The sequence below is a fragment of the Mustela nivalis genome (assembly GCF_964662115.1).
Source record: "Mustela nivalis genome assembly, chromosome: 5".
In the NCBI taxonomy this organism is placed as follows: domain Eukaryota; kingdom Metazoa; phylum Chordata; class Mammalia; order Carnivora; family Mustelidae; genus Mustela; species Mustela nivalis.
Window position 1 is genome coordinate 98,247,252 of NC_139024.1, and position 144,179 is coordinate 98,391,430.

Here is a 144,179-nt window from a genome sequence, read left to right on the forward strand (position 1 = left end):
CTGATCGGCATCTCACAATGAAGGAAATGGTGTAAAAGCCCTCTAACTATTCCATTTCAGTCAGACATTTTAATATTTGGGGAATCTTTTCGAGTGACTCTCCCAACGTTCTAATCCATTAACTGAAAACCCTCACTAGGTAATGGGTATCTTCCCAATAAGATGTGACTTGTGGGCAAATTCTCACCTAGTTGGACAGGAAGCAGCCGGCACGATTCGCGTACACGCAGCCATTCATGGCGCTGAGAAGAGCTGGTCTGAGGGGCTGCTGTCAGGCCGGCCTCTCCCTGCACTGCGAGCTCTCAGGGCCAGCGTCAGCTTGGGAACAGGAGAGCGCACTGCTCCAGAGGCCCCACTCCCCTGGGGCAGGTCACAGGTCACTATCCTCTCTGGACTCAGCTTCCCCCACAGAATGGGGAGGACCGCTGCTGGTGTCTTGACGGGAGGAGGAAAGCTCCCCGGGCCTCACTCCACTGGTGCCTGGTGCTAGGCTCGTGTCCTAGATTGTGCAGGCTTGGTTAACAGAACATGACAGACTGACAGACGACAGACCCGGCAGCTTATGCACAATAAACACTACCGTTCTGGAGGCTGGGGGGTCCATAGCCAAGGTGCCACTGGAGGTGCTGTCTGGTGAGGGCCTACTCCCTCACAGAGGGTCAGCTTATCTTCTCTCCCTGTCTACAAGGCAGAACGGAGGAGCGAGCTCCCTGGGGTCTTTTGCACAAGGCAGGCTTCCCGTCACAGGGACTGTCCGTCCTGATGGTATCACCTTCCAAAGGCCCCACCTCAGGTACCATCACACTGGGTGTTAGGCTTCAACAAGGGAATCTGGCAGGGTTGGGGGTAGGGAGAGGGGGACACACACATTCAGACCATGGCCCTGTCTCTGCCTGACACCCTTCCAGGACACCGGACCCAACGGTGAATGCCCTCAGGGATCTGGAAGGCTGTGGAGAAAGCAATTCTATTTAGATCAGAAGAAAAACTGTCTCCAGAAAGACGCCCTTTCTCTGGTTCTTTTCTTGGACCCATAGTTCACTTTTAATCCTTTTATCCAAACTGAGTGCTCTCTCCGAATCTTTCCCTGCCTCTGCTTCTTCAGCAACCTCCCTGCAAATCCCACCACAGGTCCCGGGACATAGTCGGTGCTCATTTAAATCTGGGGCTAGAGAGGTTGCCAAGTTCCTTGACCCCATTTCATAAAAAGCCACATTTAAATCACGGATTATTTTCAGTATTGTGGTAAATTTAAGACATTCTGTGAAAGACAATTTTGCTATTGAATATCATATTGTGATGCCACTAAATTTAAATGTCCCATTCATCCACTTTTTAAAGAAATTTGAGTTCCCTTACCAAAAGGTATTATTATTATTATTATTTTAAAGACTTGTTTTATTTATTTGAGAGAGACAGACAGAGAGAGTACAAGCTGGGGGAGATGCAGAGGCAGAGGGAGAGGGAGAAGCAGGCTCCCCACTGAGCAGGGAGCCTGATGTGCGGCTCGATCCCAGGACGCTGAGATCATGACCCAAGCTGAAGGCAGATGCCTAACGATCTGAGCCACCCAGGTGCCCCCCAAAAGGTATTATTAACTGAGCTTCAACCAAGGATAACTAAATACGAATAATTTGTATTGAATAGATTTAAGGTCTGATACAAAAGCTATCGGCATGTACCTTCTTCCTCATTTACTTACCTGTGGGGTCTTTCATCCTTGAGAATAAGTGACTGTTATTGTACAGCTCATATTTTATCTCTGCATTTCACCCCAGCCAGCTGTGCTAAGCATCTCCCTCTCTTTTTTCAGTGCAGGAAATGGGAGTTCAGAAGAATGAGGTAACTTGCTTGCAATCCCACAAGGAATGGCAAAGCCTGGGTTCTAACATGTCCGCTGTGCCCCTTCCCAATGCACAGAGACCCCTTCTAGCACGGGCAAGAGTGCCTTCCGTGCTGGAAGACATGTATCCTAGTGCTAAAATGAGGGTGGAATTGAGGGTGTAGCTTGGGGCCACCACAAGTTCCTCTTCCCAATCCCTTAGGAAAGCCCAAGATTTGGATCCTGGCTGCTCTCCTGAATAAGGGCATTGCATGACTTCCAGCCTTGGTCTTCTCATCTGTCTTACCTGGAGTTCCGAGAGCAGAGGGCACCCATGGGCAGGCAGAAGGGGCTCCGACAATGCCTGGTCCCATAGTCTTACAAAGGACTGCTGCTGACTGGAGCACCGTGAGGGGTACAAGGAGGCATGAGGTTGTGGGACACTGGTTTGGATGATTTGCTCCAAATAGGTACCTGTTTCACTGGGAACCCCGTCAAGGGGAGGGCATACAATCGCTGGAAAGTGCTAGCTTTGCTGAAACATTGTCACATTCATCAGTCATGGGAAACCCACACCTATGACTTGTTTGAATACAGAATGCCAGTCGTAGTAGTATGTGTTGACATAATCACTTAAGCATTTGTTTCCAAGCCAACATGGAATCCTGCCTGTGAGCCATGCCTTCAGGTGTCCCAAGTTTTCCGATTTCAAATGCTAGTTTCTTTGGTTAGAAGGAATTTTCACAAGGGCAGAGGCCCCTTTGAATTTGCCCGACAGACTCCCATGGGTTTCTAACAGGTGAGTTCCAAGTCTCCTTACAAGCACTTCAGGTCCCTCCTCAGTGCTGCCGATAAAGGAGAGCAGGAGGAGGGCACATAGGCAGGAGGCATAGCAAGGGATAACCTTAGAAGGTGTAATTACTACCTCCTCCTGGGAACTCTCAGCCGCGTCCTACACATGTCATCAATGGGAGCACCCACATTCCACCCTCTTCCCACTTCACCTTTAAAAAAATAAGCACTTTCTCTTACACAGCCAACGATTCCAACAGATGTGTCATCTCATCCTTCTCAGTTATGGGCTCCTGTACTTTCCTAGAGCCGCCATGCTGTCTCCCAGAGGACCCTCAGTCTCCACCTCCTGAAATCTCGATGGTCCACAAAGGCTCAGAAGAACCCCCACCCTCACAGAGCTCTTCTCGGGCACCTCAGTGGAAGAGTTCTCTCTCCATGAACTATTACAGTCGTTGGATACATCCACTTCACAACAAACTCACCACAGAGCACCCTGTGAAATCACCCGTGCCCATGTTTGATCCCAATCTAACACAGGCTCCTTTAGGAACTGAAAAGCCTTATCTCACAGATCCCTGTGTTCCAAGCACTCTCCCAGTGAGCCAGGTAACACTCTTCCGAGGTCTGGTCAACACAAGAACACGAATAGGTCACCGAGGGGGCAGTTAGCACAGTTCCCAAGAGTCTGGACCATCTGAGAAAGGGAACAACCCCCAACAACCGTGTGATTGGTTCTCTGCCATCACTACATCGTCAGCTGCTGGGTTCTACTCTGCTTGTTCCTACAATGTCCACCACGGAGCCTGAGCCACCTGCCACAACCTTACACCAAAAGCCGGGTCCGGGTATCTTATGAAAGCAGGAGCAAGAATTGGTCCTTGGGAACTTTCTCCCTTGGGGTGAGTGCCACCGCTATGCTGGAAAAGAGAGGAAGTGAAGCTCATAAAAATGTCAAAGATGACCAAAAATGAGCTTTAAAATGGTGTCTTGAATGAGAATTAGTTGATGATGGTATAGGTAAGCGCAACCACAAACCTGCTTCTATTTTCTCCAATAAGCACAGGATCTTCCAAATAAAGATGGCAGAAAAACACCTGCTCAGTACTTCAAGTCTACGACTGATGTGGACAGAGTGGGAGACACCTGTTTCAAAGAGGATCACACAGCAGAGCTGTTGGAACTCTGGAGAATCCCTGAACGACTGAGGATCCTGAGAAGCACTGCCCTACTTTCCCAAGGCGAAATAAAGCTTCTAGAAACCCCGGCATGGTAACCTTAATGGAAAATGCTGGTAAAATCTGGAATGATAGAGGTGATCAACATTCTGGCTGCTAAGGATTGCTGGTTTCTTTCCAGCTCTTGATTCAACAGTGTCACACCAAAGTAACCTCCTTTTCTGTTTTTCTTGATAGGATTAGGACAGCAGCCAAGCCAGGAAATAGCAAAACAATAGTTGAGAGTTTTGAGACCAGTGGGTAGATTGCACAGAACACAATCTTGAAGGGAATAGCTCACACAGAGGGTTTACTCTGTGCTTGATATGGCTCCAAGGGCATCTGCACTGTATTTGTCTAAAAGTTACACAGATGGAAGTCCAACCAGGTGATCAGGCGCCAAGTTGTGCTCCTCGCATTAGGCTATACCGCCTTTCCATATGCATAGCTAGGCTGCTAAAAAGAAGGGAGATGTGAATCCTCCCCTTTCCATCCTGGTGGGCAAACATGCCCTTTTGCTTCCCTGTGAGAGAAAAGGATGGGGACACATCTGGCCTTGCTCTGCCCTCTGATCCACTTACTTCTCTGAGGGGAGGACGACAACCTTCTGGTTGCCATGATGGGGAGATACGAGTGTATTTTCTTGGCGTGGCAACGTCATCAGGACAGAAAACAACACTGCAAAGGAGCATGTAGTTTGCGGTGGGTCCATAACTGGGCTGATACTCAAAATATTTTAATCACCAGTTCATCCCTAGACTAACAAATGCCACTAAGCACTGCCATGGAAGGGCCAGTCCTGGTAAGTTTGCATCAGTAGGGTTATCGGCCAGGGTAATAAATCCTGCTGTGGTTTTAGCATCACCAATCCAGTCTTTCCAGTAAGAGATGAAATATTTTGATTCTTATTTATCTGATTTCTAGGTCCTGTTTTTTTCTTTCTTTCTTTCTTTTTTTTTAAGGTCCTCTTTTTAAAATGTGTTCTGGACTTAGAAGGGAAGGGCAAGGATAGGACTATCACCACCAAAACCCTAGCAGTCCTCTGTATTTTTCAGACAGTACCCCAAAACTAAATGGTTTCCCATGACATTTTTAAGGTGGTAATGACAAATTAGAAGGCACTCAAAAGCTAAGTAAGATTCAGCCTATGCTGGGGACTGTGTGTTATGCAGGAAATGGAAGGACGGGGGTCATTCAGGTCATGACTCCACGTGTACATGGTTGGACCTGTACGTCAAGACTGTGGCAGGCTGGGGGACGGTGGGGGCAAAAAATGGTCTTTGGCAAAGAAAGTGGCAGAGTTTTGGGAATAATGTGGGCTCTCATTACTCTAGAGAAGGGGTCAGCAAATTATGGCTGTAGACCTTCCATTTTGTGAGGAAAGCTTTACTGGAACACAGCCATGACCATTCATACACATATGGTCTGTGTCTGCTTTTGCACGCCACGATGGTATAGTCGAAAGCGGGGCAGAGACCGTATGGACTGCAAAGCCTAAAACACGTACTATCTGGCTCTTTACAGAAAACATTTGCAGACCTCTGGTGTAAACCTAGGAAAGGAAAATAACTAACAGCCAAAAGTGTGGGGAGGGAGGGGGAAAGACAAGTGGAAGAAGCATGTTTGGAAAGCTGGGACCTTTGGGGGACCAGAGAAACCACCACCATGCCTCACTATGTGGGGATCCTTCCTCATGTGAGCTGAGCTACACAATATAACCTTTCTACCTCAATTATCTACATTTATTGGGGTGAGTTCCTAGAAGGTGAAGACTGGATTTTTCTCCAGTCTGTCCAAATCAGCAGTGTATAAACCACGTAACACACAAGCACAGGTAATCAAAAAAGTTTTAATGATTAATGTTTAGACATTATTTAACAGTGTGGGTATATCCAGATGAGCTAAAGCACACGTTGACAGCACACTATTGAATGTTATAGTTTCTGTATTGAAATATGTAAAGACATTTGCAAACTAGTACCTAGGAAGACATAACATTTACAAATATACACATTCTAGATTTGATAAGGTAAATGTAAACAGATGCTGTGACTCCTTCCAAACAGAAAACCCACAAGACTAATAAGAGAACCAATCGGCTCCCTATATAATATGAATGTGCAAAATTAAAGCATGATAAACTGATATTTACATAAATACCAAACCAACAATTAGTTTATACATTGTCGATGACCTTCTAAAATGTATCACGAGTGGTTCAATGACTGTTTTTTCTCCCCACAAAGAAGGTATTCAGAGACTAAATTTCAACACTTTAAAATGACACGCACAATAGTCCTTATCTGTTTGACCACTGCCTCAAGGGTGACAGACACAATTTTATGATAAGCAGTCTCATTTTTAAATAAGCAGTTCTACACAAATCTTTAGATTCTAAGCAGAAAAAGAAAATTACAGGTACTATTAGATTTACATGAAACAAATTATCTCTACCCAATTTCCCAGTTCTCTTATGTAGTAGCTATCTGTTTAATTTTACCTTAAAATTTTTTTAAGGTCCCCTTTTCCCCCTTTATTCATTTTTATAAGCTAGGCACATTTTAAAAGAAGTTTGTGTCAAAACAGACAGCAGTACAGAAACCAATCCAAATTTGGACCCTGGCAACCAGTTCCCCAATGCTCATCTATGGGATTCTGTCAAATGGTATTCAATGATCTCTTCTGAAAAGTACACACCCTCTCTCTCGCAAGTGGAAAGCAAAGTGGGCACTGTTTCCTGTATAAAAACACTTAGCATTTCAGAAATTTTAAATGTCCTACTCATCCTACATACTTTCTAAAATCCTGAAGACAAAGAATATATATTTAGGTTTCATCAAGACTCCTTTAGAGCCCCCCCCCCTTTTTACATTATCAATAGTGGCACTCAAAATAAAAAAATAAGATCTGTTAAAAAGTTAAACTGACCTTCCACTAGATTTGAGCCTGCCTGATTTAAAGCCAATATTACAAAACTGAAGGTGCCGTTTCTGATTTCACATGTACAAGTCACTTGAAATTATGTCACACGCTAGTTTCATAAATTACGGTCTTTGATTTTTTTCCTAAACAGAGCTATTAAAAAACGAATAAAAACTTGAAACATATCCTAATTTAAATTAATAAGCTTTGGGCCCTGCTTTTTAAGTTTTAAGGCATGTGTGTTTCTCTACTGTAACAACATTGTACAAATTTACAATCACATGCATGATCTACAGTAAAAAAAAAAAAAAAAGTTTGGATTACAGTGTTTTTAAATTGTGAATCACAATTCAGCACCTATCATGTTATAACTAATAAGGCAACAGCAGTGTCGTATACTACAATAATACGCCCTCCACAGTCTAGCGCAGGGGTCGGTGAGAGCCCAGAAATGTTAAATCTTATGCCTACGTATAATCTGTATACATTTTCAAGGGGTTTTGAACGATGAAGGAGGTCCTACATGAATCACGCTGTTGTAGGCAGGACGAGTTACAGCAGCTGTTAACAAGCATCAGGCACAGCTCAAGCTGTGCTTACAATCAGACGATGGGTTTTTGGAGGCTTCTCAACTCTTCCGCTTCAATCCTTCCGTTGCTTCCTCGGCTTCACATTGTTTTCCAGGGAAGAAAAGCTGTTGGTGTGTCCGTTCACGGCAGCCACGGACCCGTTCTGGTGGTCCTTCAGGTGCTCTTTCCTCCGCGAGGCCCCCTTCTTGTAAGTCTGAAATGCATCAGGGTAGACGGGCCGTGTGACAGGGTGCTCTGCTGGGGGGTGGGGGCGCCCCGCTTTCCTAATTCTAAGCCTAGATTCCTGTTAGGACCCGATGCCACTGAGACGTAAGGTCTGTGGTCAAGCAACCCTGGGAACGTTTTCTGCCACTGGTTTCCATCACTCCTCCCTTCCTGAGGCGTCGCCTGAGGAAGTTCACAGGGGTTTGGGCTGCAATGTAAGGGCTATTCTAGAAATGAAGTAGAAAATTCAAAGTACACTTCCCCTGGCCATGCCCTCTCTGTATCTGGATGGGGTCACAGAGTATCGGGGTCACATGGCCACACTGTTTTCCCCCACTCTGTGGTACCTCTCTATCACTCCCATCTCTCACCTTCAGGATTTGCTTGGGACTTCGGCAATGGCTTTGGCCCGTATGTACACAACGCTATGCTGCCACAAGCAGTTAGAATAGTGATTTCAGTTTTGCCAGCTCCCAGCCTTCGTCCTCCCTCATGTCGATGAACGTCCCCACATGGGTACACCCCCCCATGCGGCAGCTCCCTGGAATGTGCCTCCATGCCCAGGGGAGTGGGATGAAAGGTGGGGGAGGTGCACAAGGATGGCCACATGGGACGCCCCCAAGGAGCTGCTCAACCCCCCGGAACCTGTTTCCATATCCGTGGCCCCTGCCTTGCCTCCCGACCTTTGGTACCTGCCTGGAACTGCATGCTGCCCATGGGGGCAAGAACACACCTCACCCAGGGGTAACGGGGAGCCACAAAGCAATCCAGTGGAGGCAATCTGCCCTAACTGGACCCTTCTGAGTAAAACTGACCTTCCATCCTGCACTTGGGAATGAATGGAGCCTCCAGACGTGAGCAGTGGAGGTGTGAGGAAACGGGGACGAAAGGGCAGATTTCTGTCTGCAGCTGAGGGCTGTGATGCACATTTCTTTAGACATTTTATGTAGTCCCAGGGTTCAGGGCGGCGGGGCTGTGGGACTGTTGACAGAACTCTCCCGTCACATGCCCGCAGTCGGCTGTGAGCAAAGCAACAACAGAGCTTGCCGAACAGCGTGGCGTTCCCACGTGAATCCCCGGCTCCTCTGCCGAAGATCTAGAACTCTGGAGGTTTGGGACAGATACCAGCATCTCCTGTGTTGGCAGTCCCCTCCCAAAGGTAGGGGTTGCCCTGTCACTGTGACTGCACCAGAGCCTGCTGTCTGGCACGCAGAAGGGGTTCTTTCCACAGGTCATCCTCCTTAAATGAACAGAGGAGGGTCTTTGCTGAAAAGGCCACAAGGCCCAACTGCCATGGAAGAGCAAGACTTACCTGAATGTAGAAGTTTGTGAAGAGCGTGATCAGAGAGATCATGTATCCAATCTGGAAGTACAGCCACCCAAGAGGGAACGTACACGACCAGATGACCCCGCAGCTGGTCTGGATGATTGTCAGCACAAACTGCAGCTGGTGGGAGAGGGGACACAGCAGAGTGCAGCCGTGGCGCACCGACAAGGTGCCACGCCAGACGGGCTCTCCACCCAGCACACTGAGTCCATGGAAGGACACTCACAGGCCTTTCTGGAGGTGAAGTCCCTTCATAGACACTAAGCATACGTTCATGCATAAATTTCTCCTAAATTATATATGTGCCTTTGTCATATACATTCTCCTCCCCTTCCTTTTGCTTAAACCACCTTCTCTAAAATTTGGAGAATAGTTAACAATGCTATATAGTATACATGGAGGTTGCTAAGAGTAGATCGTAAAAGTTCTTGTCACAAGAAAAAACCCCATAGCTATGCAGCGTGACTGTGGGTGTGAACTGGGTGTTACTGTCCCAATCATTTCACAACCCATACATATACCCTATCAGTACACCATACACCACACACCATACACAACATTACAGGTCTTGTACAGCTCAATGAAGCTGGGGAACAAAGGAAAACATAATCCCCCCACCCCCGCCCCACACACAAACCTTAGGGACCCTGTATAGAGAGATGCCAAGTAATTTTTTCTTGCTTTATATTTTTAAGGGAGAAAGGAAGGGTGTGTGGGCTGTATGTTTAAAGAGAACTGGTGATGTTGCTGTGGGATGTGCAATTCCTATTTCTGTTTTTTTATTTTTTATTTTTTTAAAAAAGATTTTATTTATTTGACAGACAGAGATCACAAGTAGGCAGAGACACAGGCAGAGGGCGGGTGGGGGAAAGCAGGCTCCCCGCCGAGCAGAGAGCACGATGCGGGGCTCAACTGCAGAACCCTGGAATCGTGACCAAGCCGAAGGCAGAGGCTTTAACCCACTGAGCCACCCAGGCGCCCCTTTCTCTGTTTTTTTTTTAAGATTTATTTGAGAGAGTGTGTGAGAGGAAGAGGGAGAGAGTCCTCAAGCAGACTCCCTGCTGAGGATGCAGCCCAACATAGGGCTGGAGCTCACTGCCCTGAGATCACCACCTGAGCTGAAACCAGGAGCCAGACACTTAACTGACTGTACCGCCCACGTGCCCCAACTCTTCCTATTTTTTACCCATGTACCTCTTTGGTTTGAAGAAGGCTGATCAACAGATTTAAACTTATACCAAGATATAATGCTAAGTCCAGATTTTTCTGATGAATAAATCTTTTTTCTTTTTTGATGAATAAATCTTGAATGGGAAAGATTACAATGAGATGTGGCTACTGGAAGGTGACTCTTCAAGAGTACCACCACCACCAGGGGGCAGGGTTCTGCCCACTGGATTTCTGGCCCAGCCCCCAGGGTTTCTCGAGAGAACTTACTTCCCTCCCCACTTTCTTCTCTTTTTTAAGGTGAGTACTCTAGGTTAAGGAATAACTAGGAGCGGTGCTTAAAATAAATCTAGGCAAACTGGGTGCAGTCTTCTACCTCAAAGGGCAGAGTTTAATGGGAGACCAATGTCCGCAGTCTGTTCTTTTAAATTCTGCTTTTGCCAGGCCACGGCTGTGTGGTATAAATCGATCTCCACATCACTTCTCAAGCATAACGAGAAGGTTAAGGAACAATTATCCTTCCTCACAGGTGGGTGAAAAAAATTAACAAGGACTAGAGAGCAGCTGGCAAAGAGGTGATAATGAAATGTCAAACACGTAAGTAGCTCAGATGATCTTCTCAGATTTTTTTCCCCAGACTGTTATTTTTAAATATTGAAAAATCACAATTGACTTGGGAAGACTGGAATCAGCATGGTTCTTTAGAAAAATATGTTGATAAGGCAAGGCTGGGGCTGAAACTTTATACCCCTCAGTCAGCTGGGTTAGGCCTGTTGCCTCAGTGTCCTCATCCATAGAATGGGGATAAGAACATGAACTCAGGCTTCTGGACTAGTCCATGTAAACCTGCTTACTTAGCAGGAGTGCCAGACACTCAGCAAATGTCAGTGTTTCACATTAGTGGTAACAGTAATTAGTTCATGAAAGAATTCACAAAGGGAGAGAAACAGGCGTCAATCATACCCTGACAACTCAGGGAAGCTTCAGAAAGGACGGTAGGACGTAATCACCAAGTGCCAACAACGGCTGGGTGGGCCCTCAAGGTCAACGTCAGGAGAGAGGCTGTCGTCTGAAGCACAGCAGGTGCCATCCTCGCCAACAAGTGCTTCACAGCTCGGGGGCTGAGTGGTCACCGGGCACTGATCTTACCAACACCCTCACTGCCTAATGGCTATAAGCACTCAGGACTCCTTGGTCCTTCGAAAACTCCCAAGAACCCAGGACACAGTGGTCACTTTTGGGTTCTGGATTATAATTAGGAAACACACCCAGGCAACATATGCTTTGTATACAAACTAAGGAAAACGAACTGAACTTGAAGTCAGGAAATTAGATTCCTGTCCTCATTCTATAGCCCAACTAGCTGCCCACAGACAGAGTTTCCGCATCAGCTGGAAGTAAGAACATTCTCTGCTCCGCGGGCTGCAGGCAGTTTAGTTGGATCAAAGAGAAAAGGTGGGAAAGATATACATTAGATTCTATTAAGTAACAGTGAATAAAGGCAGGGAGAGCAGTCTGTCAGGCAGCAAGTCCTGGAGAGAGGCACTGAGTGACTTACCAGCTGCCCCTGAGTGATGTATTTCTTCCACCAGAGGTACGGGCGCATGGAGGGCACAGATGACAGACCGTAGTATGAGTACATGAGGACATGGATGAAGCTGTTAAGGGTGGCACCAAAATACGCTGAAAAACGGGGGATTGGGAAGGAGAATGCATCAGTGTTCTACATGGAACAAAATTCCTTTCAAATCCGGAAAACAGACGCGTTCAAGTAGGGGCTGGTAAGCAGCATGTGGAACAGTGCTCAGAACTCCCTTTCCACTGGGGCAGGCCGACTGGGGTGCTTTAAGGCCGGGCTCAGCTGGGGCTGCCAGGCATGCATTTAACACAGGAGTCAGGAGACCACCTCACAGCTTTGTTGCCAGAACCCCAATCAACTCCCAGAGCGAGCTGGTTTTCTTTACGTGCAAGGTGCTTTAGGCTGCTGTGCTGAAGGCCTGGGGAAGGCAGCTGATGGGCAGGAGGTTCAAAGCTGGCTGGCTAACACATCTGCTGGAGCTGGAAGAAGCCTTGGCCTCCTTATTATTCCCCAGGGCTGCACTGCTGAGACTACATATTTTTTTCAACAATCCAGAGTCCAGTTCCTTAGAGATAAAAGACTCCTCTTTTATCACATACTTTTAATTTCCAGTAGAACCACCAGTTCTTTTTTAGCCTCTCTGTCCTCCTCCCCCACAGCGGGCAACCCAACAGAACTCACCAGCTTTCCCACGCACAGTCAGAGGTGTACATGGCTAGGGGCTCAGGGAGGGAGTCTCTACTTCTGGCTATTACAGTAACTGGCTGGGTGACCTTGGACAAGTCACATCCAGGTCCTAGTTGTTTCTCTTGGGCCCAGTGGGGCTCGTTAAAATCTACCACCCTGAGAGTTCTTTGAAAATGTAAAGAGACACTGTTCCTATTAGGAAGTTAAATCAGATAATCCAGAGCCATGAAGTGTGACGGTGGGAAAAACACAGCGGGGGGATGGCACACTGGAAACCAAGTTCTTCCAAACCTTCTACTATGTCAGTTTCCTCCCAAACCACAGGGAGCTGGGTTTGGCAAGTCACCTTTCTAGTTCTAAAATTCTATGACTGTGGGAATCTTGGTGGGCCAGTTAATTCAGGGCAGTGCCATCCTAGGGAAAAAACACATGAACAGACCCAAAAGTTCTAAAATTCACCAGTGCTGGATGGCAGAAATTTTGATCAGGACACCTGTTATAACTCCTAAGCTAAACCTAAAGGAGACAACTTAATCTTTGAAAATTATGAGACCTCAGACCATAAGCTTTCTAAAAACAACAGGTATCTATCTGTCTTTGGGAATTTACTTCAAATTTTGGTGCTTGCCATTGAAGATGCCTTGCTAACATGCTTCAGGGAACAAGGCAGGCTCGTTCTATAAGCATTATGTGCAGACCTCCTCCTGTGCTCTTCAGCTAAAGCTTGTTTCATCATTAGTCGTGTTCCCTGGGACTACCTCAGTGGTGTGGTTCTATCTTTCTGGCCTGCCCCTCTCAGTCAAACGACTTCCAAATTTTAAGAAACACGGACTAGAAATAACCTGGAACAGCTGTCCTCTGTGATAGAGGACACTGTCCCTATTTCCCTGTATGCCCCAGGCTGGGAATTTGGTATTTCCCTCACCTTGCCAAGTCAGCCAGAAAAAGGTTTCGTCAGCTTACTGAGTGCACAGGCCACACAAACTATCATGAATGCAACTGGGACACAAAGTTCCCGTGTTTGACCTAGAAATCCACAGAAATAGCACCTTCACTAAAAGCCTTGGTTTCAATTCAGCCTCTCTGCTCACACCTGTCCCCAGTGCTGCGCACTGCCTCCCCCCACCCAATGTAAGACTTACAGTGGCCACAGGGGACCCAGTTCATCACAAACCACCAGATGTTCAGCATGGTGGCGTGGTGGTAGACGTGCAGGACTGTGATCTGGTGGTTGTTCTTCCGTAAGATGAAGAAGAAGGTGTCCATGAATTCAATGAGCTTGGAGAAATAGTACCACCAGAGGACGCGGATAATCTAAGAGGAAGAGACCATTACGGTGTTTCTGGAATATCACCCCTGACGTGTTTACTAACATCCCAGACTCCCAGGTTCTCCTGAAGCCTGAGCACCCCCTGGCTCCTAGAGTCCTTCAGAGGCTGGGAGCTCTGGTCATTCTGAGTGCCTCTAACAGAATACTGGGAGGTGGGGGGAAGCTGGGGGAGGTCTGGAATTATGACAGGGGAAATTTTAAAGTGGCATGGACGTCTTTCAAGAGTGACAAAATCCAGAGGATCAAAGTTCAAAAGCCCTGAAGCCTGTCTATTCTCCCTGGAGTGACCTGCAAAACCATCAGCACAGAAAAACCTCCTGAGTGGTGCTGCTATTCCAGGGACTGGCATGGGGGCAGAGGGCCAGGATATGAGGAAAAGAAGAAAAGGAATCGGAACTTTCCGTGTCAGGTCCATGCCCAGTTAAATATGCCACACAGTTTTAAGAAAATGAATGCCCATCTGAATTTAAAGCAGCAATCTTTCATTTAAAACGAAACACTGGGGACACCTGGGTGGCTCAGTCTTAAGTGTCTGCCTTCAGCTCAGGTCATGGTCCCAGGATCCTAGAATGGAGCCCCACATTGGGCTCCCTGCTCAGTGGGGAGCCTGCTTCTCCCCTCCTTGTGCTCTCTCTACCAAAACAAACAAAACAACAACAACAGAACCCACTCAGAGTGGAAGTCAAAATCAAAAGACCACCCTCAGACAGCACTTTCAGGAATGATTACAGCATTTAAGACATTATTTTTACGATCCCATTTATATAAATGCTGAAAAATGCATGTAGTTATTTGTTCCCCCCGAAATGTAAATAACAAATTTTTTTTCAAGATTTTATTTTTTTAAAAGATTTTTATTTATTCATTTGATAGACAGAGAGAGATCACAAGTAGGCAGAGAGGCAGGCAGAGAGAAAGGGGGAAGCAGGCTCCCTGCTGAACAGAGAGCCCGATGTGGGGCTCGATCCCAGAACCCTGAGATCATGACCCGAGCTGAAAGCAGAGGCTTAAAACACTGAGCTACCCAGGCGCCCCTCAAGATTTTATTTTTAAATAATCTCTCTACCCAATGTAGGGCTCAAACTCACAACCCCAAGATCAAGAGTTGCATACTCCACCAACTGAGCCCGCCAGGCCCCTCTTCCTGGAAACCATTAACCGGACTTACTTTTATTAAATGAAACTTTAGTTTTTCTCTTACACCACTCATGTTCAAATTTTAATGTGGAAATAGGTTTTTTAAAAATGTCAATAGGTGGGGCGCCTGGGTGGCTCAGTGGTTTAAGCCGCTGCCTTCGGCTCGGGTCATGATCTCAGGGTCCTGGGATCAAGCCCCGCATCGGGCTCTCTGCTCAGCAGGGAGCCTGCTTCCTCCTCTCTCTCTGCCTGCCTCTCTGCCTGTTTGTGATCTCTCTCTGTCAAATAAATAAATAAAATCTTTAAAAAAAAAAAATGTCAATAGGAATTACCTTGGGCAGTGAGGATATGAGCCATTTTGTCTTTTGCACAATTAAAAACAAACAAACAAACAAACAAACAAACTATTTAAAACAGAGAGAGACCTTACCTTCATATCTGCTTCTCCCGCACTGTGAGTGCCTTGACAGAAGAAGTTGTAGCTGTTTTCCCATACTCCTGTGACTAACTAAAACAAAAAAAGAAGTCCATCACCAACAATATCAGAAATCAGAAAAGCCCTACTCACTTAAACTTCATTTGTTTCGGAATCTCTGACAATTGACCTTGGGCTGGCTGACGCAACTTCAGTCTTTGCTCCTCGGCAAAAATCACGATGTTGGGCAGTGTGAATACCGGAGAGTCTCCGTTTTACAAGGGGTGGACCAGAAGTCACTCCAGGGTGCTGCCTTACTGAGCTGGCCCTCAATTCTCAATGCCCTGGGCTGTCCCAAGGCCCTGACCAAGCTGACAGCAGGCTCAGTCCCGCAAGAAGTCTCAGGGGAGATCACACCTTCACAAATTCAGCCCTTCCCAAACTTGAGCGTTGGTGTACCAGAATTGCCACAGGGGCATGTAAAAACAGGATCGCTAGGGAGTGTTTCTGATCCAGTAGGCCTGGGGTGGGGTCTAAGAATCCATATTTCTAGCAAGTTTCCAGGTGATCCTGATGCTCCTGATCTAGAGACCACACTTCAAGAACCACTGCTGTCAAACCTAGGATAATTTGGCCAGCCTTGCCTTCATTACCTCCTGTTGCTGTGTCATCCACTGGGTCCACAAAGCAGAAATCTGCAGTGTCACAGAAAGGGCCCCAGAATCAGGGGACATGCCAGCTCTAGGTTACAGATCTGCAACACCAGCTCTCTTTGGTTTCCTCATTTGTCTACAGTGAGGACAGCTGGCCTAGATGAGACTTAAGGACCCACTGTGACAGTCCAGAGGGAAGGTTTAATTTGAACACCTGTGCATGTCCACACTATGTCCTAGACAAACACCTAAGAGGTGCTATTCCTTGTCCATGTAAACCGTAGCTTCCTGCTTCCTCCTAAAGCCTACAGTGATCTTGAGTTTCCTGGTGACTTTCTCTCTGGGGGCCAACTGGCACACTATAGATGGGGAGAAATCTGAGGTGGCCTGCCTTGTGCCTGATCTCATCTGGTATCCCACATAAAAAGACTGACCCTCCCTGGGTCTCAAAGTGTGTTCCCCAGTCCAGCTGCATTAACATTACATGGGAACTTCTAAGACATGGAAATTCTTGACCCTACCCCAGAATCAAGTCTGGGGGTGGGGCACCTGGGTCTCTGCCTTCAGCTCAAGTCATGATCTCAGGCCCTGATCCTCAGGGGTAATGATCTCATGACCTCAAGGTCCTCTATCAGCAGAGAGCTGCTTCCCCCTTTCTCTCTGCCTCTCTGCCTCCCTGTGTTTCTTTGTCAAATAAATAAATAACATCTTTAAAAACAAAAACAAACTCTGGAGTTACACCATCAAGGTAGGGCCTCACAGACACGATCACAGAGCCTTTGAGAACTCAATACTGTGGTTTACGAAGTGTGGTTCCCAACCCAGCAGCATCGCAATCGCCCAAGAATCGTTAGAAACACAAAAATCTCAAGCCCTACCCTAGACCTTCTGAATCAGAAATTTCTGGGTGTGAAGCCCAGTGGCATGGCAACAGGCTGTTTTATAGGTGACTTTGATGCAGCCAAAGCTTGTGAACCACGGGCTGAAAGCTGTGGTTCCCACTCTAGTTACATAACAGAACCACCTGGGGAGCTTCTAAACCTGCTACTGCCTGGCCTCTCCCCAGATCATTAAACCAGACTCTTTAGGGGCCTTCACAAAGCTCTCAAGGTACTTCCAACCTGCAACTAGGAGTGGGAACCACAGGTTTCCTGCTGGGTAAGCAGAAAAGGGATTACAAGGGCCTGAAGACAGACGGTTAAACTTCCACCCGATCTGACCTCAGAAATGCCACAGCGGGTGTGGCCGTTGTACTCTCACTGAAAGCCCTTCTCAGAAACTGCTTTTTCTTCTATTAACTTCCTTTCTGTGGTCTGCCTTCTGGCTTTGTCATCTTCTATATGTAAGAAAGTATTAAGTGTTAACATGGTTTTCAAGACCAAAGACCGGCACAGGGGTTTGGAGGCATCGTTTTGTGACGAAGAGTTCTCCTTAGGAAGTAGAAGACCAGACCAGGGAGCCTGGATGAGTTAGGCTGCCGTCCACTGAGGCCCAAGACCTGAGGTGAGCTCGCTAAGTTCCTCAGGCCCTTTTTAGGTAAAAAGAGGAGGTTGGACTAAATGATCTCTAAAGGTTCTAATTTTCTACAATTTCTACATTTGGACTTTTAATAAACAGTTCATAAACTATGCTGTACTTCACTATCTTTGAAAGACCAACAACAGCAGGATAATTTATCAGAAGGTACATCATCCTTTTGGACAACATTGTGCTCTCAAGTCATAGCAGGTTAAGCACCCCAAATGCAGACGTATCCCGAGTTCCAAGAATCGAGATAAAAAGCCTGAAAATAAAGTGTGGTTGGGAGTGGGGTGTTGGCATATGTGCCCTCAGAAGACCTGAGGTGAAGAGAAGAGAAGAGAAGAGAAGAGAGTGTAGTTTCTCCTGCCCTTCCTCCTAACCCATGAGAGAACCAATGAGTTATCTTCTGTGGATGAGGGATACATACACAGAACGAATGGTTCTCAAGGGAGTTTTCACATGACTACTGCAAATGATAAAAAGTAAGAACAACATAGCAAAGTGCTTCATGAAGATATATTTATGCAATTTTTAAAAAATTTTATTTATTTATTTGAAAGACAGAGATCACAAATAGGCAGAGAGACAGGCAGAGAGAGGAAAGGAAGCAGGCTCCCGGCCAAGCAGAGAGCCCGATGCAGGGCTCGATCCCAGCACCCTGGGATCATGACCCAAGCTGAAGGCAGAGGCTTTAACCCACTGAGCCACCCAGGAGTCCTGTATTTATGCAATTTAAAAGATACCTTTATTTAAAACGATAGCCTTACTTGGCAAAATTAAAAACTTATTAACCATGATTATCCTCGCTAAACATGCTTTTTGAAATGTTTTTGAAATGTTAGCATCTTATCAATTTAAAATTCTAGGACCTACCATCACTGTTTTCCAGCTGCTATTTTGGTTTATCGCGTCTGGAGGCAGATGACTGCATTCATGAATGCCTGCCTTGGTAGGAAAGGGGACAGGCAAGGAAGCTGAGGGAGAAGAGAGCTAATTCTTCCTTGTATTCCTGTAGGCAACTTGACCTCAAGGGCAGGCACAGACTGAGGAAGGATCTGTTAACTCTAGCAGAAGGGACTAACACATACCTTTCTTTTAAAATGTCTTTCTGAAGGTATCCAGGTTGGATTGCTTTGCTCCTTAAGCTAATTACCTTAAAATTCCACTTGTCCCTCTTCCTATAAATGGGGGAAAAAAGTCTGTATCTAAAACACCCAGTATCTCTGGAGGCCAAAGAACTCCAGGTCTGGGGGGGCAGTGAAATTCCCCAAAGTACAGTGCTACTTCAGGGCCCTGAGCCCACTGCCCTCTTCTCCTAGGAGAGGCTTCCTGCAGCCCCCAGGGCAACCCACCCTCCTTCATCACTGCCACTCAGCACTTCCACTGGGGGCAGACCTCTGAATTATATGATTAAAACCCTTCAGTGGAGTTCTTTATAGATCTTGGATATCAGCCCTTGTCTGTAGTGTCAATTGCAAATATCTTCTCCCATTCTGTGGGTTGCCTGTTTTGTAGACTGTTTCCTTTGCTGTGCAGAAACTTTTGATCTTGATGAAGTCCCAAAAGTTCATTTTCGCTTTTGTTTCCTTTGCCTTTGGAGACATGTCTTGAAAGAAGTTGCTGTGGCCGGTGTTGAAGAGGTTACTGCCTATGTTCTCTTCTAGGATTTTGATAAGATTCCTGCCTCACGTTGAGGTCTTTTATCCATTTCGAGATTATCTTTGTGTATGGTGTAAGAGAATGGTCAAGTTTCATTCTTCTACACATAGCTGTCCAATTTTTCCAGCACCATTTATTGAAGAGACTGTCCTTTCCACCAGATATTTTTTCCTGCTTTGTTGAAAATTATTTGACCATAGAGTTGAGGGATCATATCTGGGCTCTCTACTCTGTTCCCCTAGTCTATGTGTCTGTTTTTGTGCCAGTACCATGCTGTCTTGGTGATCACAGCTTTGTAGTAAAGCTTGAAATCAGGCAACATGATGCCTCCAGTTTTTTCTTTTTCAACATTTCCTTAGCAATTCAGGGTCTCTTCTGGTTCTACAAATTTTAGGATTGTTTGTTCCAACTCTTTGAAAAATGCCGGTCAAATTCAACACACATAAAACAGATAATCATGTCAAAAAATGGGTAGAAGACATGAACAGACACTACCCCAAAGAAGACATACAAATGGCTAACAGACACATGATAAAGGTTCATCATCATTAGCCATCAGGGAGATTCAAATCAAAACTACATTGAGATACCACCTTACACCAAGGAGAATGTCCAAAATCAACAAGACAGTAAACAAGTGTTAGAGAGGATGTGGAGAAAGGGGAACTCTCTTCCACTGTTGGTAGGAATGCAAGTTGGTGCAGCCACTTTGGAAAACAGTGTGAAGATTCCTTAAGAAATTAAAAATAGAGCTACCCTATGAGCCTGTAATTGCACTGCTGGGCATTTACCCCAAAGATACAGGTGTAGTGAAAAGAAGGGCCATCTGTACCCCAATTTTCATTGCAGCAATGGCCACAACTGCCAAACTGTGGAAAGAACCAAGATGCCCTTCAATGGACTAATGGATAAGGAAGATGTGGTCCATATAAACTATGGAGTATTATGTCTCCATCAGAAAGGATGAATACCCAATTTCTGTAGCAACATGGACGGGACTGGAAGAGATTATGCTGAGTGAAATAACTCAAGTAGAGAGAGTCAAGTATCATATGGTTTCGCTTATTTGTGGAGCATAAGGAATAACATGGAGGGCATGGGGAGATGGAGAGAAGGGAGTTGGGGGACATCGGAGGGAAGACAAACCATGACAGACTGTGGACTCTGAGGAACTAACTGACGGTTTTGGAGGGAAGGGGAGGGGGAGGTTGGGTGAGGCTGGTGGAAGGTATTGTGGAGGGTACATATTGCATGGATCACTGGGTGTGGTGCATAAACAAAGAATTCTGGAACACTGAAAAAGAATTAAATAATAAACAAAAAACAAACTCTTCAGTGACTCCCAGTTTCCTTAGAACACAATCCTAAATCCTAGGCACAGCATTCACATTCTTTCCCAGCTCCCTGACCTACAGTCAGAAGGACCCCTTTTGCTCCTCACCCACCCCACAATGGCCAAGGGCAAAGAGCACAGGTTTGGGCACTAGCCAGAAGTACTTTAATTCCTAGCAACCTGCATTTAGCCAGGTGACCTTAGACAAATGTTTGTACCCCTCTCTATACACCTCGTTTCTTCATGTAAAGAGGGTAAGAACAGCAGTTGCGCCTCTTTAGGCTGCCGTGAAAGTAAATGAGGTGGAGGGAGTGTACAAATGCTTACCCTGCTCAACCTGGTACATAGGATAAACCCAACAAATGCTAGCAGTGACCACTAGTTTATTCTTTTCAACTGGAATGCCATCTACACCCAGGTACCCCCATCTCTAGCTCTTAAAATTCTAACTATCCTTCAAAGTTTGCTTAAAATTCCTTTTTAAAAAAGATTTATTTATTTATTTTAGAGAGAGAGAGAGAGAGAGGGGGCAGAGGAAAATAGAGACTCTTAAAGCAGACTCCCTGCTGAGCATGGAGTCCAATATGGGGCACGATCTCACAACCCTGAGATCATGAACTGAGCCAAAATCAGGAGTTGGATGCTTCACCAAATGCGCCACCCAGGTGCCCCTTAAATCCTCATTTCTTTGTGATTGCTTGCTTGGACCTCCAGTCTGAAGTCTGTCCTCCTTCCTCTAAGCTCACCCTACCACGGCTTGTAGTTGTCTGCTCATATGTTCCCTTTTAGCCCTTTGTTAAAGGGTCTGTTTTAAGCTCTGTGGGCAGTTTACATCATTGGGGACTGGGGCTCCCACATGCACAGAACCCAGCACAGGGACCTGCACACAAGAGGTACTGAACAGTTGCTAAAGTAACAACAAAGCATCTGAGGCCCTGCTTTTTGCCTCACCACACCCACCCCCACCCCCAAATAGAGGCTGAATATATTACTCATAGCAAAAAACCCAAAAACGAACAACAACAACAAAAAAGTCAAAAACCCACCCCCAAATCAAAAAAGATGTCATTTCTGCTTTGCAAATGGAGAAATGGAAACACAAGAAAGTATTTTAGTGAAACCTAGATTTGACACTATTCATCCGAGTTCTGTTCACAAGATGGGAAAACCGGTCCCCATCAAATTGGGGGACACGGAGAGTTGAATTCTCATACATCCTCAGCTTCAGAAGGGATAGAATAATATAACAACAAGGACCAAGCCCCTGAGTTAAAGTTAATTCACCTAAGACTACTCTCAACAATTCTGTGTACAATGGGTCAGTGTCAGAAGGTTCTGCTCCCTCCATTCCCCATAAGAGGGAAACAGCATGGGCTCTGCAAAGCTCTTCCTTCCAGTGCCCCTAGGACCACATCAGTAGAGACAATGATCTAGTCGAAGTCACCCTGGCCACCATTTCCCTTCAGGGCTTGGGTCTGGCTTCCTTCCAGAGAGCTGCTCTGGTCCCCAGAAAGTCAACACACCGCTGCAGACACTGCAGAGCCAGAGGGCCAGGAGGCTGGACAAAGGTGAGGCACGGAAAGTAAGGCTAGGTCCCTCTACCCTGGGCTCCTGGGAATCTGCTCAGGAGCACACAGGATTGTACTTGAAGGAAAACGGAGGCCATGGCGAACAGCCTGCCGCCACATGCAGTTCCATACAACACCAGCTACTCCAAGAGCAATGGAGTGTACATTACGGTATTATTTACTTGTCCTGGCTTTTCCCAAGTAATCAAAATACAAAGAGCACCACTGCAAACCATATGTGCTTTCTCCTTTGTGGAGTAAAGCAAACTTTAATTAGGCCAGGGGCACAGAAAGAGCTGGAATTATAGCTGAGCTAGCAGCTTTCTCTTCTTATGGGACAAATTCAATAACCTAAGGTGGTTTCGATGCATCTTTTCATTTAAAGAAGAGACATCAGGCAAGTATCACAGCTAGGTCTGGGTGATGCAGCTCATGGAGTGACTCATTTCTAACGGTGACAGGTGACTTCTCATCTAACACCACAAATAGCCACCAATAAGGTATGACCTTCAGCATGATAACCATTTCCAGGGCACTTTCTGGAATTCTACCAAAGCATCTCAAGAAACAAGGTCATTTAACATTTAAAGAATAAGCAGAAGAATGTCATCTTGGGTGGCCATTATCACAGCCTTTCAGCCCAATATCTCTAGATGTCAGAGCCACAAAATAACCCTTTTCCAAAAGGCCTGGCTGCTTTTAGTGATGAAGGCCTGGAGAGCTGTGTGATTATTACCCCTAAGCAGACATCTATCCAAGAAGAGTAAGAAGAGACTGTCCATACTGGAATTCAAATTGCATCTAGAAGAGGACCCAGGGACATTTCCAAGTAATACCAAGTATGTGGGTGGTTGACAGTTTATATTGTTTCTACATGAATGGATGAGTGTGTATTTTTTAGACTTGCTACAAGCCCATGTTTTAAATAAGGAGACAGAGATGAGAAGTGATATGGATACCCCAAAGTCACATGGCTTTTTGGTGGCACCACTGGGACCAGTACCCAGGCATTTGGGTCCTCAGTTTAACTGCAATCTCAAACAGGAGTTCCATGTTCCTCTGACCTTCCTTACTTGTTTCTGAATTCTTAATAATTCAAGAACACAATGGGGTACTCTATCCATGAAGCAATCTGAGGAAAAGCAGACTTTCACTGTGTCTTTACTTCAGCAGATTTGATTTAAAATTAACCTCAGCTGCTCCAAAACTTAAAGTATCTCATTCTTTCAGGGTTTAACTACCTGCTCTTGGCTGTGCTATTACGAAACAGAGTCAGGTCAAAGCCTGAGGCTTTGCATTTCAAATCTTTCACATCCAGACCATAAGAATGCTCATTAAAATAATTTCACACTCACAACTTCCAGAAGTGTTTTGTTTTGTTTTCCTGATGACCAGGAACACCCATGGGTCACTGCTGAATGGAATACTCTTGGTTAAGTCATAAGGACAGGCTCTGTACACTAGAAAAGCCTTTAGAACAAAGCACAAAGGAACAGCCTGTCCTCAGCCCAAGCTGAAACAGGGATGTCTGGCATTCTCCCCTGAACCCTAGACCCTGTCCTTGTATGTTGCCGGTCCTAGTCTCTCACTTCTCAGGCCTCCTGAGGAGTGGCTTCTGCAAATGCTCGTTTTGTCGTTCATGGATTATAAGTGACTAGGGAGAGGAAAACCTTAAGCCAAGACTCAGCATCTCCAGACGGTACTGCACACTGGTCTGAGGCGCAGATCCGAATCCCAGGCCTCCCTGGGAATGTGCTCTCTGCAGAAAGGGCGGTGACAGTCCAAGAAAGAGTAAAGGAGTTAGCCCAGGACCTGGCATGGGAAGCACTATGTAAGTCTCTGCTATGACTCTAGCCAGATGTTTGCTCTTTCTGCTGTCCATGCACAAAGGCCCACGACTCCCACGACTAGGTCTGAAGCAGTGCAGCTCCTCCTGTATTCTGAGGCCCCGGCCAGGGCATCCTTTGCATAATTTAAAGAGACTTCTCCAGGCTACCTACCAACTCTGGTTTTGCAGATTAAGTCTGCGTTAGTTGAGGATTTGTCCAGTGACACGTTCCTTGGTACCCCAACTCCAAGTGGCCAAGTTACCAAAGGTTTGCAGTCAGTTTAGAGAAGTCAGGCCGGGCTTTGAACCAACTCCGAAGCTTGCACTCTAATGGAAGGTAATCCTTGTTCTTCTGTTGGGTGTGAGGAGAGAGGGGAAGACTGTCTGGGTTGCACCCTTCCTCCATTTGCCCAATATAGGGCGTTCTCTCAGGGCAGTGCCAGATAAAGTGAGAGGAACATAACTGAGCAGAGTGCTTCCAGTCCCTGAGAAAAGCTTCATTCTGAGCAAGGAACTTTAGTTGCAAGGGAACTAAGAGTGAGAAGTATTTTAAGGCAATGATTAGGCCTTTCCGAGAAATATTAATCTCACCACATGTTTCAATTTCTCTGTACCTCTGTTAAAGGAGAAAAAGCAAAATAGTAAAAAAATTTTTGAAGTACTTTGGTAAACATAATTAAAAAAAAAATTCAATATTCAACTACTAGGTCTTTTAAGTGTTTTTCCAAATGCTATTTCCCCACAATAACATTTCTATTTTCGGAAAGTCTGAAGGGAAAGAAAAACAAGACAGTTTAGAATATAATGTTTCCAAAGCAACTGCTCTGTGGTTCTATCAGGACCTTCAAAGCTAGAGCCCAGGGAAGAACAGGCTGTCAGGTGCCCGGGGAGATGCTTCAGCTGTATCAACCCCACAGTGACAGAGGGGTTAGAAGGTACAAGCAAAACACCCACCCAGCACATTTCTTTCATCTTTCCAATACAGCAGCATCAGAAATCTTCAAAAGAAGATTCAAATAAAAAAAGTACTGACTTCTGGTTCTGGCAATGCAGCAAACTGAACAAAAGCAGAACCAACTCCCCCAACTATAAAGACCCACAGAAATGCTCCATGAAACACACCAAGTCCATCATCACTGACGCCTAATTATACAGTGAGGCCCCCTCCACAAAACATTATGCAGAAAAGAGGACGTTAGTTTACATTTAAGTCCTTTTAGAATCTTTCCTGTATTTGAGGAAGACATCTTACCTGAGATGACCCCACCCAGCAATACTAGTTTGGGGTGCTTACCCAGGATACCAGACAAACCATTTTGTTTTTAAAGAGGAGATTTAATGTAGATTCAATAATTATTTCCAGAAGTCTGACCTCACAGATGTGGCTGAATGCAAGTGGTTAAGTTTGGAGATAAGTGTCGTATCTAGATCACAGAAACAACAAAAAAACTCCCATAATACTCTTATGTTATGTGATGGGGGGAGGAGAGACAAGTGGCAAACCTTCAAAAATAAACAGGTAGCCGTTTACACTAAACACTCAATAGATGGATGGAACAGCAGAGTAGACACAAATGAAAATGTGAGTGAATCAGAAAGAGATAATGAGGCACAAATACAAGGAGAGACGGATCTAGGGTCGGGGACTGTTAATATGTGTTTAATAGTAGAGGGAGGAGAGGCTGGAGTTGAGCAGATGAGAGCCGAGTACTTTCCTGAATTAATGAAATACGTAAACTCTCAGACCCAAGGCTCACAAGTCCTGAATGAGAAAAATAAAAATAGATGACTACCCAGGCACACAACTGTTTTATTTTTGAATGCAACTTAAAAATTACCCGGAACAAAAATGATTACTTATGAATGAACAAAAATAGGATTCTGGAATGAATCTTTAAAATGCAGAAGAAAAATAACTTCATCTAGAGTTCTATGCCTAAAGACCAATAAAATGATGCTCAAGGGGCACCTGGGTGGCTCAGTGGGATAAGCCTCTGCCTTCAGCTCAGGTCATGATTCCCCCCTCTCTGCCTGCCTCTCTGCCTACTTATGATCTCCTCTCTGCCTACTTGTGATCTCTTTCTCGCTCTGTTAAAAAAATAAATATTTTTAAAAAAATGATGCTCAAACAGAGACTGAGAGTTGAGTCTTCACAGCAAAGAACTACTCTAGGAGAAGGAAACGGAGCCTCAAAGGGAGGAATGGATTTCACAGATCAGGAGTGAGCACAGCAAAGAGCAAGCCCTGACTGCAAAGATTGTGCAGGACAAAACAGTGCAGGACATTTAACAAACGCTGGGACGAAATGCGATGGAGACACACAGGAGATGGGGATCAGCAAGCGAACTTCCAGCGTCCTGTATGACTCAGGAGGGTGGAAATAAGAATTCACCGCAGACTTTATGAAGTTGAGAAGGCATATTAAGAACTTATGGACAACACTAAAATACAGAATTAGAATGAATATTCAATCAGTAAATGAAAAAATAAACACAAAAATTCAACAGAAAATAGGAAAGAAGGAAAAAAAGGACACAGAAAACATATACACACAAAAAAGATAGAAATTATTCTAAAATAATCACTACGCTAAATGAAAATGGGTTACATTTCCCCACTAAAAGAAAAGAGACTATCAGATTCAGTCATTAAAGTCCTAGTGTATCTAGTTAAAAAAAAAAAAAAAAAATCACACTTGCACAAGGAGACCAAGAGTACTCCATACAACACTATCAATGGAAATCTGTACGTTCATGCAAAGAAAACTTCCTAAAATGGTATACTAAATTCTAACACTGAAATAATACAGAAACTAACTAAATTAAAGCTCTATGATTCAACATGGAGTCATCTCACAATTTAATATTCACTAAAAGAAAGCTATCTGAAAGAGTATAAACAGTAAGCCATTAACATAAATTTAAAAAATTTCCCAGAATATACACATATACGGAAAGTATAAAAACATATTTAGAGAAGAAACATATGAACTTCAGAAGAAAGTTTTATCTGGGAAGGGGCTGTATTTCAGATGCATTTTTATAATTTTTTTTTTAAATTTAAATTCAATTAGCCAACATATAGCATATCATCAGTTTCAGAGGTAATGTTCAACAATTTTTCAGTTGTGTATAACACCCAGGGCTTATCACATGCATTTTAATAATTTTTTAAAGATTTTATTTGTTTATGGGAGAGAGAGAGAAAGTGTCAGTGGGGGGAGCAGACAAAAGAGGGAGAAGCAGACTCCTTGCTGAACAGTAAGCTCAACATGGGGGTTTAACTGAGCCACCCAGTTACCCCTAATATTTTCTTTTTAAAACAAATAATCCAAACCAATAATAAAAGGTCAATATTTGTGAGGCACATAGATATCATTTATGTGACTATACTTTCCATATGTTGAAGTAGTTTTGAAATTACAATTTAAAGTAAGAAATACAATGGGGAAGAAAGAGGAAGTTTTGGTTCTATGCCAATCCAGATCCGTCTATCCAGCTATCAACCACTGTTTTAAAATTGCATTTTAAATGTTCTAAATGTCTGAAGTCTCTCACCCTATTCACAACCGACAGTTCTAACTGCAAGGGAATAAACACAAATAAGTACTCAAAAAAACAATCTTATTTGTAATCTGTGATTTTGTTAAATAAAGTAAAACCATGGTTCAGGCATTTGCTTTTTTTCTACCCCAATACTCACGAAACATTTGGTGGAGCCACATTAACAGAGGGAAGAAACACTGAGATCACAGCCATCTTCCAAGCCAGTGATCAGTGTGTGAGGGACAGGATGCTGAGGCCACACCCAGAGGAACACCTGAGTGGAAGGGGGTGAAGGGTTGGGGGAACCAGGTGGTGGGTATTAGAGAGGGCACGGATTGCATAGAGCACTGGGTGTAGTGCAAAAACAATGAATATTGTTACGCTGAAAAGAAATCAAAAATTAAAAAAAAAAAGGGAGTAAGAAGTGGGGGGCAATGGAAATGAGTCCAGCTTGGACATATACTGCATCATGAGAAGCCACATCTGGCATTGTACGGTTGGGCATTCTCAATCTGGAGCTCAGGGACTTACAGGTAGCTTGGGGAAACATGGGGGGGCTTCAATAAAGACAAAATATGCCCTCCATCTCAAAGGGTAGAAAAGGCACACAAGAATTTTAAATTTGCTACAGAGGGCACAGATTTACAATGCTGAGAAACTAACACAAACTAAGCTGTTACTCTTCTATGAAATTTTATTTGAGCCTTCACCACTGATTGTGATTTTATTTTTTTTCAAGATTGTATTTATGTGACAGAGAGAGAGGGAGCATAAGCAGGGGGAGCGAAAGGCAGAGGGAGAAGCAGGCTCCCTTCTGAGCAAGCAGTCCGATGTGGGGCTCTATCCCAGGACCCTGGGATCATGACCCGAGCCAAAGGCAGATGCTTAACTGACCGAGCCACCCAGGTGACCCTTGACTGTGATTCGTTAACACCTCATTTAGAAACTAAAAGCCAAAAGGCTTGTCATAAAGTCCTGCATTTTTAATCTAAAACACATCACTGTTCAAATACACTTCTAATCAGGGATCTACGATCATTTTCCTGAGAATAAACACTAAGATTTTTGGAGAAAACTGTATGTAATCCAAGTCTTTTTTACTCTCTCACAATCAACCACAGTCACTATGAACAAGTGTAGACTTTTTCTGGATTTTAAACTCTGTTTCACAATTTTCAAACTGTCATTTAGTTATTTTCCTGCTTCTGGTAATTTTAAACTCATAGTGACTCTCTCCCTTTCACTTCCTTGTTATCTCTCTTCTTTTAAGATTTCTCTTTGTCTCCTTTAAGTGACAGCTACTTTTATTTGTATTAGCCCAGAACTTGCCAAGGCAGCTGTGAATTCACACGGAATAAAATAAACAGAACTATCAATGACTACATATTTATTTTTTAAATTCCTTACAGACCCAAATATGTAGATAAGCAGGAGGGTAAATAAAGCCTAATAATCAAGACTCTGCCAACTGTGTGACCACAGGCAAATGGTTCCTGGGACACTTTGCTGAACTGTGGGGCCCAACTGGGATCTATGACCTCCTCAGTTTGATCTGTCATAAAACTCCATAACTGCCCTCCTAGGTTTTAACAGCCAACGGAATATAAATCCTAGTTAAAAGAAATAAAACAAAAAAACAAAAAAACCCAGGAGCTAAGAGGAAATGAAAAACTTGACAAAGGATATGTTATAATGGTATTACTAATGGTATTACTAATGTACATACAGGGAAAAAAGTCAAACAAAAATCAAATGCAAATACATATAACAAGTAGTAAAATGTGGGGCTTATTTTCAACTCAGGAACAGCTGCTCTGGACATATTTTAGAAACTGGATTTAAATTAAAGAATTACTGCCTCCTTAGGATTACTATTGTACGTACTCTAAATCGTCAGTTAGGACTGTTTTCCTCCACTGTATTATTTCTTAGGTCTCTTCATCCAGTGCTCAGATGGCTCAATGTCACGTCTAGTTCTCGCCAAGCTGTCAGAGGAAAATCTGTATTTCCTACCACAGTGCTTCTGGACCATACAAATTCAGTCCTATGCACACAGCAGCAATTTATACAGCACTGTTCTTCCCCTCTTTCCACCAAGAATGATCTGTTTGAGAGAAGTTAATTACGAAGTTCTGGCTCTATCTCCAGGGCTTGAGAAACCCATAAGGCAGATCCTTAATTTCTAGAAGATTTAATAATCTTAAATATTTTTTCTCTAGAATACTGCTATGTATAACAATAAACTCTACAAAAGCTTTCTTAAGGAAATGGCTGTATCATCTATCAATTATGGGAAAGTAAACAATTAACTCTAAAAAACCTGACACTTTGCTGTAGCTTTGTCCCTTGAACACAGAGACGTGCACAGTGCTGCGCCCAGGAGTCATTCCTATGCACTGCCCTGCCTCCAGTCCTGCAATATCCATCTTGGAGGCTAATTAAACTGCCTTCATTCTAGAACAGGACAGAAAAAGTGAAAAAGGGGGTTGTAAGCATTTCACAGAGTATCAAGCATAAACATAATGATAACAGCATCTACCATTCTATTCCTAAACTCTTTAGCTGGCTTATGAAACACACATAGGCGAACAAGGTCCAGACCTCCCACAGGTGCAATAAATACCTCTCACGATCAGAGTGTTCTGCACTGGTGTAAGCACTCAGACGCACTCTCACACACAACCACATGCACACAGACAGGGAGGCAGGATGAAGGGGGCTCAGGCGGATGGAGAATTCATTCTTTCCTCTCAACACAAATTTAAGATTCATTTTGATTTCCCCCTCCTTCCCTTATCTTCTTCTTTACTACTCCTTGGAGAATTAAAGCCACAATAAAAGGTTAAAAATCTAAAAGGGAGTGCTTGCAAATGTTTGTATGTGGCTAAATTCTCCACCTAGAGATAGAACAATAGTTTTGGGTTGCGAGACATTTGTACTGTAAGCCTGAAAGGTGGAGTCCCTCCCCTAAAACCGTACACAAACTGTGCTTACCCTCGGAGGGCAGCTCCCCCCCCCCCATTAGCCTTAAAGCCTGTATTACACAACAATGAAAAACAGGGAGGACCTAAGTTTTGATTCCAGTTTCTTTCATTTTTATTTCAGCTATAATGTCTGCCTCCAAGATCTTCAAATAATAGTTTTTCAACATCCCAGTTATATAGAAAAAATAATTTGGCCCAAACTTACAGACCATTCAAATCTTAAACGCAGATCTCACCATACACTCCTTTTAGCTTTTAAAAACTGAATTTGTCAAATCTCAAAGCTATTTACAGTTATCAGATCAGGCCGACTTACCAAAAAACATACCAAACACAACTGCTACCCACTTCCTTCCTCTCCCACCTCCAAATGAAAATCCTGTATTTATTAAATGCTTAAATAATAAAATGTTCACAGATCTGTTTTTCACATTTTGTTCATTTTCCACCCTGTATTCTGCCTGCATAAATGTATTTCTGGAACTACTTAATTCTGAATATGATATGAAGCATCACAAAACAATCAATAGCAAAGGCTTCTATTTTAGATATTCTAGAAGGCATATTTATAAAAACAACTCTGGCATTTTAGAAAAATCAATTTTAAAACATACTCAAAATGGATTAATGTATTTGCTCTCCCAGTCCCCCATCCCACCCTGCAACACAGCTGCCCTTCCTCATTTAGGAACACCATTCAGGATGGTGATCAGAGCACATTTAAGGGAGAGACCTACCTCACAGAACATATAGAGAGACAGCAATGTGAGGCCAAGGTTATAGACCACTAAAATTCTCCGGCAAGAGAACGGCTGCCTATTCTTCATGTATTTGGGTCCCAGCCATACAATTAGTAAGTATATGACAGAGCAGATAAAAGTAGGTATATAATTGTCCAGAAGAAACCATCCTTTTACTCTGGTATCTGGAAAGTAATAAAAGAAAAATATTTAGTGATTAATAAGGCAGATATGAAAACAACTACAACTTTTTTCCCCAAACATTAAAAATCTTCTCTCCCCATAATTTTATAAAATAGTCATCTGATACTCCAGTTCCTAATGCCAACGAAGCAACTGGAAGAGGAAGCAGGAGTTTTCAATATTTGTCATACAAGGTGAAGCTCCTGTTATGTGTTCTGAGTAATGTGCATATCATATATGGTTTTTGCTAAGTAAAAATAATACGTATTCCAAAGAATCTTAAAGAAAGCAAGGAGAAAGCTAAATTTGCCACTAACTGTATTTACCGACCAGAGCTGCTGACTGATGCACAAGATAACAGAACTCCACAAATGACAGTCTTTTTGAACTCCAGAGTCCTCACCTGAAGTGTCTGCTAGTCTGCCCAGCAGGTGCAGACTCAGAGAAAATGGGCTATTCATCCAGCTTAACGACAGTCACAGTCACCCCAATGAGAAAGGCAGTATCTACTATGAGTGCAATGGTCAACAGCAGAGGGGACAGTACTTTTTAAGGAAAAATAAAAAGGGGTGAGGTAGCAAGGACCAGTGCGGTGACTATTTAGGGAACCACAGGAGCAGCAGCAGCTTGAGAGAGAAGACCTACACTGTTTCAAAGATGCTACAGGGGGAGGAGAGCTCTCCCCTGCTCTCTCCTCCTCCTTTCCCTACAGGGATGAGGAAAATTAGTCCCACGCAGCTATAGCTGTGGGAGCAATCTGACAGCCCTCTCTTTGGATGGGGGTAAACTCCCTGGCAGCCAATCCTCCCCCTGGTGTTAACCTGTCCCCTGTAAGTCAACTTCAGCCTGTGATCGATGCCCAGGAAGCCACCTCTGCAGCACATTCCCCTTGGTATGCTGCTTTGATGAGCCCCCCCCCAAAACCTTTCACTCCTCAATCTTCTCTCCTCTCCAAGGTCACCTACTCTGGAGCTCAGAGGCGCATGTACGTTTTGCCTCCTCCATCTTCAGAGAAGCAGCAGCTAGTAAGCATAGTCTCTGTCCCCGCTTTGACCTCCTGACTGAGCCATCCTGCTACCTTCCCCAATACTTTTTCTCTTGATCTTGCAGGAAAAGCAGCCATCCAGTTGGAGAACAGGTTGTCAGTCTCCTTTCTTGCAGACATTCTAAATTCACCCAGTGTCTCTCTGTAGTGCTCCTGCAATGGCTTTAGAGGAAGATGCCCTCCCTCCTCTCCCCATTACTTAGGCTAAGGTGGTCCCAGTGGACTTAAAGGAGGAGGTTCTTAATGCCTTGTGTTCTCAACTCTGGGCCCTGGCTATCAACTGTGAGAAAACAAATTCTCATTTAGCAACTAACATTAGACTGTTACATATGTTTGTGTGCACATATAGATCACAAACAGTAAATGCACACACAGAAACCTCCTCCCATTTCCTTTCACTTAATGCTCTATTTTACACCTTGCTTTTGAAATTTCATAAGGCCATATGCCATATGTGCAATCTCTTTCTATATTGCCAAATACTTCCAGTACTTACAGCCCCACTGTATCTCCAGGCAGGAAGTCCCCAGGGCTCGAGCCAACTCTGGTAGTCTCTGCCACCCTGTGCTGACTTGTTCAGACACGGGCATGTGAAACAATTGTGGCCATGGAGCTCTGAGGAAATGGCGGTTGGGTGAAAGGTGCTGGGGAAGAGTTTCCTTATTCTCAAATTTATGCAAGCAATCACATGTTTTCCTTCTCTTCGGCAGGTGCCACCTGTGGCTTCTGCAGCCATGAAAGGTGGAGGGACTTTTCTAGGTACACAACTGTTGATATACTGAGAATACAAAGTAGAAAATGACAAGAACAAGTGTCCTGAGTCCCTGAAAAAACTCAGGAGTTTTCTCAATCTTGGTCATGTTTATTATTGTTTCAGCTGTTTAAAATTGGATTCTTTTGACCCATACGGTTGAAATAAGGCATCATCTCAATGCAAGTAAATATTCAAGATGATCTAACTTGTTTTTCTCATTTGGCTATACAGTAATTGATTTAACCTACCCCCTCCTGATGGGCACCTAGATTATTCCCAGTCTTGTCAAGCAATGCTGCAGAGAACACCCTTATTCCTATCTTCACATATCTGATCAAGACAAGTTCTAGGATGAAGGCTCAGGAGTCAAATAGCTGAGTCAAAGGGCATGTGCATTTTTATTTCAATGGAAGACACAATTACCCTTCAGAGAGGTCATACCAGGTAGACTCTTTTCCCACATCATCACTGCTATCAAACACATTTCATTTCTACCACGCTAAGAGACTGAATTTCTTTCGCTGTTTTCAGAAGTGAAACTGAATCTTTTCATCTATTTAAAAGCTTCTTGCAATTTTTTAATGACTCTGTGAACCTAAAAAGTTCCTTCTTTATAGATACATCATGTATCATTACAGATGACATTCAAAGAGCGCAATATGGAGCTGATTTACTTCCTAAGAGGAAACAAACGATGAAGTATAAAAAAGCATAAAAAAAGTATAAAAAAGTATAAAAAGTGAGGTGTATATATTTACCCACTGATGTGACACAACATGAAAGGACATTAGTAAGTCTTTAAAATTGTAAAAGGGGACACGTTTTAAATTACTCCAGCAGTGCATTTTGGAAACCAGTCTCAGCTGCAGACTCGCAAGAACTGAGGAAAACGTTCCACCAGTGATGGTAAAATCTGCAGCATTCCTGGGCTGCAAACTTTCTAGCATAATCTGAACCCCCAGCTACAGTCAGCAGAGGGTCACAGTAGCTGTGTGTCTGCTCCAATAGCCAGGGACACTTCACCACTTCAAGACCGACATCACAGGACTTTTCTAAGCCCCTTGTTATCCAGGACAAAGCGTTAGTTTTATCATAGAAGATGCTAATGTTTTCTAGAATCTGTTCATGCAATATTTATAAGTATCCATAAGGGGAGGGGAGCAAAACCAAAACCACCTTACCTCGGGGGCCTAGCAATGCCTTGAAATAGGTACTACGTGATGCATCAAAATTTTCCATTTTAAAACCTATTAAGAAAAACAGACATTGATTAATCTCTACTCAAAATGCTTTTTATACAGTGCTTTTTCATAAAAGAACAAGAACAAATCCTTTTCAAAGAACATGCTACAGACAAGGTTATGCTGAAATTTTTTTTTAACTCCCAAAGTTACTTGTGTGCTGTGTCTAATTTGAAAACCAAAGGAAAGACAGAATCCCGTGAATTCACTTTATAAATGAAGTGCCAGTTTTCTAAAGTTCTTTTCGCAGTTCCATAAAAATGCTTTCCGTGAAGCTGGAATCTCAGTGGGGAGAAGAGTGGAACTGGACTGAAAAAAGCGGCAGACGGGAGAAGATCCCATCTGGGCAGGAACCAGAGCTTGAGGTAAGACTGTAGCCAAGAAAGGAAGAGCCATGTTGGAGACAGGAAGGCCACAGTGAAGAGATGGAGTCCTCTGCTTGCTATCTTCATTAATTATTATTTAAAAATATTTCATGTCCATGGAAAAAAGAAAACAAAAAAACAAACAAACAAAAAACCTCATCACTTCGCTCCAACCACAATCCCGAAGCCCCACTGTCAGAAAGAACCTATGGTAACATTTCTTGGACATACCTCGAGACTTTTCTCTTCTGAGCACAAAAGGGGTCATATCAATTGTTTTTACAATTGTGGATTTCAACCCATTACTAGATGATTAGGTCAACTTAGCATTAGAAAGCAATTATAGTAATATTAATCAGAGTGCTCTCCCTCCAGTGAGAATGAATATTTTCATAAACCTCTGTTATTGTATCACATAAGTATGCTGATATATGTTGTGATATAAAATATATTCTTACTGTGGAGGTTACAGTGAACAAAGAGAAAACAATGTTATATTAAGGAGTATATATTACTTGCTTGCTTTCACTTAAAACATCTTGGAAATATAGTCTATCCGTAGTTACAGATTTACCTTTATCTTCTAAGATTTTATAGCTCCCCACATTTCCCATTTAAGATATACATTTACAGTAGAGCTAAGTATTTTTTCAAATACTATTTTCTATATTAAAGTTAGAAGGCATACATTTACTCTTCACAGAATTAACCACAAATATTTTACTTTCCAAGGGCAAAGGCAAAATTGGTTTTATTAAGTAAAGTAAGCTGTTAATCATTTAATGATACTTCTCTTTCTTGGCTTATGGCACTGAAGTATGTGTGCTCTTTGGCTAATTTCATGGATAAAACTTCCCTTCATCCGTGGACTCTAGTAGTTACAACTGTGTCAATCTAGCCAGCAATGAGACAGAGACCACCAAGAACACTTAGAAAGTAGTAGTTACCAGAGTTCTCTTCTTACACCTGTCCCTTCCACCCTGGGTTAGGGGTGGGGAGTGGGGTGCACAGGAAAGGTACTGACTCCCTCAACCCATGGCTGGAAACCAGGAAGCCACCAACCTCTACACATACAAGTGCCAACAATTATACACAATCACAGTACTAGGTCACTTCTGAAATCCTGAAAATTATACAGCTTTTTAATATACTGTATTCCTAAGACCATTCTGGTTCTGACCCATTTTCCTGCCCAAAACTGAACCTCTTCAGGGGACAGAAATTCTAGAAGATTTGAGAATTGGTTAAGCTTTATATTTCCTAAGCAGAATTCCTCTTAAAAAGGATGCCATCCATTTAAGGATGCTTTATCTATTCAAAGTCTAACAGCTGGAAAATAATTTAACTGTATCTATTTTTTTCATCATCTACTGAAAATCACCTAGAACAAACATCCTGTTTTTGTGAAATTGAGATCATTCTAATAAAATTTAACTTTATCTGTGATGGATGGTGGACCATGTATATGGAGGTCACGAGGTCCCCTTAATCCCCAATGAAAAGCAAACAGGCACAAGGAGGAACAAGGTTATGAACACGTTGACTACTGCACTGAGTCACTGATGGACAAGCTGCCCACCAGCGACAAATCCACCTTCTTCCAAAACATTTTAAATCTAGATCCTGCTTTTACTTAATGAATACATAGCTTATGAATGGATCATATTACAGATATAAAAATCAGGTATTAAGCAAAAAGGGGCTGAGAGCAGGTATACAGGATAACAGGCTGGCAGGTGATTAGGTGGGTAAGTGCTGGGCTCTTCATCATAGCACTTTTTTTTTTTTTTTCCTTCAGATTTCATTTATTTTTGAGAGAGAGAGAGAGAATGTGCTCATGCATGAGCCAGGGGTGTGGCAGAGGGAGAGAGAGAAGCAGACTCCCTGCTGAGTAGGGAGCCAGATGTGGGGCTCAATCCCAGAACCCCAGGACCGTGAGCTGAGCCAAAGGCAGATGCTTAACCAAATGAGCCACCCAGTGCCCCAACACCACCTAGGTTTGAAATCCATTTTGTCCACTTACTAACAATGTGACTTTGGACATGTTATTTAACCTCTCATCTGTAAAATGGTGGCAAATGTACAGTAATTGCCTCAAAGGTTAAGAAGATCAAATGATTTAATACACATTAAATCCCTAGAGCAGTGCCAGGCATGCACTAAGGCCTCAATAAAGGTTTTCCGCTGTAGGTCCGCAACAGGTTCAGCTCCACGAGGGATACCGCCATCAATGGCTGCTTGTGTTTCTCAGCAGGGCACTGCCGGCCTTCTGTCCCTGGTCCCTGTGCACTCAATGCCATCAGTGAGCCCCTAGTCATCCTGACAACCCACCCACAACTTCCCCTTCAAGGCGGACAGCAATTGAAGATAGGTGAGCTGATAGCATCACCGAGAGAGGAGCTGTTAATAGGAGGCAGTAATCAAGGAGAACAAGGCTGAAATGAATGTAGTGATGAGATTCACAAATACCAAGCACCTACTGTGTACAGAGTGTTGCTGAGCAGGGGCAGAGGCAAAGGAGCAGACCTAGAAACCTAGAACAAACTTGACATTCACAGGGCAGAAGGAAGCCCGGGGCTATAAACCGAAAACAAAACCAAGCTCATCCAGCGAATGAGTGGGTGTCAGAACGGTGCATACTACAACAAGCTGTGTACTTAATACTAATCAGCTGTCGAGACGCCATTCAAGTAACAGTAACATGGGATCTAGCACGAGGAAAAGACCTGACAAGGGAATCATTCTAACTTTTTTTTTTTTTTTTTAAGATTTTATTTATTTTTCAGAGACAGAGGGAGAGAGCGCGAGCGAGCACAGGCAGACAGAGAGGCAGGCAGAGGCAGAGGGAGAAGCAGGCTCCCTGCCGAGCAAGGAGCCCGATGTGGGACTCGATCCCAGGACGCTGGGATCATGACCTGAGCCGAAGGCAGCTGCTTAACCAACTGAGCCACCCAGGCATCCCAGAATCATTCTAACTTTTAACCAATTTAACCAGAGGGCTGTAACCAGTTTTGTTTTGTTTTTGTTTTTAATATAAGGAGGATATAGAAAAGGTGGAAACAAGTAGGGGAAAAAAAAGAAGTCAAACATGACAAGGAACTGACCTGTGGGAGAGTGTTGGGAGGTAGGAAGAACATGAGTGGTCTTGGAAAAAAGGAGGCCCAGGAACTGGTATAACGACACATCATTGTAAGAACAATGCCTAGGACAGCGTTCAGTTTGAGAATCTAGGCTAACATCACAGCAACAGAAAAGCAGCTTGATTAAACATAAGGTAAAATTTCAGTCCAAGAATCCTGAAGCCAGCAGCAGGTTACCAGAAGAAACTGTGAAATTTAGTATTTGGAGATATTCAAGAATTCTGTGACAAGCCATCTGTCTGAGCAACCCCAGTCTAAACCCATCTTGAAAAGAGGCCCCGAGGAAGCTGGCAGGCCCAGGAGCACTCCTGTGACTCGCTGAGATGGAACATCTCTATAAAAGCACACACAACATATGATTTTCTCTGTAATAGCACATCTGTTCTTAGACTGCATTTCTTTTTCATGTGAGAATTCCTGTCTTAGGTTGGCAGAACTTCTCACAATCAAACTTAGGAACACATGAAACAGCTAGCAAAACATTCTCTGCAAGAACATATGTGGAGAATAGTAAGGGAGGAGTGTGTGTTACTCCTGAAATATCCACAGGGAAGGGAGTGAAAGCATGGGCAGAGATGGTCCCTGGCACACAGGCCCTGACTCAGTGGAGTGCTGGTCTGTGAACCACAGGCCTGATTCTGGGCTGGACTCTGCCGTGTGAAAGGTTCCCCCCAAACTCCCTCTACCACACCCACAGCTGGACGTGTATGGTAATCCTGTCAGATGCAGGTGTTTGTTTTTACCCAGGTTACCAAGAAACTGTCGTCAAAGCTTTACTTTCATTATTTCCCCAGTGTCAGCTCACGTTTCTGTCTGGCCAGCCACGTATCTGGTATCCGTCCGTACCGTGTACCCACTTTTTCACTCCCGCCGTCCACCTACCAAGTGCCCTCTATGTGCCAGGCACAAAGGCACTGAGGGACGCAGCAGGAACAAGACAAAACTCCACGCTGGCGGAGAAACACACACATACAGAATCTGTTATGTAAAGGGACTATCAGCAAGCAAGTAATACAGCAGGGGTCGGGGGTGGGGTCATGGAACAGGATCCACTTTGGAGAATGTACAAGGCCCCCTGATGTACAAGGGCACTAGACAGCAGACACCTGAACAGAAGGAACATCGAGGCAAAGGGCATTCCAGTTAGAGGGATAGGTGAGTGCAGGGGCCCCAACGCCAGCACGTGCATGGCATGTTCAAAGGCCACAGGCTAGGCGGGGGGAGAGGGGTAGTGGATGGCAGCAACATGAGAGGCCTTCTGTCCCCCACTCTCCGCCTGGCACCCGGAGCTCACTCGGTGGTGAGCCACAGAAAGCAACCACATGGCACAGCTTGCAGAGAGCACGTGGCCAAAAGGCTGGGAACAGAAGATGCCAAAGCTTAATTGCTCTCACTGCCACCGTCCCCTCATCCTGGCTGCAGGCGGCTTGCCAGCACCATGCCCTTTTCCTCATCACCTCCCTTGCTGAGCCACAGGAACAGTACAAAAGGTCTCAGCAAATGAATTCTTCACAGCCAGGCGGGGCCGGCCCACCCTACTGGGTGGATCCGGCACTTGCTGAGAGGTCTATGGGCCCAGCTCTACTCTTTTATAGTTCTCTAACAGAACAGGAGAGGCAAACAGTCCTGGAAAAACCCTGGACTCTTTGCCTAGTGATCTGCAATCATGAGAACGATATGACCCACTTTGCACAAGACATTCAACTGTACTGCCAGGTCTGTGGGCGGCCGGACGGTTGCAGTCCCCCCTCTGCCAGGCTGCCCGTGGGCCAAAAACACCCCTTCTCAGTAATCCAAGTCACCCTACCGGCAGCTTGGGCAAGTTGGGCCAAGTGGGAAAACAGCTGCTCCATACAATTGTACTAGCAGGGACCAAGCCCAGGCACTGGGCCCATGGTAGAGAAGCTCGGGTCCTAAATGAAGCAAAAGAATAAGCCATTCTTTGATCTGGCTGGTTCCCCAAAGAGACAGGAAAAGGGGGTGGTCAGCACCTCCCAGGAACCAGATCACACTGACACCAGGCCAAGCATTGCTTCCCCAGCCTCCGTAGCCCTAAATCTCTGATGCCCACTCAACCTACAGGGCTTCTCAGAGTTGGTCATGATGGGAAGCAACAGGATCTGTTGAAAAAAAATTCTATGACAGTATTCCAAGTATTCACTAGTTCATTCATAAGCCACACAGAAAAAATAATGACAATAAAAATGGGATAAGGGTAGAAATCAGAGGCAAGCAAGTAAATTAGAATAGACTGAGGGGCTCAGTCGGTTAAGCATGTCCCTCTGGGGGCGCCTGGGTGGCTCAGTGGGTTAAGCCGCTGCCTTCGGCTCAGGTCATGATCTCAGGGTCCTGGGATCGAGTCCCGCATCGGGCTCTCTGCTCAGCAGGGAGCCTGCTTCCTCCTCTCTCTCTCTGCCTGCCTCTCTGCCTACTTGTAATCTCTCTCTGTCAAATAAATAAATAAATAAATAAAATCTTAAAAAAAAAAAAAAAGCATGTCCCTCTGGATTTCAGCTCAGGTCATGATCTCAAGCCCATGATCTCAAGCCCTCCACACTAAGCATGGAGTCTGCTTAAGAGTCTCTCTCTTCCTCTGCCCCTCCACCGTCCCCCCACAAAAGAAAAATAGATTTTCCTCTTTTATGCACATTTTTCAAAGGATACTCTTAGTTGCAAGCCACTTCCCACTATCAAATTCTGGAGTGTTTGTGGTAACCATGCGACTGTATTATAATTGTGCCTCACCATAAGTATCTCACTAAGAAAACTAACGGGGTATGGCCACTCCCTTAAATTACCCTAGATTATAAGAGGGTGTGAGAGTTCAGCATACCCATATCCGAATCAAATATTTTTTTAAGAAATTTATTCACTTGAGAGAGCGAGCGAGCACACACACAGGCGGGGGTGGGGTGGGGAAGGGCAGATGGAGAGCGGGAAGCAGACTCTCCACTGAGCAGGGAGCCCAATGATGTGGGACTTGATCCCAGGACCTGAGATCATGACCTGAGCTGAAGGCAGACACTTAACTGACTGAGCCGCCCAGGCACCCTGAATCAAATATTAATTCTGTGTCCTGAGACAAGTTCCTGCCACCCATACTAAGAATTACAGGACTGAGGTGTGCCTTAGGCCTGAACACAAGAGAAACATTGCAACCACCACAGAATGAAATGCAGAAACCTGAACACCCTGATGTAAGCAGACCTCAAAAGGGCAAAAACAGCATCCTCCGAAGAGAGCCCTGCTCATGTGGAAAATCCATCTGTCAGCTCCCTCCAGGAGGAGTACGGCCAGGTGAATCACCTGTGTGAGGTTAAATAAGCATTACTGTGCCTTTGATCTGCTATCAAAGAGTTTGCTGGGGGCTTGTCTGAAAAAAGACACTGCACTAAGCTTTAAGCAGAACAGTTGCACCCCCCTCCTTTCCATTTGGCTCCCAAGAGGGATCACAAAATATAAGAGAATGGTGGGGGATGGGGTGGTGGTGACAACAGAAGGGTGCTGGGGTTAATGAGAAATGGCATAGAAAGTTCTTCCACCGTAGCTCTCAAGACGAGTTTTCGGTCTCACTAAGAATGCAAACGCTATCATCTTGGCTGTTTATAGCTGCAGCGGGAGAAAGCTGGAAGGTTGTTCAGCAACTGAAAAGTATTAAGATCTTAGGGTAAATCTGTTTTAAGAGACATCAAGATTTTTAAAAATTTACTATAGTAAAGAAAGTTAATTTCCTGGACTCACAGGTAAGTAGTAGAGATCTGTAGGGTCAAGTATTGGCTCTTCTTGCTGCTAAGGTGATGACAGTAGGCAGCAGTCGGCTTGCTGCGATAACTCCCTTTCCTGCAAAATCAGTCAAGTCAGACATGGCTTTTGGCTTACAGATGTGTTTACTGCAGACATTTAACTACTGTTTAGCATAACTTCCTCATGACATCTGGTTTATTTATTCTTTGACTTGTCATAGTTCATGTAAAACTGAGTCAACTGAGCTGACGAGCTACAAGGGGGTCAGGATGAAATCTCCCTCCACTTTCTCTTCTCCAACCCATTCATCTCTTTAACAGTCAACTTGTGTTAGGCAGGCATGGGAACATTCTTCGAGCTGACTGCCAATAACACGAAAAATTAAACAGTGCTTTAATTTGGTAGTCACAACACTCTTTCCTGAATTTAAAAAGGTTTTTCTAGGTTGGAAAAAATCAGCTCCGCAATGAGAGGAGGAACATAAACCATACCTTGCTCAGAAATGTTAAAATATAAAAACTGTCATAAAGATCATAAGGGGAAGAATATCTAAGTACTAGCAAGATTTCAGGTATGAAAGTAAACTGACAAGAGAATTCCTTTAGAATGCTCACATTTAAATAAATGACAACTCTGGATTAAATCTTGGCTCAAGAGAAATTATCTGCCACATCAATAGTGGTATTGTCACTCTGCCAAAGCACATATCTATCCTTATTCTTTTGTTTTAAAAGATTTTATTTATTTGAGAGAGAGAGAGAGAGAGTGTGTGTGAGAGAGAGCATGAGAGGGGAGAAGGTCAGAGGGAGCAGCAGACTTCCAGTGGAGCTGGGAGCCCAATGCGGAACTCAATCCCCCGGACTCTGGGATCATGACCTGAGCTGAAGAAGGCAGTTGCCCAACCAAATGAGCCACTCAGGCGCCCTATGCTTATTCTTTTTTCCTGTAGAATTTCCATACTTTCTAGCCTCCATTCTAAGGGCATAACAAACTCTGACACAATCATGTTGTCTACCATACATCACACATGTAGAGAGAAAACACAGTCCTATTTGGGGCTTTGGATAAATAACTGCAAAATTAGGGCACTAATATGCACTGCAAAGGATGGCTTCGGGTTAGCTCCATGGTTAAAGAAAGCTGAACAGCTTCATTCTGGTGTAGTGTTCAATGTGTGTGTGTGTGGTGGTGGTGGGGAGATGGATTTTAAATGTTGCAATAATCAATTTCCCTTACTACAAAGATTAGATAGGTTAAAAGAGAAGTGCCCAATCTCCCACTCCTTGGGTGCCACCAGTTAATTAAGAATTACTATTTTAACCACTGCTGGAGAAGAACAGTCTTCTAAACCAATGGAGTCACCCCTGTGGCTTTGTTTTTAAGTCAATCATCTGTGGTCTTTCCTCTCTGCTCTCCCTTAGTCTTCACTTCCAACCCCTTCTCCCAGGCCCAGATTAGATGATACAAAGACTCTCTGTTGGCCTCTTGTAGCTCTGTGGTCTTGACAACTCGTTTAGCACATATCTACTTCAACTTTGATAGGACTTGGATATTTATTTTTTTTAGGTATTATGGGACCACACTCTGTACATCCTTAGGTAAAGCCCAAATCCCTCAAAGGGCAATTTGTTCTATGCATTCAACAATTATCTATTGGTGATACCATCAATGAGGAGATACACCTGCTATTATGAAATAGAAGAAGGGAAACAGCATCATGCAGTGATACACACGAGCCCACAAAGGGAGCTTCCTGAAACACGGACTAAGTCCTGCTTACGGAAGGCATTCCCCAGAGAAGAGCTCTTCAGTGCTAGGGATTTAGAACTCTAACAGAGTTGTTCTCCTCATAAGGTGTGAAAGAAACTATAACAAAATACCAAAATGATTAACAGTCCCTCCCCCCCAAAACAGTCATAGGGAATTTCTTCCCCACTTGAGAAAGATTATTTCTCTACTTTGGAAGGCAATACATAAATATACTCAATCTGAGAAATTCAGATGTAGATAATTTTTTTCAGCAGTGGGAAGAGGGAGAGTAACACTGCCTTCAAACTTTCTTCTAGGGCAATTCTTGATCACAGCTGAAGAACAGAACTTGCCAACCAATTCAAAGTTCTTCCCGCAGTTCTCAGGAGGGGGAGAAAAGGGCCCACACACCATCCCACTTGACTGACAAACATCTGGAGAGGGGTTCACTGAACAAAGTTACTCTGGTAGGACACCTGCATTCTCACTTGTTCACAGAAGAAGAACAGGCGAGGACTTCCGCTCAGGTGAAGCGCAATGTCGTGGGAAAAGACAATGCTACTCTACACACAGAACTCTCCTGGCTGGGGGATGAAGGCCAGATTGCTGCGGATGGACTTGGAACTCTGTTCTCCCAGAGTTCTGCTGACAAGAAGTTAATCCCCTCAAGGCTGCAGTGAGAAACAAGGCAAAAGATCAAGCCCTGGGTTTGGGTCATCCCTGTGACTGCTTTTATTCCTGTGCTCCCAAGAAATCTCACAGAATGACTGCCTTTCTCTCTACTAGTCACCTGAAAGGGGACGGACTCACTGAATTCACAAATATTGAACAAGCACCTACCATGTGTCAAACAGCTTACTGCCACATCAGAATATCAACAGATGCAGATACACTACAGATCTACTACTGATGCAGACATGACCCCTCTTCTTGAAAGGTAGACCAGTATACACTGTACAAAGATCCCTGTGAGTCCGTCACTTACGGGGAGCAGTAGTTAGGAGCACACATCCTGGAGCCATACAGCTTGGGTTCAGATCCCTGCTCCACCATACTAGCCATGTGACCTTGGGCAAGTGACTCACCCTTTACACCCTGGTTTTGTTATTTATAAAATAAATGCAATTACAGGGGCATCTGGCTGGTTCAGTTGGTGCAGCATATGACTTTTGATCTTGGGACTGAATTTGAGCCCCACGATGGGAGTAGAGGTTACTTAAAAAATAAAATGTTTTAAAAAGTAATTACAGTACATTCCTCCTGTGATTAAATACATACCAAATACTCAGACTGGCGAGTGCATGGCACACATTATAGGTTACAAACCTATTTGTATTACTTGTATATTTGTACATTTGTATTAGCATCTTACAAAGACCTTTGCCATTACCAAATTCACATTCAATGGTTTTAAGAGTTTTGCTAAGCCATATCAGAGTTCCCTGGAAAGGCCGTGGGCAATGAACTGTGCCCACATCCACCACTCACAGCTCTACTATTCTCTATTTTGGATGAATCACATGTCATAACGATACTTGCCAGTATGGAGATTTTTGAGTCTCTAGATAAATTCCTCTGGAATGTTAAGGGGATGTTGCCATTGACTCCTCTGTGGATGGAAGAGAAAAATCAATGTTCAGACCTTCTTCAGCAGTGTGGAAGGAGGTACCTGAGATACCTTTTTTTGTACTTCTAGTAACTAGCACATGGAAGATGCCCAATGAATTTATCCATTTACTACAACTGGGAAAGTGGCTGAGTTGACAAAAGTCACAGGACTTGGGTGGAGACAGAATGTGAGGCCAATCTCCTACCCTATGATTTACTGATCTTAGAATAGCGCATGTAGGGGCACCTGGGTGGCTGAGACAGTTAAGTGTCTGACTGTTGGTTTCAGCTCAGGTCATGATTTCAAGGGTCTTGTGATCAAGCCTCATGGCAGGCTCCACGCTCAGCGGGGAGTCTGCTGGAAGATTCTCTCCTTCTGTTGGTTCACCTACTCATGTGAGTGCTCTCTAAAATAAATAAATCTTTAAAAAAAAAATAAAAACAAAAACAAAACAGCCCACATAACTTTCACAGAAGCTTCTTCATATGCTTATTAAAAGGATCGTGACAATATGTATCAATACTGTTTGAGTTCATATCTATGAGATAATTAATTTTATTTTAAATAACATTGTCAAAAAATAAATAACATTATCAAGTTAAACCAAATACCAGTTGTATCCACCTAAGCTACTTAGTAACAGAGGTCTCAGGGGGTCTTCCCTAGAGGGGAAGATGATGGAAAAAGGAGCGGCAAAATCCTCCTTGCCTACTTTTCACATATCCACTCTATCTCAATCAGTGATAAAATTATAAGCTTATTGTTTAAATGATGTGATTATCAGTTACACTGTAATTATCTGTTCATTCGTTCACAATCCCAATTAAGCTCTAAGCTCTTCAAGGGCAAACCTCTGACGTTCCCATTGGTAGCTGCAGAGAGCCTGGACTGATGCCTGACAGGTGGCTGATGACTGGTTGAAACCATAAATGAATGACTCCAGGCCTTTCAGAGTTTCCTATCCAAGAGCACTCAAATCTGTCTGCATCGAGAATCACCTAGAAGCTGTAAAAAACGGACACTGTGATACCATACCTAGAAACTTCTGGGATCCACTCCTAGAAATCTGATTCAACAGTCTAGAGGCTGAGAAATTCATCTTTTTGAAATGTTATTTAGATGAACAGCCTTCTCTGGGAACCACTGCCGCATATGTGTCTATATATGTGATATTATACTATATACAATATATTTAATATATTCATATATAAATATTAATTATATACATTATATTTTATACTATATTATGTATTATATTATAAACATGTATGTTATGTTACATATTTTTAATATATTATTTTTTAAAGAAAGATTTTATTTATTTATTTGATAGACAGAGATCACAAGTAGGCAGAGAGGCAGGAAGAGAGAAAGGAGGAGGCAGGCTCCCGGTTGAGCAGAGAGCCTGATGTGGGGCTCGGTCCCAGGACCCCGAGATCATGACCTGAACTAAAAGCAGAGGCTCAACCCACTGAGCCACCCACGTGCCCCTATTTTTAATATATTCTATAAAATAATATGTATTTATTATATATATGTATTCACATATAGGTAAATTAATAAATTGGGCTTTTGGATGCTAATAAATCCCCTGCAGTTCTTGATGTTCTGTCACCCAGACAGTATCCATATATTGCATTACAGTGACAGAGTCTAGACAAGGGCTGTGGTCTCAAGGACAAACTATTTTTCATTCTAACAAATTTTGTTACAATTCCCTGTTTGCTCTAACTCCACCAGCCAGGAAAAAAATAACAAAAATGCCCCATTTCCTTTCAACCCATCTCTCAAGCTGAATGAAATAAAAAAGGAATTTCGTAACTACTTATTTCATCACCCTGAACGGGCAGCACGGGATGCCACTGATTGGCTGCCACCACCAGAAATCATGGCACGTACTGGGCCACAGCCAACTGTGTATATTCCTTGGAAGGGGACAAGGGGCAGAATGTGGACACCGGCTGAGATGTGGGAGCTGCCTTGGGCCTTGTTATCATCAGTCCTAAATGGAACCTTTCTTGGTAACTCCACTGCCTGGATGAGATGGTGAGGTTCCCGTTAGCGGCTCTGGTGTCATGAGAGGCAACCTCTGAGACGCTTGCTGCCAAACAATCCCACTACTACACTGAATCAGGGCTGTGCGTATGACCAAAATAGCAAAAGGTATGGTGTGTCACTTCTCAGATCAGCCTGGAAAAACACTGTGACTTCCACCTTGGTCAGTCCCTGTGTTTCTGTCTGTTTTTTAGATCGTGAGCCCTGGAGAATGCCAGCTGCCAGGTTGTGGGCAGTTGTACAGGGGAGGACAGCATGGCAAGAAACGGAAGCCCTCTGCCAACGACCTCGAGTGAGCCTGGCAGCTGTGGATGGCTGCAGCACCACTCCGGCTGCATCTAAGGTCCTGAGCCAGAAGCCCCGGGCTAAGCTTCTGTGGGATTCTGGAACCTCAGAGACTGGAGGGACATAGGTGATTGCTGTCTGAAGCTGTATTACAGTGATTTGTTCCTCAGCAACAGAGGCAAGGCTTAGAAGCCAACAGGTCAGTGAGGCTGATAGCAGAGGTTCTTCGAAGTCAACACTTGTTCTCTTGCTGGCTTTCTGTCTGGTTAGGACACATGACCAAGGCACTAGTGGCAGCTCGGCCCTAAAGAATAAATGCTCCCTCTACCTTGACTAAACTGGAACTGGGAAGGCAATGAAAAGCACTGTTTCTAAAGTACAAAATATGCTTATGAAAACAATATGAACACTTCAATTACTAGAGTGAGGGGAAGCTAACATTTTTTATTTATAGCATTTATTGATTACTACAGATCCAGCTTTTCAAAGGCTCAATAAAAATTTATCCTCATTTTTAGATGAAGAAACCAAAGTTCAGAGAGTTCAGATAACTTGTTCAAACAACAAAAAGGACCATTTACTTATTCTGCAGATTACAGGCTTGGGGCTGCCAACTGTCCTGGTTTATTGGAACTCAGGGGTTTCCCAAGTTATAAAATATATGGGGTGGGGGAACAAACCAATCCCAGGAAAGCCCCAGGCACATTGAGAAGGGCTGGTTACTTTACTCTGTCCATGTCTTGGGTGCTATGCAATTCACCACAGCTGACTTTTTTTTTTTTTTAATGTACATTTAAAGCTATCATTTTGTCAGTTTATGTATTTCAAAATGCCACCTATGAAAATGAAAACCACAAACCTTTCTGTATCTCACAGTACCCAAGACCATTTTTTTTTTCCTGTAAAAAGATAAACTGCTGTTCTTATGATACAATGTAGCATAGAAATCTTTCTACATAAGAGTTCCTGCAAACATTTGTTTCAAAATAGCACCTGAGGCCAGGAATGACAGGTAGGTACTCAACAGGTAGGTACTCGCCCCGGGCCTCTGTAGGCCCTTTATCCCACCAGCACAGCTCAAAGGGCTGCCAGTCAGATGGGATGGGCTCCTCCCAGGGTTGCACAGCAGGTCAAGTGCTCTGGCTGGGTGGGAGGCAGGTTCACAATTTCACAATTGCCTCCTCTGCTACAGAAACCCGGAGATAGCTAACTTGCACCACTGAGAAGTAGCATGCAAAGGGTTTTCATATGTTAGGAGGGCCACCCAGCAGTAAGTTAGCATTGCTCAAATAGCTCTGGCCCCATCTCTTAATAAGATCCACACTCATTAGGATGACTACAAACATACAGACAATTACAAGCTGGCGAGGATATGGAGAAATTGGAACATGCACACATTGCTGGTAGGACTGTCACCTGATACGTCTGCTGTAGAAAACATTAGGCAGGTCCTTAAAAAGTGAAACACAGAGCTACCTTAACATCAGCAATTCTACCTCTAGGCAGATACCCAAGAGAAATAAAAATATATGTCCACATAAAAACCTGCACACAAATATTCACAGTGCCATCATTTACAATAGCTAAAAAATGGACACATCCCAAAAGTCCATTGACTGATGAACAAAATATAGTATATATACAGCCACACAACAGAACAGAATGTTCTTCAGCCATGAAAGAAAGGAAGGAAGTATTGGTACACATGTGCTACAACATAAATGAACCTGGAAAACATTATGCTAAGCAAAAGAATCCAGAGACAAAAAAAAAAAAAAAAAAAAAAAAGGTCACATATTGACTCCATTTACATGAAATGTCCGCAAGGGACAAAGAACACTAGTGGTTGTCTGGGGCTGGAGAACGGTGGGAGCGGGGGTGTAAAGTGCTGACCTATACGGTGTTTTTGACGTTAAACAAACAAAAAAAGCGCTTTGGGATTAGATGCACTTAAAATAAAAACGTTGAAAAAGCTTAAAAATTAAAAAAAAAAGCTTAAAAATTTCACATACTCAAGCCCATTTCTATAAATCCTTATATGAAGAAATAAAAGCAGATGTGCATTACAATTTACCTATAGGACTGTTATCAGTGATGTAACAGAAGAAAAACAAAGGGTGGGGTGGTTTAAATATCCATCTAGAAGTACCAGCTAAATATACTGTGGTACAAGCATACAATTAAATATTAAGCTACCATTAAAACAAAATTATTGGTTATTTATAGAAATGAAAACTTATGTTCACATAAAAACCTGTACCTGGTTCATAGCAGCTTTATTCGTAATAGCCAAAACTGGAAACGATCATGCCATAAAACATTACTCAGCAATAAAAAGGAACACTCTATTGACAGACATTAAAATCTGGATGAAGTTCCAGAGAAGTATGCTGAGTGAAAAAGGCCAATCCATTTATATAGCATTTTGAAATGACAAACTTAGAGGTGAAGAAGAGAGGAGTGGGTGTTTGGGGTCAGAGATGGTGTGAAGTCAGGAGGGAAGAGATGTGGCTAGGAGGTCTGTAGCTTGACAGTAACAATGTAAGTATTGTGCTTGTGACACTGAACTACAGCTCTGCAGGGGAAACTGGAAAAAAGGTTCTTGGGATCTCTATTATTTTTTGTAACTGCTTAGGAATCCAGAATAATCTCAAAAAGTTTAATAAAAAGAAAAAGATCCACACTGGGGTGTGCCTGGGTAGCATAGTCAGTTAAGCATCTGTCTTCAGCTCAGGTCATGATCCCAGAGTCCTAGGATCAAGCCCCACCCATGCAGTGTTCCCTGTTCAGAGGAGAGTCTGCTTCTCCCTCTACCTTTGCTCCTCCCCACCCCCTACACTCGTGCTTACTCTATCAAATGAAATCTTTTAAAATATCCACAAAAGTGAGGAAAACAGATAAGCAAGACTAAGCATTTGATTTAAAAAAAAAAATTCAAATATCATCCCCTACACCCCCACCCAATCCAATGACACATGGCTGTGACTTTCTGTGTAACTATAAAGGAAAGTTTATTCTGGAAAGAAACTGTCTGAACTGTGACTCCATTCGTGAAAGCTTAATCCGTTGACCAAAGTGCTGGTATTTTAACTAAGTTTAATTTCCAGTCTAATGTAGCTTCTTGGTAAATGCTTATTTATATCCAGACTACTCAGGCTATGGGGAATACTGTTTTGATTAGTGTCAAGTTCTGATTCACTTCAAGGAATCACAGAACTCACATAGGCCAGTTTTCATAGAATAAGAAAATCACTAAGTATATTAAATAAACTCTTCCTTGGGGCACCTGGCTGGCTCAGTTGGTAAGGCAAGTGACTCTTGATCTCAGGGTTGTGAGTTCAAGTCCCACACTCAGTATAGTGCTTACTTAAAAACAACAACAACAACAAAACAAACCAACACTAATAAAATCTCCCTAAATAAAATTTACAATGATTCAGAGGGATTCTGTCGTGTTTGAGTGTTTCAGTCAGAATTATGAATGCCAAATTCCATTTTTCAGGTCTGCAGATAAGCAGGCATAGATAATTTGGATAAATACACTATGCCTCTGTGGTTTTAAAGAAGTTCCTACAATCAGTAATTTCCTTGCCACTTTTCATTCTCATAAATGGAATGTAGGAAACTTCAGATAGCAATAGCTGAGAGCTGTCAGATTTTAGATGTTTGATATTAAGAAAAGCTTACTGCACTATGAAAAATAAAAACTGTGCTTTCCTCTATTTTTTCGACCATTTTCTCTTCAATCCACTGAGAAACAAGGAGGTTCAGAAGCACTTGTGTAATGCAGGAGAGTCCCCATCATCATGCTTCCGCTGTTTACTGGGGTGTGGGTCGTGCACCCGCCACATGTGAGCTGGGCAGTGGCTCTTCCTGCGGCAGACAGGAGGGAGTCGTTCAACTCCCACAGCTCTCGAGAGGACATGGGCACTCCAGAAAAGGCTGAGATGACGTCTCCTGTAAGCCTTTCTGGAAATTCTCCAACAAGATTAGATCTCTTCCTAGCAATGCCTTCCTTCTTTTCACCGAGTGCTACTTTCAACAAATGTGCCACTGTGTTTAAAACCCCCTTGACGACCATTAAAGGTGAAACGCTGAGAATCAGACCCTACAGTGATTACATTTTAGTGGAACTGCAAGTATTTTAGCAAGTCATATTAATGTAACTGAATATTCCAACTGGCTAATAAAAAGATTTTCCCTTCATTTCAATTCTCCCCAAGTACCAGTATTTAACTCTGAGCTGTCATAAAGCCAGGTTGCTGTAACAAAATGAAAAAAGGGAAGCCAGCAATCAAATTAACATGAAGTCAATCAAGTGCCCACCTACAGCCAGAACAAGGGAGAAATGCTAACAAGTCCCAAAATGAAAATGAAGGACATAGTTAAGGAGGAAAAAAACAAACACCCATTTGTATATAGAACTTGTAAAAATTCTTTCCCGGAGAAGTCTATCAGGTGAAAATTTTAGGAAAAGAATTTAGGTTGCAAAATGGCTTGTATCATTGTTTAACAACATTGCCTTTACAGAGCACCAAATGTGTTTACGGCCTTGTGGTTGCTGGTAGAGAAAAGAGAACATGGTCCTCTCCCTGAAGCTCCAATGACTGGACTGTCATCCAGTCGAAATCCACATCGTTTTGTTCATTTCAAAATACAAATTTAGCACAAATCAGCAATAGCTCAACACCTCTCCCCCCACCTCTGAAAGGCAAGAATGTTTAATTGGTGGTAGGGGGGACACATATAAAATGATATATAATATCCCACCTTGGTCAGGAAAAGCCATCACATTTTCTCTATAGAAACTAAATGAAAACAACTATCTGAAGAAAACTAATGTGATTACAGAAGCAGTGACATGTTTAAAAGGTACTATGTTTTTCTCCAGATTTTTTTCACAGACATGAACAATTTAATACATGCCACCAGAGAGGAGAAGGGAAGAGAGTGTCCTAGTCCAGGCTGCTAAAACAAAATACCACAGCCAGGTGGTTTAAATAACAGACATTTATTTTTCACAGTTCTGGAGCCTGAGATGTCCAAAACAAGATGCCAGCAGATGAAGTTCCTGAGGAATGCACGCATCCTAGGTTGCCAACACACCCATCTTCCAGCTGTATCCTCACAAGGTAGGGACAGAGGGCGCCTAGATCTCCTCTCTTCTCTGAAGGGGTACTAATCCCATAATGGGCATACTCATGACCTCATCTAAACCTCATTACATCCCTAAGGCCTCACCTCCAAATATCAATATATTGGGGTGGGAGGAGAATGTGTGTGTGTTAGAACTTTCATATATGGATCTGGTGGTGGGGGACATACACAAACATTCAGTCTATAGCAAAGAGGCAATTTTCCATTTATTCATTCATTCAAGTTATCAAAACACATAATCTCTACTTGACAAAAGGGCTGTGTTTCGATGTTAACTTATAAATGAATCTTCTGGTTTTTGGACAATTCTATTTTCTATAGAAATAACGTTCCATTAGTAGTTATTAACCTTTTGCAGATCCCACACCAACTGTAAAAATCTGATGAAAGCAAAAGAGACCTTTTCTCTATCCACAAATGATAAAACTGACATTTAGAGTCTTCCAAATCCTAGGGATCCCAGTCCCCATATTAGGAACCCTATGTTTAAGTGGTTGACAGTCACGTCACTTAGAAAATCACCAGATGGGCCCTCTGCCACTTAACTCATCATGACGTGGCCCCTTTAGGACAATAGATTCTCAGTACTTCTAGGAGAAAATATAATCTGTGATATGTATAATTTGAGTTACAATCCTGTGCTCTGACTCAGCATTGTAACATAGGATGCTTGAAAAGTTGCTCACCTGTACAGACCTCAGTTTCCTGATCTATAAATGCGTGCACAGTAATGCCCAGTACTCCTGGGGTGGTGGTAAGGATTAATTGAAGTTTCTACAACAGCCGGCACAGTGCATGACCACCTTCATTCCTGGCAGCAGCAAACATCCATCAACCATGTATTTAATGCATTGTGACAGAGAAATCCATGAGACAGTAAACCTGCCTCCAGAGAGGTCAGGGTCTAGCAAAGGGAGAGAGAAGTGATAAATAACTGTAATAAAGTGATAGAGCTGCTTTGACAAAAAGGATGTGCAAGGGAAATGGGAAGATAAAAAAAGAATAGTCAATTTTACATAGGGACAAATGGGTCAGGTGAGGGGCTTCAGTATCATGTTTGGGTTATGGCTTGCCAGGGGAGAGGATGGGATTAAGGGGAGGGGAGAGCAAAGTGAAAGATGAAGCTGGAGAAGCAGGGAAGGGCTCTACTGTTTATTTGAAACTGGGGAGGTGGGGTGAGAGCGGGGGCTGTGCGGGAGCCTGGAAAGGAGGTGAGGTGAAGGTCACGTCACTTAGAAGATCACTGCTGTAGCCCACATCAGAGGTGGAGGACATCGTTGGGCACGCTGGGGAGGGAATGCAGGGGCCAGAGAGAAGAGTTGTCCAGAGTTGGGCCACGTGAGGGAGAGGCAGAGAGTCCAAGCTTCTGGCTTCCCACTCCGCATCCTGGATAGGATACTGCCCAAGGAGTCAGGGAGCACAGGGACAAGCAGTCTGAGAAAAAGGAACAGGAAAAGCTCTGACCATCTAGAAATGTACTGGTCCAGTACTAATCTTATTAATCACAGATCGATTATACAGTTCCATACGTGCCTGCTGAGTCAGGAGGCTCCCCATACAATCTGAATGCCCAGAGTGCAAATTTCTGAAAATTCACTGAACTGACATTTTCTCTTATAAGGAATCCATTTGGAAGGTGAGCTGTGCACTGAGTTCATGATGTTAAGTGTTAAAGTTCAAGCTTATGCTGGGACTTTTGTTTTTTTTTAAAGATTTTATTTATTTACTTGACAGAAAGAGAGATCACAAGTAGGCAAAGAGAGAGGGGGAAGCAGGCTCCCTGCTGAGCAGAGACCCTGATACAGGGCTCGATCCCAAGACCCTGAGATCATGACCTGAGCCGAAGGCAGAGGCTTAACCCACTGAGCCACCCAGGTGCCCCTATGCTGGGACTTTTGCCACATATTTGTTTAGAGACATACACTCATGTCCTAAAAACAACAACAACAACAACAACAACAACAAAAAACAGACCAGCAATGCTTTAAGATGAATTACAACACACTTCTAGAGGCTGAATTATTTAGCAAATTGCTAGTTCCCTTTACTAAATGGTTTGCTAACAATTGCTCTAAGGGAGTTTCTCAAGTCACTTTCCCATCACATCAACATCTAAGAGAAGCTAACAATCATGGACAACCTAACCAGCCCACCATTTCAAATTATTTTTTTCTCATTTTCAAGCCAATTTCTTTGAAGATCATAATGATTATAATAATAGCAACTAATAGTCAATCCCTACTATGTGCCAGTAGTTTTTCTGCTATAAATTTACCAAGCTGGTCTCAATTCTACCATTCCTTCACACATCCTCTCAGGACAGGGGAGTTTACTGAGGCAGAGGGCAGTTGAATCCCTTTATCCAAGGTCAAACCAACAGCAGACAGAGGGACTCCAGAGCCTGCTCCTTTAAGGGCCACACATACTCCCTCCCCGATGTTACAGTAAAAATAAAAAAATTATGTTTACTGCAGAAAAATCTGTCAAGTTTTTTTGTATCATTTTGTTACTATTTTTTTTTTTTAAAGATTTTATTTGTTCATTTGACAGAGAGATCACAAGTAGGCAGAGAGGCAGGCAGAGACACAGGGGGAAACAGGCTCCCCGCCAAGCAGAGAGCCTGATGTGGGGCACGATCCCAGGACCCTGAGATCATGACCTGAGCCGAAGGCAGAGGCTTAACCCACTGAACCACCAAGGCATCCCTATTCTATTTTTTTTTTTTAAAGATTTTATTTATTTATTTAACAGACAGAGATCACAAGTAGGCAGAGAGGCAGGCAGATAGAAAGGAAGGGAAGTAGGCTCCCCACAGAGCAGAGAGCCCTCAGCCCGATGAGGGGCTCGATCCCAGGACCCTGAGACCATGACCTGAGCCGAAGGCAGAGGCTTTAACCCACTGAGCCACCCAGGCACCCCTTTTTTGTATCATTTTCAAGTGAAAACAAAAAGCCACAAGAATGTGGCAGAATCTATATTCCTCTTTTACCATTTACTAGCAGAGTGATGGTGGACAAGTTGACCTCTGACAGCCTCAATCTCCTCACCTGGCATATTCCCTTCAAATGGGACTAAAAATAATACCTTCAGATGAGATGGTTCATGTAAAGCATTTAGCGTGGAGCTATGCTAATATTCCATAATAAACATACAAATATTTAAAATATGAATCTTTTTTCTATGCCTTAAAAAAGCACATACCTGCAATCCTGCATTTGGACACTGTAGTAATCATCTCCTTCAGAAATCTGAGTTCTCAAATATTTACATATGCTTTAATTATTCTCCCTATTATGAGTCATTTAATCTGTTTCTAATTTTTACCAATCTTAAATAATACTGCAATGAACATCTTTGCACATAAAACTTTAGCTCTATGTTCTTTCCTTGGATGAGATTCCCAGAAAACGGTCATTTAGGTTGAAGGGTCAACATATATTGCAAAATTTCTTTCCAAACATTTTTACCTATCACATTCCCACCAGCATCGTCTACAGGAGCAGCCTATATAACTGCATCCTGGTCAAGGACTAGGTAAACGATCTCAAGGAAAAAAGATTTTTTCCCCCTAAGTTAGTCTAATATAAAATGCTGTGTGTGTGTGTGTATAAATCCTACCAAAACCCCAATGGCTGAATAAACACCGAATTATACACTGAAAATCTGGACAAAGAGTCGTTTCCAGATAATGCTCAAAACAGAAAAGGAATAATGAATACTGTGTATCCTCCACTTCTAAAGGATTAATTTGGGAACATAATAAGCTGATATGTGTTAAGAGGTCACTTATGCTAGGAATCTTTATTTCTTTCAGGTTATTTGTTAGTGGAAATGTCTGCATGCCACAAAAATTCCCCCTCAAACCAAGGAACTAAGTCTAGTTACCAATCCGTAAAACCTCTCAGAGAAGCATTCCATCTTACCTAAATAATAGTGATCTTCGGGAACAAGTGTGGATTTTAAAAAACATAGTTAAAGCATCTGTTGTCTAGTGTGTCTAGGGACACAGACCTTTTTTTTTTTTTTTTTTTTTTTAACTGACTCTACTAACCCAACCACAAGGGAACCCCTGTAAAACAATACATTTGATTCTAGTAAGATAGGCTCATAACATTAGCTTTAAAATAACTAAAAGTTTGGGGCACCTGGGTGGCTCAGTAGGTTAAAGCCTGTGCTTTCAGCTCAGGTCATGATCCCAGGGTCCTGGGATCCAGCCCCGCATCGGGCTCTCTGCTTAGTGGGGAACCTGCTTTCTCTTCTCTCTCTCTCTGCCTGCCTCTCTGCCTACTTGTGATCTGTCTGTCAAATAAATAAATAAAATCTTTGAAAGAAAAATACCTAAAAGTTTAAAAAATCTAAACTCAAAACCACCCCAAATGTTCTATGTATTTAACAAAACTTGAAGAACGAAGACTTACCAATTGTTTTGTTTTGTTTTGTTTTTTTTAAACTGTGTACACCATTTTGCAGAAGATAGGCCATTTTTGCTAATCAGTAGCAGAGTTAGCCAAATTCAGTTTGTGTCATTACTAGTTTTGTCAATAAAGCATCATAAAACAGCCTGATTTTTCTAATCCCATGTAGAGGCACTGAGTGAGCAGTCAGAAAAATACTCTGGCTTACAGAGAAATTTCATATGCATTTCACAGGACACAAATGAGAAATCCCAAAGAGTTCTCTTGCTGGACTTTTCACTCAATCACCACATCCAGAATAAGTAAGTGGCACAGGATCCAATGGCTTCAATTTAGAATGAATCAACCCCTACTTGGGTCACAAAAATCCTCATGATGACAAGTGGCACACTGTCCAAGAATTCCTCTCCTTTCACAAAGAAAGGAAAACTTGTTCAGCAAAATGTCAGGCAGGCACCAGGATAAGCTATCCAAGGTCTAATAGGATGAAATGGCATTAGCTCCGTCCTCATTTGTTCCAGCATCAAACAAATCTTCCACCATTATAGATTGTAACGCCTCACTAATGAGTTAAGAGGATTTCATTATGAAACCATAATATTCTTCCTTTAGAGAGTCCCTGGCTTCAGGATGGTAACATTATTAAAAACAGAAAACATGACAATGGTAATCATAATTGTAACTAACACTGAACACTCAATGATGCTAAGCAGGCTACCATGCACTTCACATGCACCATTTAATCTTCTCATGTAAAGGGCTATTTTTCTCACTTTCCAGAAAAGAAAATGGAAGCTCACACACCAATGTTCTTTGCGCACGGTCACTGAGTCTGTACCTGCTGTAGGGGCGTCAAACCCTGGCCCACTGTTTCCACAACTTGAGCTCGTAACTGCCTCTCTTTGCAGCGACATTACACTAAGTTTAACTTAGGTAGGAAATTAAGCAAGTGCATCAAAACAGCAACTCACAAGTACCTGTATCACACTGCTGGGTACTAAGTAATAATGTACTGTGGGGAACAATTTCTGCCCAAGGCAACCTAACACCAAGACAATGGTATACAACAGTGTCAGTAGGCAGATGGTTACAACTGATGGCAGTGCTTCTGTGATACCCACTGAATCATCATAAAGACCTTGGTATCCTGTAGACAGCATAAATAAGGTCCTATTAATCTCAGGTAGCAGGCCTGCTTGGAAGTGACATAAAAGCAAATAATAATGATATTGTGATTTCAGCCATGCTGGGACTAAAAAAATAAGTGAAGACTTCTGGTAAGGGTGTTCTGGAGGTTAACGTGATAGGGAATGAGAAACATGTCCATCATGTTTAGTACTTGTCAGTTTCTAGAGCCAGGATGAATAATGAGCTTTTCCCATATCCCTTTAAAATATGGATATGCAGGCATATGTAAAGATTATAGATGTATCTTATCTCTAAATATTACCTAAATTTGTTATTAAAATATACATTAAAAACATGGGTATGTACAGCTAAGAGATTTTTTTTAAAAAAAGAAAGAAAACCAGGCCTATGGGAATGAGTTTGAAATAACTAGGCTTTGGCAAGACAAAAAGTTGAGGGATGAGTATCATAAAAACAAAATAAAACATCAAAATTTATTTCCAAAGAAGATAAAAAAGAAGTAGTAACTTTAAGCTTGACATATGAAAACACTTCCAGACACGCACAAACACTAGAAAAACCCTGCATAAAAAAAATCCCACCCCTCTGGGGTACAAATTAACCCAAGGCCAAAGACTTTTCTGATAACCCTAGTCCACACAGACTGTGCTACACTAAGTTTCCAATCTTGCCCTACCCTCCAGGCCTACTATCTAAGGTGAAAATCCCATTACACCGCTAAGTTCTTTGAGAAAGGTCAGTGTACAACTTCTTTTCCAAAATGCCATTCGTTTCCCACTTGATTTTTGACTGACCAGCTTCTCATATGTTTAGATGTCCTACCCAAGCACAAAACAACTGATGGAAAGACGCGGCAAAGTAGAGTCATTTGGGAATTATTCTTCAATCTGAAACACACGTTCTAGGTTGCTACCCCTTACCGCATCATAAGCCAAATATATGATATTTATATTTAAATGCTGTGCTTTTTTTCTTCTTAAAGTGCCTATATCTTATCTATCGTTCATAGAAATTTACGAAGATTATAAGACATGTGTAGATACTTATGCATGCGAATTATTTCCAAGTACTCTCTTGGATGGAGTGGACCTTAAGAGTCTGTAAATTGTCTAATGTAATTGGAATCATATACACATGAAAAGTTAACACACAAAAGCACCAGGTAAGAGGAGAGCCAAAGGGGTGAGAGCTAGGGTAAGGAAGCAGAGATCTGGGGCTGGGCCATCAAGAGACTTCCCCGGTGCACTGGCTTGGCCTGACACAAGATTAGTAGGTGTGGGTAGGCCAAGGAATGAGGGACGGGTATTCCAAATGCAAAGGTACGGAGAGAGAAGTGGGTGCCATACTCTGGGAAGAACCACAATACTGGGTGAGCCTGAGGAACGTCTCTGATTTTACCTCAACTACATCACCCAGCCCCCATAGCTGACCTGCAGGTGATTAACACTACCTTCGCTAGAAAATCAAGTCAGCAAGGAGTTGAAGCACTGTCAAACATGTGAAAGCCCCACGAACACTTATCAAATGACTTGCTTCTGAACAGGACACCGGAGAACCCTCACACAAGTGGCATGTGACCAGCTTATTCAGGATTTTTCAAGGCGTAAGGCCCAGGAGGCAGAGTGTGAATGGGTAGTTCACACTGAAGGCACAGCACGGGACGAGGCATGGAGGCATGAAGGACAGAATAAGAAGAAGGCTCAGTTCTTCAGTCACCTTCTCACCTGGTGATGCCATCCCCCACATTCCTTGTCAACATCCTCTTCCCACCTGTACCACAATTCCTGACAGCGGACTTCCAGGCGTTCACTCCTGTCCCCTCCCATCCACGCCCACACCAGAGTATTGTTAAGCCACCAAACTTGATCAGGCCACTCCTGCCTGAAGCACCTCAACCGTGTCCCTTAATCTTAGATACAATCAACAATCCTTCACTTTGCTTAGTGCCCTCTTCATGCACCAGCTCACAACAGCTTCTAGCTCAGCTTCTGCCCTTCCCTCCAGTGCTCTGCTCCCCAACCACACCTGTTTCCTTCCCCCTTCTCCAATGCAACCTTTACTCTGGCAAATCCTATGCATGGAAGTGCCCTCATCCACCTGTCCCACTTCCTGTTTCCCTTTATTTATGCTGCAATCTTCCTATAACAGATTGGTCACTCTGGAGAAATCTTCCCTGACTCTTCCCCCAAAGCCCAAGTCTAGGTTAGGACTTTCAGCTTACTCTCCAATCATACCCCAAATACACATTAACACCTACTTAGTATGTAAGTCCTCGAGCACTGGGCCTGGTCTGGTCCAGGTACCAGCAGCTCAGTGCATGGCACACAGGAACCCATGAGCTCTCTGTGGAACGGGTGGTACGGTGGGTTGTGATACGGGGGAGCAGACTGGGGACAAAACGGAGAAGACTCTGAAAGCTAGGAAGTCCTTAAAACCTCATTCTGGAGACAGGAGACAGCTGGGCCCTGCAGTGGCTTTGCTGTCAGCACTGCTCGACTCCATTACTAATCTCAGCACCAACCAGAATGGCTGACTCAACCTCAAAGAAGGAGAAACAAACTCCAGGTCTGTCACCCGGCTTCCACCTGAGTTAGCAGCCCTCAGAGAGCAGTCCCCAACAGGCCACAGCTGCAGAGCCTTCCACCTCACCTGCCTCCTTGGAAACTGGATCTGCGCTATCTGCTCACTGCAGCAAGCAGTTCTGGGTGACCCTGACTTATGAACACAAGAGATCACCCCCACTTCAGATGGGCTCCTGTTTCCACATCTATTCTCTAACTTGGGACTCCAAATTCACTCTTGAAATAGGACACTCCTCCCCCCTCTTTAAAGCAAGTTCCTTCCCACTCACCCCTCCTCCCCACTTCCCCCACTGCAGTCATTTTGCTCCTGGTGATTACCACCACCAGATTCAGACCTCTGCTTCCCCACTCTCCCAGCTCTGGCCAGTGCGAGTGCATCTCCCTGCTCAGAATGGACCTCAGAGTCAGCCATTCCATCAATACTCTCGATGCTGCGTCCACCTCTGCAAAGCCTTAATCCTATGGAACTCCAACTGGAGGAACTGTTGATTTAACTGAGATTCAGGATGTCAAGATGAATTGTCATTTTTTACCTGCTACCACCTGGATGAACCCTGAAAACCTTATATGTTAGACGATAGAGGCCAGATACAAAAGGTTACATTTGTTGTATAATTCTACTTACATGAAATATGCAGAAGAGGCGAATACATCAAGATAGAACGATTAGTGGCTGCCTAGAGATTGTGGGGGCAGGGAGAACAGTGTGACCACTAACGGGCCCAGGATCTTCTTCGGGTGCAGTAACAATGCTTTGGAATTAGAGGCAACAGGAGCACAACACTGTGGTTGAACTAAACACCACTGAGTTGTCCACTTTAAAATGGGTAATATTATGTGACTTTCACATCAAGAAAAGTTCATATACTTTCAAAAAAATCATTCTTTTCCCTTCAAATTCATAAAGAGTGGCTTTCCACCTTCCTACCTGCACTCTGGATCCTCTCCTGCCTCTTTCAAGAATTTCTTAAACTCCCATTTCCTTTTACCTTCAATTTCCTCTGCCTCTAAGATGATTCTTTCTGCTGACAAATCTGTTCAAGGCTCCCCAACCTAAAAATCCTTCCCTTCACCTTGTTTTTCCCCTTAAACCTCACCTAGAAGCATCTCAAAATCTCATAAAAAGCAGCCAACATCAACATTCTCCATTTCTTCAGATCCAACATTCCCACTAGTTCCCTCCCTAGGGATAAGGCAATCTACAGATAGTGAAACCTAACTCCTACAACACTTCTAAAACTGTCAAAATACACCAAAAAGCTCTTCTAAAAACGAATGGATGAGACTGCAAAAAAACCGAGGTCAAGAATGAGCCATGCATGAGTCATTAAAAACAAGCTGCCAGAAACCCTTGGAGCTGCACTGCCCAGTAAGAGGGCCATGACCCCCATGTGGCTATTTAAAAATAAATTAATTAAAATTAAACTAAAAACTCAGTTCCTCAGTTGCACTAGTGATATTTCAAGTGCTGAGTAACTGTGGCTACCAATGACTATTATAATGGACAGTGCAAAATACATCTCCTGGAAAAATCTTGGTATGTACAAATAGTGCAGTTCAGTATGTACCTGATGTACACATCCTAGAACCAGTGGTATGAAGATTTTTCAGAGAATCCCCTAGAGTAAAATCAAGAAGAGGTGCATGCAGTGCTCACTAAAACCCAACTACAGTTCTACGTGATCAGACATTACACAGAAAAGGCCAGAGGGACCTTTCTTGAACACATGAAATTATGAAAGTTAAATGGAGTAAACGGAACAAGACGGAGAAGTGAGACAGAATGCAGCAAATTTTTATTAAAGCAAAAGCACTGTCCAAAATCAGCAGCTAAAAAAAAAGTCAGGCAAACAGTATCAAATAGGTATGAACAAAAAATAAATTAGCTATTTTAAAAACTATTCCAGGGTGCCTGGGTGGCTCAGTTGGTTAAGCAGCTGCCTTCGGCTCAGGTCATGATCTCAGGGTCCTGGGATCGAGGCCCACATCGGGCTCTCTGCTCAGCTGGGAGCCTGCTTCCTCCTCTCTCTCTGCCTGCCTCTCTGCCTACTTGTGATCTCTCTCTGTCAGATAAATAAATAAAATCTTTAAAAAAAAAAAAAACTATTCCAAAAACCAGTCAATTTATTTATTTATTATTTTTTTTTTTAAAGATTTTATTTATTTATCAGAGAGAGAGGGGAGAGAGCGAGCACAGGCAGACAGAATGGCAGGCAGAGGCAGAGGGAGAAGCAGGCTCCCTGCTGAGCAAGGAGCCCGATGTGGGACTCGATCCCAGGACGCTGGGATCGTGACCTGAGCCGAAGGCAGCTGCTTAACCAACTGAGCCACCCAGGCGTCCCAAACCAGTCAATTTAAAAGCCCAAATATTAATGTATAAATAGCAAACAGAATGGGATAAATAAAAAAATAAAATGAGCATCTAAAAGACTATTTATGCTATTGAGACCAATCTCTTAATTTAGTCCTTTCTGTTTTGGATTTTAAAAAACTGACAGCTGACAGTCTTCCAGGATCATTCACACAAGCAACCAGCATTGTTAGAAGGCATGGATTTACTTTTAAATATCATCCTAAGTAGGGTACCCCACATATTTATTTGATAAAGTGATCCAAACCAGACTAATTTTTTTGTTTTGGAAAATATAGGTTACTTATATTATCATGTAATGGACTCATTATTATTTAGATGTGTTACTATTTGTTAATTAAAAATAATTTCTAACAGTAAATTTCAAGATGTAACCCACATAAACAAGAGCTCTCTGAAGTTCTTAATAATTTTTAAAAGTGTAGGTCCTAAGACCAAAAATTTGAGAGTAGATGTATTAACAATTATGTAAACAATTTTTTCCTTCTCTACAAGGTTTTATTGCTGAAAAGGTATTATAAGTTCAGCTTCCCAATTTAACAGTGACTATCCCAAATATATTTCAGCAGAGTGCCTGATGTGGGGCTCGAACCCAGGACCCTGAGATCATGACCTGAATTGAAGGCAGAGGCTTAACCCACTGAGCCACCCAGGCGCCCCCCAAATATACTTCAAAATCTATCTTTATATTTTAGTGGTAGTTAAAAACTGCACCCTCAAATACTTGAAGCTCGTTTAAATGTAGTCATTTTGAAAGCAAGCTAACAATAATGAATGAAACAAAAAGATATATTTTAAAGTACCTCATGAGATAAGAGACTCTTAACTATAGGAAACAAACTAAGGGGAGGGGTGGGGAAGGGTTGGGGAACCAGGTGACAGGCATTAAGGAGGGCACATGATAAAATGAGCACTCGGTTGTTAAGTAAAACTGATCAATCCCTGACCTCTATCTCTGAAACCAATAATACACTATATGTTAACTAAATTTAAATTAAAAAATAAAATAAAGTCCCCCAGGAGATAATTAAGTTCTTACGGTTCCCCACCAGCTCATCAAGTTATATATTGTATGGTATGATAAGAAATTCAACACTGGTCAGACAGGATGAGCTGATTTTCAACATTACCATGTGGGCATAAGAACTCTGGAAGGTTCTTTATTCAAAGATTATTAACCCCCCCCCCCCCTTTCCAAATGAGGCTACTCCTCATGGACACTGTTACTCACTCAAAACTGAAATTTAAAGTCATAAATAACAAGAGCGGCAAGTTTCCTGTGGCCCAGTCACCTTAGGCAGTTCTGCTCATCAGTATGAGCAGACAGTATATCCACTCATCAACCATGACACAAAAGCTGAAGTAACTTATATATTCTTTATATAGAAAGAGAAAATGCTAGCTTAGAATGAAAGTCAAAAATTCACTTTCCTGACTTCAATTTGCCACAACAAAACACCTTTTAAAAAACCAGACTTCCCATTTGTCTGTTGTCACATCCGTTGTCCAATTTTCACCAAGTCTTCGTTTGACTCATTCTGCAATTCAGTTCAAGCTAGCATTGTGCAGGTTTTTTAAAACTTCAAAATGTAGCCACCTCAGAAAGAAAGCCCCCCCCCCCCCCCCCCCGCCAGGCTGGAGCACGGCCTCTGTCTAATCCCAGCACCACTGGCTGGCCTGTGCGCTCACCTCCTTTCTTCCTCTAAATGAGGTGTCAGGTGCAGGTATGGCCCTGACAGTGCACAGAAATATAACTAGCAGAAGGAAAGCAGAGTCCCAGCTGAAGGAAGTTTAAAGCAGGTCAGCAGAGATAGACAGAGAATGCATATGAATAAAAGAGGGAGAAAACTGCACACACTCCTTCCTCCTCCAAAATAAGAATCTAAGAGTGACATTTCACCTCTCCAAGCATGACTCCTTTCACTGTTTGAAGTGTATTTATTTGGAACAGACAGAGCCAATGAGAGGATAAATCTTGTGCGAAGCTTAACACTTACTTGCTCAAAGGTATATTACCTACTCCCATCTGTTAGGAAGAAACTCCATACTTTTCACCCAAAACTCAGGGTACTCACCTTTAGGTCAGAGCTACAGAGCAGGTATTTTTGTAGGTTTCTCTCTACATAATCTTTCCTTTATTTGCTTTCTTAGTTTGGAAGATGTTACAGAGAAACATAGCCAAGTAGACTATTTCACTAGCGGAAACGATTCAATTCAAAGAAAAAGTTGACATGCTAATAGGCACTGAATGGGACCAACACTTTCTCCTTTCTTTTCTTTTTAAAGGGGCTTCAAACCATTTTGCACTTGGTTTCTGCTTTCTCGGTGTTTCGGGAGGCTCTGTCTTATAAGGATACTGATTAAGGTAAATGCAACCTACATTTTAGCACACGTAAGTCTTAATCAAAGGGCAAAGGGAAGGGAGAACAGAAAGTTAAGTTGGTCAAGTCAGAATGAATACGATTTCTTATTTCAATCTAGTTTCCTTTTTTGAAACTTTTTTTTTTTTTAGATTTTATCTATTTATTTGACAGAGGGAGAAAGAGAAGCAGAGCGAGGGCTGAGCAGGGAGCCCAACACAGGACTCAATCCCAAGACCCTTGGATCATGATCTGAGCCGAAGGCAGACCCCAAACCAACTGAGCCACCGAGGCACCCCACATTTTCTTTTTTGAAGAATGAAATATAAGTAGCTCAATGAAATCAAAGTGATTTCATGGGTGGTTTATAGAAGTCATTATTTTATTAGTCATACCTCCTATCTTCACTGGCTTTAAAAAATTTAGATTATATTCAGTACAGCCTTCACTAAAACATCTTCCTTTTCTTCTTTTAAGCTCCAATTACATGGTGCAAATGCCACCAAGTAAAGGACGGTGATCAAACAGATAAAACAGCATCAACAGATAGGTGGGAAAACAATGTGGTGCACAGAAAAAAAAAAAAAACCATCTATCATCTCAAAAAGTTCTACATAGTTGCCCTGAAATGGTTTCTCTCCCATTTCCCAAGAAATGGGATGTAATTTCAATCACTATAAATAAGCTCATTATGAAGAATAAAAGAATGGCAACCAAGAACTTTCAGGATGTAACCATGCCTAAAATAGGGGTGTACATAGTTCAACAACAAATTGATACAACAGCTGTTGTAATGACACAGGAAGAAACGTTCAGGTCTCTTTTTCCACACAAGCCAAGGTTTGCTTAGGGCTCTATCCTACCTGACTCAGTAAGGGAGATCTGACAGTTTCAGGACCGGGAAATAGGACCCTGAGTGACTAGCAAGGTGACATAGACCAATGTGAACCAGAGAGGCTTCTGGAACGGTGGCCTGCAGCACAGAAAAAAATATGTAAGAGAAGGTCACAGAAGTTTGTTAATTTTATTTTACTTAAATGTATTATTTATTTAGTATTAACTTAATTGTATTTATTTAAAAAATTTAAGGGTATACAGAATCTGAATGGCAGCAGAAATAATTTTTGTAAAGCACTAGAAAAAAACAACCTAAACTTTTAAGGAATATAACATAACTGGATTTTTAAAAAGGGTCACTGAGTCTCTATCTTGGGGAAATTTAAAGAAACAATATAGATTAAAATCATGACCAGTGATACCCAATCCTACATCCCAGTCCTGGACATCAGGGGCCAGTTTGCTCTCTCTCCATCTACACACATGTGATGTTCCTGAACCCAAACGCAGTAAGCCAGAAACTGAATTCATCATACTTCTCTTCACAATCTTCTCTTCCTTCTGATTCCCACATTTCTGTTACTGGCTCTGTAACTTTCCCTGAAGCCCAGCCCCGAAAATATACTCCATCCCTCGCCCACCCTAAACACTCGGCCACCCAGGCTTCCAGTCCTGTAGAAGTTCTACGATTTCAGCTTCCCCTCCCTTTCTCTCCTCCCTCCCTCCCTCTCCAGCTTCACCCCATCAGTCCTTACCCCTCTACCACGCAGAACTTCCTCCTAGCCAATCTCTGCAACAAATGGATCTGTCACACTGATGAATGCCCAGCTCTCCTTCACGAGGCAAACAAATACTGACCACTGTTTCGGTTTTCCATGGCTACTGTAACAACTGCCACAAACTAAAGAGCTTAAAACAACACAAACTCCTCTTCCATTTCAGGATATCAGAAGTCTCAAATGAGTCTCAGACTAAAATCAAAGATGGCAGCAGGGAAAAAAAAAAAAAAGATGGCAGCAGGGCTGCACTCCTTTCTGGAGGCTCTTACAGGAGAATCCTCTTCCTGCTTGCATTTCTTGGTTCAAGGTCCCTTCATTAATCTTGAAAGCAAGCAACGCTGGGCCAAGTCTCCTTGTGCCACCACTGTTCTAGTCTTCTGCCTTCCTCTTCCATAATCGAGGATACCTGTGATTACCACCAAACTCACCTGGATGATTTGAGATAATCTGATAATCTCCTATTTTAGTTAGTTGATCAACAACCTCAATCCCATCTGCAACCATTAATTCCCCTTTCCCTGTAACCTGGCATCTTCACACAGGTGCTGGGAATTAGGGCACAGCCATCTTTGGGGTGCTGCTATTCTGCTGACCACAACCACTTGATACAAAGCATCCAGACAGGCAAAAGTTAAAAAAAAAAAAAAAATGCAGAAAATCACACTACATCCTTTGATACCAAGTGTTAATTGGCTCCCTAGTGCTTAAAGAATTAAGTCTAATCCACTTAGTCTTACATTAAAGGCTTCCATGATTTCCAAACACTTCTGCAGCATTATCTTGTACTACTTTCTTCTAGGACCCTAGGACTGGACTCAAAAACAGCAAAACTCAGGAGCACCAAACACACCTGACATTGCCCAGTCTCATGTAATTTGCTCTATCCAGAGGCCCTCTCCATAGCTTCCTTCACTATTTTAGCATGAAATAGCTGGACGTCAAGATACCAGAGTTGACTCTCTTCGTTCCCTGGGCACAGTGCCATGGGTGTGGTCTATCACTGGCATAGCCTATGTGAATGCTTTACAAGGTAATAAGCAAATAAGCAAGGTTCTTTAAAATAATAGGACACGTCACCTTTGCTCCTGGCTATTGCTGCTCTTTTCCCTCAGCTTGGAGTAGGAAATGGTAACCCTATAGGCAGGGAAGCCAGTTCTCCACAGTCCCCTGCTAGGTGGGCTCCTCATTCCTGAAATATTTTGCATTCTCAGACTACCATCCATCTTCACACAGCCATTAGCACAGATTACTGAACTGATATGTGAAAGCTACATCTTTAAGGACACAGTCACGCAAATAATTGCCAGACAGCTACCACACGCCTGATGGTATATATGTCCCGAGGACACAGAGATAAATGTGCCAGACACTGAGCAAAAAGAAAAGGAAAGTCATCCTTACATTAAGAATGAGGAAACTGAGGCACACAAAGGTTAGATATCAGAACCAAGGTTATACAAATAGGCAGGGGTGGGGACATTTGATTCAGTCAAAAAGACCACAGGCTCTACGGTGTGAAGATTTCACTCATGAAGAACAGAGCTTTTTATGCTATTAAATTGGCTTTACTCTTGTATATATCCATTTGCTGGGGAGCAACTGAGGAGGAAGCATTCAGACACAGCCTGTGCAGAGCAGAGATGGGAACAGACAAGCACAGGAACAGAAATGAAGTCTGTGGTGTGTTCAGGGTGAGAGGTGCAGGCAATCAAGTGGCAGGAAATGAAGAGAGAGAAAATGAAGCTTTTAGGATGGAGTGAAAGGATCCTATTAACGTGTCAGGACACTGCTGTGACAACAGCATATGGACCAGACCAGAGGGAAGACAGGAAGGAGACATGGAGAAACTGTAGTTGTCCAGTTAGGATCCGAAGTGCTACAAGGGTTGGATGTTGGGGGGGGGGGGGGTTGCAGAGAGAGACAGAGAGGAACCTGAAAGGACTGACAGCTAGAGTGAGGGAAGGAAGGACATGGCTGATGAGAGAGAAGGACCCCAACACCAGTGCCAGCTCGAAGCTTGGGCAAACTGGCGGATGGTGGTGCCCCTGACCACGCTGGCCAACAGGACAGACATGTTTGTAGGGCATCCAGGTGAACCTCCCTGAGAAGTTGAATCTGGAGCTCAGAAGAGGTGGATTAGAAATAAATGAGATGGAAACTAGGTGGACAGTCAAACCTATGGCCATGTACATCACCCACTGAGATTGGTCTTCCAACAATACTTTGCAATTACTCACCTAAATCTTCTATTTTGGGAAGTCCTTTAACATATGCCAGTCCCATTTCTCAAAATGATGATAAACTCAATCATGAAGCTCTGTACCAAGGCTCAGTGAAAAGCACCTCTCTGTGTGCTACATTCATAGCCATCTTCCTCTGGGGTCACTGAGCCTATTCCAAACCTACCAGTCCTTGCCAAGTAAACAAAAAAGAGAGCTGCTCTGAAGAGGAAGCAAGCATAGTATTTATAGCATTCTCCTGGGGACATAGAAGTCCTGAGATACTGTGTTTAAGAGGCTCTTTGGAGAAACTCTCATCTGTTTCACAGGGCAACCACTGTCTCCTCTATAAGTATGCTTCAAGAAAATCAATGGCCAAAGCCCATCATGGACATCGAGATCTTTTGCATGCCTCTAATGGTTGTCTTAAAGACTAAGCTTAAAGAGTTCAAGAAATGCTTCATATTCCTAAACATCTAAGTCAGACTGCCAATTGAAAATAGCTGGGAGGGGTGCCTGGGTGGCTCAGTGGGTTAAAGCCTCTGCCTTTGGCTCAGGTCATGATCCCGGGGTCCTGGGATCAAGCCCCGCATTGGGCTCTGTGCAGCAGGGAGCACCCTTTCTCTCTTTCTCTCTGCCTACTTGTTATCTCTGCCTGTCAAATAAATAAATAAAAGCTGGGAGACAAACATTTAAGGGACTTTTAAGCTTTTCTGCTACGGCAGCTATTTATAATTCTTATCTGATTGCAGTCTCTTAACTGATGTGATTACTTGAATATTCAAAGTAAATTATCATGTTCTTCAAGCTAATTCATACCAATACACAAAAGCAACATCATAGCCTTGGTTGAAATTAAAAGAGGGGGGAAAAACAAAATTAAGATAGGTTATGCAACCCCCAGAAGTCTTGAAGAATTTAAATTTGAGCCTGTCTAACATAAATAAGGCACATGACATGAGAACACATTTCTTTGTTTAAAATGAATCCAAACACCCACATTTTATAAATGTTACTAGGTTATGAAGGTGAATGAGGAGAGGGAGAGGTGGAGTTCAAATATGTTTAAAACACACACGCACACGCGCACACAGTTTGGGGCCCCTGGGTGGCTGGCTCAGTGGGTTAAGCATCTGCCTTTGACTCAGGTCATGATCTCAGGATTCCGAGATCCAGCCCTGTGTGAGTTCCCTGATCAACGAAGAGTCTGTTTGTACTCACTCTCTCTCTCTCAAATTAAAAAAAAAAAAAAAGTCTGCCACAATGTGGCATTTTTAAAAGCAAATACAATCTGGTAATCATTTATTCGTCTCTTCTACAGAGTATGTCCAAAGCCAGCAGTTACCACCTGGTCACAGTCCATGTTAATATGTAGGTCACTCTGAATTTTGTGATTCTCTTATTATTTTAGGAACATAACCATCATGTTGTTAGATCTACTAAGCCACGCCCAGAAAGAAAATCAAAAAGTTCTAAGAGACTCTAATAACCCCAAGAGAACTAAGGGTGGTGATAAATGTGTCTATCTTGAGCCTGAACAGGTGGCCTTTTACGGGGCCCGTGTCAGAATGACCTAGTAGATGTTTTCAAAATCCACATGACTTACACCTCCGTCCAAGGGAAATCAGACAAGCTGGAGACAGAGGCTCCCTAGAGGATCTGGGTGCCCTTCCCTCCCAGCCCACACCTCTCAGGTCTTATACACCTTGTAAATCAAACCAGCTGCAGCTGAGGCCAGGTAAGGAAACTGATGCTGGATGCCCATGGCCATCACACCAATCCAGCCTATTGGCAATTGAGCTTTGGGGCACGGATTTTTTTACACCAAAGATTCTAGAACTCTTCTGTGTCTGTGTTGCTGATTACACCAAAAAGAGAATGCTTAAGTACAGAATTGTGAAAAAAGGACTTAAGAACAAACAAAAGTTTACCCTTTCAAGGACTGATCATAAATGTTATTTTGTTAGCTTTCTTTGTCTAAACCTATGTTTAGTTATTGTCAAAAGTTCTGTATTCATTATACCGTCAACCTCTCAGAATGTAATGATGAATAAGAAACAACTTTGTTTCCTCTAGTTCTGTATCTAGAGCTGCAGATGGAAAGATGGCTATACCTAGTGTCCCAGGCTTACAGAGTAGCAGGGTGGCTGAGAGCTGTCTAGGGCCAGACTGCCTGGGTTTGAAACCTGGCTCTGCCGGCTACTGACTGTGGAGCCTTTACATGAGTCACTTCACCTTTCTGTGATTTAATTTCTGCATCTGTAAAATTGGGGTACTTATCTTGTGGGGTTTTGTGAGGCCAAAATATATAGGTGGAGCACTTCAGAAAAGCACCTAGTATGTGCTGTTGAACAGTTATATTCAGCACCCACAGAAAAGGCCCATTCTTTTTATAAGCAGCAACTGCTTATTGCTCATCTGTAATTCCTTCTTCTGAAGAGCATTTACCCTATTGTATCTTTTTTTTTTTTTTTAAGATTTTATTTATTTATTTGAAAGACGGAGATCACAAGTAGGCAGAGAGGCAGGCAGAGAGAGAGAGAGAGGGAAGCATGCTTCCTGCGGAGCAGGGAGCCCGATGCGGGGCTCGATCCCAGGACCCTGAGATCATGACCCGAGCCAAAGGCAGCAGCCCAAACCACTGAGCCACCCAGGCGCCCCTACCCTATTGTATCTTGCAATCTTTTGTTATTATATTACAATGCTTCAATGGACATCCTATACAAGAGAGAGATCTTTTTACCATGATTATCAAATTCAGCCCCCAACTTAACCTTCATGTTTACTACTGATGGTTTGAATACCCTTCCAAAGTAGGCAAAGATATTACCACCTCCCAGTTCTACCCAGTCATAAGTGGCAGAGCTGGAACCCCATCTGGATATGTGGCTGCTAACTTGAAAGGCAGTAGCTTTAATGGACTTCCCATAACTTTGCTTACTTAAAAAAAGGCATACTAGATGCTCTTACAAATGTACCTCAGATCCACAGTAAATATTTAGAAGCTCTGTAAGAAGTAAAACGCAAATTTTCACAGAGGTACATAACAGCTCACAAATATGGCAGATGGAGGTAACAACTTCTGTAAATATTAATTTACTTCCTCTGCCAAAAACTGAAGCAGAAGTATCCTGAATACTACCCCCTAGAGACATACACCACACTGCCAAATTCCCAGAGAGGTAATGAATAATTATCGAATTTGGTGTCATGAGAACTATTCTTTGGGGAAAGAGAAATTTGTAACAACTACTCTGTAGTAGCATTTGTTATTATACCAAGACAAGAGGAGAACAGGTACTCTGTGGTTCAGTATAACAGATACAATAAACACTTGAACAGCCAATTCTACAGCATGACTTTAATTAGGTCTTTTTAGTATGGGCTTATAAAGATTGTTCTGACAGGGTGAAATTGTTGACAATGGGGACAGGAAAGGGCAAAGGTAGAACTTCTTAGAGATGGAAACTGTAACCAGCATGTGCTAGCAGGAGGGCCCTAACCGTAGTAGGATTATACTTAGAAACTGCAGGTGTTTCAAGAAAATGGTTACTCTCCTAACAAGAGAAAGCATGACAGTATCAGCACAGAAACACTTTTTAAAAAGAAATGATAACGTAAATCTCTGTCAGGAAAGACATCAAACAAAAGTGCAAATGTCTAATTTAAGAAAGAAGGTTACACATCACTGTACTTCAAAAACAAATGGAATGGGGCTGGGGAGGAGGAAGGGTGGGAATTTAGTCTTTCTGAACACTAAGTACCAATACTTTATATACAGGGACCACACAAATATAAAAGGAAATACACAAGTCAAAAAAAAAGTTCCCACTGAGAAAATATACTAGCAGGAGCCCATTGCGAACCAAACAGTTTGTTAATGATAACATTTATGGGTTCAAAGGGGGATTGGGGATATGTGTGGGTGAGTGGGGTGGGGGGGGGCTGTTGTATTACTAATACTCAAAATTAGGTCAGGTTACTTTCCTAAACAATTCACTTTGCTCGGCCAGAACATGTCCAGCAGTCTAGCTTAACCTCAAAGAGAACACTGTAACTCCCATCACTGATTTTGCAGTTGCCTTTCTAGAACCTAAATGATTTCAACTTCCATGCTCTATCCCTAGTCAAACAGAGACAAGGGATTTGCTCTTGGCAAAAGTAAAAATAAAAAAATTTAGTTCTTGGAAGTCACCTTAATCTCTTAAAGAAAAAGAGACCAATACCCAGAGCTGATTTTCTCTTGGTTGGTGGCAAGTTAGGATAGGAAGCCAGGTTCTATACAAAGGTGAGGCCCCCCTACTTAAACAACTATGCTTTCCCGTCTTCTCAAATTATTTCAGTTGTAATAAAGAACTATGCATACACTTTACTAATCCTGTCAAGAGGTATCACTGATTTTCGGATTACACTAGCTGAGGTAAGTCAGCTGAGGGATGGAGCCCAGCAGCCTTGGTTCTTACTCATGGTTCTGCCAGAATCAGCTGCATGAGTTTACCAACACTGGCTTTTCCTACTCTCACCAATGATACTTCATTAAAAGTTGGGAAGCGTTCTAATTTCAGTAATATTAAAATGTGAAGTGCCGGCAGTGATTTTAAGAGGCCACGGGGTTGTAAGTCGCGTCTCTCCCAAGATATGCTGAAACATGAGCAACACTGAAAATGGATGAAATGTGGAAACACGGAGCTGTTAAGGGTGACCAAAAAAAAGTGGCCAACAGAGATGTGTGTGTGTGAAGCAGCTTGTCCAGATATGTATCTGGGCCATCTGGATATTCCACTTGATCGCAAAGCTTCCTTTTTCTTCCTCTGTAACGCCACGTTTCTTCGACCCGTCTTATGAGTGTTCTTCATCTTGTTGGCCCTCAAATCCACTGGTCTCCAGGTCTCATGTACTTATCCTAGAAATAATCTCATACAATTAAGTAGCTCTCCCCAGCCTGTGCTCACGGCTGTGGTTCCACGTGGGGTTTTCTCACTGCCCTTGGCCGCCTTACAGCCTCCCAACCCATCTCCAAGTCCTAGCCTCTGTCCAAGCCAATCCATCCTACACATTCTGATAAGTCATACTCCTGGAGCACCGCAGTCATAATGTACTCCTAGTTCGAAAGCTTCAGTGCTACTCTGTAACCTCAGGAGAGCAGCCAGGCTAAGGGCTCAAGATGACCTGGGCTGGAATGTTTAGTGACCCTGGCCAAGGGTCTAAACTTCACTAAGCCTCCAACTCCTCATCTGTAAAGCGGGGAAGGTTCACAGCACCAATTAAGAGCAACTGGAATAAATCCATATAATGCGTTCACTGTAGGGTTTGACACTAATAAGAGCTCAGTAATAAAGAGCCATTATTATCATCAACAACTTGCCTTTGTAACCTTTTCTTTGACTTCTGCAGTATCAGCTTCAGCCAACTGGGTTACTCGATTTTTGCCCAGCGATTCCACAGATGTTTGCTCTCCGAACTCCTTCTGTCCTGGAATGCCTGTCCTCTCTCTTCAAATCAGTAAGACTCCTTTATGAAATTTAAGGCTACATTCAAATGCTGACTCAATTCTACCCACTTTAATCCGATCATCTCTTTAGGACTGACATCCTTGGAGTCCCTTCCAGTTCACAATGTGGCTGACTTCCCTGTGTCCACACTGGTCCTCACTGAAGGTACAGTGGCAGCTCAACAGGTGAGGTGAGATTTAAATCCACTTCCTCAGTTCTGGGGTGGGTTCCCAGGTTACCAGATTTCCAGGCTTAAGTTAATTCCCTCAAAGCCAAGAACCCTCTTTGGAAGGTGATGGAAAATGATGTTCCTACATGAGAATATGTTAATGAATTCCAGAGAGTTGCTGGCAGTCATCTTGCAAAATCAGCCTCTGGACATAACCATCATCTGAAAGGACTGCAGAGACACTGATAGGAACTTTTGCCCCCAGAATTTTTCAGGTCAGGTGGTCATTTAAGCCCATTTGAGTCAGGTCTTCTGTTTCCTGTATGTACTGAAAGCATCCTAACCAATCTTATGGTGGTAAGCATTGATATGTCTAACATAAATAGCTCTGCCACATAAAGCTTTCCCAGACATAGTTACACAAGTCCTCCAGAAATCTGTGTTTGCCCCCTTTTTAGTGCAAGGCATAGATTTTGTATGGGTATGAAAGAATTAACATGTAAATCAATTCAGGAAGACCTTTGGAGTCAGAACTGTGTCATTCGGCTTTGTATATAACTTCTCCCAACACACACAAACTACATATAACTGACAAGTCAATGAATTAAAAAGACATCTAGGGGAAAAAAAGGAAGGGAAGAGATTTTAGGTAGATCTGAAAGATGACAAACTCAATCTTAGGTTGACTAGGTTAGATTTTTAAGTTACAGTGTAACAGAGTTACATAGATTAGACACAGCTGACTGAACAAATCCTAGCAGTACAGAACAGAAAAAGTGGGTATAATACTGGAGACAAGGCTTTGTCAATTTGGACAAGTCGCTTGGCATCTCTAGGCCTTAGGTCTCAATTCTTTCAAAGAAGTAGTAAAGGACAGCGCTTTCCAAACAGGTAAGAACTACATAGGGCAAACAACTATTAATCAGAAGGGGCTCCCATCGATTCCTGAAACTGAATGTCCCTCAAAAAAGAAGACGTATTTATGGACAACTACTGGAAAGATCATCCCATCAGTAACAGAAGAGTTAGCAGCACAGAAGAGGAATTCAACATCAAAATGATGTTGAAAAAAAGTAAAGTAAAAGTAAAAAAAGAAATAAAACTATCACTCACACTCTCTACTATCTCCTTGGACATCAAAGTTGCCTGAAAGGAAGGTAAACAGTTTTGCCTTGATTATATAATTCATCTGGAAAATAAGACAGCCAAGGATTGAGACTCACCTCTAGCAGCAGGATGGCAATCAATATTATGCTGAGAGCATAATACTGAAAATATTGAATAATATTGAAAATATTGAAAAGATTTAAAAAAAAAAATCTTTGCATACACGTTAAGGTCTCTAAGAGGTCAGGTGGAAAAAACGAGGCTCTGCTAGTTCCAGGCAATGAGATAACCTACCTCACTTCAAAAGTGACTTCATAAGGATACTGGATTTCGTATCTGTGAAAACCTAAAGTTTTAAGATTAAAACTGAGATTCTTGAGGTTTATTCTTGGCCACATCCTCTAAATCTCACTTTCCCAGGAAGAAAAATAAGGAAACATTTATTAAACCACTATTTGGTGGACCCCAACCCAGACTTCCATTAGTAGCTCCTGAAATCTATAAAAATTCTGCAACAGAAAACACCCATTTATACATAAGAAAATTGGGTCAAGGGGACGAGGATAGTGTTTGAAGTCATAGACACTTTTCTTGAAAAATCTGACAAATTTTAATATGCTTTCTACTTTCACTTTTCAGCGAAGTTCCATATTCTGTAAAATTAGCCATCTGTAGCCATCAATGACATTTTCCTTTTTGTCTTCAGTTAGAAATGGGAAAGAAAATGCAAAAAGAGAAACAGTACAACAACAGCTCCCGGCAATGAGAATTTATAATCTGGGGTAAGAAGCTAAAAGGGACGTGAGCTACATTTCTCCTTCAAGCGCGGAGTTTACAAGGAGAATCCCAGGCAGCATCTGAAGCTGACTACAAAAGGAATTCACTCGTGTCCTAACCGAAGATACAAAGTTACAGCGTACATCCACAGTCATAGAATGCAAAACCCGCCATGTCGGTATCTGCAGATTCTGCACCAAATGCTGTTGACTGAGATGTTTAAGTAAAACAAGTGTAAACCAACAGGTTATCTACCAAGCAGTTAGAAGCACACGTTACTAAATCTCACAAGCAACATTAGCTCTTCCGCACAACTCTAAAAAGCACTTCCTGCCTCGGGTCCGTTATTGGAGAATTAAGGCTGTTCCCTCGCCACAATCCTACCCGCCCTCCGCCCCTCCAACTCCCACCGCTGGCACCTCTCGGTTCCCCAGCCCAGCTAATAAGTCAGGCACCGGCTTCTTCCATATGTGAGCCCCACGTACGAAAGAGTCGTATTCCTGGAGCACCAAAGTTGGCCTAATGCATTCTCCAAATCTGCAATCAAGAAACCGGGAGATGAGCTTAACTACAGTCGTGAGAAGGCGAAACCACCCTTAAAGTGCAAGAGAACGGAACGGTTGCAAGAGACAGTTCAAAAGAACAACTCTTGCTTCAGGCACGACTCCCACCCCCCCCCCCCCCGCCCCACCACCACCCAGACGCGGGCGGGCGGGCAGACGCGGCACAGAGGAGCGAGTCTTGCAAGCGTGGAAACTGTAAAAGGGCACTTTCCCTTACAAGTCTCAAAAGCCACGACCTGGGGCTTCGCCAGCACAGAACCGCTGCTGCGCTGCGCTCCTCTTTCCCGGTCCTCGGCTCCCGCGCCGGGACTCCCCAAAGGGCCGCCCAGATCGCCCTCGAGTCCCCGCCCCCCCCCACCCTCCCCCTCCGCTTCCCTGCCGGCCTCATCCCTCCCCGAGTACCGCCGGCTGCAGCTCTCTGGTTTTAATAAAACTGGAGTGGCCCTGAGCTAGCGGGCTTCCCTCCGGGAGGCAGAGGCGGGGAGAGGAAGGGGAAAAAGGAAAGGCCGGCGGGGATGGGGGAGGTCCCTTCACTGCCGGCTCCGCGGGCTCCGCGCGGGGCGAGGGAGGGCGCGCCATGGCTCTCGGTGCCGAGCGGACGGGCGAGCCGGCAGAGGTTCTCCGAACTCAGCGAGGTTCCGTTCTGACCCAACGAGAGCACTCTCTCTCCCGGCGGGAGCTTCCCTGGTCCTCTCCTCTGCGAGTTCATCCCGACAGGGCGGGCGGACTCGAGCTCTGAGAGCCTTCTTCCCGCTCGTGGTCTGGGCACAGTGTGGGTCCCCGCGGCGCCTGTCAGCGAGCAAACGTCCCCGCCGGCGGCTTCCCCTCGCCGAGCAGGTGAGCCTGCAGCACGGGGGAACTCCCGAGGCGCCCAGCCTCGCGCCGGCACCGCGCTCCCGCACCGGCCGTCCGTGCCCCGGGGGCCGCCGCGCTTCTCCACCACGCGGACGCACGCCGGCGGCCGTAACTGCCCTGGGTCCGGTCCTAACGGCGGGGTCGCAGCCCTCGCGTCCCGGCCGCGCGCCCGCGCCGGTGTCAGGGCCGAGCGGCGGCCCCAGGCGAAGTTTCCAGGGAGCTGACGGCTTACCTCGTAGTCCGAGGGGCAGACGCAGCGTTGCGAAGCGGCGCGGCGGCGGCAGGGGCGCCCGGGGCCAGCGGAGCCGAGGAGGCTGTGAGAGGGAGGCTCCGGTAGCGCGGAACCGCCGCGATGGGAAGAGGAAGGCGCCGGGTATCTACAATCAGAACGTGGGCTGACCGTGACGTCACAATGGCGCGGCCAGCCAATCGGCGCCCGAAGGCTGAATCAAGCGCTATGATGTCATGCGGCCCTGGAGCCAATAGCGAAACAATAGAACTTTCGTGATTGTAAATTCCAGAATCCGAGGCAGCGGGGAGCCGAGGCCCGGGTTGGTGCCCTCGGGTTCACGTGTGTCGGGGCAATTTTCCCCCGTCGCCTTCTAATAAGCCTGCGTGGAACGCAGAGCCTGCGCAATAGCGGCGGTGAAGTTCCTGATGCCCTGAACCCTGCGTCGCGGAAAGCCAGGCAGGGCATGGTTGTATGGCCGCGTTTGGACGACGGGAAGCCCACTCGCCTTTATGATTCTGAAAGGGATCCAGTTCCCCTTGGTTTTAGCTGAAAGGGTTAAATACCTACGCGGACCACCAGAGCGAAGGTCTGCAGTTGAGCAAGACAAGGCAACAGCGAAAAGCACTCAAAATTGATCTTATAGTGAGCTCCCTTACTGTGATTTTTCTTAGGAACTCTTTCTCAGAGGTCACTGCCAACTTCATTTCTTCTCTAGAAATTATTCCAGAGGCTTTTAAAAGGAGGAAAGGTGGCCAAGCAAGTGACACCTTTTCAGATAGACAAATGTAAACACTTAAGGCGGAGTGTTTTGTGCTCCCGGCACAAATAGATCCTCGCTGTTTTTTTTTTTTTTTTTTTTTTTTTTTACAGGTGTTGAGTAACTTCAAGCCTTTGTCATCCCAGTAATCCACCCTTGCCCCATATCAAGCTCCAGAAATTAAGCCTTTTTCCTTGCGTCTTCTTCTACCCATGTCCATTGAGCCAGCATAGTCAACTATTTAATGTGAGCAAATTCTTTTACATAATTACAGTGTAGTGTTTATCATGTACCAGCTGTGTTCCAGGCACTGGGCCATTGCAGTAAGAATACAGGTGTACAAACTGTATACAAATAAGGCAATTTAAGCATACACAGGGGTGCCTGGATGGCTCAGTGGGTTAAAGCCTCTGTCTTCGCCTCAGGTCATGATCCCAGAGACCTGGAATCGAGCCCTGCATGGGCTCTCTGCTCCGCAAGGGAGCCTGCTCCCCCCCCCCCCACCGCGCCCTTTCCGTCCCTCCCCCTACCTGCCTCTCTGCCTACCTGTGATCTGTCTGTCAAATAAATAAATAAAATATTTTAAAAATTTAAACATACACAAATAATTGAGAGTTTTAATAGTCAATTGTCACTCAACACCACAAAAATTAAATGGCTTCAGTTTGTCAAGTTCCATGCTAGCTGTTAGGAATAAAACACTTCAAAGAACCCCTCTGCCTAAGGTGATACACAACCACCATGCAGTGGTAAATGCTACAATGGAAATCGAGATACACAGATTAAATAAGATTTCTGATAAGGGCCATGTGAAAAGTAAGTGCTAGAAACATAGAAGAGTTTGGTAAAGATATTTTATTGATTCTTCACTCTTCTGCTAGCAACCCAAGGCTGGCATTGGTTCAGCTCTCTGTTACCCTATTCTGTTCTGTCTTTCCCGGTTTTAAAAGTTTCAAATTTAACTTGGTATTCCAAAAATGTCAATTTTACAGTACACTCAATTGTTTTTATTGTGCTCACTTATCAGTAAAATGTTTTAAGCCTGTACTACCAAAATATTTGTGTTTTTTTAAATTATGGACTTATATAACTGTCAAATCATACATTAAATATTTTTTCTTAGGTTAAGGCAAAAGTAACTACAAAGTTCTAATATTTTATGCATGCTGTTTCCTAACTGTGCCATCTGGCTCAATCCATAGGACGCTTGTACCCCCACTTTAAAAATCAATGCTTTAGATTGTAAACTCCATCAGGAGGGGAAACATGTTGAATTTTGCTCACTGTTTGCCCACAGATCTTAGTACAGTCCCTGGTATATACTAAGAGCCTAGTAAATACGTTTTGAATGAGTGAATGAATGAATTCTTCTCCTCACCTTCAGCATCACCCCTCTGGTGCTTCCATGTTCTATTCTAGATTTCCAAACTTCTGTCAGATAGTGTCCCAGGACTATTGATTCTTCTTAAACCTAAAGTAATAAAGTCATGTTCTCTTTCTTCCTCCAGCCAGACTTAGGGTTCTGAATACATATATGATTTAGGGAGAATTCCCCTCTCCCCCAGCCTGAAGCTCATCTTACACGCAGCAGAGTAAACTACCATGACCACAGTATGAATTATGGTAGATTGCAGCACTGTCACATTCATGGATAAAGCTTTAAGGAAAGCAGTAGACCTGAAATGACTCCCCAACTTAAACATGTGTTTTTTGTTTTTGTTTTTGTTTTCCCAAAATAAATCAAAAGAATGCCTAGGATTCAATGCCAGGGTTCAAGAAAAGTATCTTAGTTACTGTCCGAATCAGATTCTTGGCCACCCAGGTTCTAGACACTGTGCTGGAGTCATCCTAGTCCTTATAACCAACCTATCAAGAGTAAACCCAGGTACAGTGCAGTAAAAACAAAAACAAAAACAAAAAAAAACCCTGTAACTCTTGCCTTTTTCTTTACAACATCCGTACAATAATCCCTAAGAAGTGATTGTCGAATTGTTTTCATTAAATAGTTAACAATTTTATTCCTTTTTATCTTCTTCCTCCTGTGTTTATTTTTTCCTTCTCTTAATTTTCATCAATGGTCTGATATCTCCTCGAACCACACACTTCCAAGCATATTAGAATGTTACTACAATATTGCTCTTGAGAAAGAATTTAACATCTTGGGAAATATATTCCATTGTTGTAGCATCTGTAGTTGAATTAAAAAAATACAATTGAGAGGTGCCTAGCTGGCTTAGTCAGTAGAGCATGCAACTCGATCTCAGAGCTGTGAGTTTGAGCCCCACGTTGGGTGTAGAGATTACCTAAAAATAAAATCTTTAAAAAAATACAATGGAAGGTTTCATTAGAATGCAATTCTTATTAATGAGACTTGTTTCATTTCAGGATGAAATACTGTAAGTGCTCAGGAGGTATTTGCATAACATAATGAAACCTGTCTTTTGAGATTAAATATAAGTCTATGTTTGCCTCTGGACATTTGAAAGTTGACTAAAATATAGGACAGGTATAAGTTAGTTTATGGTAAGGATATCACTGTTAAGTCTCTACTGGTTCCTACTCCCTCCCCTCTCCCCTTTTCTACCATCTTACTTTTTTCTTATCTCCTAATTTGTATTTTCTGTTATCTTGTTACCAGGGGTTCCCATTGGCCTGGCTTATCTTTGTGGGAGGCAGATAGATTAAAGGTAGTTTCCTTTCCTCACAGAACAAGGAGTCATTTCTCCACGCCCATTGTTACTCTGAGGCGACTCCTCTTCACTGCACTGGGGTTTATCTCTATTCCTGTCCTTGAGTGTTCACCCCGATGGAAGTGAACTACTTGAAGGCATGGCCCATGCCATTCTCATCTCTCTAAATATCATCTTCCTAGAGTGTTCTCCTTAAACTCCCTAAATGTGCACCATCTCCCTCCCTGTCTCCCATATTCTGGAACTTTTTTACACTGCTTAATTTTTCTCCTTAGCACTTAGCACTGTCTGACATACTATCGATTTACTTTTAATATTAAGATTGAATTTAAATCTCAGTTCTCAACTTCTTCAAATCCTTAGCTATGTTAAAGATAAGATTTTCTTATAAACAGGACAGATTCTCAATGTGTCTTTTACTTTGTTGGTTATTTCATAACTTTCATAACTTGATTTTTAAAAATTCTATCACATATTAAAGAGCTAAGGATTTGGGGGAGTAGACAAAAACAAACAATAACCAAACTTCTAGCCAAAAATCAGTTTTTCTTCTCAATTTCCTTTTATACACTCTTTAGTACTCTACCCAGGAGCGACTGGACAATGAAAGGAGCCTGTGTCCTCAATCCTCTGTATATTCATTTACTTCTTAGGCGTTATTATCACTGTCTTTCATGACTTTGGGTTCTATCTATACTCTACTGACTCTCAAATGTATTTCTCCTAAGTGTATTTTCCCCTGAAGTCTAGACTTTTATACATAACTGCCTATTAATGACTTCTCTTGGATCTCTAAAAGGCATCTCAAACTGAAATAATAAGAAAGAAACTCTTGATTTTCCCTCAAATCTATGGATTTCCCCAGCTTTGTAAATGGCAACTCTAATTGTTCAGTTTCCCAAGCCAAACACCATAGAGTTATGTTTAGCTTCTGTCTTTCTCTGACATCATACAGACATGCATCAGCTAAATTCTGTCTACTTGATCTTCAAAATATATCTAGAATCTCATTACGTTTCACCAACTTTACCACGAACACTGGTTTATGTTACAATAAGCTGATGCCCAGAATTTTCCAATAGCCTGGACCTTTACTGCTTTTGCCTCCTACAGTCTATTCTCAACACAGTAGCCTGAGCGATCCTCTTAAAACCAAAGACAGATAGTGTCACTTGTGTACTTAAACCATCAATCAACCTCTCATCTCAGTTCAGAGTAAAAATCGAAACTCTTACAATGGCTTATGAAGTTGCTTCTTGACTTGGCACCTGTGTCATTTCTCTGACCTTCTAAAGCTACTTTGTCTTCTACCCACAATTACCTCCCTAGCACTAGACTTGACTCAGGGCCTTTATCCTTACTCTTCCACCATGCCAGAAGTCTCTAAGGCTTACACTCTTGCTCCATTCTCATCTCTCTAAATATCATCTTCCTAGAGTGTTCTCCTTAAACTCCCTAAATTTGCACCATCTCCCTCCCTGTCTCCCATATTCTGGAACTTTTTTACACTGCTTAATTTTTCTCCTTAGCACTTAGCACTGTCTGACATACTATCGATTTACTTTTTTTTTTTTTTTTAAGATTTTATTCATTTATTTGACAGAGAGAAACCACAAGTACACTGAGAGGCAGGCAGAGAGAGAGAGAAGGAAGCAGGCTCCCCGCTGAGCAGAGAGCCCGACGCGGGACTCGATCCGAGGACCCCGAGACCACGACCCGAGCCGAAGGCAGCGGCTCAACCCACTGAGCCACCCAGGCGCCCCCTATCGATTTACTTTTAATATTAAGATTGAATTTAAATCTCAGTTCTCAACTTCTTCAAATCCTTAGCTATGTTAAAGATAAGATTTTCTTATAAACAGGACAGATTCTCAATGTGTCTTTTACTTTGTTGGTTATTTCATAACTTTCATAACTTGATTTTTAAAAATTCTATCACATATTAAAGAGCTAAGGATTTGGGGGAGTAGACAAAAACAAACAATAACCAAACTTCTAGCCAAAAATCAAGTGCTACTGGCAAAGAGTAGCCATGGGGTGTCTATTGTTGTGGAATATGTTCCGGTTAACCGGTGTGTTCTGTAAGTGCTCCTTGTGATTTTAGTACTGGGAATAGAGTATAGAATATGCTTTGCCCTTATACTGTCATTCACAAAACAGGTTCTCCAAATGATGATTTAATCATGCTAAAGGTCATGTGATATTTTAGTTATAATTACTATAAAAGGCCTTGCTTTTGTACCCTTGCAGTATCAGACATGCTCTTACATGTCAAAAACTGGTAGTACAATTTCTTTCTACAGTCTCAAGTTCACTGTTTGCCAGGAGTGAATGCATGCCGAGATTCACCTAAAAATCTACAAGAGTGTGTTGCGATTCAATTGTTTTGTAAATTATTGCTCAGCATCTGGATGTGAAGCACATCTTCCCCCCCCCCCCCAAATTTAAGTGCATTCCCTAAGGTTAATTTCATTAAGTCAATTCTCTTTCAGCTAAAGACCATTACAGGATTGTCTTCTAATGTGAATGATTAAATGACACATTGCACTCTGTTGGATGTATCTCAATAAAATGAGCTCAGATATAAAACTGAAAATGCTGTCAGATACCCTAGAAGCATATAACTGAGGCAATTTCAGGCTATTTAAGATCTAGAAATAAAAGGTACAGAAGTATGTCATTACTTTTGCAGTTTGCTGATCAATAAGATTAACTTCTACATAGTCTTAAACTATATGTAATCTTTTCTTGATTTTTTTGTCTCCACCTCTCCCACCCTTTATGTTTCCTTGAATTTGACCTAGAACAAAATGTTTCTTTCCTATCTCCTCATAATCAGAGTGCTCTGTCCAGGCCGTTCCCCCCCCCCCCGCCTTTTTTTTTAAAGATTATATTTATTTGACAGAGAGAGGGTGATCACAGGTAGACAGAGAGGGGGCGGGGGAAGCAGGCTCCCTGCTGAGCAGAGCCTGATGCGGGGCTCCATCCCAGGACCCTGAGACCATGACCTGAGTGGAAGGCAGAGGCTTAACCCAAGCACCCCAGGCCCCCCCCTTTTTTTTTTAAAGAAACCACTTATAATATTAATATAATTATTTGCTTATATCTCTCTTCCCCAACTCAAGGCCAGAAAACGTGTCATGTATCATCTTTGTTCCTCTAGCTTTGTGGTATGCCAGATATTTAGTAGGCATAAAAGTTTATGAACTAGACTCTCAAAAGACCATTCACTTTCTTCATGATAAAGATAGCAAATAAGACATAGGAAGCTGTTTCATGACATGCAAAAAAGACTTTTAGAGTCCTAAATTCATTTCAACAGCTTAATGGGCTCTGATAATATGATTGGAACTTTTTTAAAAATTATTTTATTTATTTGTCAGAGAGTGAGAGAGAGATCACAAGCAGGGGGAGCTGGAGGCAGAGAGAGGAACCGGCTTCCCGTTAAGCAAGGAGCCTGATGTAGGACTCCAACCCAAGACCCTGGGATCGTGAGATGAGCTGAAGTCAGATAGTTAACCTACTGAGTCACCCAGGCGTCCTGTGATTGCGACTTCTGAAAGTGCTCCTCATGATCCTAGTAACTTGTTCCTAACAGATGGATAGAGTATGGCAAAAATAATGGAATGACCTTCCAAGATTAGGTTAGGAAAGAACTGACTGCTATCTTACTGGCAATCTCTATTCAGTGTTTTGGATTGCATACTTTGAAGAAATAAAGGGGCTATGTTGAAGATGCTCACAAATCAAGAAATCAAGTATGCCTCTGGCCAATAGACAGCTAGGAACTGAGGTCCTCAGTATGACAGTTCACAAGAAACTGAATCTTGCCAATGACCACAAGAGTGAACTTGGAAGTGCTTCCTTCCTTATCAAGGCCTTAAGATGACTCGAGGTCCAGTCGATATCTTGATTGTAGACTGTGAGAAACCCTGAAACATAAAATCCAGCTAAGTAAACAATGCTCTAATTCTTCACCTATAGAAACGTTGGGAGAAAACAAGACATTTGAAGACACTGTTTTGGGATCATTTGTTACAAAGCAATAGACAACTAATACAGATAAGTCAATAGTTTTATTTTTAAAAACAGAATCAAATGAATAAAGTTTATTTATTTGCTGGAACAATCAATGTATGCTTAGTGTTTTGATAACTATGTCAATATTTTAGTTATAAGAAGTTGCCTTTCCCAGTGTGCTTCCAGGAAAACATTTACACACATGGGAGTAGGTTGACAAATTTCAAAAGGAGGAGGTGGAGATCAAGGCATGCCACTTTGTAAACAAAGCAAGGTACTGCTCTGTAGAATGAGGGCATACTGAGAAGGGATGTACATTCTCAGCCCAACACCAACAAACATTTTCTAACTCAGTGGGCCAGTCAAGTTCTTCAAATTTTCATTTCATTTATTGCTTTGAATTAAGGAATTGCAGGTTAGTTACTAATAAAACACAAACAGAAAAATGTACACAAACATTATAAAACAAGAATAACACACTGTACATTCACTTACTAATAGGTAGTCCCAGTTAGTTTATTGGATCAATTAAGCTCTGAAAGCATGAAAGCCTGGAAAGTTTCTCTCTGTGTTCAAGAAAAATTCCCAAAGACAGGGGATAAATGGTGCCATGGTGGATACACAGGACAAGCATAAAAATACAAAATTCATATTCAGGAAACACTCATGAATGCTTAGGTCACTTTTTCACTTTTAAAAGTCCTAGGCACCTAATAGTGTATCTGGAAATCAGTGGGTGCTAAGTATATATTTATGAAATATTTTGGGAGGACCTGGTATGTGCCAGGAATTGAGATAGTAACACTACAATACTTGGTAAAAAGTGTTTGCACTTAAAAAGTGCAAAAAAAAAAAAAGAAAAAGAAAGTCCTATGAAAAGTCAGATATTGCAGAGGATGAGAAAAGGGGATTGAAGTAGCAGGGTTTTTGCAAAGGCTATACTCTCACCTTAACACTGCTCACTTGCCCCTTTTCCAGGTTTTAGTTTAGAGGTCACCTTCTCACATTGGTCTTTCCTAATATCCTGGGTAAAATCAGTCTCTTCTTGCATTTCCCCTTCCTCAGTCACTAGCAAATACTCAGGTCACAGCACTTTGCACAATCTGTAACTGTTTTGGTTGCTTATTTTTATTCCTATCTGCCTAATTAGCCTTTAAACTCCAGGATGTTAGGAAAGAATCTGCCTTGCCCACTGGGGTGTGTCAGGAATAAAGTAGGCACATAATAGATATCTGTTGAATGACTGAACGTGAAATATGAAGCTAAAAAAAAAGGGTACTGGTGTAGGAATGGAAAAAAGCTGCGTGTCCACACAGGGAGGTCCAGACGAGGATTCCAATCATAGCTCTCACTCCGAAGAGCAAGGCCCTCTGCACAATACGCACGGAGCACCCAGAAGGGATTCTCAGGAGGCGGGGATTCCCTATGCCGGTGGCCTGGGGGAAAGAGCAGCTTCTCCCTTTCCCACCCCCACTTTCCCTAGTCTGCACCGCAGCCCTCTGGAGCCCCGATCACTTCCGGGCCCCACAAGCTCGCCCCTCCGGGGAACCAGAGCCCGCCCCTCCCGGGAACCAGAGCCCGCCCCCCGGACCCCCCTCCTCTACTCGCTGGGTGTGGGGACCGTTGGCCGGCCGCAGCACAGGGCGGTGCCGCCTCCGCCCTGCGCCCCTTGCAGCTCTCCCCCCACCCGCGCCCGGGGCGCCCTCCGCGTCCCCGCCCCGTTCCCCCGCCGCGGTCACCCCATTCATCCCGCGGCCGCACCCGCCAATCACCGCGCACCAACAGCGCCGCATCTGGCGATGGGGCGGGGCCTCGTGAGGCGCGCGCTCGCGCCTTCCTCGCCCCGAGCTCGCGCCCAGGCCGGGTCATTCCCGGGCATTGACCGGCCTCGTCCCAGCGCTGACCCGGCCGGCGACTGCGGGTGGGGGAAGCGCTGAGCCAGGGAGCAGAGGGTTGTGCCGTCCGGACTGCGGAGTCCTGGAATCGGAGGATGGCCGGGGCCTTGGGGGAAGAATGGAAGGTGGCCTTGATTCCGGGGGTCCCCCATGCCCCTCACACCCAGCCCCCCAGCATCCGGATGGGAGCGTATTACGTTCCCCGTCCCCAGACGCGCGACTGGGTGCAGCTGTGTGGTGGGCGCAAAGAGGGAGATGAGGAAGCCAACGTGTCTGTGAGCAGCTCAGCCCAAGTCTGGTGCTGGGGAAAAGCCTCGGGAGAGAAGCTTCAAATCGTTACTCATCTTTGGTCTTTTTCTTTTTCTTTTCTTTTTTTTTTTTTTAATAATCGGTGAATTTGGGACGCCTGGGTGGCTCAGTGGGTTATGAAGCCTCTGCCTTGGGCTCGGGTCATGGTTGTGATCTCGGGGGTCCTGGGGTAGAGCCCCACATCCGACTCTCTGCTCAGCAGGGAGCCTGCTCCCCCCTTACCTTGTGATTCAGTCAAATAAATAAATAAATCTAAAAAAAAAAAATCATTTAAGAAAAATACTAATCCGTTAGTTCGGCTTGTGTAGAATTTGTTAACGTGCGTCCACTCCGGAGAGTGAAGTATAACAAAAGACTGCCCCTGCTGAGGTTAAAATTATATTTACTTATATCCTCATAAATTGTGATACTGAAAATATTTCTTTTGGAATATTTCATAAATGGGCTCTCCCAGTCTGATTTATCTTCCATTATGTCTTATTCACCAGGAAAGTTAACAGGATACCTAGTGGCTTTTCAATTGGTGGCAAAAGTCACTCCCTCACCTCCTCCACCCCCCCCCCCACCTGGTCCCCCAAACACTTAAAGGCATAGAAAGCAGTTTGATCACTGCTGCTTGATATTTTCACTTCAAGTTTAATTCTCCTAGCCAGTCTGTAGGAATAGGTATTATCGCTCTTTTCAGATGTCAGAACAGGCCCCAGATTAATCTGGCCAAGGTCATAGGTTTGTAAATTTAAAAGTTTGGATCCTGTTCACCTTTCTTTTCCTGAGATGATGAAATTTCAATCCACTTTAAGTGGAAGGTGGGAAGAAATCTAACGCTTTTGGAGTTCTTAGCTAAAGACAGTACACCTAGCCAAGCGCAAGCACCTCTTGGAGATGAGTTTCTGTTTCTTGAGAACTCTGTTAAGTGCATACTTTTCATGCCAGAACTTTGAAGGGTTCTGGAAGGAGAGTTCCTTGAAGTTCTGAAATGCCCGGTCACATGTTGGCTGAAGCCTTTTGCAACCCTTGCTTTACCTGAAACAAATACACATTTCGTAATTAAGTATAGCCAGAAGGGATGCTGGAAGGCTCCCTGCATCTCGGTCAGGGACTTCAGTCTTTGCGGCAAACAGAGTACAGAAAATTTGGATTAAAGACAGAGTTAATGAAGTCACAGAATGCTTTTTGCAGGCAGAAAGAAGCAAGCTATGATCAGACTTCTAACAAAATCTGATTTAGCAGATTGGCTGAGTATATCTGCTCCATGCTCCGTGTTGTGGGTACACAAAGATGAGCAGCTTTTCCTGCCTGCCAGAAAAGGTTCCAGTTGGATTAAGGGACATTAGTGAGTTAGTGTATGGATAACAGTAAAGGAGGGCAGCACATAAAGTGACAATAGGTAAATACAAGGCAAGAATTATAGTTGAGCTCTCACCAAGAAGTAGGTCAAAATATGGAAGGAAAGGAAGACCCCTGTAGGCTCCATGCTGAAGAGTTAGGACCACCAAGCAGCCAGAATGGCCTTAAATAAAAAAAAGAAAAAAAAAAAAAGCCAACCCAGCCAACCCAATATCCCTCAACACCCTTTAACACCCCATTGTACTTGGTCCCAAATCCCAAATCCTTCTTACGATGTGAAGCCCTGCATGAAGCAGGTCCTACCTACCTGCCATCCTCCCAGGGCACCGTTGTTTTACTCGCACAGTACTCAATTCCTCTCTTTGTTTCTCAGAGATGAAACTTTTTCCTACCTCAGTCGTTTTACACGTGCTCTCTCCTCTGCCTGGTCACTTACACTGTCCCCTTTCTGTACCTCTTTTCCTAGCCCATCTGTTCTCTGAGTCGTTTCCTTTGAGAAGCTCCCCTTCTAAATAAAACTCACTGTTGCAACTCTCATCAGATCTTTTTTTTCCCCATACATTTTTCAAAAATTTCTAAGATATTGTTATTTGTGTGATTATCTCTTTGATATCTGCCTGCGCTGGCATTGCACCATTTTTTCCTCAGTGGGCTTATAACAATGTATAAGATAGAGTCATTTCTGAAATTACTTGTTTTTATGTTTGCTGGCCCCACTTGTTTCAGGCTTCATGCGAACATGGTTTTGTTTCCTATCATATCCAGCAGTTAGCAATGAGTGGCACATGGCCAGTGCTCAATAAATATTTCTTGAATTAATGCTGAGACTCTCTCTATCTAGAATCCATGCTGGGGAAGAGTGGGAGGCCGGCTGAGAAGGCAGGCTGGAGGCCGTGCTGGGGGCAGAGAGAAGCATTCCTATCTAGCCTGTCAGTTAGATCCTCACTGTTTAGTGTGGAAGTCACTGGCCACAGGTGGGGATTGAGCATTTATGCAACATGACTGAGGAACTGAATTTAAGTTCTGTTTAATTTTGATTTATGGACATGTCCTAAAGTATATCTGGGACAACATGGCTATGTGATTCTACTTTTTTATAAGTTTTATGAAATCCAAATACAGATGAATTTTGGTGAAAATTTATCATCTCAACTGGATTTTGACCTCATACAAAAGAAGATTATAAAAGATCTCATTTTTCTCTGAAGATTACATGTTGAAATGGTACTATTTTGGATATATTGGGTTAGGTAAAACATAGTTTTAGAGTAATTCTAGGTATATAGCCAAAGAATTGAAAGCAGGTACTCAAATGTGTACTTGTACACCAATGTTCATAGCAGCATATCTGAAAAGATAGTCACACCCCAATGTCCATCAACAGATGAATTCATATGCAAAATGGGATATATATTTGAATATTATTCAACCTTAAAAAGGCATGGTATTTTGACCCATGCTACAACACAGATGAACCTTGAAAGTGAAATGAATGAAATAAGCTAGTGGCAAAAGGACAAGCATTGTTTGAGTCCACTTATATGAGGTACATAGAATAGGCAAATTGATAGAGACAAAAAGAAGAATAAATGTTACCTGGGGCCAGAGAAATTGGGGAGCTATTATTTAATGGGTATAAAATTTCCGTTTGGGTTAATGAAGGTGTTCTGGAAATGGACATTGATGATATTTGCATAGCACTGTGAATAGACCAAATGCCTTTGAATGTGAATTTTATGTCCATCTCACCACATCAAAAATTAATTTCACTTATTCCTTTTTGCTTTCAAAAAATTTGGCTACTACTAAATTTGGCTACTAATTTAAAAGCCACTTTTAAATTACAAAAATGGCTTCCTCATCCATGTTCTTTCAGAAAGCAGTGGGTTAGACAATGGAGGACCTTGGGAGAGGATGAATACACATCTGTGGTGAAGAGTTCACCAATGTCTGTTGCACCAGGAAGGCCTCTTGCAAGGAGGGCAAGAGGGTAGCACATTATGATGAATCCAAGAATTTAAGACTTGGCTGAATAGGTTGTGTATAAAAAGATGCATACAGAAAAGCCTGGATGGAGGGGGGAGGGGACGCACACTAGGATTTCATCCAGGAAGGGCTTTTTTTTTGTGGCTGAAGTGGGAACCTTCTAGAGATAGTTTTCTCTGCAGTAACAGGATAACTTGGCAGTCATCCCAGCGTGATGTTTCTTAATTGTCGTGGGATCAAATGAATACCACATGTGAAAGAGCTTTTTAATCTGAGGTGAAAGGTACAGGTGAGGTGAGATACAAGGGTGAGGCACAGGTAAGGTTAATCACAAGAGTGGGATTTCTTCAGTGTGTTCTTGATGGTATTTTCCATCTGCTCCGGCGTCTATAAAGAAGCACTGGCTTGGGAAGTTTTCTCTTAGTGCCCCAGGATCTTTTGTATAAAACTGTGAGAAGGGTCATCCATCCATCTTGACTCCCTCGGTCCCTTGACTCCATTCCTCCAAAACTGCACCACCCCTTTTTTCAGAATATTGCTCTTGGAGAATGATTATCTTCCCGTGTTCGATATTGTCCTATTACTCGTGCAGTTTCCAATCACCCCGAAGCCAGGTAAGTGTTGACCCCAACTCAGGAGTGCGTCCTGGGTTTCAAGGACAAGTTGTATAGAAGGTGAGAGGACAATAATGGGAGACAAATTTGTTCAACTTGGTCTGCCGCTCAGGGAAGCCAGTGGGAGATATAGGATCCAGAATTGCTTGAGGGCTGATCTTGTGGGTTCTCAGGAGTTTGAGATACACTGGTCCCCTGGACCTTACTCCAGCATATCCTTAAAGCCCTCCCACAGTTTAGGAAACCGTCCAGTTCTGCCCCAGATTAAGAATAGCCATCACTGGGGCCAAGCCTTAGGTCTCCCCAGATCAGAAGGACGTGGACCGCTCCAGAATTAAAATTTCACCTGAGTTGGGCTGAAAATGGCTCTGACGCTGGGACGATACTGGGGAGAAAGCCAAGTTCCCTGAAGAAAAATCTATATCCTCAGAATATGAGTTTACTATTCTACAAAACAATGCAGGGGGCTTCTCTACCCAAATGAGATCAGAAGCATGTAGCACTGCTAAAAAGATTGCACCAAATAAGCTTTTTTTCTTTCTGTATATTTTATATTTATTGCTGTTTTTAGGTTTAGTGTGCCTTTGTTCTTTTAAAAGAGCCCTGTAAGGCATAGGATTATGTCCTGTCTGACTTGTCTTGACTGTGTATAGCACTGTTGCTGGTGACAGAGTAGGTTTTTTATTTGTTTTTTTTTTTTTTTAAGATTTTGTTTATTTATTTGGACACAAAGAGACCGAGAGAAAATACAGGCAGGAGAGGAGGGAGACGCAGACTCCCCAAAGAGCAGGGAGCCCTATGCTTGATCCCAGGACCCTGAGATCATGACCTGAGCCCAAGGCAGACACTTAACAACTGAGCCACCCAGGTGCCCCTGAAAGAGTAGGTTTTTAATATCCAAATTTCTACAGACCAGCTCTGGTATAAACAGTGCCTTTGGTGAGAGTTTACCCTTAGCCCTGATTATGCTGGCAGGGTCATGGCTAAGAGTTTGCATTATGTTTGTAGATGTCACAAGTAATTGAGTTACTAGAGTACGTTGTTTCTTTCTGTCCGTTTTGAGAAGAAAGCTATTTCTGGGCTCGGAGGTTCATGGCTAGGTTTGCTCTCCATAAAGTAGGAATTAGAGGTAGTTATCTCAAAAGAGAGAAGATGGACTTTGGCTTGAATCTTTTAAGTCACAGCTGGTTTAACTCAACCTGGTAATGATTCTAGCATCCACCACGCCTGCATTAATGGGACAGAGGAGCATGACACAGTTTCCCAGGGAAGTGAAGAGGCATGACGGAAAGGTACTCATCTACTAAATGCTTAAATTATCCGAGATTAAGATTGGGCTCCAAACAGGAGACTACTAAAAAAAAAAAATCACTATTTTATAAATTAGCAAACTTCTTGGGGCACCTGAGTGGCTCAGACATTTAGATATCTGTTGGTTTCAGCTCAGGTCATGATCTCAGGGTTGTGAGATTGAACTCCATGTCGGGCTCATTCTGGGCATGAAGGCTGCTTGAGTTTCTCTCTCCCTCTGCCTTCCCCCTCTTCTTTAAAGTTAGCAAACTTCTTGATTCTTCTTGTCTGTAGTACCAGAGAATGCAGTTCAGCTAAAGGTGCCAAGGGATTAAAAAGGATACCTAAACCTTTTAATCTAACAAAGTCAAAGTTCTTTAATCTTTTGGGTGGTTCTGGGAGAGCCACAGTAGTTTTATATGTGTGTGACTATAATATCTGCACACTAAATTGTCAGGATGCCAACATTTCTGGGTTCTCAATTTCTGGTAGTAGTTGTGTAGTTGTCGGTTTGTGTTTTTTATGATAAGTTAATGGCATGGTTCTGCATTGTGGCTTGTCCTCTTGTCTCCTGACAAATTAAGCTATTTTGCTGAAGTTCAGTAACTATTGACTCCACTAATTATTAATGCTTATGGGAAGGGCAGAAACAACTGCTGTTTGTTTTTTTCTGAAGGATTCATAAAATCTCAAATCCGCGTATTGCTTGATTCTGAATGAACATAGATTTTTTTAAAAAAGATTTTATTTATTTATTTGACAGAGAGAGATCACAAGTAGGCAGAGAGACAGGCAGAAGCAAGCTCTCCGCTGAGCAAAGAGCCCGATGTGGGGATCGATCCCACGACCCTGGGATCATGACCTGAGCTGAAGGCAGAGGCTTAACCATTGAGCCACCCAGGTGCCCCTGAACACAGATTTTTACATTTTATAAGCAATCATCATGTTTTTCCATATTGCTACATTATCTTTTTTAAGATTTTATTTATTTATTTGAGAGAGAGAGCATGAGCTGAGGGTGGGGCAGAGGGAGAGGGACAAGCGGACTCCTGGCTGAGCACGGAGCCTGTCCCAATGCAGGGCTTCATCCCAGAACCCTGAGGTCGTCATCTGAGCCAAATCAAGAGTCAGTCACAACCAATTGAGCCACCCAAGTGCCCCTACATTATCTTTTTAAAAATGTCCATTTAATAATTGCACCATAGGGCACCTGGGTGGCTTAGTGGGTTAAAGCCTCTGCCTTCAGCTCAGGTCATGATCCCAGGGTCCTGGGATCAAGCCCCACGTCGGGCTCTCTGCTTAGCAGGGAGCCTGCTTCCCCCTCTCTCTGCCCGCCTCTTTGCCTACTTGTGATCTCTGTCTGTCAAATAAATAAATAAAATATTTAAAAAAATAATTGCACCATAGCCATTGTTTGAGCCATTGGGGCTCGAAGCAAATTTCTAGGTGTTGGACCAAATCTACTGAATCCAAAAAACTGGGGGTGAGCTCAAGAATATGTTACATGAATTCTGCTTTACTAGAGCTGGGTTAAAAGCCACGATTCTCCATTGTTGTAAATAATTTTGCAGTAAATGTCTCTGTGAACTTTTGTTTCTCTTCTTTGAATAATTTCCTTATTTTTTGGTATGTCATTTTTTTTTTCTAAATGCAATGAACCAAAAGTACTTATAACATTTAACCTGTTTTCCTAACTTTCTTATTTTCTTTTCTCATACTGATCAACAAATATTTCCAAAAATAATAGAGTCCATTTTTACCTACATTTTAAATTCTACACATGTGACAGGCAGTAGTTTAAATCTAGGGAATTTATGAGACAAAAGACAAAATCTTTCTATACTCTACTTGGTTGACTAGGTTAGGGAAGAAGGCAGTGGCAGTGCAAAGTGGGTTTGTAGCCACACATATGGGAATAGTATTAACTAATGGAAGGGAATGTTCTTCATACTTAGAGAGCAATTTCACATACCTTTTTAAAAAAAAGGATTTTATTTATTTGAGAAAGAGCACAAGGGGGTGTGGTGAGGAGCAGAGGGAGAAGCAGACAACCCACTGAGCTGGGAGCCTGACACAGAGATCCTGACTGGAGCCCAAGGCAGACGCTTAACCAGTTGAGCCACACAAGTGCCCCATAATTTCACATTATTATCTGATTAGGTTCTCTTAATCCTGTGAGGCAGGTATAATTCTTCACACAATATGGATAAAAGGAAGCCAAGGCTTAAGGTTGTTAAGAAAATGCTCAAAGCCTGGGTCATTGTCTGAATGTGGAAGCTTTCCTGCCTGTTCTTTTCTATGCTGTCGCATATCATAGGGTTTATTTACTGGGGGTACCCGTTTCTTATTTATTTATTTACTTATTTATTTATTAATGTACAATGTATTATTTGCCCCAGGGGTACAGGTCTGTGAATCATCAGGCTTACACAATTCATAGCACTTACCATAGCACATACTCTCCCCAAGGTCCATCCCCCAGTCACCTTATCTCTCCCACCCCACCCCCCAGCAACCCTCAGTTTGTTTCCTGAAATTAAGAGTCTTTTCGGGTTTGTCTCCCTCCCTGGTCCCATCTTGTTTCATTTTTTCCCCTCCCTCCCCTCCATGACGCCCCAACCTGCCTCTCAAATTCCTCATATCAGGGTGATCGTATGATAGTTGTCTTTCTCCAATTGACTTATTTCACTCAGCATAATACCCTCCAGTTCCATCCACGTCATTGCAAATGGCAAGATTTCATTTCTTTTTTTTTTTTTTAAGATTTATTTATTTATTTGTCAGAGAGAGAGAGCGAGCGAGAGCGAGCACAGGCAGACAGAGTGGAAGGCACAGTCAGAGGGAGAAGCAGGCCCCCCGCGGAGCAAGGAGCCCGATGTGGGACTCGATCCCAGGACGCTGGGATCATGACCTGAGCCGAAGGCAGCCGCTTAACCAACTGAGCCACCCAGGCATCCCAAGACTTCATTTCTTTTGATGACTGCATAGTATTCCATTGTGTATATATACCACATCTTCTTTATCCATTCATCTGTTGATGGACATCTAGGTTCTTTCCATAGTTTGGCTATTTTGGACATTGCTGCTATAAACATTTGGGTGCACATGCCCCTTTGCATCACTATGTTTGTATCTTTAGGGTAAATACCCAGCAGTGCAATTGCTGCGTCATAGGGTAGCTCTATTTTCAACATTTTGAGGAACCCCATGCTGTTTTCCAGAGTGGCTGCACCAGCTTGCATTCCCATCAACAGTGTAAGAGGGAGGTACACGTTTCTTTTCTTTCTTTCTTTTTTTAGAGATTTTATTTATTTATTTGACAGATCACAAGTAGGTAGAGAGGCAGGCAGAGAGAGGGAGGAGGAAGTAGTCTCCCTGCCAAGCAGAGAGCCTGATACGGGACTCAATCCCAGGACCCCGGGATCATGACCCACCCAGGTGCCCCCAGGTACCTGTTTCTTAATAGAATGTTGGGAGAAGTTTTCTTCTTTACCTCTACTTTTATTTCTGCCTTAAAAAATTAGAAAATTGGGGCACCTGGGTGGCTCAGTGGGTTAAAGCCTCTGTCTTCGGCTCATGTCATGATCCCTGGGGTCTTGGGATTGAGCCCCGCATCGGACTGTCTGCTCCACAGGGAGCCTGCTTCCCTTCCTCTCTCTCTCTTTCTCTCTCTGCCTGCCTCTCTGCCTACTTGTGATCTCTGTCTGTTAAATAAATAAAGTCTTAAAAAAAATTAGAAAATTGAAGCCCAGTCAGATTAATGACAAAAGCAGGTGATAGCAAAGATTAGTTGCAAGGTACTGCACCAGGTACTGCGGGAGTACAAAGATGAGAGGCACAGCCCAGGCCTCCAGGGGCTTTCATCTGGGAAATACACAGACATGTTTAAGAAGGGGCCAGGGACCATAGAAGGTTTAGCTGATTTCTTCCTTGACCGTTGAGGAAATAGAGGCCTAACTTCAAAGATTCCCCACTTGAGTTATTCCAAATTATCTCTCAATGCTGTCTCCTTTTGTGAACTTCAGGCTCCTCAAGAGTGGAACATGGTTTCCTGATTCCTATGTTGTCCCCAAGGTTCACACACTGCCAGTATTGAGCGGGTACCCATGAAATGGATCTTGGCCCCAATTTCTCCCATATACAACATGCCTTGTGATGTTTTCCCCCATTTAACCAGTATTTATTTAGTTTCTGCTATGTGATAGGCACCGTTCTAATAACTTGGGAGATTAGGGAACAGAACAGACAGAAATCCCTGCCCTTGCAGAGTCAAAATATACATTCATTGTTTTGTTCCCATGGAGTTTGCTCCCTGCATGGTATATAGGATAGGAGAGATGTTGAGCATCTTGGTTTCCAGGTTTGGCTCTTCTGTGCTCTTACAGCTAAAGAAATGCATGATTTCTAATAGCTGAGGAAGTTCCAGGTATCCTCCCATAACTCTTTCTGTTAAACTTGGCCCCAACAAATCTGAATTTCATTGGAAACTTTAGGGAACGGTCTGCATAAAGACACAGAGTGGCAAAGGGCCTGCTTAAGGGTTTGGTGGAACTGATTAGCTGGAAATTAGGCCTGGCTGAGATCAGAGCAGAGGGCCTTGGAGAGGCCATTTAGGTCTTGGGTAACTGAGAATGTTTTGAAGCTTTTGCAGAGGAAAAGTAAATGGTTATCTGTATGAGGGAGGTTTCCCTGGTGGTGGTGAGAAGCGTTCACCAGAGAGGACTGAGACAAATTGGGAGGGTCCTCTACGGTGCCTGCTAGGAAATACTAGACCTGGAGCAGGACAGAAGAAATGAGAAGCCGGAAGAGAAGCTGTACAAGGAGAAACAATACAACTAGGTGGCTCGTGGAGAGAATCAGTGAGGGTGATTGGTATCTGGGAGAATGCTAGTGACATTAGCCATTACAAATACAGGTCAATGAACAGGCTTTTGATTGCTAGATGTGAATGATACAATGAATGCAACTTTGGATATTTTGTACCAATTATGTAGGACAGTATCCCTCATATGGTTGATGCCAAATTATTAGTTTTAATTCATCTCAACACCTATGAGTTCCTACCACTTGCTAAGTCTTAGAGGCCATACAAAGATGAGTAAGACAAGGGAAAAAAAAAAGATGAGTAAGACAAATCTTACCTCAAATAGCTTTCATCCTGATGACAGAAATACATAATAATAATAATAAAATAAAATAATAAAAAGAGGTATAAGAATCATCAAGACCTGAAGAAGAAAAAGATTTTAGTCCTTTAGAGGCAAGCTGTGATGGTTAGTATACATTTTTTTTAAGTTAAACATTTTTTAGCATGTTTCCAGTGGCCGTGGTTGACTATGGCCTTAGGATCTCCAGTTGTACGTGAGAGCAACCTGGGGCAGCTCTGACAGCACAGGTCTGCGTAACATCTACCTGCATCTGCTAGAATGGCTCAAGGGGAAAAGGAAGGGCACCCCCCCCCCCTTAAACGACAAAAATATTCTTTGAAATGATCAAGTTCAGAAGTATCTAATAAATGTTGACTCTGTGCACTCAAGTGTATGGATTAGACTATAAAAACTTTGGTAAATTCCTTCCAGGGAGATGGCAGGAGCTGCTGTTGGCTCACCAGCCTCCTGGAGTTTCCCTGGTGAAATCTGAAACCAGCCTCTATACTCGGAAGAGAGGGAGAGATGATGACGAGGCCCCTCCAGGTTTGTAGGTGGCAGGTTTAATGAGCAAAGGGAACTTGCATACAAGGCTTATCTTGGACTGCGGCAAGATGAGAAACAACAATTTTTTTAAGCAACAAAAACCTGTTTTATTTTTTTCAAATACAGATACAGATGTTTGCATGTTTTGCAAATATTGCTTCAAAGCAACCTTTCTGTACACAGCACCTTCTGTTCTCATAGCTCCTAAACACAGATATGTATCCACAGTGCAGTGTGGGCTCATTGAGTATCCAACTTGCACAACACTCATCATTTAAAGAGGCAAAATGATTAGTCAAATCACAACTGTTTTTGTCAAGGCAATTTTTAAAAAAGATTTTATTTATTTATTTGACATACACACAGAGCACAAGTAGGCAGAGCAGCAGCAGAGGGAGAGGGAGAAGAAGGCTCTCCACCGACCAGGGAGCCTGATGCAGGGCTGATCCCAGGTCACCAGGATCAGGACATGAGTGGAAGGCAGATGCTTAACTGACAGAGCCACCCAGGCACCCCATAAGGCAATTTTTTATAGGTGGAGAGTTTTTCTCTAAAGGAAATTTAGGTAGTGCACTTATTTCTAAATGGTAACAGCAATCTTTGCAAATAACAACTTCCAGTGGCTCTGCTTGGGGTTAATTCAGCTTGGCCCAGAAATTGGAATGGAGCCTCTCTCAACATGACTTTAAATTAGACAGGCACACTGAGGTAATTAGAACCGGGAGTCATTCCTCCTTCCCTAATGACAAAAGGCACAGTGAGTGAAATGGGATTATTTTCTTGACAAAATTTAAACAACAAACCCAACCAATGATGGCCACTTGGCACAATGAGGGTAATTCAGTTTCTGCTTTCGTCTTTGGAAAATAAATGAGACTGAGTCCCTTAAAGTTGTAGTTTCCCCAGAAGTGATGCTCAAATGTATTTTCAGAAAAGAAAAATCAGTAATTTAATAATACCACAGTGATCCTACCTCACAGTTGTGGCTCACACCCACCGGCCAAATCTTAAAAGTTTATAAGGTGGCCTTGACCGGGTTCAGTCATGTACAATGTCAGTGCTCTCAATAACCACATCCCTATCTCAAGGCTGTGTCCTTGGAGTTGCCTCTGGGAGCAGGAAAGGCAAGCACCCCACATCCCAAGGACAGGGGAGGTAGGGAAACCTCCGAGTATGTGAGTCCAGCTCACAGGTCAATAGGCAGATACAGATACATGAGTGAAAGCCCATGCCTATAAACAGCTAAGAAAAAGATGGGCAGAAATGATTTGGTAGATCTCAATTTACAGACTGGAGATGTACATACTTGGGCAGTTTTTCTGCTCCTGAACACTTTGACGGAAACACCACAGTTTAGGCTTTCTTTGGGCTGGTCAGTCCCTCCCAGACTGGCTGATGAGGGAAGCCTTTTTAAACACTGCAGCTGGGGTGTCTGGGTGGCCTGGTTGGTTAAGTGCCTGCCTTCAGCTCAGCTCATAATCTCAGGGTCCTGGGATCTGGCTCTAGGTCTGGCTCCCTGCCCAATGGGCAGTCTGCTTCTCCCTCTCCCTTTGTACCTCTTTGCCTCCTCCCACTCCCCATCCCTCATGCTCAGGTGCTCTCTCTCTCAAATAAACAAATAAATAAATAAATAAAAATCTTAAAAACAAAACAAAACAGGGGCACCTGGGTGGTTCAGTGGGTTAAAGCCTAGCCTTGGTCCTGGGATCCAGCCCCGCATTGGGCTCTCTGCTCAGCAGGGAGCCTGCTCCTCACACCTACCCCCCCCCCACTTTCTACATACTTGGGATGTCTGTCAAATAAAATCTTTAGGGGGGGGGGACCCAAAACAAAAATGAACAACAATAAAAAACAAGATTGCAGTGGACATTGTAAGCAGCAGGACAAACCTCTTCTGAAACTCCTAGGTTTTTTAGTACTATTTTTCTGAGTTTATTTGATAAACACAAAGATGCATCTTCTTCCAACTGTCAGTGGTAAGTTCTTCAGTAAGTGGTATGTGATAGCCAGGTTGTGTGGTAAACTGTTACTTCCTTCCATATACATAGGTGTCTCTGGAAGTTCATGCCTGGTGGAGTCTAATACAGATGCTATATTTTTAACTTTTCCTTAAAATATTCAACCTTTGCCTCAGAGTAGCACACATTCCAGCAAATGTCAGGCATTACATCACCTTCTGCTCTTTCTGACTAAGAATGCTTCAATCTGTGTACCTTCTCCTCCTCTCCTTGTTCTTTTTTTGTAGTTGACTCCTTTCTTCGTAAAATAACCAGATGCTTCCTGTTTTCCAGGTTGGCAATATTTTTTCACATCTCTGGGATCAGAAGAATTAAGAGTCTTGTCCATGGTTCTCTTGGCTCTTTTTCTTTGTTGGAGATGATAAGCTGTTTTATTTTCAGCACCTTTGCTTTATTTAATAATTGTGAGGCTGCCTTCAAATGACCTGTTGACCATTAGTTGCAGACTGAGGTCAGGAGGTGTGATTCTGTGTCCTAATAGAGCTGCTGAGTCACTGATTCGAATTTGATCATTATTTGACCAGCAAGCAAGAGCACCTGTCCTCTCTTGCCTTTCCTGGTCTCAGAATGAGGAGAGTTATTGGAAACATGAGCCAAACCAGACTTCCCACAATCTCTTGGCCCAAACCTCTGCCCCATCCCTTATTGGAGTAAGCTTTGGCTAAGAATCATGATAGGGTCTCTATAGCAGGGAGTGTTGAATTTAAATCTGCTTTTATTTATTTTTTAATCTTTAAACATTTATTTATTTTTGCTTTTAGATAAGCACTGATTCCAGCTGTTTGGGTTGAACGTCAGTTTAGTTTAAAAAAAAAAAAAAAAAAGAGGGATGCCTGGGTGGCTCAGTGGGTTAAGCCACTGTCTTTGGCTCAGGTCATGATCCCAGGGTCCTGGGATTGAGCCCCAAATCAGGCTCTCTGCTCAGCAGGGAGCCTGCTTCCTCCTCTCTCTCTGCCTGCCTCTCTGCCTGCTTGTCATCTCTCTCTGTCAAATAAATAAATAAAATCTTAAAAAAAAAAAAAGACTTCCTTTCTGTATGTGTTTTGGTATACAAAAGTGATACAGATTCATTGTAGAAAACTTGAATTATAGAATGCTAAAGTTTGAAGAAAATGACCCAAACTACCCATAACTCACTAGTGATGTTTTATTTCCTTCCTGTCATCTTTGTTTTCAAAAACACAATTTATACATATATACTTTAGCAAGTAATACATACATAAACATATGCTTAGTTTTTCATTCTAATTTTGCTTAGCAACTTTTTTTGTGTTTTACATTTAAACAACCAATCCTTTGCACCCCAGTCACCTTTGGAGTTGTCTTTGTTACCCTCCTGTTACACATTTACTCAACATCGGACCTTTGTGTCTGGTCAGCATGGGACCTTTGGCCACATTTCATTAATAAGCAAATGCCCAGGAGGAGGGAACCACTTTTCCAGTTCTGATTAAGCACCCTACTGCATAAACTTTCATTTTAATAGCTTAATGTATAATTTGATTACTCTTCTGAAGGACGGGTTGTGCCAGAAGCTGTGAATTTCATGACTCTGACCTGACCAAAGTCTATCCCATTAAACATGGGCTTTAAAAATGACTTTCAGAGAATTTATCATCATTTGGTCAGATGCTCAAACCCCAGTTGCTACAGTCCTATTTATCTAAACCCAACAGTCTCATGGTTGATGACTGGCTCCAGATGGAGACTAGTGCATTCAGGGAGTAGGACATTAAGGGAATCACCTACCATCTCTACCATCTCTACATTTTTTTTTTTTTAAACTTTGCTCTTTGCTGCTTTAGCAGAGCGCAGACCTAGAACTTCAGTTGTATGACTGTGCTTCTAGAAACCATAGGTAACCGATCACTGTGATTGGTTCTCATCAGGTTTAGGTGGAAAGAGGGAAATAAGCTTTCTGAGCTTTATAGATGCCTGGAATTTTCTAAGCAAGGCAGGTTGATAAAGATCAGTGTCTGAAAATTCAGAAAAGACTCCGGTTTTGCCTTACTCCCTTGAGGAGCCTCCTGCTTGGTTGAAACTTGTTATAATGGCAGCTACCGCCATTGCCAAATCCATGCCCCATGTCCACTCAATTGCCAATTGTAAGTATTATGTACTTCCATAGTTAATTGAGACAAAAAAGCTTATGTTGTCAAAATTTCTTGTTTTAATCACTTTTGTTTCTCTGAGTAGCCTTGGCTCAAAAGTGCTTCATGTCCTGACAAAGAAAGATGCTATAACAGGGCATGCAGTATCAATATTCTCTAATATGGTACCCAGTGCAAACTAGAAGAGGACACAATACAGGCGTGTACATGTTGCTCACGACAACACCTGACACTCTGGCCCATCTCAGAAATGGCTCTCTAGCTGAAGGAGCAGAGAAATCCTCTTACCCTCAGAAATCAGTGGTGAAACCAGATGTGTGAAGACGCAATCAGTCCAAGCACGCAAGAGCTAAGCTGGTCTTTCTCTGAGGACTTGAATATCAATCAGATAACTGCTGGCCCGAGAAACCCTTGAATTGCAGGCAGCTGTTGTTTGCAGCACTCTTTGCAATGGCAAAAAGTTGGAAACAATCCAGTGAGATAAATTATAGAACAAGAGAACAAACAAGGGAATTCTACCCAGTTGCTGAAAAAAGAATGAGGCATCTCTTTATGTTCTGACACAGGAATGTATTTAAGTTTTTTTTTAATAGATGAAAAAATAGATTAATAAAGGAATACACATCATGATTGCATGAGGGGTGGTGAGGAATAATACTATGAATGCCTATGTCTGCATATATAAATTCTCTAACGGCACAGAAAAACCTGTTGACAGATAACAGATACGGGAGCGCTCAGGAGAGAAGTGGGGTCGGGTAAAGCAGAGATTTTTACTTTTTACCTTACGCACATCTGTACTGCTTGAATTATTTTTAATACACACATATTTTTTAAATGAAAATGAAAAAGGAGTTGAAACAGTGTATCTATAGTTAACAATATTGTATCACACACTTAAAAAGTCAAGAGGGTAGATCTTGGTTCCTACCACAATCAAATGAAGTATAAGTGAGACATGCTTGAGGTGGAAACTTAAAAATATAAAAAAAAAAGCATAAGAAAAATGGAATTCACCTGTGAGTTTTTCAACTAGAGACAACCACTGTTAATATTTTGTGATATTCCTTTGCTGTACTTTCTGCTGACGTATGTATATACATAATTATATTTTGGATGAGAGCATACATCTGTAGAGTTTATTATGCCACATTTTGGAGCCTGTGTTTCTAGATTTAAATCTCTAAAACACCATTTATGATTATATAATGTTCTGTTTTGTGGCTCTATTATAATTTCTTTCCCCATTCATCTCTTTCCTCACCAACATCTTTAGCTCTTCTCCTTGATACTTAAACAAACCTTTGTGCATGTTATTGGCAAAGCTCTGGGCTCTGAGCAACAGCAGTGGCTTGCCCTCAGCCTGGGGTGAGGATGGCCTTGGGGACCTCCTGGCAACATTTCAGGCACATGTTAGCATCCTCTAGAGAGAGCTACCTACCACTTGCCATTTGTAAATTACCATTGCCCTTCATCACTCTCTGGCTCCTTACCCAGGTTTATACTATTGTTGTTAATAGTAGCGTAATGGAGAGTGTTTTTGGTTTCTGGAATTATTGCCACCTGGCCATGCCCTATAAGCCTTTGTTTGTGGTCTCTCTCCCCACCTGGCCTCCACAGATGGCAGGGACTTTGTGTAGTTTTGTTCTCTGGTATGCCCCCCTGTGCCTAGGTCAGTGTGGGGCACGTGGTAGGCTGTCAGTAAACATGAACATACAGAAGGAGGCTCTTCATTGGTCCTATTTCTCTTTTCTACTTAGAAAGAGTAATGACTGGGGTGCCTGGGTGGCTCAGTCGGTTGAGCGTCTGCCTTCAGCTCAGGTCATGGTGCTCGTATCCTGGGATCGAGTCCTGTATCAGGCTCCCTGAACGGTGGGGAGTCTACTTCTCCCTCTCCCTCTGCTTGCTCTTCTCCATGCTTGTGCTCTCTCTCTCTCTTTCTCTCTGTCTGTCTCAAATAAATAAAATATTTTTAAAATGGGGAGAGTAGTTACTATTCCGGTCCTGAATATCAATATTGCCTAAGCAGCCTTTGTAAAGTCCGTATGCTATACTTCTTGGATTTCCACACCTTGCTCTTAGAATCACCCAGTGTTAGACCTAGTCTACCTTTCATCTACATAAAAGGATAACCTAGGTTCATCACAATAGTAAGGGCTGAAGAAGTGAAAGATGAAAGGAACAAAATGATTTAACTCCTCAAAAAATTTACAGTCTGGATGGAAGGAAGATGAAGATCTATGAGCAAGTGGTAAATGTTTGGTGGCAATAGATCATTGTGTGTCAGATTGTACATGTAACTCCATTTCTGCCTTCCAGGATTTCATAATCTGGTAAAAGACCATTTAAACAAAGGGTATATTTATAGGGGTAAATATGGGGGAAGCAATAAGAATGGCAATAGAGAGACATTTTGGGGGAAAACTGGAAGGAAGAATTCCTTTTGCTTGGAGGAGTCCAGATGGGTTCCTGGTGGGAGGAAAGAGAGCTTGAGCTGATGTTATAGGCCATGTAAAGAGTGATGGTCAGAGGTGTGTGGGGAGGAAGGCCTCAGACAGCACACTATGCAAGGAAAGGCACAGAGAAATGAAAATGCTCAGCATAACTGAAGAACGGCAACTCTCTCACACTTAGAAGAGAGGAGGAGAGGGATCTAGGTGTTGAGGGCTGGCCTGAGAGGAAAGGAGAGATAGACTCTGAGGTAGAAAATTTTCTTGGGCCAGATGTCTCTGTGCTGCGGGCTTAGACTTTATCAATTAAGTAGTGCAGAGAGACACTGAGGGTGTCTCAGTAGAGATGTGACAAAAACAGATCTGGGCCTTACATGATTGATAGGATCTCTGACACACTGGGTTGAGCGGAGAGGAGAGCTAGAAACAGTGGAGCGAGGCAGAGACTTGCAGTTGATGGTTACAGTGTAACAGATCTGAGATCTGAGCCAGGGAAGCCCTGGAGATGGTTTCAGAGATACTTTGGGAGTAAATTGATTGGAAGGGGTGGGGGGACTTCCAAAAGCTGAGAGCTGTGGTGGTAGGATGTTTATTTATAGGTGACCTAAACATGGGCTCTGCTATCCAGACAGGAGAATCTCCAGATTTTCAGATTGTGGCCTTAGCCAACCAAACCAGGGGAGGAGCAAAAGAAAACTGCACAAAAAAACCAGAACAAGAAACCCTGAAAAGTTGAAGGAAACAAAGTTTATCTCTACCAGCGTCCTGACCTCAAGTAACTGACTTCAAGTGACTCTGGTCCTTTGTGCTGTGAGACACAGCACAAAAGCTACAGGTTGAAATGCTTAGGGGGTCTGATTCAGCTTTTCCTCTTCCCTGCATCCCTGGCTTCTCAGAATATTCTCCTAAGGGTCGCTACCCGAGGCTGGGAAGCCTTTCCTGGTTTGCACCCGGTCTCCCCTCTGCCTTGGTAGATCCTGTTCTTGGCCATGTTGGGAAAGTGCCCATTGCAGCTCAGGACGACGACTGTCATGGGATGCTCTGTGACTAAACCAAAAGCAGGTGTTCCCCTGAGTTACAGACTTTCTATCAAGCAGGATTAACTCCCAGTACTCCTTTGTTCCTTTAGGACCCTCACCCCTCCACTTTTGCTAAACCTGTCTGTCGCTCAAACAATATCCATGCCCATCACTGGTTTCCATCTCTGGCAGGTCTGGGTCGGCTGTAACCTTTTGCTCTTTTTAACTTATTTTTTAAAGATTTATTTATTTTGGGGGCGGAGGACAAGGGTGGGAGAGAGAGTCTTAAGCAGACTCTGCACCGAACATGGAGCCCAATGTGGGGCTCCATCTCACAACCCTGAAATCAGGACTTGAGCGGAAGCCAAGAGTCAGTTGTTTAACGGACTGCGCCACGCAGGTACCCCCACTCTTTTTAAAACTATGTGTGTCCTCTCCTTGCTTTATCATAATGCATCCTTTCCAAAAAGCTTTCTTGATTCAGTTCTATCATTCTACTCCCAAATATCTGCCACTCTTTGGTCTCTATACTATAGTAGCTGAGTTTATATTTACTGCGCATGTGCTCTATCTGCTATTTGACTGCGAGCCCCTGTAGGCTCTACCCCGCTCACTTTGTTTTTGGTGACTGCTGAGTTGAATCAAAGACAGACATTAAAGTGGTAAGGGCAGATTTTAAACATTAATATATTATTGCAACAGGGAAAAGAGTCCAGTGTGAACTGAACTCAACTTTGATATGCACAGAGTTGGCTGGGCATCTTAAAGAGAGAACAAAGGAATAGGGAGGAGGATGAGTGAAGGCTCTAGAATTAGGAAAGCAAAAACTTCCAAAAAGCCAGAGGTGGCGGGTGGGTGTCCGTGTGAAACCCATCTGGGTTTGCTAACTGGCACTTACTAAAGTCAAGGTCCTACCCTCCCACAGAAACTGGGAGACAGTAGTCTGTTCTATCTTCAGGTGTTGGCTGGAACAAACAAATTCTTTTGGCAGCTTTGGATTGTCTCAGGCAGAAGCTTTAGGAGGGGCTATGGTCATCCAAGGGATTTGGCTTTGAGCTGTGGGAAACTATGTTAATGTTTGTTTACCTCTTTATAGGCCCAGGGTGGGGCCTAGTAAGGAAGAGGGCTCAGAGAAACCTGGCTAGAGTTTAGGTCAAGGAGAGAATCTTTGTCAATAGGTCAAGAAAATAAAGAACAAGTGGGAAAGTATCTACTCTGATCACAACAGAAAGTCTCCAGACCGGTAGAAAATATTATAAGGAAACAAGGGATAACTTTAATCACACTACTCCACAAAAAGATTGCTAAATTTGAATCACCAAAAAAACTAGGTTTATTGTCCATACTGTGTTCTGCTAAAATCCCAATAAATAAACTGTTTAGTTCATCTATCTCTGGTCTCCCAAAATAAATAAAAATTAATATTGTGAGCAGAATTTTAGTTTAAATAACTTCCACATTGTTAGTTCCTGATGATACACAGAAACAATTGTGTAGCTAGGCTTGTTATTTAAGACCTTGCTCCCTTAAAACTAAGGGAAAGTGACCTTTGCTTTCAAATATCTGGCTCGATTATTTAAAAGTAGTTAAGGCATAACAAATACCATGGAGGACATGGGGAGTTAGAGAGGAGAAGGGAGTTGGGGGAAATTGGAAGGGAAGGTGAATCATGAGAGACTATGGACTCTGAAAAACAGTCTGAGGGTTTTGAAGGGGCGGGGCGGGGGGGAGGTTGGGGTACCGGTGGTGGGTGTTATAGAGGGCACTGATTGCATGGAGCACTGGGTGTGGTGCAAAAATAATGAATACTGTTATGCCGAAAATAAATTAAAAAAAAAAAAAAAAAAGTAGTTAAGGGGCGCCTGGGTGGCTCAGTGGGTTAAACGTCTAACTTGGGCTCAGGTCATGATCTCAGGGTCCTGGGATCCAGCCCCAGGTTGGGCTTCCCACTCAGCAGGAAGACTGCTTCTCATTCTCCCTCTGCTACTCCCCCTGCTTGTGCTCTCTCTGTCTGTCTCTTTCTCAAACAAATAGAATCTCTTTAAAAAAAATAATACATTTTCATTCCTTAGCCTTTATTATGTATATTTTGTAAATGTACAATGTTCCTTTTTATTTTATGCCTCTTTGTATTTGAAATTGGTAATTTGATTTGTGTTCTCTGATATTCTGGTCTGCTATGGTTTATAGCTATTGATATAGTGACCCTTATTTTTCGACATGATGCTCCTGATAACTCTTTTCATCGTGGTCAAAAAGGAAAAAAATAAAGGTGGGTATGTATAGGAATAGCTTTCAAATCTTTATGTACTCTTTACTGAAAGTCAGAGCATTAAAGAGCTAGAGTTGTTTGCAGGAAATATGTTGTTTTTTGACGAAATGGAATTTAGAGACCCTGCAATGCACAGTCTTAAGCATACAGTTAAACCAGTTTTAACAAATGCTTACACCCGTAGAACTCACACCTCTACTGAGATAATCAAGGTATAGATATATTTCCATCAACCAGAAAGGTCCGTCACACCTTGACCAGTCAACACCAGCCACTTACAGAGGTAACCACTGTTCTAACACATAAATTGATCAGCTACAGAACTTCACGAACCTGGAATTACACACTTTGTACTCTTTTGTGTCTGACTTATTAAATTTGGTATAACCAATTTATTTATTTTCTTTCTCTTGTTGCAGCTAGGATTTCCACTACTATGTTGAATAAAAGGGGTGAGGGTGGACATCGTTGTTTTTCCTAGAGGAAAAGATTTTCTTCTCTGTTGCGTATGGTGTTAGCTGTGTGGTTTTCATATATAACCTTTATTATGTTGTGGTATATTCCTTCTAAACTCACTTTGAGATTTGAGAGTTTTTATCATAAATTAATGTTGAATTTTGTCAAATGCTTTTTCTGTGTCTAGTGAGATAATATGGTTTATATAATTTGTTAATGTCATATATCACATTGATTTTGTGAATATTGAACCAATCTCACATCCCTGGAATGAATCCCACTTGATCGTGATGAATGATCCTTTTAATGCGCTGTTTAATGTGGTTTGATAATGTTTTTTTTTTTAATTTTTTATAAACATATATTTTTATCCTCAGGGGTACAGGTCTGTGAATCACCAGGTTTACATACTTCACAGCACTCACCAAAGCACGTACCCTCCCCAATGTCCATAATCCCACCCCCTTCTCCCAACCCCCCTCCCCCCAGCAACCCTCAGTTTGTTTTGTGAGATTAAGAGTCACTTATGGTTTGTCTCCCTCCCAACTCCATCTTGTTTCATTGATTCTTCTTCTACCCACTTAAGCCCCCATGTTGTATCACCACTTCCTCATATCAGGGAGATCATATGATAGCTGTCTTTCTCTGCTTGACTTATTTCGCTAAGCATGATACGCTCTAGTTCCATCCATGTTGTCGCAAATGGCAAGATTTCATTTCTTTTGATGGCTGCATAGTATTCCATTGTGTATATATACCACATCTTCTTGATCCATTCATCTGTTGATGGACATCTAGGTTCTTTCCATAGTTTGGCTATTGTGGACATTGCTGCTATAAACATTCGGGTGCATGTGCCCCTTTGGATCACTATGTTTGTATCTTTAGGGTAAATACCCAGTAGTGCAATTGCTGGGTCATAGGGCAGTTCTATTTTCAACATTTTGAGGAACCTCCATGCTGTTTTCCAGAGTGGCCGCACCAGCTTGCATTCCCACCAACAGTGGAGGAGGGTTCCCCTTTCTCTGCATCCTCACCAGCATCTGTCATTTCCTGACTTGTTTATTTTAGCCATTCTGACTGGTGTGAGGTGATATCTCATTGTGGTTTTGATTTGTATTTCCCTGATGCCGAGTGATATGGAGCACTTTTTCATGTGTCTGTTGGCCATCTGGTTGTCTTCTTTGCAGAAATGTCTGTTCATGTCCTCTGCCCATTTCTTGATTGGATTATTTGTTCTTTGGGTGTTGAGTTTGCTAAGTTCTTTATAGATTTTGGACACTAGTCCTTTATCTGATATGTCGTTTGCAAATATCTTCTCCCATTCTGTCAGTTGTCTTTTGATTTTGTTAACTGTTTCCTTTGCTGAGCAAAAGCTTTTGATCTTGGTGAAATCCCAATAGTTCATTTTTGCCCTTGCTTCCCTTACCTTTGGCGATGTTCCTAGGAAGATGTTGCTGAGGTTGAGGTCGAAGAGGTTGCTGCCTGTGTTCTCCTCAAGGATTTTGATGGATTCCTTTCGCACATTGAGGTCCTTCATCCATTTTGAGTCTATTTTCGTGTGTGGTATAAGGAAATGGTCCAATTTCATTTTTCTGCATGTGGCTGTCCAATTTTCCCAGCACCATTTATTGAAGAGGCTGTCTTTTTTCCATTGGACATTCTTTCCTGCTTTGTCGAAGATTAGTTGACCATAGAGTTGAGGGTCTATTTCTGGGCTCTCTATTCTGTTCCATTGATCTATGTGTCTGTTTTTGTGCCAGTACCATGCTGTCTGGATGATGACAGCTTTGTAATAGAGCTTGAAGTCCGGAATTGTGATGCCACCAACTTTGGCTTTCTTTTTCAATATCCCTTTGGCTATTTGAGGTCTTTTCTAGTTCCATATAAATTTTAGAATTATTTGTTCCATTTCTTTGAAAAAGATGGATGGTACTTTGATAGGAATTGCATTAAATGTGTATATTGCTTTAGGTAGCATAGACATTTTCACAATATTTGTTCTTCCAATCCAGGAGCATGGAACATTTTTCCATTTCTTTGTGTCTTCCTCAATTTCTTTCATGAGTACTTTATAGTTTTCTGAGTATAGATTCTGTGCCTCTTTGGTTAGGTTTATTCCTAGGTATCTTATGGTTTTGGGTGCAATTGTAAATGGGATTGACTCCTTAATTTCTCTTTCTTCTGTCTTTGGTTTGATAATGTTTTATTGAGGATTTTTGCATCTATGTTCTACGTAGCTGTGCTTTTCCTATTTCTGTTTATATTTTATCTAATTCCTCCCTCTCTCACTTTTCATCCTTCTCCCTTCTGCTGCCATTTATATTGTTCATTTAAATATTTACCTATTTCTCTTAGTATACTATTTTCATTCTCTAATTTTCTTTTTTTTTTTTTTTTAAGATTTTATTTTTTTTATTTGACAGACAGAGATCACAAGTAGGTAGAGAGGCAGGCAGAGAGAGGGGGAAGCAGGCTCCCCACGGAGCAGAGAGCCCAATGCGGGGCTTGATCCCAGGACCCTGGGATCATGAGCTGAAGGCAGAGGCTTTAACCCACTGAGCCACCCAGGCTCCCCTCATTCTCTAATTTTCATCCTCCAAATCATATTGCTTTCTCCCACAACAGACTGCAAGCTTTTTGAGGGAAATAACCATGTGTGTTTTATTCATGACCATGTTCCTAAGCTGTAGTAAAAGCCTGACAAATGATTGATTCTTAGTAAATCTTGCCAAGTGAAGAAATAAAAGAAAAAACAAGATTTAATATATGCAATTCTCTCTTTGCTTTATTTCTTTAAAGTTTGAAACCTGCCTTATAAACTGTTATTTTATATCCATTAGGTTAGGTCCAGAAACTATTTTATTTGAACTTGAGCATATTGCAGTATCTGGTGCACACCTATGTGAAAATGGCTATATATGATTTTTTAAAAATTCTTGTAATATTTAGGAATGAGAAATCAAGTTTGTATATATGGATAGTTTGAGGACATACTTTTAAAAGTAGAACAAAGCAGAAAGATGTGTAAGTATTTCTTAATTCTTTAATGGTAGCCATCCAGGATAGCATCTGTGATGGACCAGCTTCCTCTGCAAACAGAAGGTTCTGTCATCCCATCTTGTCCCTGATACATTTGGTCTCAGGAGGCAACCCCTTGTCAAACTATTTCTGGGGAAACTGGACAGGCAGATCACACTGTGGATTCTTCTTTCTTCCAGGGCACATCAATTTTGGTACAAAGAAATCAGGTTAAAACAAGTGTCAGGGAGAACATTAAGGGGATAAGAAAAGCTTTAAAATGCAGATCAAAGACAACACATAATCTTTTTACTCTCAGTCTACACTTTTTCTGGCTGAACTAAGTAATGCCATGGTTTCAACACCACTCAGTGTCTGTAACTTCCATCTTTCCAACCACTTTGTTTTCTCTGATACCTCAGATTCAACATGTCCAAACCAGAACTCACTATTTTGCCTCTCCCCTCACAAAAGTATAACTTTCCCTGCATTTTCATTTCCCTTCTATCACCAAAGGAAGATGCCACCAAGTCATCCATGATCTCTTCCTCTGCTCAGATGCTAAAGCTCCATGAGTTGATCTCTCAAACTCCTCATTCTTGTCTCCTCACCCCCCTTTCTTGTTTCTCTTGCTTTGATTCAGGATTTCATTAATTTGGTTGCTGTACTTTTTCCATTGGCATGCCTGCTTTGACCTAATCCATCACACCTTTGTTCATTCATTCAAAACAAAGATATTTGGTTCTTACTGCATGCCAAGAAGTAGGCCAGCCAGGCCTTTGAGACATTAAAACACTAAGACACAGCTGTGGATCTCAATGGACCACAGTTCTTTGCACAAGGTAGGTATATGAACAAATGAGTGGAGAATCATTTGCTAATTGTAGTGATAGAAAAATGCCCAGGGTGTCATGATAGCATCGAGAAGGACATTGAACCTAACTTGGATGGTATGTGTGTATGCATATATATATGTGCGTTCAGATTAGTGAAGACTTCCTATAAGGTGATGACTTGGTTGGGACGTAGAAGAGGAAGGTATGGGTAAGGTTGTGGAGTCTGGTCAGACGACTAAAGGTTAGAGAGAAGAGAAGGGACATTCCATCTTGAGGAATAGTCTTAGCAAAAGTGCAGGAGCAAGAAAAAGGATGTGTGGACTTAGACATATTTTTAAATTGCTAGTACATAAAATGTTCAATTTGGGTGATTAGAAATGAGAACTATGTAAGTATGCAAAGGCCAGATTGTAGAGGGCCTTGTATACCCAGTTAAGGAGCTTAGACTTAATTTAGAAAATGAAGGAGATCCATTGATGGTTCCATGCCTGGGAATAACATGGACATATTATCATTTTAGATAGATTATTCTGCTAAAGTGGGGAAGTGGATTTGAAGGGATACCTGCTGTAGTAGAAAACCTGAACCACGACATAGAGATAGAGTTGGAGCTAGGAGGTATATGGGCCATGTCATTGGCAGGATCCACCAGTTATCTAGATATCTAGTTTGAGGAAGAGGGATATTAAGGTTAACCTGGGTTTCTAGATTAGGTGTATGGAGGTACCATCATTAGAGCTAGAGCATATGAGAGGAAGAGAAAGTTTGGTAGAAATGATAAATTCACTTTTTTAGATGAGTCTAAGGTGTTTGTGGGATGTTCAGAATGCAACTGGATATAAATAAGTATCTGAAAAGGAAGGGACCAGCCCCAGATGTCCTGATGAGAGGTCATCTATTGCCTGAATCCAGCTGTCCCTGTAAGGTGGCCATTGGCAGGCAAGTACAGTCCTCAGTGGATAGGTAAAATGCAAAGGAGATAATGATTCCCTCCAAGCACTTCTATGAGATTTAAACCTGGGAGCACGATCCTTCCTCTCCAACTGACTAATTCAAAAATGGCAAATCTGTTGGCTGGTTAAGAGTGAATTTTCAGGGTGCCTGGGTGTTTCAGTCTATAAAGTGTCTGAATCTTGGTTTTGGCTTGGGTCATGATCTTGCAGTAATGTGATTGAGCCCCACATTGGGCTCTGTGCTCAGTGGGGAGTCTGCTTTAGATTCTCTCTTCTTCCCTCCCACTCACTCTCTTTCTCTCAAATAAATCAATAAAATCTATTTTTAAAAAAGAGTGAATTTTCATTAATGATCCTGGTACTGTTGATCCTAGAAAGAGTGTGAGTTAGTAATTTTATTTATTTATTTATTTATTTATTTTTTAAAAAAGATTTTTATTTATTTATTTGACAGAGAGAGATCACAAGTAGGCAGAGAGGCAGGCAGAGAGAGAGAGGAGGAAGCAGGCTCCCTGCCGAGCAGAGAGCCCGATGCGGGGCTCGATCCCAGGACCCTGAGATCATGACCTGAGCCGAAGGCAGAGGCTTTAACCCACTGAGCCACCCAGGCGCCCCTGAGTTAGTAATTTTAAAGACCTCTTCTCACATACCAAAACTGTTTCTGATTTTTTTTTTTTTGTCCCTGACATACTTGTCTAATATAATTTATACAGACTGTCTGGAGGATAAGTGGAGTGGCTCTAAAATGAAGACAGTTTTCCCTTTGGTCGAAGGTGGAGGTTGGACTGGCAGAAGGAGGGCAGGGGAAAGTCGGTACAAAGGACAATCAGACAGGCTGCTGGTTCTTAGTTTATTTTATCCAGCCTTCATTTGAGGTTGCAGTATTTCTTCAGTCTTTTCCTCATCTTCCCCAAGTCAGGTAAAAATACAGAGTGCTGTTCTTATAATTTCATTAAACATTTAACATTACTGAGACTCTGCTATGTGCCCAGTACTGCTTGGAATATAAAAAGGATCATGACACAGCTCTTGTCCTTAAGAAACTCAGCCTGTAATGTTAGTTCTCAATGCTAGCTATACTGTAGAATTATCTGGAGCTTTAAAAACATGCCAGTGCCTCATCCCAGACCAACTGAGTAAGAGTCTCTGGCATAAGGTTTGACTATTAGAATTTTAAAAGAAATTTATTATGGAAAAAATAAAGGTAGAACTTTACCAAGATAAAGATAGAATAGTGTAATAATGCATTTCCCCCCATATATATATTACCCAGATTCAACAATTATCAACAAATGGCCAATATTACTTCCTCCATAACCTCTCCCCACTCCTCATCACTATTGTTCTGTAGAAAATCACCAAAACTATATCATCTTTGATTACTTATATATATGTATCTAAAATTATATATAAAGCATAATATCTTTATCATAGCTAAAATAATAAATAAAATTCCTAATGTAACAAGTATCTAGTCAGTTGTCACATTTCCCCAATTGTCTCATCTACAACTTTTTGAAGTAGGTCTGTTTTAATTAGGATCCATGCAATGTCTACATATTGCATTTGGTTACTGTACCTCCTACATTTATTTTAATCTAGAGGTTCATCTGCACTCTTTTTTTCTTTGTAATTTTTTTTTTTTAAAGAAAATGGGTTGTATGTTTTGTGGAGTATCCCATTTTTTGGGTTAAAAAATATACACACGTAAATATAAACATTTTTATATATGTATGTATTTATAAATACATATACATTTTTATATATATAAAGCACATATATATACATATATACACACATATATGTACACACACACACACACACACACACACACACACACAATTTTTGTCATTTATACCTCAAAGTTGGGAGAAAAAGAAATCTCTGTGTACAAATGGCTTCACTTGTGAATTATATTAAACAGTTAAGGAAGATAAAATTCTAGTGATACATAAACTCTTCTGAAAAATTGAAGAGGAGGGAATATTTTCCAACTCATTGTACAAGACTATCAGATCTTGATAAAGACATCACAAGAAAACTACAGATCACAAGAAAACTACATTTATGTTTAACTACAGATAAATATAAATGTAAAAAACTAAACAAAATTTTAGTAAATCAAATCCAACAATATGCAATAAGGATGATACCTCATGATCTGTTGGAGTTTCCCAGAAAAGCACGGTCATTTTTCCCCCTCTTTCAAACAATTGTTTATTTTATCCTTTAAAAAAGGATTATTTATTTATTTATTTAGGGGTGTGGCAGAGAGAGAGACAGAGAGTGAGCATGAGCAGGGTGAGGGGCAAAGGGAGAGGGACAGAATCCAAAGCAGACTCCTGATTGAGTGCAGAGCCTGATGTGTGGCTCAAGTATAGGACCCCGAGATCATTACCTGAGCCAAAATCAAGAGTTTGATGCTTAGCCAGCTGAGCCACCCAGGTGCCCTGAAAAATTGTTTATTTTTTATTAAATTGTAATTAACATACAGTGTTATTTTAGTTGCAAGTGTACAATATATCGATTTACATCACAATACAGTTCTGTGCATCACTGAGTGCTTGCCAGGATAAGTATAGTAACCATCTGTCATCATGCAATGTTATTATAATAATATTAACTAAATACCCTATGCCGTACTTTTAATCTCTGTGACTTATTTAATGTATAACTGGAATTTTGTAATTCTTAATGCCCTTTATCTATTCTGCTCATTCCTCCCACCACTCTTTCCTCTGACAACCACCAATTTGTTCTTTGTATTTAAGAGTATGTTTCCGTTTGTTTATTTTGTTTTTTAGATTTCACATATAAGTGAAATCATACAGTATTTATTTATTGTCTTTCTTTGACTTATTTAACTTAACATCATACACTCTAGTTCCATCCATGTCCTTGCAAATGGCAAGATTTCATTTTTTCATGGATGAGTAATATTCCATTATAGATTTAATATATGTATAACTATATATCTCTATACATGGAACTATATAGGTGGTGTGTACATCTTCTTTACCCATTTATCAGTTGATGGACATTTAGGCTGTTCCCATGATTTGGCTATTGCTGATAATGCTGCTATAAACATTGGGGTGAATATGCCCCTTCAAATCAGTACTTTTGTATCTTTTGGGTAAATACTTAGCAGTGCAATTGCTTGGTAGTAGGGTAGTTCTATTTTTTAACTTTCTGAGGAACCTACATATTGTTTTCAAGAGTGGCTATGCCAGTTTGCATTACCACGGACAGTATAAGAGGGCTCCCCTTTCTCTGCATCCTTGCCAACATCTATTGTTTCCTTAGTTGTTATTTTAGCCATTCTGACATGTGTGAGATGTTATCTCATTTTGGTTTTGGTTTATATTTCCCTGATGAGTGTTATCGAGCATCTTTTCATGTGTCTATTGGCCACCTGCATGTCTTCTTTGGAAAAATGTTTATTCATGCATTCTGCCCATTTCTTAACTGGATTATTTGCTTTTTGGGTGTTGATTTTGGTAAATTCTTTATATATTTTGGATATTAACCCTTTATCAGATATGTCATTGGCAGATATCTTCTCCCATTCTGTAGGCTGCCTTTTAGTTTTGTTGATGGTTTCCTTCACTGTGCAGAAGTCTTTATCTTGATGAAGTCCCAATAGTTTATTTTTGCTTTTGTTCCTCTTGTCTCTGGAGACCTGTTTAGGAAGTAGTTGCTGCCATTGAGGTCAAAGAGGTTGCTGCCTGTGTTCTCTAAGACTTTGAGGGTTTCTTGTCTGGGATTGAGATGTCTCCAGTTTTACTTGTCTTTTTTAAGATTGCTTTGGCTATTTGGGGTCTATTGTGGTACAATACAAATTTTAGGATTGTTTGTTCTAGTTCTATGAAAAATGCTGGCTGTATTTTGATAGGGATTGTGTTAAATGTTAGATGTCTTTCGGTAGTACAGACATTTTAACAATATTTTTCCTTCCAATCCATGAGCATGGAATGTTTTCTCATTTCTTTGTATCCTCTCTAATTTCTTTCATAAGTGTTCTTTAGTTTTCAGAGTACGGATCTTTTACTTCCTTGGTTAGATTTATTCCTCAGTGTCTCATGGTTTCTATTGCAGTTATAAATGGGAACAATTCCTTGATTTCTTTTTCTGCTGCTTCATTATTGGTTTTTAGAAATGCAACAAATTTCTGTACACTGATTTTGCATCCTGTGACCTGTTGAACTCCTGTATCATTTCTAGCCATTTTTTGGTGAAGTCTTTAAGGTTCTCTAACTAGAATATAAGGCTGTCTGCAAATAGTGAAAGTTTGACTTTTTCCTTGCCAATTTGGATTTTTAAATTTCTTTTTGTTGTCTGATTCCTGAGGCTGGCACTTCCAGTACTATGTTTAATAAAAGTGGTAAGAGTAGACATCTGTGTTCCTGACCATAGAGGAAAAACTTTTCAGTTTTTCCCTATTGAGGGTGATACTAGTTGTGGATCTTTCATAAATGGCCATTATGATGTTGAGGTATGTTTCTTCTCTCCCTACTTTGTTGAGGGTTTTTACCAGGAATGGATGTTGTACTTTGTCAAATGCTTTTTCTTCATCTATTGACAGGATCATATGGTTCTTGTCCTTTCTGTCATTAATGTGGCATATCACATGGATTGATTTGTGAATATTGAACCACACTTCCAACCCAGGAATAAATCCCACTTGATTGTGGTGAATAATTCTTTTCATGTATTGTTGGATTCAACTTCTTAGTATTTTGTTGAGAATTTTTACATCCATGTTCATCAGGGATATTGGCCTATAATTCTTTATTATTATTTTCTTTATTTTTAAAGACATTTAATATGGATGGTATAAAAAAGGATTTTCTGGAATTTTTAAGCATTCTTTTTCTTCTTCTTCTTCTTTTATTAATTATTTTTATTAACATATAATGTATTAGTTGCCCCAGGGGTACAGATCTGTGAATCATCAGGCTTACACAATTCACCACATTCACCATAGCATATATTCTCCCCAATGTCCATAAACCCAACCACCCTCTCCATACCGCCCTCCCCCCAGCAACCCTCAGTTTATTTTGTGAGATTAGGAGTCTCTTATGGTTTGTTTCCCTCCCGATCCCATCTTGTTTCATTTTCTCCTTCCCTACCCCCAAACTCCCCACTCTGCCTCTCAAATTCCTATCAGGGAGATCATATGATAATTGTTTTTCTCTGATTGACTTATTTCACTCTGCATGATACCTTCTAGTTCCATCCATGTTGTGCAAATGGCAAGATTTCATTTCTTTTGATGGCTGCATAGAATTCCATTGTGTATATATACCACCTCTTCTTTATACATTCATTTGTTGATGGACATCTAGGTTCTTTCCATAGTTTGGTTATTGTGGACATTGCTGCTATAAACATTCGGGTATATGTGCCCCTTCGGATCACTACTTTTGTATCTTTAGGATAAATACCCAGTAGTGTGATTGCTCGGTTGTAGGGTAGCTCTATTTTCAACGTTTTGAGGAACCTCCCTGCTGTTTTCCAGAGTGGCTGCACCAGCTTGCATTCCCACCAATAGTGTAGGAGGGTTCTCCTTTCTCTGCATCCTCACCACCATCTGGCATTTCCTGAGTTGTTTTTTTAGCCATTCTGACTGGTGTGAGGTGGTATCTCATTGTGGTTTTGATTTGTATTTCCCTGATGCCAAGTGATGTTGAGCACTTTTTCTTGTGTCTGTTGGCCATCTGGGTGTCTTCTTTGCAGAAGTGTCTGTTCATGTCCTCTGCCCATTTCTTGATTGGATTATTTGTTCTTTGGGTGTTGAGTTTGATAAGTTTTTTATAGATTTTGGATACTAGCCCTTTACCTGATATATCATTTGCAAATATCTTCTCCCATTCTGTCAGTTGTCTTTGGGTTTTGCTGGCTGTTTCCTTCACTGTGCAAAAGCTTTTGATCTTGATGAAGTCCCAATAGTTCATTTTTGCCCTTGCTTCCCTTGCCTTTGGTGATGTTTCTAGGAAAACGTTGCCGTGGCTGAGGTTGAAGAGGCTGTTGCCTGTGTTCTCCTCAAGGATTTTGATGGATTCCTGCCTCACACTGAGGTCTTTCATCCATTTTGAGTCTATTTTTGTGTGTGGTGTAAGGAAATGGTCCAGTTTCATTTTTCTGCATGTGGTTGTCCAATTTTCCCAACACCATTTGTTGAAAAGGCTATTTTTTTTTCTATTGCACACTTTCCTGCTTTGTCAAAGATTAATTGACCATAGAGTTGAGAGTCTATTTATTGACTCTCTATTCTGTTCCATTGATCTATATGTCAGTTTTTGTGCCATACCATACTGTCTTGATGATGACAGCTTTGTAATAGAGCTTGAAGTCTGGAATTGTGATGCCACCAAATTTGGCTTTCTTTTTCAACATTCCTCTGGCTATTTGGGGTCTTTTCTGGTTCCATATATTGACCTATAATTCTTTTGAGTGGGGTCTTTGGTTTTGGAATCAAGGTAATGCTAGCTTTCTAGAATGAGTTTGGAAGTTTTCCTTCCACTTCTATTTTTTGAAAACAGTTTGAAAAGAATAGGTATTAACTGTTCTTTAAATGTTTGGTAGAAAGAATTCCCCTGGGCAGTCTTCTGGCCCTGGACTTCTGCTTGTTGGGAGATTTTTGATTACTGATTCAATTTCTTTGCTGGTTGTTTGCTGTTCAGGTTTTCTATTTCTTCCTGTTTTAGTTTATATGTTTCTAGGAATTTATCCATTACTTCTAGATTTCCCAATTTGTTTGCATATAATTTTTTGTAATATTCTCTTATAATTCTCTTATAATTTTTTGTATTTCTATCAGTTACTTCCCCTTTTGTTTCTGATTTTACTTATTTGTGTCATCCTTTTTTTCTTAGTGAATGTGGCTAAATTTTATCAATTTTGTTTATTTTCTCAAAGAACTAACTCTTGATTTCATTGATTATTTATTTATTTATTTTGGTCCCTATTTGATTTATCACTGCTCTGACCTTTATTATTTTCTTCCTTTAAATAGTTTGGGCTTTGTTTGTTCTTCTTTTTCTACCTATTTTTAGATGTAAAGTTGTTTATTTGAGATTTTTCTTATTTCTTGAGATAGGCCTCTATCTCTATAAACTTCCATCTTAGAACTGTTTTTACTGCATCCCAAAAGTTTATTTTCACTTTTGTTTCCTTTGCCTTTAGAGACATATCTTGAAAGAAGTTTCTGTGGCTGATATCGCAGAGATTACAGCCTCTGTTCTCCTCTAGGATTCTGATGGATTCCTGTCTCACGTTGAGGTCTTTTATCCATTTTGAGATATCTTTGTGTACAGTGTAAGAGAATGGTTGAGTTTCATTCTTCTACATATAGCTGTCCAGTTTTCCCAGCATCATTTATTGAAGAGATCGTCTTTTTTCCATTGTATATTTTTTCCCGTTTTGTTGAAGATTATTTGACCATAAAGTTGAGGGTCCATAGCTGGGCTCTCTACTCTGTTCCACTGGTCTATGTGTCTGTTTTTATGCCAGTACCATGCTGTCTTGGTGATCACAGCTTTGTAGTAAAGCTTGAAATCAGGTAATGTGATGCCCCAAGTTTTATTTTTGTTTTTCAACATTTCCTGATCGATTCAGGGGTCTCTTCTGGTTCCATACAAATTTCTGGATTATTTGCTCCAGCTCTTTGAAGAATACCGGTGGAATTTTGATCAGAAAGTATAGATTGCTCTAGGCAGTATAGACATTTTAACAATGTTTATTCTTCCGATCCAAGAGCACGGAATGGTCTTCCATATTTTTGTGTCTTTTTCAATTTCTTTCATGAGTGTTCTGTAGTTCCTCGAGTACAGATCCTTTTCCTCTTTGGTTAGGTTTATTCCCAGGTATCTTATGGTTCTTGGTGCTATAGTAAATGGAATCTATTCTCTAATTTCCCTTTCTGTATTTTCATTGTTAGTGTATAAGAAAGCCACTGATTTCTGTACATTGACTTTGTATCCTGCCACGTTACTGAATTGCTGTATGAGTTCTAGTAGTTTGGGGGTGGAGTCTTTTGGGTTTTCCAAAGATTCTGGACTGTTGTGTTTTCATTTCTTTTGTCCCCATGTATTTTTTTGATTTCCTATTTGGTTTTTTGGTTGACCCATTGGTTTTTTAGTAACAAGTTATCCTCCACATTTTTCTCAGATTTTTTTCTTTTGATTTCTTGTTTCATATTTTTGTGGTCAGCAAAGATGCATCATATGATTTTAATCTTCTTAAATTTATTGAGACTTGCTTTGAGGACCAACATATCTATCCTGGAGAATGTTCCATATACACTTGCAGTATAAACACTTGAGAATGTGTTTATACTGCTGTATTTGGATGGAATGTTCTATATCTGTTAGATCTGACTGGTCTAACAGGTCATTCAAAACCACTGTTTCCTTGTTGATTTTCTGTCTGAATGATCTATCCATTGCTTTAAATGTTAAAGTCACTTACTATTGTTGTATTACTGTCATTTGTTCCCTCTATATCTGTTAATTTTTTCTGTGTGTACCAAGGTGTTCCTGTGTTGAGTGTATAGATATTTATAATTGTTATATCCTCTTACTGGATTGATCCTTTATCATTATGATTGTCCTTCTTTGTTTTTTATTGTAGTCTTTGTTTTAAAGTGTATTTTGTCTACGTATTGGTACTGCAGCTTTTTTCCCTCACTTCCATCCCTTTCTTTTTAGTCTATATGTGTCTTGAAGTCTACAGGGAGTCTCTTGTATGCAGCATATAGATGGGCTCTGTTTTTCATCCATTCCATAACTCTTTATATTCTGAGTGGAACATTTAGTCAATTTACATTTAAAATACTTATTGATATGCATGTACTTATTGACATTTGCTAGTTGTTGATGGTTGCTTTTGTAGTTCTCTGTTCCTTTTTGCCTCTTTTGCTCTCTTTGCTTTGTCTTTCTTCAGTGTTATGTTTGGGTTTCTTTCTCTTTAGTTTTTGTGTATCTATTATAGGTTTTTTAAAAATTATTTTATTTATTTATTTGAGAGAGAGAGCACATATGGACATGAGAGGCAGAGGGAGAGGGATTTCTTTTTGGGAATCTTTTTATCTCTCCTTCCATTATAAATGATAACCTTGCTGAATTAAGTATTCTCAGTTGTAGGTTTTTACATTTCAGCACTTTGAATATATCATGCCACTTTCTCTGGTCTGCAAAATCTGACTGCTGAAAAATTAACTGATGGCCTTATGTATGTAACTGTTTTCTTTTCTCTTACTGCTGTATGAAATTTTCTCCTTATCACTACTTTTTGCCTTATCACTACTTTTTTCAGACCAGAAACCAAAATCAAGACCAAAGACCTTGAGAAGGAGCAGCAGTCTCTCTCTTTTGTAGAAGTGTTAGTCATCAAAAAGAGGGACCCTTGTGTTGGCCGCCAAGAAGGCACTTGCCACCTGATGACAGACCCTCAAATAGAAATCAAGGTCCAAAGTAATAGCCTTGTGAGCTGTGCTAGTCCTTTTGGGTTAGAGTATAGAAATATCAAGACAGCCTGCAAATGGGTGTTAGGCAGCTATGATACATATAATATCTTTACTCTCTAAGATGAATTTTAAAAACATTTATTGCCTTCTTATAATGTCTTTTGAATATTCCTTAATATTTAGTCAATATTTATAATTTGAAAGTGTTCCCATGTCTCACCTAAAACATACAATCCTCAACTTATAAATCCACCTTTTTTATCTTTTTATTTATCCAGTTGGTGAATATCTAAAAGTCAACATACTGCATTGGCAAGGATACAGGAATTAGATACTCTCATAGATTGTTGATGGGAGTATAAATTGCTACAAAACCTTCACTGCCTTGTGGGGGAGTGTGCAATTCAACAATAGACATAAAATTTGATCTCCTTGGATCAAATAATTCTATTCTACCCCATGTATGTGAATATACATGCACAATATCATATGTGCAAACATACAATTGAATGTTGTTTAGCCTTAAAAAATAAATTCTGATATATGCTACAACATGGACATATTTTGTCTCAGTGAAATAGGTGAAATAAGCCACAAGCAGCTTATAAATAAAAGGCTAAATGAAATAACCCAGATACAACAGGGCAAATATTATATGCTCCCACTTATATGAGGTACCTGGACTAGTCAAATAGATAAAGACAGAAAGCAGAAAAATGGTTACTGGGGCCTGGTGGGGAGCAACAAATGGGGAGTTATTGTTTAATGAGTGCAGAGTTTCAGTTTGGGATGATGAAACCATCTGGAGATGGTTGGTGGTAATGGTTGCACAGTAATGCCAATGTACTTAATGACATTGAAGTGCATCCTTAAAATGTAAATTTGGTATTTATGTCTTATTGTAATAAAAATATATGTGCAAGTGATTCATTATAATATGGTGTTGATAACAGTATTGTTGACAACAGTTGGAAACAAACTAAATATCTGTGAGCAGAGGACTCCTACATAAAACTCCCGAGTATATTCATACAATGCAATACGAGGTAATCATTAAAATTTAACATTAGTACATTGACATGTATACAGGTTAGTGTTTACTTTCCTCCCCAAATTCACTGTTTGCCTTCTTTGTCCTGTTTTGTTCCCTGGAAGGCTACTGTTTCTACAATGAATTAACTGGGCTCCCTTGCCCTCTGGCTTCCATTGGTAAGGTTGGGAGGCAACACCAAGAGGAGTTAATTCCTTGGCTCTCTCTCCGGTAGGCCTCAGGTTGGCAGTGGCAGAGTCTGTCTCCTACTGGACAGAGTTCTGGCAATATTGCTTCCTATCCAAGCCTAGGTAGAGGTAGCCCTGGGGAACTTCACTGTGCTGTGTTGTACGTGGAGATATTTTACTAAAGTCTGGGCTTAGTATTGACATATAATCAGTGATACTGATATGTTGTTAGTTCCCGGGGAATACTGTACAGGGAGGGGCTCAAGGGATTAGGGAGAGAAAAATGTTTCCATTCATTATTTATGTGCAAGTTACTATGTCTCCCTAGAAGGTCTGGAGGAGACTCATTTCCTAAGACATTAGAAAGTACATTATTAGTGAAAAGAGTGCCAGCAGTTTTGGAAAGTCCTGGGGCAGCTGTTCTCTCTGGGTTGGAAGTGAGGGTAGGAGATGCTGCAGTGGAGTTTCAATGGGAATAATGAAATCCTGGAGTAGTGGAGGCCAAGTGGCAACAAGGGGCAAGGAGTACATTATTATAATAAGCCATGAGGGTTTCTGAGTGGAAATTAGAGATTTGATCTATAGGGATCTGTGATGGTGGCTAACTGATCACAGAGTCCTTAGGAATGAAATAGATGGGCAGACTTCTAAGGTTTCTTGAACTAGCAGCTTGACCTGAAAAGCAGAAAAAAAATTCTAGGGAAGGTGGGCAAAAATCTGACCTGGTGTCCTGTTTAGTTTCCAGATCTAAGATAGTACAGGCTTGGAGCCCATTGATTGAAGAGGTAAGACCTTTTGAGGAAGGATTCTGCAGTGTGGCCACAAACCTTCCTTGGAGAACCTGTGTTCAATTAACAGGGTGGCTATACAATAGGAAAACTTTATAGCCAGACCACCCTGGAGTTACCAAATACTGGTTCTAATATAATGCTAATTTCTGGAGACCCCCAAATGCCATTGTAGGTTCCTCTTTTGAGAAAGGACTTACAGAAGTTGGGTAATAGATGAAGTCTTGTTCCAAGTCTATTGCAAAGTGGATCCTGGACCCTTCTGTACTCATTTCCCTTGTCCCAGATAGTAGTGATAACAGATACACTCTGCAAATTGATGAACCCTCATACTGGCTCCCTGACCCATTAAGTGGCATTAGGTAGCAAGAGATCAAATAAAATCCCTTGGTACTGCCCTCATCTGACCGCCAGCCCAAGGTAGTAAACAAAAAGCAATACCACATCTCTGGGAGAATTATAGACATTAATGACCTCTCAAAGACTTAACACAGAATGGGTAATTCCTAACAAAGCTCCATTTAACTCACCTCTTTGGACAATGCAAAAACCAGAGCAACTTGGAGAATGTAGATGGTTTCAAATTTATTTGGGAGTAGTGCCAAGCTCAACTAAGGATCTGGCTATAGCATCTTAACTGACACAAATTAGCACAGCTCCTCATTACTCTTTACTAGTATTATCTTGTTGATTTATCATAGATTTTTTTGTTCATTGCTATCAGCAAAGATAACAAAAGCTGTTTACCTTCACTGAGCAGGGATATTAGTATCTTTATTATTTGTTTTACTTAAGGACTAAGTCAACAGTTAATTCTGTTTCTGTCACAACATAGGCTAGAGGGAACTGGATCATCTGGATATCTCACAGAATGTCACATTGTTCTGTATTAATAAAGTTATATTAACTGGACTTGGTGAGTGAGAAGTAGCCAGGACCCTATTTGCCACAGTAGAAAGCATGCATGCCAGAGGATGGGAAATAACCCTAGCAAGGAGCTTGGCTACAATGGGGGATGTTTCTATGGAAATTCAGGGGACTTGGGCATGTTTGGATAGCCCCCCTGAAGTGAGACAGAAGGTTCTTCACTTTGTGTCTTGTACCATGAAGCAAGAGGCTTGCTTGGTGGGTCTTTTCTGATTTTGGAGGCAACACATACTTTGGGCTTGATGCTCTGATCCACACGCTGGGTCAATTGTAGGTGATACCCAATGAAAAGACTCCATCAAGTCAAGGCAGTGATACAAAATGCTCTGCCACTTATGTCTTCAACCCAGAAGACCCAGTGGCCTCTGTGATAGACAGAAATACTCTGTTGAGCCCCTGGTAAGACCCAGTAAAAGAATTGCAACCCAGACTCCTAGGATTTCAGAATAATGTCATGTTCACCTCTTCTGACAACTATTCCATCTTTGAAAAGCAACTCCTGGATTATCACTGGGTCCTGGTAATGACTGAATGAATGTCTGATTACAGCATACTAATCAACTCTGTCCCAAAGGACCCATGATCAACTGGATGTTATCAGACCCACAAAATCATAAAATTAGACACATGCGGCAGCATTCCAGTGTTAAATGGGAATGGAATATCCAAGACCAAGCTGAGGAAGTCTGGCAGCTCAGACTCCTCTGATGTCTGTGGGCAATGTGTTGCTATATCTCATTCAACTTACACTACAAGCCATGGGAGGATTCCCTATAAACATTTAGAGGTGGAAAAGGTACAGGCCTGCTTTACTTATGGATTTATTACTTATGGTATGCTGGTACCAGCAAAGGCAGATGGCCACTGCTTCTTAGCCTTACTTAGAGACGGCCCAGAGAGCGTGGTGAAGGGAAGTTTTCACAGTGGGTAGAACATCAGATAGATTGGTTGTCCACATCTGGTTGTCCACTTTGCATGAAAGGAGAGATAGCCTGATGTATGGATCAATCCTAATTTATAGGCAGTAACTAACGCACTGATCTGTTTTTGGCGGAGAGAACAAGACTGGAAAGTTAAGGACAAAGAAATGTGGTGGGGGGTGAAATATGTAGATTGAGTGGCCACAGAATGTGAAAATATTTTTGACCCATGTGAACGTTCACCAAAGGTCATGCATTGCAGAGTTTTTTAGTAATTTGAAAACAAGATCATCAGTCAGCCTCCCTTAACAAACTTCTTTGCTTTCTTAATAGGAGATAGTACAATATATCCTTGGCAGCAAGGATTTACCCTCACCTACGTGACCTGGTTGTCAACGCAGTTTTTTTCTTTCAACTTATATTTAGTGTAATTTTATTTTTTTATTATGTTAAACTAGCCACTGTATCATTAGTTTTTGATGTAGTGGTCAGTGATTCACTAGTTGCATATGACACCCAGTGCTCACTATTTGAATGTTCAACCTACCAATAGCAGAGACTAGGGGTGACCTCCTAATGTGGCACCATTCCCTGGAGGGATCAGCCAGACACCTTGTGGTAAGTTGACTAGATGGGATCCCTTTTATCGTGAAGGGGGGCAGTAATTTGTTCTTAAAAGATAAATACATATTCAAGTTGTAGATTTGCTTCCCCTTCTCACAATGCTGTTTCCAGAATTTGTTGACTGGAAGAAGGTTTTTATCATTTAGCCTGGTATTCCATTTGGCATTTACCCTGACCAGAGTCATATTATATGGCAAAAATGTTGCAACAAAGGACTCATGTTCTCAGAATTTATTGGTCTTGCCACATGCCCTATCACCCAGAAGCAGCTATCTTGAAAAAATGGTGGGGAAAATCTTCTGAAAGCTGAAATACTTTTCCAGAGAATGTAGTATATGCCTTCACATAGGGACCACTCTGTGGTTGTATCCGCCTTATAGTCAGGATCCAGGGGTCCAACAATCAAAGGCAGAGGTGGGAATGGCCTCTCATTATTCTTTATGCCTCACTTCCAGAAGTTTCCTTTTTTATCCCCATAACCTTGAATACAGTGATTTAGAGACCCAGGTTACCAAAGGAGGATTGCTTTTCCAGATAAGACAGTCAGACAATCTTGTTAAATTGGAAACTGAGACTTATTTTTTGGCCATTTTTGGCTCCTCCCCGCCCTACTTTTTTTGGATAAATAGTTCACTGAGTGAACCACAGACTGTTTTTTACAAATAGAAAACAACATACTATATAACAGTTTTATCCATTGCAGGAATAATTACTATAATTTTCAAAACATCAGATGAATAGGTTGGATCAATGGTTACAAGAGTAATTTTCAACCAATACAAATTTTCATTCGAGGTCTAGGCTTGATTTTTATATAATATTGCTCACTTAAATTCTCTCTACCTATTTATTACCAAAATGGGGGCTCTTGGAAGTTGAGCCTGACTTTGTCTTGTTTTCAAAGAGACCTATAAAAAGGTGACTCTACTGGCTGGAGTGACAAATCCAGTTAGTAATGAGAAAATGGGTCATTGCTACACAGTGGATGCAAGGTAGATTATATCTGAAACCCAGGAGACTCACTTCAGCAATCAGTTAGGATAAAACCTTCAAGGACTAGAATACTTCAGGAATGAGGTTGAGACTATATCTTAATCTGTTTGAGCTCATCATCACTAACCATCAGGGAGATTCAAATCAAAACCATATCGAGATACAACCTTATACCAGTTAGAATGGCCAATCGACAAGACAGTAAACAACAAGCGTTGGACAGGATATGGAGAAAGGGGAACCCTCTTACACTGTTGGTGGGAAAGTAAGTTGGTGCAGCCACTTTGGAAAACAGATTCCTTAAGAAATTAAAAATAGAGCTACCCTATGACCCTGCAATTGCACTACTAGGTATTTGCCCCAAAGATACAGATGTAGTGAAAAGAAGGGCCATCTGTACCAGTGTTCATAGCAGCAATGGCCACAGTTGCCAAACTGTGGAAAGAGCCAAGATGCCCTTCAATGGACGAATGGATAAAGAAGATGAGGTCCATATACAGAGTATGATGCCTCCATCAGGAAGGATGAATACCCAACTTTTGTATCAACATGGATGGGACTGGAAGAGATTATGCTCAATGAAATAAGTCAAGCAGAGAGAGTCAGTTTTCATATGGTTTCGCTTATTTGTGGAGCATAAGGAATAACATGGAGGACATGGGGAGATGGAGAGGAAAAGGGAGTTGGGGGAAATTGGAGGGAGAGATGAGCCATGAGAGATTGTGGACTCTGAGGAACTAACTGAGGGTTTTGGAGGGGGGAGGGATGGGACGGTGGGTAAACCTGGTGGTGGGTATTGTGGAGGGCACGTATTATATGGAGCACTGGGTGTGGTGCATAAATAATGAATTCTGGAACACTGAAAAGAAATTAAAAATTAATAAAAGTTAAAAAAAAAACAACACAAAATACCATAAACTAGGTGGCTTATAAACAACAAACATTGATGTCTCACAGTTCTGGAGGCCAGCAGATCTGGTGTCTGGTAAGAGCCTACTTCCTGATTGATACATGGTGTCTGCTTTAAGCGTCCTTACATTGTGGAAGGGATGAGAAATCTCTCTCCAGGGCTTCCTTTGTTTGGGTACTGATTCCATATGTGAAGACATGGTCCCTTATGACCTAATCACTACCTAAAGACTCTACCTCTTAATAATAACACCTTGGACGTTACAATTTCAACATAAGAATTTTGTGGGGATAGGGGAGAGAAACACAAACATTTAGTCCAAAACATCCTGTGGGATAAAGAAACGCACTCACTTGAAGTCCTGGTAGAAGGTCAGGGGAATGAGTAGTAGAAGAAAGAAGCTATGATTCTCAAATTATGCTTTTAACTGGTTAGAAACAATAGAAGGAATGTAACAGCTGTATTTTGCATTGTCTCTCCCACTAATTTTTAATTATATTTTAAGTAAAACTCAACTCCCATAACATATAATTTGCTATTTTAAAGGGTACAATTCAATAATTTTTGTATATTCATTTTTTGTGCAACTATCACCACTAATTCCAGAACATTTTGGTTATCTCATAATAGAAATCCCATACTTATTCGTAATTTCCCCTTAGCCTTCCTTTCTCCCATCTCCTGACAATCACTAATGTTTTTGTCTCTACGAATTTGCCTATTCTGGACATTTCATATACATTGACTCATACAATATGTGGCTTTTGTATCTGCCTTACTTTACTTAGAATAATGTTTTCAAGGTTCATCCATATTATAATGTCGTGGCTGGAGCCACAAGTTGACCAGGGGACGGGAGGGTAAGAGGATGAAGAAAAGAACTTGAGAAGCAGAGAGAATGGGGGCAGGAGGAGCACTCCTCCTCAGTGCTCCTCCTGCCCCCATCTCTCTGTTTTTCGAGTTCTTTTCTTCATCCCCTTACCCTCCCGTCCCTGGTCGATTTGTCGTGCCGGCCACCACATTATAACATGTATCAGTACTTCATTCCTTTTTGTGGCTGAATATTCCATTGTATGGATATATCACATTTTGTTTATTAGTTCATCAGTTGGTGGAAATTAGGATTGTTTCCACCTTTTGGCTATTATGAATAATGTTGCTGTGAACATTCATGTATATAATTTTGTGGGGATATATGTCTTCTTTTGCTTATATATCTAGGAGAGAAATAGCTGGGATATAGTAACTCTGTTTAAAATTTTTTTTTGTGTGTGTGTGTGTGTGTGTGTTTAAATTTTTGATGAACTTCCAAACTGTTTTCCACAGTGCTATGCAATTTTATATTTCTACCAGCAATGTATGAGGGTTCAATTTCCTCCACATACTTTTCAGTATTTTTTTTTTGTTGTTGTTGTTGTTTTATCATAGCTAACTCAGTGCCATCTCAGTGGGACTTAGATTTGCTTTTCTCTAGTGACAAATGATGTTGAGCATAATTTTATGTGCTTATTGACCATTTGTATATCTTCTTGGAGAACTGTCTATTCAAACCCTTTGCCCACTTTTTAATGGAATTAATTGTCTTTTTACTGTTGCATCACTAGAGCTCTTTATGGATGCTAGATAGACCCTTATCAGATACATGATTTGCAAATTTTGCCTTCGATTCTGTGTTGTCTTTCCACTTGCTTCGTGTCATTTGACCCATGAAAATTTTGATGAAGTTCAGTTTATCTATTTTTTCTTTTGTTGCTTATGCTTTTGGTATACTTCTAAGAACCTGTTGCCTACTCCAAAGTCACAGAGATTTATGCCAGTGTTTCCTTTCAAGAGTTTTATAGTTTCAGCTCTTATGTTTAGGTCTTTGTTTCATTTTGATTTTCACCCATGGGGTATGTAAGAATCCAAATTCATTTTTTTTTTTAATGTGGATATCTAATTGTCCCAGGACTGTAACTTGAAAAGGCAATTCTTCCCCTATCAAAGGTCTTGGCACCTTTGTTGAAAATCAGTTGAATATAAATGTATGGGTTTTTTCTGGGCCCTCAGTGTATTCCATTCTATATATCAATCCTTGTGTTAGTAGCACAGTGTCCTGATTATTGTTGCTTTGTAGTAAGTTCTACAATCAGGAAATGTGAGCCTTTCAACTTTGCTCTTCATTCTGTGTGTGGGTGTGTGAGGATGTGTGGGCGTTTCCCCTCCTTGGGGTCCTTTTCATTTCCTTATGAATTTTAGGATCAGTGTGTCCATTTCCACAACAAAGACAACTGAAATTTTGATAGGGATTTCACTGAATTTGTAGGACAGGCTTATAATTTAAGTGAAGAGAAATGTAGCTATTAAAGTTTAATGATTTTGAAATATGACTGAATGATATTCCCCTATGATGAAATGGTAGCTGGGGGAACTTGTTTTCCCTGTTTTGAGGACACATTTTTCATCTAGACAAAGGACAAAGTAGGTGCTGAGAAGTAATATGAGTGGACAATGCAGGATATTTTCTTTAGATAAACTTTCTACCTTTTTCAATATTGCTCTGGGCTCTAGGAGGCTGACATTCATGCATTGTATCAACGAGACTCTCTTGCCCTCTGGCTTTTGGTTGGATTCAGCCAAAGGGAATTGAAGAATTGAAGAATGGTAAGAAAGAGGTTAGAACATTCCTTGGGCTTCCTCCCTGCTAAGGTACATGTTAGCAGTGCCTATGTTTTCTTCTGTTGGATGACCCCGTCATACAGCAACAGGTTTTTCTGGGTTCTGATAATCAGTCTACTTACCTTTTCAGGCCTGAGGGTACTAGTGGCTTCTCTTCCCTTATTGGTTTCTCCTAACCCTGCAAAAATCATCATAAATAGTCCTGGCATTTTTGTAAATAGTCTTGCTATTTTTCTCTTGATCACCTGTTTATAGTGTGTCATCTAGTTCTTCCCATCCCTGACAATACATAATGGAAAGAGCTACAAGATATATTAAGTAAAAGAAGCAAAATACAGAGCTATGTAATAATTTATTTATTTATTTTTGTAAAGTAGAGGTAGGGAGAATGTATCTATATATTTTCTTAGATACTGTACAGTTGAACCTTGAACAACAGAGGTTTGAACTGTATAGGTCTATCTATATGTGGATTTTGTTGGAAAAATACAGTATAGTGCTGTAAATAAATTTTCACTTAGTATTTAAAAAAATTTATTCAGAGAGAGAGTGAGAGAGTGCATGCCTGTGATCAGGTGGAAGTGGCAGAGGGAGAGGGAGATAGAATGTGAAGCAGACTCAATGTTGAGTGTGGAGCGTCACTTGGGGCTTGATCCCACAACCCTGAGGTCATGAACTAAGCCAAAATCAAGAGTTGGATGCTCAACTGACTAAACCACCCAGGTGTCCCCTCTTATGATTTTCTCAATTACACTTTTTCTCTGCTTACTTTATTGTAAGAATATAGTATATAATACATATAACATACAGAATATGTGTTAATCAACTGTTTATGTTATTGGTAGGGCTTCTAGTCAAGAGTAGATTATTTGTAGTCACATTTTTGGAAAGTCAGAAAGGTTATATATAGATTTTCAGTTTTATGGGGGAGGGGCCCTAACGCCCAGGATGTTCAAGGGTGAGTGGCACTACCTAGGAATTAGGTTTAGCTTCAAGAGATAATTCCCAAAAAGAACACTGACTTAAACAAAAACAAAAACAAAAAGATTCTTCTCTCTGTAAATGTCTGGGTGAAGGTATTTCAGACCTGAGATGACTCGGTTGCATGGCATACCCAGGGAAGCCAGTTTCCTCCTAGCTCACAAGCCCCTTATCATTAGGAAATGGCCTTTTCCATAGTCCATCGATGCATCCACTTTCCCGGCAGGAAAATGGAGAATGAAAAAAAGCAGCAGCAAAGGGCCTACACAAAGGAAGTTTCCTCAAAACTGCCACATAGCCCTTCTTTATATACCCCTTCTAGTCACACCTAGCTATAAAGGAGCCTGGGAAATATGGTTTTTATTCCTGGTAGCCACATGCCCAAATTCAAATTTCAATGCTACTTAAGAAGAGGAGAATTGATATTGGAAGTATTTAGCAGTCTTTGTCACATATGTGTATTTAAAGTAACTCAGGAAGAATATCAAGAAACTAAAAGCTGTGATTCCTAGGGAGAGGATTGGCAAGTGAGCATAGGGCCAGTGAAGGATAACAGTGGCAGGAAGAGTTTTCATTATGTATCTTGTCACATATTTTGATTTGTGAAACATGTATATGTATTTTCTACTTACAAACTCAAATAGATTAACTAAAATTTCCTCTCTAAAGGAATTTTAGATAAGTAAATAAAAGAAGAATAATTAAAAACTAAAAAATGTTTTAGCCACTGTCAACTTTGGTGAGAATAAAGAAACCAGAGAGTCCAGTGGACAAATGACTCTAGCAATAAAATGACCTACTTGAAAGAGGATGCATTAGTTTTCTTTTGCTGTGTAACAAATAAAATAAATTTAACAGCTCAAAATAAAAAATCTATTACTTCACCATTTCTGTGTGTCAGAAGTCTGGCATGTTTTTACTGGGTTTTCCGTTCAGGGTCTCATAAGTCTGCGTTCAAGATATTGGATGGCTCTATCATCATCAGGAGGTTCAACTAGGGAAATAACCACTTCAAGTTTATTTCGATTTATTTCCTTAGTTGTTAGCTCTCAGGTCCTAGCCAAATGTCTTCTTCCATCTCTACAACATACCTTTGTCAAATATTGCTCATGCTGCTTTGTCCATTTGGCCAGTCAGAGAAAACTCTCTGCTCTTAGATGGCTCATGTGATGAGGTTAGGCACACCCAAATAATTTTTCTTTCTTAAAGGTTACTGTGCTAATGTAGACCAATGAAATGGAATAGTGAGCCCAGAAATAAATCCTCATATATGTGGTCACATGATTTTCCCTAAGACCACTCAATAGGAAAAAGACAGTATCTCCAATAAATGGTTAGGAAAACTGTATATCCACATGCAAAAGGATGAAATTGGACCCTTATCTTCTGCATATACAAAAATTAATTCAAGATGGATTAAAGGTCTATTTTTCTTTTTTTAAATTTTTATTTATTTTTAAATTTCTTTTCAGTGTTACAGAATTATTTATGCATCACACCCAGTGTTTCATGCAATATGTGCCCTCCTTAATACCCATCATCAAGCTCTCCCAAACTCCCACCCCCGCCCCTCCAAAACCCTCAGTTTGTTTCTCAAAGTCCACAGTCTCTCATGGTTTGCGTCTCCCCCTCCAATTTCCCTCAACTCCCTTCTCTCCATCTCTCCATGTTCTCTGTGTTATTCCTTATGCTACACAAATAAGTGAAACCATATGATAATTGACTCTCTCTGCTTGATTAAAGGTCTAAATGTAAGACCCCAAATTATAGAACTAGAAGAAAAAGGGAAAAACTTTGAGATTGGATTTGGGAATGATTTCTTAGATATGACACAAAATGTACAGGCAACAAAAGCAAAAAAATAAAAAAAAATATATATATATATTATATATTATATATTATATATATAATATATATAGTATCATACCAAGCTTAAAAACTTCTGTGTCAAATGAAAAAATCAGCAGTGATAAACAATGTATGGCAATGGAGAAAATATTTGCAAATCAAATATCTGATAAGGAGTTAATAGCCAGAGTAAAGAACTCCTACAACTAAACAGCAAAAACAAATAACCTAATTCAACAGTGAGTAAAGAACTTGAGTAGACATTTCTCCCAAGATGATATAAGGGGCCAAAAAGCATATCTAAAGATGCTCAACATCAGTAATCATTAGAGAAAAGCAAATAAAACCACAACGAAATATCATCTCACAGCCATACAAACAGAAAACAACAGAAAATGAAAAACAGAAAATAGCAAATGTTGGCGAGGATGTTGAAACCATTGTGCACTGTTGGTGGATTTTTAATTCCCGGTGTTAAGCTTTGGAGGTTCTGGATTCTGTTTAAGAGAGACAGGATTTCCTTCTTTTATAATATTCAATGATGTCTGTCTGAGTATACCTCTGTTGGTGGAGATTTTATTTTTTAGAGTGAAATGGCTGCTCATTCATGATGTGTCCTTCATGTTAGATTGACCTGCTTATAGCAACTCTGGTTTGGTCTGCCTGAGATGATCATCAAAACTTGTCTGGGAAAACTTATTTTTAGTAAAGAAATATTTTCTTTAGAGTTTATGGTTTGAACACACATAGGAAATAGGAAGAGAGGTTAAGGACTTGAAAGTATTGTTTTCATCACTTTTAACTTTTTCCAGATCTTGAGTATTAAACAATACTCATGGAAAATCTGAGTTTGAATAATTCAGTACCTAAGAAAATATTCTTTTTTTTTTTTTTAAAGATTTTATTTATTTATTTGTCAGAGTGAGCACAGGCAGACAGAGTGGCAGGCAGAGACAGACAGAGAAGCAGGCTCCCGCTGAGCAAGGAGCCCGATGTGGGACTTGATCCCAGGATGCTGCGATCATGACCTGAGCCCAAGGCAGCTGCTTAACCAACTGAGCCACCCAGGTGTCCCTAAGAAAATATTCTTAATGGTTAGAAGCTTGAATTGTGAATTTGGTATTTACACAAATGATACACAAATGAAGGCAGAATGGCTGATTTGCCAAGAGAACTTGATGTAGTACAGGTTGGAGTACATAAAACATTTTAGCTATAAGAAAGGTAGATGATAAATGAAGCAGTTAAAAATATAGAGCATCTAGCATTCTAAAACAAAGGAAAAACAATCTTTTGTATGTGTGTTTTTCAATATAGAACTTATATGCAGAGAGAGGCAGAGAGACAGGGAGAAGACCCCTCTAACACTTCCTCCTCTTAAATTAGCCAGAACATGAACCTTTAGGAACATGCAATCTCCTCCCACTTTTTCCCGTCTCAACTTCTCTCTCCTTAGTGTCTTCATTTTTAGAAGCCAAATGATTGACATTATTCTTGTGGGAAGGAAGTTTAGTGAATCCTCTTTAATGATTTGGATCATTAACCTGTTAGATGACCCTGAATTTTGCTCAGCTTAATGTTCCCAAAATATCACAAGGAGTCTGAAGGGCTATTTTTCTCAGCAAATGAAAGTCCAAAGAGACTGTATCTTGGCAGTCTGCCTGCTCAACTCGTTGAGCACCAGAAAATACCTGAGCCTCAATACCTGAGGTAATGCTTCTTTTCCAGACAAGATGCTTTCAATTTTTTAGGAACACTTGCAGTTTGTTGGCTGAGAGTGTAACCTAGTTTCAAAGTTATTCTTGCCAAAGAACCACTTTAATATTTCCAAGCATTGATTGGGCTTGTCAATGATGGCCAGTCCCATTTCAGACCAGTCTTTCACACTGAGGATGGAAATACTACTAATGACCTGTCTTAACTGGTCACAGTCTTGGAAGCTGCAGATTTGAGTTTCTCCTGGCAGAATTGGTCTGCCTACATAATAAGCAGCCAGACTGTATGGTCTGTGGATATGGACCTTACAGGATAAATCCTCTTCTACTCTGAACCCATCTTGGATAATATCATCTCTCCTTTGGCTTAATCTGAGGGCTTTCTGAGCAACCTCCAGACTCCAGGGACACTGTCTAAACTGATAAGCCCCTTAATGTTTTCTTTCTTTCCTTAGCCAAGGCTATTCTATAAGAAAGCAATGAGTCATTCAGATCAGCCTGGAAATTTTTCTAAAAACCGTTCTCTCCCAAGAATCACTTGAACCTGTTATCTTATTTCCTTGATTTCTATCTTATTACTTTTGTATTTAGATGTTTTTCCCCTCTCTCCCAGGTCTTTTCTGTTTTTGTTTGTTTTAGCTGATAGTCTATCAGGTTTTGGGATTCAACTTCTTCCTGAGGTAATGTTGGGTAGCCTGGGATGCAGAGCACCCAGGTGTGGGCTGGTCTGGGAGGGAGACCAGACACTTGTGGGGTTTGTTTCTGGTAATTTATTTCTGGAGGCCGCACTTACACTCTGTCCCCACTTATAGCTGTGTTGAAAGCAATTCTCTATGGCATTCCTACGCTTTTTGGATTATATGTTCAAGGATGTTTGAAGAATAAATGACCTTGGAAGCTAGAGATAATAAAGCCTAGAATCTCACCCTCCCCAGGCACTTTCCAGGATAGTAAAATCTTCCTCCTCTCTCTGGGAAGACATGTTTACATTCCAGAGGAAAGATAACTCCTCTCACTCTGGAGAAGAGAATGGGCAGGTCAACGACAGTTCCAAATAAATTAGGTTTTCCTAATTTGGGGGTTCCTCTCTTATGAGGTACCCCAGTGTCTGCCCAGGTAACATTGGGCCCATACCGCATCACCCTATGGGATGAGGCTTTGGGAACCCATACAAGATACTGCCTTGGCAGCTGATTTTGCTGTGGTTAATCAACGGTCTTTGTCTTTGCTCTAAAGAGTATGTGTTCTGTCAGTATTACAGTATGTGTATAAAACTCTATGTAGCAGTCTTACTTGTTAGCTTTCAAGTAGGGCAAAATCTTCAACCCTCCAATTTCTGACTTGCTAGTCTTTTAGTATTCACATGAGTATTCATTCACAGTGAATGAAATCTCAAATTCTGGAATAGAATACATTTCAGGCCTCAGTTGAGATTTTTAAGCTATGTATGTTGACACGAAGAAGACCTAGCTATAATTTAACCACTAGAACTCTGGAACGTTCTTATTATTCTACATGACAAGATCTAAGCTGTTTATGTTTCTCATTTTCTGTGATAAGAAATAGCTTTTATGGGAACTAACATCCCGGAAATAAATATGCTGGATGAAAACAGTAAGAAGAGATTTTCATATAAAGTATGGGAAAACAGTTTATTTGGTCACAGAAATAGGTTAAACACAATACTGCAGTTTTGGAGATATTGTTCAGGGGATTAGGTGAAGCTGAATTTAGTCCGTTGGGAAAAAGGTAGTAGAATAGAAACAAGCAATAAGTTAATGTGAAAATATGACTAATTAATTAAAATATAGTACACAAACTTTGGAAATATTGTTTTCCTTGGAATAAAAGAATATCAAAGTTTCTGGAAAGTAACCATTTCCCTTCCTCATAGAAATGTATTTTACACCATCAAGTGAGGTCTGGGGAGTTGAATTAGGGATGATTAAAAAAAAAAATAGGCTTCCTCCTACCTTCTTAAGAATTTATATGTCTTTTGTCATTTACCTTCTTTGCAAAGTGAGAGCTTTCGTTTTGCCTTAAGGTTTTGCATTTTGCTCCAAAGTGAGCAACATCATATTTATTCATGACACATAATTTTTAAAGCAATCTGTCTATTTGCATTTGTTGCTACAAAGGCATACTTAGTAGATTGTAGGATCAATAGCTCAGAGCTACAAAAAGGGGTGTTTTAAATCAATACAACCCACCATGTGTTGAGATATTTTTGGTGTGGTCATGAAAAGTCTTTTGCATGCATAATAGACACTGCACACAATGTTTAGAGGTGACTATTACCTTAAAGACCATGCAAAGGAGCCAAATGTCCTTGGTTTTGCAAAGTTCCACTGCAAAATAGCAGTGTGGCCAAGAAGGGAAGGGTGTGTGTTTCCTATACTGCCTAGCATTCCTGCATTTGATCTGTTCCCACTAACCATTAGGTGAAACACTCAGGTGAATATTAGCACTTACCTCTGAAGAGTTTATAGACAAGTTTAAGAATTAATTTTGCTTTGACTGTTTTCTCTACTTGACATCAGGATGGTATCTCATGGCTAGGAGCTTGGGCTTTCATATTATTTAAACTGGGACTTGAATCTTGGCTTTACCACGTATTAGCTCATGACCTCAGATGAGTTATTTTATCTCTCTAAGTCTATGTTCTTGTCTGCAAAGGGTACATTAAAAGAATCTTATTTATAAAGAGAAAATGAGATGGTATATGTGAAGCATTTAACACAGAACTTGGCATGCAGTAGGCATGTGATGAGTGATATTACAATGATCATGTGCATAGCCCTGGGCTAGGAGCACCCTTCATATTCAACCTGCCTTAGAGGTATTCCTCACATGTGTTCTCTTTTCTTATGCTGTCAGCTCATTGTGCCTCACTTTGTGCTTCTCGCCACCCTCAGAGACCTACTTTATGTTCAATCCTGTCTCCTTGATATTACACTGATTTTCTCTTTCCTCTGAAGAGCAAATCTTTCTCCTTCATGAAGTCTCCCCTGATTTCTGTAGTCTCCCTTTTCTGAACTACTGAATTGTCTATTGCATCCATAAGTCATTTAATTAATTGTTATGTGCCATCATATACATTTGTTCAGTTTCCCCATATAGTAGATAAGCTTCTGTAAGATTCCAGTCCTTCATTGGACTGTCATAGCAGAGTGCTGAAGCTATCCAAGGAATTTGATAAATAATTAATAGGTGAGTTGACATATTGTGCCAACAATGACACAAGCCAAGTTCAAGAACAATTCATGATTACAAAGATCCATAATTTCTAAGCCAAAATCAAGACAAGTGATTTGGCAAGTACATTATAATTTAGGGGAAAGTAGAGCAGATAATTTGAAATTGGGACTGTCCCAGAAAACGCAGGAGTTCTCATCATGATTCAGCTAGGGAATACACATCAAAGTAGGAGAATATCTTTCTCAGTGATTCTTCTTGGAAGGCAAAGTGTTTTTTAAAACTCTAGTTTATATATCCTTTGTGGCCAGTGAAAACCAGATGACTTCTAGTGCTGTTTCTTCTTCTTCTTACTTTTTTTTCATTTTTCTCCTCCTCCTCCTTATTCTTGCTTTTAACAAATTAATTTGTGCAGAAGAATTGGGGTAATAACACTGGGCAAGACAAACAGACAAGGAGAATCTTAAGACAACAATTGATCAAATTTTAACTTAAAAATTTTAAGGGGGGCGCCTGGGTGGCTTAGTGGGTTAAGCCTCTGCCTTCGGCTCAGGTCATGATCTCAGGGTCTTGGGATCGAGCCCTACATCGGGCTCTCTGCTCAGCGGGGAGCCTGCTTCCCTCTCTCTTTCTGCCTACTCGTGGTCTCTCTCTCTCTCTGTCAAATAAATAAAATTAAAACAATTAAAAAAAATTTTAAGGAATATTTTGGATGGTGAGTATGCCATCTGATGTATGCCATCAGAGATATGCTTCATATTTATTCATATTGTTTCAGAAATGTTTGTGAAACAATTGAGTGTATGCTGATTGCTGGAAAGGCTCATACTATTTTCAATCTATAGGACATTTTTATAGACATTCTACAGTGAATCCTTTTGCCAAGAGATGGGTGTATCAGTTGTGCGATGTAATATAAAAAATTATACCAACATTAAGCAGCTTGAAACAATAACATTTATTATCTGGAAATTCCTATGAGTCAGGAATCTGGTGCTGCTTATCTGCATCTTGGGGTTTAGGGATTCTCATGAGGCTATCAAGGTGTCAGCAGAGCCGAAGTCATTTCCAGGTTCAATTGGAGGTAGATCCACTTCCAAGTTCACACACATGGCTGTTCCTTGCTCATGGGTCTCTCCATAGGCCAGCTTAAGACATGGCCTCTTGCTTTACCCGAAGCAAGCAAGTGACTTAATCTCAGAAGCGACTTCCATTGTTTTTTTTGTTTTTGTTTTTGATATTCTATTAGAAGTGACTCACTAAATGCAGCTGCAACTTCAAGGATGGGGATTATACCAGGTTGTGGATAGCAGGAAATGTGGCTCATTGACAGCTATCCCAGAGGACAGAGGACAAAGGTAAAGAGTTGCTTTGGTTAATCTGGATTTTTGCATTCAAGATTATGTGAAATAGCTTAATGATGAGTGGAGTTGAGAATTTACTAACTTATGTCTCATCGCTTAAGAAAATCCCCCTATTTTTATCACACTTCTGGAACAGTGATAATCCTGAACTACTTTCCCATGAGGAGCTCAATTTTATCATCCTGGATGTTGATCTGGATAGAATTTCCCAGTGCTCTTATGAATAATTTCACTCTTCATTGCCACAGAAACTTTAATGAGCAAGCGAGCTTTATTACTTCCTTGGTCTATGTTGACCAATATCACATTATGCAAATAGCAATGGGGCAAGGGAGAAGCAATAACTGAAACCCACAGTCTGATATAGGTTCAGATTGCCAAAGAGAAGTGGATAATCTAATTAGAAATCTATTTGTAAGAGAACTAGTGAACAAATAGTAAGATTAGGAATTCAGTTGTCAGAGCAGAGCAAACCGCAAACCACAGTCAAGCTAAAATCTAAATAAGTAATCAACTACAAGCATTCTAACTTAAAAAGAAAATCTTTGCATTGGTTATCCTTTTATTCAGTGCTTGAAACTGTAAGTGCCAGTGTCAGGGTTGCCTAGTATTTGCCTAATAGAAATCGCTAAGCTGGGTATTATCTAAGAAGGAGAAGGGAACTTCTAGGAGTACTCCTAGGGGCCATGTCCTTCCCATTTTGTTAATCAGAATTTCTTAACTATGACTAATGTGTGCAAAATTTTATTAGGTTGTGAAAGAGATGTGGATATCTTGAGCATCCAGGTATGACTTAAAAAAAAATACACACACACACACACACACACACACACACACACACACACACACACACACAGTGTTTTAAATGTTTAATGTTGTCAGCATATCTCTGTTGTGGTACATATGTCTTTATTTGGAGAGACCCCCCCCAACCCTGCCAAAATCTAAGTGTCTGGTCTTTGTGAATGTGAGATCCATAATCAGTGGGCCTTCTGGCCAATTACCCTCTCCTCTCCCCAGCCATACCTTGTGATTATTCAAAAGGTAGGAACCACTTAAAAAGTACCGGTTTTGTAAAAATGATTTATGCCTAACATAAGAAATTAAGTATTATGGAAAAATTAGAGAAAAAAAGCAAAATAAAACATAAAAAAAAAACAAAGCAAAACACTATCAACTACCCAGAAATAATTATCTTTAATACTTGGCAGACATTCTCTTAGTCATCTCTTTGTATATCTATTATGTATATAGATATAATTAATGAAAATAGGATATAAATGCTTTTCAAAAGTAAAAAGTATTAAATTTATCTTTACTTGAATTCAACAGGAGAAAAGCAAATGAAATTGGCAGAATTGCTCAACCTCAGATAAGTAATAATTTGTTCATATAAACATTTTTATTTATTAAAAGAGAACTCTAAAATTTTTTAAGGAAGATGTGGTCCATATACAATATGGAGTATTATGCCTCCATCAGAAAGGATGAATACCCAACTTTTGTATCAGCATGGATAGGACTGGAGGAGATTATGCTGAGTGAAATAAGTCAAGCAGAGAGAGTCAATTATCATATGGTTTCACTTATTTGTGGAGCATAAGAAATAACATGGAGGACATGGGGAGATAGAGAGGAGAAGGGAGTTGAGGGAAATTGGAGGGGGAGATGAACCATGAGAGACTTTGGGCTCTGAAAAACAATCTGAGAGTTTTGAAGGGGTGAGGGGGTGGGAAGTTGGGTGAGCCTGGTGGTGGGTATTATGGAGGGCACCCATGACTGGGTGTGGTGCATAAACAATGAATTCTGGTACACTGAGAAGAAATTTTAAAAAATTAAAAAATTAAAAAAAATTTCTTTCACTTAAAAAAAACACCAAAATGCTTCCATTTATTTAAAAAATTTTTAAAGATTTTATTTATTTATTTATTTGAGATGGAAGTAGAGTGAGAGAGCACGAGTTGGGGATAGAGGGAGAAGGAGAAGCAGTCTCCTCCCTGAGCAGGGAGCCCAACATGGGACTTAATCCCAGGGCCCTGGGATCATGATCTGAGCTGAAAGCAGACACTCGACCAATGGAACCATCAGCCATCCCCAAAATGCTTCCATTTAAACAATATCTATGAACTTTGTGATGTGAAGATGAGAAATTTGACATTTTTCCAATGTCATTCCTTCAAGACCATAGTTCTTTAGTCCTATTATTATTTTTACATTATCAAGATTCATGCATTTGTTTTTTCCTATAACTATAATTCTCACAGTGTTATTTTTCTTTAATTACCCACCATTCATTGGCCATAGAACCTCCATTTCTAGGTTCTTTATTTTCACTCACTTGTTGGTTTGCTGGATTTTGTAGTTGGATGACTTTTTCAGAGAACTCCTGAGTACTAAATTTCATATACTGTTACTTACTTGAGAAAGTCTGTTTCTTTCCTCGAGGTATAAAGGACATAATTGTTGGGCCCCAAAATATCCCTTCCTTCCATAGAACTTTATAGAACTCCACTGTCTCTTTGCATTAAATGTTGCTGCAGAGAAGTCTGAGGTTAGTCTGATTCTGTACTTCCTA

General features: G+C 41.7%; 1 protein-coding gene across 12 annotated transcripts; it reads right to left on the bottom strand.

Annotated features, from left to right (window-relative positions):
• Positions 1–5,660: 5,660 nt before the first annotated feature.
• On the bottom strand, positions 5,661–78,621 carry ELOVL5 (ELOVL fatty acid elongase 5). 12 transcript variants are annotated; one of them, XM_082729390.1, is made up of 10 exons: positions 78,255–78,411; positions 44,781–44,850; positions 41,490–41,588; positions 34,184–34,249; positions 31,018–31,205; positions 15,205–15,282; positions 13,450–13,621; positions 11,600–11,724; positions 8,860–8,994; positions 5,661–7,536 (listed from the first exon to the last, which is right to left on the bottom strand). In XM_082729390.1, the coding sequence occupies exons 4-10, from the start codon at positions 34,239–34,241 to the stop codon at positions 7,396–7,398; spliced, it is 897 nt and encodes a 298-aa protein (XP_082585516.1). In that variant the 5' UTR covers positions 34,242–34,249; positions 41,490–41,588; positions 44,781–44,850; positions 78,255–78,411; the 3' UTR covers positions 5,661–7,395. The 12 variants fall into 12 exon arrangements, with proteins under 12 accessions (XP_082585516.1, XP_082585522.1, XP_082585515.1 ...); XM_082729396.1 differs by lacking the exons at positions 41,490–41,588; positions 44,781–44,850 and adding an exon at positions 77,090–77,141 and having other exon boundaries at positions 78,255–78,565; XM_082729389.1 differs by lacking the exon at positions 41,490–41,588 and having other exon boundaries at positions 78,255–78,564.
• Between the last annotated feature and the right edge of the window lie 65,558 nt (positions 78,622–144,179).

Excerpts from the sequence above, each read along its gene's own strand:
- ELOVL5 (XM_082729385.1), bottom strand. The coding sequence starts at position 34,241 with ATGGAAAATTTTGATGCATCACGTAGTACCTATTTCAAGGCATTGCTA. Across the intron at positions 15,283-31,017 it reads CTCTCTATATGTTCTGTGAG|TTAGTCACAGGAGTATGGGA; the intron begins GTAGGTCTCTCC and ends TTTTTGTTTTAG. Across the intron at positions 8,995-11,599 it reads ACATCACTCAGGGGCAGCTG|CTGCAGTTTGTGCTGACAAT; the intron begins GTAAGTCACTCA and ends CTCTCCCACCAG.